The sequence below is a fragment of the Phyllostomus hastatus genome, unplaced genomic scaffold (assembly GCF_019186645.2).
Source record: "Phyllostomus hastatus isolate PE091 unplaced genomic scaffold, TTU_PhHast_1.1 phas_contig_1048, whole genome shotgun sequence".
Lineage (NCBI taxonomy): Eukaryota > Metazoa > Chordata > Mammalia > Chiroptera > Phyllostomidae > Phyllostomus > Phyllostomus hastatus.
The window spans coordinates 879262-1021231 of NW_025333513.1; the positions used below are offsets into that span (position 1 = coordinate 879262).

Genomic DNA, 141970 nt, shown 5'->3' on the forward strand with positions numbered 1-141970 from the left:
TCGAGGAAACTACAGACTTGAATTTGAATCTACTTCCCAGCTATCGCCCTTGGGCAGCACATTTTAAATGTCTGGGCCTCAGTGTCTTCACCTGCAAAATGGGCGTAATAGCACCTACCTGGAGGGGTTGCTGTGGGGGTTAAGATGACACAAGTCCAACACAGGGCAGTGGGTGGCGGTCAGCAAGGCGCTGGTCCAGGCTGCTGGTGCACAGAGCACTTTCACCAACACCCACTCACCCCTCCCAGTGGCCCCGAGAGTTCTCTGGAGGCGGGCAGATGAGAGTTCTCTGCACGTTTCATGTACTTGGCCCAAGTCATGGATGGAGCTGGAAGGTGACAGAACCAAGACATATTTGGGTCAAATTCTGAGCTAGTGCCACGACTCCGTGCTAGATGGATCAAGGTGTTGAGAGGGTATACGTCACCAGGGTCCCCCTGTGGATTAAGATGCACCCTGTTTGGTTGTCCCTCCCACTGGAGTTCTCCAGAGTTGCCCCAGACAGACAGCAGACCTGCCTCAAGCCCACCACCGACATCCACCCCGAGCAGCCTCTCAGCGCCTTGGTCCACCTGAGTCTCAGCCGAGCGAATGGCAAGTCCTCTCCTTGCTCTCTCTTGTACATTTCTAGGTTGCAGAAACGCTCTTTAAAAAAAAAGAGAAGCCCTGGCTGGTGTAGCTCAGTGGATTGAGCACGGGCTGCGAACCAAAGTGTTGCAGGTTCGATTCCCAGTCAGGGTACATGCCTGGGTTGCAGGCCACGACCCCCAGCAACCGCACATTGATGTTTCTCTGTCTCTCTCTTTCTCCCTCCCTTCCCTCTCTAAAAATAAATAAATAAACTCTTTAAAAAAGAGAGAGAGAGAGATTCTATTTATTTATATTTAGACAGAGGGGAAAGGAGGGAGAAAGAGAGGGGAAGAAACATCAATGTGTGGTTGCCTCTTGCATGCCTCCTACTGGGGACTTGGCCCACTGGGAATCGAACCAGCAACACTTTGCTTTGTAGGCCAGCACTCGATTCACTGAACCACACCAGCTAGGACCAGAAACACTCTTTTTTCCCCCTGTTCCAGACTTGGTCAGGTAGAATCACTGTCCACACTCAGCACACCTTAGCCTTGTCAGGCCCACCCTTCCCTGGAAACACCTATAATATGTCCCCTTGGGCCCAGAATCCAGCTGTACCCAGCATTCAAAAGGAAGATTTCCCAAGGTCAAAGTTGTCCATGGTATGAACAGACCCTTTCTCATTGCCACCAGAAGTAAGATATTCTCTCTGGCTGCAGGAGTGTTCTATCTTCATCTATCTGTCCATCTTTTGGGCTGTCTCAACTAGGATCAGGCTTGGCTTTGAATAAAAGATCCCACTAAACAAAATCAAAAGGTCTGTCACTGTCAAAAGTCCTGACAAGGCAGTCCAAAGCTCGTATGAAGGTTTTATGCAGTCGTCAGAGACCTAGCCTCCTTCAAACTCACTGCTCCACCAGCTTGTCCTCATGGTCCAACATAGCAGCCAGAATTCCAGCCATCACAGCTGCATTCCAGGTAGCAAGATGAAGGAAGAGTAAAGAAAAAGGGTAAAATGGTACATACCAGTTTACCTTTAAGAAAGATTCCTAGAAATTGGCACATGACACTTTTACTTGATCACATCTAGCTGCAAGAAAGACTGGGATAGTATTAATTGCAGGTAGCCAAGTTCCCAGCTAAAAATTAGGGGCTTGTGACAGAAGAAAGGGGATGATGGGCATTGGAGGTAACGATCTCTGACACATGATCTATGCAATAAATATTTATTGGGTATTGCAATCCTTACCCATGTTATAGTATTTATAATATGATTAATATCGCAGCACCTCATGAGCACAAAAAGCACCTGGCATACAGAAGGTGCATGCTGAGAGGTGGCCATCACTTTTACTGACTGCATCAGAGCGCTGATATAAGCACAAGCTTCTGTGAGAGTGGGGCGGCGGACTGCATCCCACCTCCACCCCCTGCCCCTGCCAAGGGTGCAGAGCATAGAAAAACATCCTGGAGGAAGTTCTGCCTTTTCATTGACCCTGGAGAGCTAGGGTGGCTGACTGTAGCCCTTTTAGGCCTTTGTATTACCTCCTCCATCCCATCCTACCCAGCCTTCTGGGGAACAACTCTGATACCTCATCCTCACTAAGGTGCTAGTGATAATAACAGCCAAGCACAGGCTTCTCCAGGGTGAAAAGTGCGACCACGTGTCAGAGAATCATGGCATCAGTTAAGCGGCAGGGTGGGGGTGGAGGTGGCTAGTTCTGAAGGCCTTGGAATCTTGCTGAAGCCCTAGAGTATTCACGCTCTTGGCAGTCACACGATTTCTTCTGAAATTAGAAAATAACAATGAACAGTATCTAAAATGCTCTCGTGTGACAGAATGGAGGTAGTCAGTGGCTTCCAAGGTGCTCCAGAGAAAGGGGAGCCCACACCTGCTCTCCGAAGACATTCCTTAACCCACTTGGCGAGATGAGGAGGCAGCTGAGAGCTTGACTGCGTGGTCCTCCTTGGACTCACAGAGGCAGAGGGCCTGGGACCCCCACGTGTGTGTGTACATAATCTCCCCTCCCATCCTGCATCCTTCTGGGACTGTGGGAGAGCAAGTTGTTGCTGGTTGACCCCAAGCTGGGCCTGGAAAAACGAGCTACCAGTCAGTCCTTCCTGAGCACCCTGGGTGCCGGGCATGTGACCATGGGGCACAAGGACCAGAGTTCCCACACAGGGTAGGTGGGCCCATGAGCCTCAGATCTCTTTACTCAGGGTTCTCTGAAATTCCCTCCAACCCTGGACTGGGGAGCCAAATAGCACTTCCTCCAGGAAGCCCAACCTGATTTCTCTTGCCTCAGGGCTCCCACAGCCTTCCACTGGGGCTCTGAATTTCCACTGCTGCTTGCTTGTCTGTCCCCTACCCTTGACTGATTCCTTTTAGTGCCCAACCCAGTTCCTTCTTGATACATACCTTGTGCCTCACACATAACATAAGCTCAGTAGCCATGCACCAAATAACGAAAGGAAGTGAGAGAGTGAAGGAATGAATGAGTGACTGAGTTCCCTGGCTGCCAGGGTATAGGTTCCCCAGTGAGGAGTGAAAGGCCCTCAAGGGTTAACCAAGAGCCCGCCTGTGGTCTGAGGTAAGCAGGGAGCGTATTTGTTCAGGTAAATAAGGAAGGATTACTTATAATGGGAAATCAGGCCCAGCCAACTCTTCATCCCTGCCTGACTTCCTCCCAGCACATTCCTGTACTCCACCTGCGTCCACACTGCCCCGAAGACCCAGACCCAGTGCCCAGAGCCCACTGTGGCCCCACTGTAAGCCCCTCTGGCTGGGTCTTGCCACGGTGACAGCAGGTGGCCCTGGGCTGGGGTCTGGGGGCTCCCTACAGGGTTGGCAGCCCTGCAACCTCAGAGACCACCCGAGTGTCGCCTCTGTCCCCAGCCTTGCTGGTCCATGGTCCCACTGGCCCCCCAGATGCCTGGCTGAGACCCAGCAGTGGCCCAAGCTGTCCCTGCCACCTCCTGGCCCCCAAGGTTGCCTCTGCAGCAGGCAACAACTTGGGCACTAGGCAGCTAACAGGTAAGCCCAGTGGGGAGGTACTGAGTACCCTGCCAGCTGTGGGGAGGTAGGTGACTGGGAGGACTTGGAGGTACACTTTGCAAGCTCAGAACAGATCTTCCAGGCACCAGTGACCTTGCAATCTTGGTCCTGCACCCTCAGAAGCCCCCGTGTCTCCGCATGCTGCCCAGTCTCCCTCTCTGTGCCGACCCCAGAGCCTGGGTGAGTCCCTTGGCCCGGGCACCCTGTGTCTGTGATGTTCCCATCTGGGCTTGCCATGGAGCCCACCTGCCCACCTAAGGGTGACGGCTCTGTACAGGCAGAGACGTGGCCCTGAGATCTGGCCTTTCAACTCGGGTAGCAAAACACAGCAGCCTTTCTGCTGCCGCTGGCCGAGGCTGCTTGGCCAAGAGCAGGGTCTCTCCGGGGCCAGGCCACAAGTGGGCAGGGGCTTGCTGAGGCTGGAGGGAGGCTTGGGGACAGGGTCCAGGCTGGAGCTGTGGGGATAGGTCTAGAGCCCAGGGGCCCATCAGGGCGGTGGTGGGCCCAGGAACCAGGTGGCTGGGGAGCTGGGGAGCAAACAGCTGGCTGCGTGGGTTCCCAAGGGAGCAGAGGGCCTGTGGGCCCCAGTCCGGGCACATCAGGAAGAAGCAAGAGTCCTTGAAGGGGCTCATTTCTAAGATTTGCTGGCTGCCCTCTGGGGAGAGGGGAGTAGATGATGGGGATGGCAGGGTGGAAAGCTGAGGGGTCTGGATGGCGGGGGCTCCGCTGAGGCCTGACAAGGTGCATGCATGTGCATGCATATATGTGTGACTGCGCATGCATGCATGTGTGTATGTATATTTGTGTGTCTGTGTGCACATGTGTGTGTCCGTGTGTCCACCTGTGCCTGTTAGGGAGTGGGCGGGCCCACCAAACTAGCCCTGGATTCCCTCAGCTCACACTGCCAGCTGGGCCCACCCAGCAGTCCACACCCAGGCCATAAGCCTCAAGGGCCTGTCCCCTCTATGGAGGTCATGGTCTTTCTCTTCCTCCTTGTCCAGGGCTGGCACTTGACCTCATTTCCTGCCCCCACCTCCCCAATAAACAGCTTCACAGCACCCCAATAAAGCAGCATCTCCCCAGCACCAGCTGCTCAGCTGAGTAACAAAGCAAACAGGCGCTGAGCTGCCCAGCTCTGAGGCAGCAGGTGGGGATGGGCAGGAGATGCCCCACCAGACAGGTGGGCCCAGATGATGGCCAAGCCCAGCAGGGACAGTCTCCCTGTCCCCTGACCACCTGGGGGCGGGACCAGAGCCAGGGACTCCCAATGTGGAGTCTCGCCACACTGAATACATAAAAATTTGGGGAGAGGGTACATCCTCAGGGCTCCCAGGAAGGTTGGGGTGTGGAGGAGGTGGTGTCTCACTGGATAGGGGACCACCCTCCCTTTTGAGAGCTTGAAAGTAATTGGACAAGTGATTCCTTTGCTCCAGGCAGATGGGGACCCACAGCTGACATGCTTATTGTGTTCCCAATTAGAACACACTTCAGCAGTCATGATGCTGCTGGTTTTCACAAGGACCCTCTGAAGTAGATAGAGCTGTTCTGTCAACCAAGCCTGAGGGAATAGGCGGCATGCAGTAGGTGCTCAATCAATGCTCAGAAATTGTGACCCAGGCAGCAAGTAGAAGAATCTAGGAGAACCCACTTTTTACCACTGAGGTCATTGCAGATATAAAATAAATAGCTGTGAAACAATTAGAGCGCAGTTCCTTGCTAAATGACTTGGTGCAGCTTGAGTGTGACCTGGGAGGCCAGTTCAGGCTGACCCGGGACACAGACCCTCTGGGTGGAGGGCAAGGAGTCAAGGCCCATGGTGTGTGACTCTGAACAAGCCACTTTTCCTCCCTGAACTTGCCTTTCGGTGAGAAAGTTAGGCAGATGGCTTCGTCTGTTAAAGGAGGCTTCATGGAGGCAGCAACCTGGAGCTGGGTTTTGAAATCTGTGTAGGAGTTGGTGGAGGCTGGCTGGATCTGCCGGCTTTGCAAGACTTGTGTGCCTCCCCCAGCTTGTCTCCCAGGCTGAGGTCAGGGGAGGCTGGAGGCTCTGGCTCTGGCTCTGGTTCCTCCCTGAAGCCCACAGCTGCCCGGGACTGGGCCAGAGAGCAAGATGACCTCAGGGCAAGGCTCAGGCTTTCCTCACTGCCATCCCCAACTCCCCCTCCAACTCCACCCTTACGCCCTGCCCCTCCACCCACGTTACCATCTGGTTTTCCCTTTGTTTTCCTTGTTCTGCACTCCATTCCCTTTCCTTTCCTCCTTCTCCAGCCCCACCTCTCACCTGCTCCCGGGTGCCATCTTCGTGCCACTCAGACCATCAAATTCTCAAGGAATCTTCACACTCCTTTTCTCTCAGTCTTTACAACCATTTAAGCTATGGTCTTGATGCGCATTTAACAGACCGGACAACTGAGTCTCAAAGGAAGCTGAGCCGCTTGCCCGAGTCCCAGAACTAAGGAGTCAGGGCTCAAACCTGGTCTGGGGCCTCCTCCCACCCCATCCCATCCCATGCCCCACCCTGCACCCCCGGCCAAGCAAGTGGTCTGTCAGGTGGAACAACTCTTCCCAAAGCAAACTTTGCACAAGCTGAGTTGCCCTGGGCTCTTCCTGACATTTAATGCCTGGCTCCTTCCCCTGCCTGGTTTGCATGTTCCCCGCCTGGGAGGTGCCCCTGCCAGATTCTCCTCTCCCCTCTCAGTGGTGGAGTGGGGCCTCGGGGCGAGGGGAGAATGAGTGTCCTTTTCCCTCCAACCGCTCCTCCCATCTGGAGCCTAGTGTGACCCTGCTGGTGGCAGAAGGACCAGAGACCACCCAGGACCACAGAAGGGGCACCCCAGAACGGAGGAGCCCTTCCTTCTCCCTCCAGCCCCCAGACAGAGGATAGAGGTCTGAGGGTAGCTGCCCAGGGTCCCAACAAACCCTTGATAATCCACTCCCACCTATGTAAACCTTTTCTGGAAGCAATTTCTGTTCTTAGTCTCTCAAGACAGTTCTTCTGGACTTTTTATCATTTTCTCAATGTTGGTGCACCTTCGCTTTGTGCTAAAACCCCCTTTCTAAACCCCAAGCTGCGCTCCCAGGCCCTCGGACTGGGGCTCAGGGTGCGTTCCCGCAGCCCAGCCAGAGTGGCACACACTCACCTGCAGTTCGCAGAGCGCCCTCCCTGTCCAGCGCCCCGCTGGCCTGGGGGAGGCTGCGGAGACCTTGAGAACAGAGGCGAGGGAAGTCTCCTGGGAGGCTGACATGTCTGCTCACATCACCGTTCACCTTGTCCTGCCAAACCCCAGAGGCACACTGTCTTTACGAGTCCCCATTTCACGGCCTGGGGCCCAGAGGATCCATTAAGGGCCCACACACAGAAGCAGGTGAAGCCCCGAGTTCTCACGCAGCAGGGCCTGGCTGCCGGCACGGCAGGAGCTTGGGGAAGCAGATGCCCATGAAACTTCAAAGCCCTGTCGGGCAACAGGTGTCAGAAGCACAGATGAGGTGCTGGAGGAGGAGGGAAGAGAAGGGGCCGCAGAAGGGTGTTTGTGGAGACTGCACTGGAGAGAGCAGGGCCGCCCCGCCAGCCACCGTGCGGCGATCAAAGGTGGGATAGGCAGATGGCCGGGGGCCACAGTCCAGGTGAGGCAAAGGAACTTGACCAAGCGCTGAAACACGAAATACATTCACACAGTGTATGCTCAGCCAGAGCTGAATGAAAAAGTGATCTGCAGTTTCTGGAAACTGGAAGTCGGGCAGGCTTTGTACTTGCCGTGACAGGGCCCTGGGGTTCTGGCCGGACCTGCGCCTCACTGGGCCCCGGCCAGGGCTCATCTGGGCTGGGGACGGGGCCTGATGGGCCACATTGGAGGGGAGGCACAGCTGGCGGGGTGGCCGTCCTTGCTCAGAAGGGTAAGCCAAGCCTTCCACAGGCTCTGGATGCCAACTCCAGAGGCCGGGTGCAGGGAGGAGACACAGCCACCCAAACAGGGTGCAGCTCAGCCGTGAGTTCCAGTCCCTGCTCAGTCCTCACGGCCAGGCAGCCCACAGCAGCCCCGGCCCCTTGTCCGTCCGGTGGGAACAATGCTGGGGGGAGCTGGCAGAACCCGATGAAGGTTTATTTAGCTGGCCCTCACCTTGACCCAGGGGGGCTGGAAGTGATGCCAATGGGGCAGCAGGAGTGAACGGGATGCAGAGCTGGTCGCAGTGCCTGAGGGCTCCTGGCTACCCCCGGGAAGTGTGGAAATGGCGGTCAAGACCAGATATCCTTGATGTTTCCCTGACCCTTTTGTTTCCTGTGCCCCATCCTCCTGCTACGTAGCCCTGCCCCCCAACTCCCTACCTACCCTGTGGGTCCTCCATGGCCTCACCCCATCCCCCAAGTCACCCACACACCCCAGCTTTGGACCCCCGGCTGGCTCCTCAAGTTGACCCTTCCAGAGAACAGGGCTCCTGAGTAAGTTGGGCCAGTGGCCTGGCTGATTCTGGAATCTGAGGAGGTGGGGATAGCCACCGGGCCAAGAAGAAACCTACCTCCTTGAATCTCAAGCTGAGCCCAAGGCAGGCAAACCCTCTCAGGACCCCACCTCCCGTCTCTTGCCCACGGGGCCCCCAGTGGCTCAGGTGTTTCGGGACAGCCACAGCTGGTACTGGAGAGAGGCCAGAGCTGCCGGGGGTGGGTCAGGGGGCCTCAGGGGCCCCTTCCTGGGTGAGAGGGTGGTAAGCACACTGGAGAAAGGCTAGCACTCTGGGTCAGGAAGGGTGGTCAGTAAGGAGGAGGCTGGGCAGTTTTCTTGAGTCAAGCTAGTTTGAGGAGCAGTTTCAAAGGGCGAGGGAGCTGGGGTTCCGTGGAAGGGCCAGCGCTGTCCCAGGAGAAGTGAAGGGGCAGGGAAGGGCAGCAGGTGGGCAGGGAGTGCCTGCAGGACAGGCAGTCTGGGCCCAGGCAGGGAGGTTCCATTGGTCACCGGCACTGGCCCCAGGCTTCCATGACCCGGCCAGGCTCGGCTTCTCTCCAGGGTGCTGACCAGCAGGCTGGGGGCCGGGCCCCTGTGGCCCCTGCTCACTCCGCATGGCTCCCAGCCAGGCCCCTGGACTCTGACCATTAGAGGGGGCGTTTTGGGTGCAGAGAGGGAGGGGCCCCCGTGGGAAGGCCTGAGAGGTCTGCTCCAGCTGACGTGAGGTGGGTGCAGGGCTGAGTGGTGGCTCCGTGACCCTCTGCCACACCCAAGTCCCTCAGGGCTCTTCTCGCTGGGGTCTGCAGCCAGGGGCCTGGGCTCTGGGCAGACTGAGGTTGGGTCTCAGGGTTGAAGTGGGGCCTTGGGCACATTAACCCCACCTACAGTCCCCTGGGGTAAAGATCTGGGAGCCTGGGCTGAGCAGAATGTGGGAGATCGGCTCCAACCCCATGCCGGCCCAGGGCTCTGAGGCTGTAGTTTTGGGAGCTATCGGGGATCTTTTTCGGACACCAGGTGGGAGTGGGAGTGAGCACCCTGGAGGCAGGGGAGTTGCAGGGACACATTGCTGTCCCCAGGGGTGAGAGAGGCCCAGGCAGTGGCAGGGAACAGCTGCTATAAATCTGTGACTCTGGGTCCCTCTGCCTTCCCTCCTTGCTCTGTCTTCCTGGGGAGTAGGAGGTGCTGAGAGAAGAGGCCAGAAGGGGCTAATCCCCCTGGCCACTGCCCCAGGGTCTGGCCTTGTCTCTGAGCCTTGACTTCTACCAGCTGTTACCAAAGTTCCTTTGTCTGGAGCCAGAGCCAAAGCCTCTGGGACAGAAGGAGCCAGGACACCCTGAGCCTTAATCCAGACGTGTGGCTTAATCCAGAAAAGATCAGCTCAAGGTTGGGGAGCTGGAGGCATCACTCAGGAGACCGGCAGCCCCTCGGGCCCAGCCAGCAGAAGCTGTCGGAAGGGTGGGGTCTGCCGATCGAGGGACCTGGGCCTGACAAACACCAGGCGTGTCCCAGGACCCTGGGCCTGTGGAGCAGTGGCCTGAGAGTCAGCAGGCCTTAGTCTGGGCCCAGCCCTGCTGTGCGCCTATGGGCAAGGCCCTGCCTCTCTGAGCACCACTTTTCTCAGTGTGCAGGCATCCTCATGGGTGAACAGTGAATGTAATTAGGGCTGAATTGCATGGCACAGATGGGGAGAGCTGGGAAATCAGACGAGGGAGATGTTGCAGAGGGCTTGCTGGGGGAGGAGGGCTTTGGGCTGAACTGTGAGGAGAAGGAAGTGGCATCTCAGGCAGGGGGACAGCAACACAAGAGAAAATAGCCACATCTTGCCTACAGCACAGGGGACAGGGAGAAATGTTGTTCTCGTTAGAAGGTGGCTATGTCCTCGGACCCTTGGTCCTGATCCAGACCCTGCCACTAACCAGCAAATGAATCCCTCCCCATCTGGGCTTTGCTGTTCCCTTCTGTAACACAGTCATGTAATACATGGGTCTTTTTAGCTTTGATTATCTGGGCTGGGTCAGAGATGGGCTCGGAGGTGCCAGCCAGCCGTTGGGATCTGGTGGGACAGGCAGTGGGAAGCCATGAGGGGTTTTGAGCACAAGGGTGCCTGATGAGAGGGTGACGGAGAGACATGAGCTCGACAGGGGGTGGAATGAGGACTCAGGAGGTGGGCAGGGGCTTTGGAGGATCAAGTGGCTGGGTGAGGAGGTGGGCAGGAGCCTGGGAAGATGGAACTGGCTGGAGCAGAGGCCTCAGAGGGAAGGTGGTGCAATTAGCAGAACCCACACACGGCCAGCTGGGGGCCTCGGGCAAGCTGCAGACCCCTCGGAGCCTCACTGCCCACGTCCATAAAATGGGGCTCTCGCGTCTGCATCACCCAGGCTACGAGCAGCAAAAGAGGGAACGTGCTGGAGCGCTGGGGGTGTCGGAGGCGCTCACTGCGGTTCTCTCTTCCCAGTGAGTCTGGCCCCAGAGCCTGGAGGACAAGACAGAACTGTGGGCTGGGCACGCCAGCTCCTGGCCCCCTGACCAGTAAACCAAGGTGCCCCCAGACCTGGGTGCTGGGGTCAGACAGTCCCCACCACCCCTCACCTGCGAATGACCAGGTCTTCTTCAGGCTGCACAGTTAGTCACGAAGAGACACACCTGTGCCTTGTGTGTCTCTCGCTTTCAAAGTTTCTTACTAGTTTCTCCAGGAAGGTGTTGGAGCTGGGACAAAGCCTTGATTGAAAGCAGGTTCCTGGGCATTTAAGAGCGAGGTGATGGGGAGCTGGAGTGAAGGGTATGCAGGAGAAGGCGGGAACTCTCTGCTGGTGAAGGAACCCTGGGCCAGGAGCCGAAAGACCTGGATCCAAGGCCTTCCCTGCACCTCACCTTCCCCATCTGAGAAATGGGGCCAAGAAGAAGGCCCATGCTGCCTCTCCCTGGGAGGGGAAGGCTGAGAGAGCCACGCAGCTCACTTGACCAACGTGTCAGGGACGTGTCATCACGTCTCCGCCTAGCAAACACCGCCGCCTGCCCTGCCCATTCATCCTCACTGACCCCTCAGGCCGCTGGGCCCCGAAACACAGCAGCTCCCTTCCATCCCACCTGTGGCCGGGCCGAGCAAACATGAGGGCCCCGAGGGAGGCAAGTGCTCCTGCTTCTTGGGACAGCTTCCGTCTCCCTGGCATGAGGCCCAGGGTGTTGGCAGTAACTGTCCTAACGTGGCAGACGTGAGAGTTCTGGGGGTGTGGATGGGGTGGGTGGCAGTCAGGGGGTGATGTGGGAAGGGTGGGAGCAGAGAGGGGCTCTCCAGGGGTGGGGTCACTGAGGGGCAGGGTGCGGATGTAGGCGGGGTGGGGACCTGGGGGCAGAGCGGGCAGTTGGCGCTGCCTGGGTAAATAACGTGGGCCCACGGCACACATCAGTGTTTGCACAGAAGGGCTTGAAATGGTTCCAGGCCTGCCCTCTGTCCCCCGCCCCCCCACCCCCTTGTCCCTGCCCACCCCGTCCCACCCCACCCTGACCTTTCCTTCCTTGTCACCTAGAGGAGCCCTTGAAAGAGAGAGTCGAAGTCAAAGGGAACACCCTTCTCTCCTGCCGGCGCTCACTCCGCCCGTGGGGAACTGCAAGGCTGCCCCAAGCGGCTGGGAAGGCGGGCAGGGCAGCGCGCAAGACAGGCTGGAGGGGGCTCTGTCCCCGCGTGCGCGCGGTGCAGCAGGCTCTGCTCTCCAGAGAAAAGGGGCATCCTTTCCTGAGCTGAACAAAGTTGTGGGACAGGCTAGCTGCAGCCCAGGAGAAGCCAGAGGCATTTTCCAAGTTGGGTTCCTCTGCTGTCACACAGGCAGGGCAGGGCAGCGCCTCGGGGAGCCTGGAGCTGGCCCCGGCAGCTGCTCACTGTCCCAGGGGGCACGATGAACTCCACCACTAGGGATCCACGGTCCTGTGACTACGGCCTTTAGCGCCCTCAGTCTGAGTCTCCACCGCGAGCACAGGTCAGGACCACCCCCAGTGCCTGCGGACCACCGGCACTGCTGGGCCTCCCCCCAGCCTCTCCCCCTACCCCACTTGGTTCAGGGCTCTGAGGCGGGCCTGAGAAGTCACATTCCTAACCAGTTTCTAGCCGAGCCGATGCCGCCGGTCCAGCACCACACCCCGAGAACCTCTGCTTTCAGCACAGATACCCCTGAGGAAGGACGCACTAGCTTGCCCTGGACGTGTTTCCGTGCTCCTCGCCTCCCTTCCAAATGGCTCCCTGTGTTACTGGGGACATGTATTTGTTGGTGATCTTCCTCCTCTGCTCTGACTCCTCTTGAGTCTCGGGCCCGCACAGCATGGAAATATCCCAGAAATCCCGCTGCTTGGTGTGTGCCCCTCTCTCTGGTGCCCTGCTCACCCAAAGAACATACTCCAGTAGGGGCGGGTGCAGAGAAAAGGCCCCAGGCGCAGCACAGCCTGGATGACCAATGGGGAGGGAAGCCTCTAGCTGTCATCCCTGGGGGCCCTGGGGCCTCAGAGAGGAGTGGGTGTTGGGGTCACTGAGGGCCTCAGTTGTTCTGGCTCCTGGGCCTTCTCACCAATCCCTGCTGCCCTGGGAGAAGGGGCCTGTGGGTCAGCACGTGAGCACCACCTCCAGGGCCTGGGAGTGGAGAGGGCCCCAGGGGAGCACCTCTCAGGGGAAGTCGAGGTAGGATGGGTAGCAGCCCTGAGTGGGAGGGAGCCAAGCCAACCCACCTGTGCTTTGTTGCTTACTGACCACTTCATCGGCCTCATGCTGGGAATTCATTCACGTGCGCCCCCAAATGGCCCTGTGGGAGCGGGTGGGGGCCCCTGCCCGACTGGTAAGGTGCTTTACCCCCACCACGCCCCTCACTTGCTTCTCTTTCTTTCACCTGGTTGATCAAGGTCATGGTGACTCTATCCCTTCCCCACTTCCTTCAGGGGCAGAATAAATGAAAACTTTGCTACAGGAGGAAAGATTTAGGATAACTCTCAGAAGGAACTTCCTCCGCAGGACAGTGGACTGGGGTCTGAGTATGGGCTTGCTAAGGAACAGAGGACCAGACACGAAAGGCTCCTTTTCTAGGCCCCAGTTTGCTCATCTGCAGAATGGGACTGATCGTGTCTTCCACTGTGAGGACCGATGGAGGATGAGAACTTTGGGAAGCTGTGTTAAGCACACGACACATGCAGAGATTTGCTGCTGCCAGCCAGCCCGGCTTCTCTGGGGATGAGATGTCCCTTTACAATCCGACCCCACCTCCCACCCCACGTCTTCCCCAGCCCTGTCCCAGCTGCCCAGTGACCCGAATCCCCAGCTCTCTCCCAGGCCTGGCCACTGCCCATTGGGCCCCTCATCCCTGTAACCAGCTTAGTGGCCCCCATGGGGATGGGGAAGCAGCCAGACCTGACTCCTTCCTCTCTTGTTTCTGTAGACGCGGCCGCCGGCCTGAGCAGCAGCAGCATGGGCAGCGCCAGCCCCAGCCTGAGCAGCCTGCCCCCCAGCCGCCTCCTGCTATCGCCCAGCGCTGTGTTTCGGACAGGCCCAGAGAAGGTGGCGGCTGCCGTGGTCAGGCCCGAGAGACAGGACTGGAGCCCTAGCCCACCCACCACACCCGAACAGGGTCTGTCTGCCTTCTACCTCTCCTACTTGGACATGCTGTACCCCGAGGACAGCCACTGGGCCGCCAAGGGCCCCGGAGTCAGCACACAGGACAAGCCGCCTGAGGAGCCCGAGCAGTGCCCGGTCATTGACAGCCAAGCCCCAGGGGGCAGCCTGGACTTGGTTCCAGGCGGGCTGGCCCTGGAGGAGCACTCGCTGGAGCAGGTGCAGTCCATGGTGGTGGGTGAGGTGCTCAAGGACATTGAGACGGCCTGCAAGTTGCTCAACATCACCGCAGGTGAGTCCCTCCGCACATGCACCTCCCAAGGCGGGGACAGGCCGGGCTGAGGCCGCTGGGGGAGTGGGGACACGGCCTGCTGCGCTCTGGCCAGCCCTGCCCAGCCTCAGGCAGCCCCAGGAACACTGGTGCTTCTCCACACATGGGCACATAGCTGGGAGCCGAGGCTGGGAAGCTCTGACCCTCCGTCCGCCCCACCTGCACCCTCCGAGTCCCTGCTGGATGAAGTGAATTTGAGCTTGACACCTTGGGGCCACCACCTCCTCTCAGACTCCTCTGCCCTCCCCCCAGCTGTACCTCCCTCCTTGCTGCATATTTTATTTATTTATCTTGTTCATTTTCTGTCTTCCCCGCTGGAATATACACATGCAGAGGACACCATTTTCATTCGTTTTGTTCATGGTTACATTCCTAGCTCCTGGGATGGCACCTTGTACTCAATAAACAGTAACTTCATGTGCCAGGCCCTGTTCTGGCACTGGGAAGCTGGGTGGTGAACACAATGCAGAAGCTTCCTTATTTATGAAGGCGACATTAGCGTAAGGGAAACAGATCATACGTAAAGTGAAGGGACGTCAGGAGGCTGGGCATGAGGGTGTGTGCCAGGGCCTGTGGTTATGGAGCTGATGCTGTGGGCTGAGGGCCCCTGGGTCTCCGGCCCCGCCGCTCCACCGTCTCTGCAGCTCTGGGCAGGCCTGACCCGTCTCCTCGGTCCCTGAGCCCTGACAAGTGAGCATCTCACTCTGCTGCTTTCACACAGGTCTTCGGGCCTCCCTCAGGCCCAGCCCCTCCTAGCAGACACCTTGGCCACGCCCCCGACCCCCGCTGGTGCTGCCTTAAGGTAGCTCCTGCCAGTGCCCCAGCTCTCCAGTTGCCCGATGCCCAGGCCAGCCCCCCTGATCCCAGGGAGGTCTCCCACGGTACCTTTACTCCCACACCGGGTTGGGGAGGGAGGGGCCTGTCCTCTGGACAATGGGGACAGAAACAAATAGATTTGACCCTAGAGAGGAAAATGGGTTTATTAAGTGGGGCAGCCTAATCTTCAGGTCACACTGCTGGGGAACCAGCTTAGACCAGTGTTCATTTGGAACCCCATTGTGACTGTGTCCCCATCCTTGTCTCCACCCATGAGCTGTGCCAGGCTCACCCCAGAGCAGCGCCCCAGGGGGACATCTAGGACGTAGCCAGTGACTCCCCTCCCCCACCCGAGGCCCTCGGTCGCCCCTGACCACCCTGAGACCTGCCATTCATTTATCTGTTCATTCAGCGCATGTGCAGTGAGCAGCTACTATTCACCAGCTCCTAGTTAGGAGCTGGACAAGAGATGGAACTCTCATTGCTTCAGTTTCCCCATCTGTAAAATACAGTAGGGGGAATAGAGGTTTGGGTTATAGGGTTAATTCTTGGTTGGATTTTTCTGTGTTTTTTTGAGGGGCTTTGGGAAGGCAAGAGGCAGCTGGAGGAGAAGTTCATGAGTTTCTGGTCTAATGTCACTGTTCCCTCCAGGGCTATAGCTCCCCAGCGTGTCCTTTGGAGGCGCTGGAAGTGTCAACCCAAGGTCTGGATGAGGTGCGGGGGACGGAGGACCCAGGCTCTCCTGCCCTGAGCCAAGTTTGTTTACAGGGCCCTGCTCCTCCCTCTCACCCCAGTCTCTTCTTGGGGAACCCCTCCACAGGGCCCGGCCCCACTGGGGAGTTCAGGGTCTTGGGCCACCAGTCCCCAGCCCCACAGCATGCCGTGGGAGCGCAGCGGCCACATTCTGGACAAGGCCCCACGCAGCCCCGGGGCTGAGGGAGTGTCTCTCACCCAGACCCCATGGACTGGAGTCCTGGCAACGTGCAGAAGTGGCTCCTGTGGACGGAGCACCAGTACCGGCTGCCCCCCGTGGGCAAGGCCTTCCAGGAGCTGGGGGGCAAGGAGCTGTGCGCCATGTCAGAGGAGCAGTTTCGCCAGCGCTCACCTCTGGGCGGGGACGTGCTGCACGCCCACCTGGACATCTGGAAATCAGGTGGGACACGGCATGGGTGGGAGCAGGGACACGGAGGGGAGCTCAGGCCAAGGTGTCTGCTGGGAAGTTACTCTCCGCCGTCCTCTGCTATGGACCCAGACCCTAGTGCAGCTGCCTCCCAGGAGCCTGGGTGACCGCTAGCCCTGGCCAAGCCCAGAGGACGCAGGATAGAGCACGTGGGAAGTCCGGAGGTAGAAGTTAGACTGTGAGGACATGGGAGGTCACAGCTGATGGGACCGTAGATGCTACAAAGTCCTTCTTTGTCCCTCTAAAATGTCATTTGTTTGTTTGTTTTTTTCAGCTGTTTTTCATTGGCGAAGTAATGGGGTAATAGATGTGTACATTTTTTTTTAACTTAGTGAAAATAATATATCATAAAAAGTAATTCTTCCTCTCACTCCAGACCCCCAGCTTTCCAATCCCCCTCCCTGGGGGCAACCACTGTTACCTGTTTCTTGGGAAGGTTTGTGCATATACAAGCAACTACATATGTGTGGTTTTTTGACCCTGTTTTGAAAAACATGGGGACTGTCAGAGTGTACCGTGTTCTGTACTTGGCGGCGACCCTGGATCCCGTTCCCCGCCGAGGTGCAGTCAGCCACCCCGTTCTTTTGAAAGGCTGCATGTGGACCCCACCTCCACCCACTGGCGCCCTGCACTGAGCAGTGTGCTTTGGAGGAAGTGCTTGCTCAGTGAGTCAAGGCCCCTGACCTTAGGGGTCCCGGAGAGCAAGGGGCAGGACCTACTCTTATGACCCAGTCAGAGACCAGTGCCCTGTCCCCCAGGCTCCTTGTCAGTGGCTCCAGGCCAGTGGTCAGTACCAGGCTGAGTTCCGGGGGGGCGACGGGGCTGGAAACCGGTTGCCTTCACCCTCACCCCACCGCCACCCCCACCACTGCTGGGTCTGGACAGGGGAGACAGGGAGGGGGCTGGGCGGAGAGCAGGAGGGTTGGAAGTGCTGGGCGAACTTGGCAGCTGGAGGGCAGTGGGTGTTTATTATGCGGGACACAGAACAAGGAGCTGTGCAGACTTCCTAGGACCCTTGTAGGTTCCGTGAGGAAGTGTCCCGGCCTGTTTCCCTGTTTCGTAGGCGAGCAAGGCTCCACGTCAGCTCCTCCCCCTGAGCAACAGGGGGCGAAGTCCGGGCATGTTAAGGCCCCTACCAGTTCTGAAATCCCAAATTTCCTTCAAGGAAGCAGCTATAGACTGGCAGAGGGAGGGACCCATTGGGAAACCCAGGCCATAGGGAGCCTCTATGGCCCCACAGTCCCACCAAAATGTCCTCCATCCCCTTGGGGTCTCTTCTGGGTCCCCAACCTCCTTTCTTTGTCCTGCAGCGGCCTGGATGAAAGAGAGGACTTCCCCTGGGACAATTCACTTCTGCGGTGAGCAGGGCAGGGCACTGAGGGGCCGGGCTCTGAGCGCTGAGCGCTGAGGTTGAGGGGTGGTTGCCAGGGAAGCAGGGGTGGCTGCAGTTCCCCACTCACCACCACCCTCCCTGGCTGCCCAGCCTCCACCAGCGAGGAGAGCTGGACGGACAGCGAAGTGGACTCATCCTGCTCTGGGCAGCCCATCCACCTGTGGCAGTTCCTCAAGGAGCTGCTGCTCAAGCCCCACAGCTACGGCCGCTTCATCCGGTGGCTCAACAAGGAAAAGGGTGAGCTGAGCGCCTGGCGGGCTCACTGTGGGGCTTGGGGCAGGACCAGTAATGAGGTGGCGCCGAGGGCAGTGGAGGCTGCCTGGGTTCCTACGGGCACTAGGCCCAGGGAGGGGTTGGGGCTGGGCAGAGGGGTGGAGCTGGCCCTCACCTTTGCCCTGAATGACAGACATGCTGCTGTCACTGGACCCACTCAGGGTGTGTGCTGTTTGTGCCCATGTCTGTCCGTCCGTCCGTCTGCTGGCCAGGCTCTGTCTTGTTCAGGATCCCCAGGGCCACACAGTGCCGGGGACATAGTAGGCGCTTGACATTCTGCTGAGAATGGGACACAGTCTTTGACCTCAAAACATCATAGCTTCACCCTGGCTGGTGTGGCTCAGTGGGCTGAGTGCCGGCCTGTGAACAGAAAGGTCGCCAGTTCGATTCCTGGTCAGGGCAGGTGCCTGGGCTGCCGGCCAGGTCCCCTGGTGGGGGGTGTTTCTCTTGCACATAATGATGTTTCTCTCTCTCTCTCTCTGTCTCCCTCCCATCTCCTCTCTCTAAAAAGTAAATAAATAAAATAAAAAGTAAATAAAGTCTTTAAAAAAGAAAAAAAAACATAGCTTCACAGGGAGACTGATGTCACCCAGTGAGAAGTGTAGTGCGAGCCACATGCATGGCATTAGGTTTTCAAGCACCACAGGAAAAACATTTACAACAGGTGAAATCAATTTTATTAATAATTTTATTTAACTATCATAACTTCTTATAATTTCAACGTATAACAAATATAAAATTTCTAGTGAGATATTTTACTAAGTAATACTTACTAAGTATTTCTAGTGAGATATTTTACTGATGTGCATTTTACCCTTACGACATACCTCATTTTGGACTTGCCACATTTCAAGTGCTTGAGAGCTCCCTGCGGCCAGTGGCTGCCTCACTGGACAGTGCAGGGCTACATGGTGTGTGTGTGCGTGTGCGTGTGGGTGTTTGTGTGTGTGTGTTCGCAAAGGCTCAGAGCCAAGAAATCCAGGTTCTGAGCCCCATCTCATCAGTAGTAGCTGGGGGTGCCTGGACCTCAGCCTTCAGATCCATTCACCTGACCGGCCTCACCAAGCACCTCCTTTTATGCCACTCGTGCTCGGGGGACGTTTACAAAGAATTATAGTGCCCTGGAGCCTCGGGGAGGATTCGGCTGTACCCAGTCCTCAAGGGACCCTCAGTCTTGTATGGGAACTAGCAGTAAAATGGGCCAGTATGCAGAGCATGTCAGGGCTTCGAAAGCACCATGGGGGCAGCTGTGCCCAGGTCAAGGAGTACTTCATGGAGGAGGTGATTCTGAGGCTGAGCATGGAGGATGAGAGGGGCTAGAAGGGGTGGAAGAAAAGTTCCTGCACAAGGCGTGATGACTCTCTGTGTACATGTAAGACTGAGAGTGAAGTAGCGGCCCCTCCGGTCCTCTGGTGCTCTGGGGTGAGGGCCCCCGGTGGAGCTCTAGGGATGGGAGGACGGGAGAGCGAGGTGGCCTGGGAACGCTGCCTGAAGAGGCTGTGCTGACCCGGGCCTTGCCAGGAGGGGTTAATACTGGGGGTGTTAACAATGCAGCGGTTCTTCCCAAGGGTCACTTCCTTCAGACTCTGCTCGAAGCACTTCCTGTAACCACTCACCCCCACTTATCTACAGGAAAAAGGGGCCTCAGACAGCTTCTAAAGGTAGAAAACAGCAGGGCCAAGATACAAACGGAGGTTGGCCCAGCCCCAAACCCACTCTTTCCACCACCTCCCCTGAATTAAGTCTGCCGGCAAGGGCTGTGTGCACAGAAGCGCCTGAGAATGGCAAAGAAGTCTTTCAGGCTTGGGAACTGCAGGGCGGTGGGGCGGGGTGAGGACAACCGTGCCAGGTGAGCTGAGGGCACTGTTGGAGCCAGCTTGGCTTCTGTGTGAGGTGCGCACACCCCACAGCGGGAGCTGTGGCAAGGGCTAGGCCCTCAGGGCCCCGAATAACCCACTGAGGTACTCAGGCTCAGCCTGCACCCAGGAGGTTCAAGCCTCTGTACTATTATTTACCACTCTCTGGGCCCTGTGGCACGCTCTTTGCATGCATTTCTTTGGCCCTCACACTGACCTTGGGAGTAGGCATTATGGCCCCCATGGCCTGGCCCTGCCCCCAGGACACTGGCTGGGTTGGCTTTCAAAGAAACTGACTTAGTCTCGGTCTTTCTTCCTCTGGCTGTTCCCTACCTGCATGCTGGTTGCCTCTGGGCCCTCCTGCTCCCCCAGGCATCTTCAAAATTGAGGACTCCGCCCAGGTGGCCCGGCTGTGGGGCATCCGAAAGAACCGCCCCGCCATGAACTACGACAAGCTGAGCCGCTCCATCCGCCAGTATTACAAGAAGGGCATCATCCGGAAGCCGGACATCTCCCAGCGCCTTGTCTACCAATTCGTGCACCCCATCTGAGGGCTTCGGGTCAGGCCCAGGGCTTGAACTCATCCTTCCCCGACCTCCCTCCTGCCTGCCCCTGTCCGGGCCAGACCCTGAGCTAGGGGAGAGGCAGTGTGCTGGCATTTGGAGTCCAAGGTCAGGGAGGGGATGGCCCAGTGCCCCCAGGAGTGTAGTGAGCTCTCTGGGGCCCGAGGGACCCTGGGTGGGGATGCTTCCTCCTCAGGCCTGACTGTTCACGCCCCGCCCACTGCGGGATGAAGGGAGACAGGGCTGTGTTCAGTGTTCACAGCTCCCCAGGGAAGGCACTCCCTCCACACCAGCCTCTGATCTCAGCATTTCTAGAGCGGACCTAACAGAATGGCAGTGACTTGTCCAGGGTCACTCACAGTCCAGCGCTCTCCTCCACCCACTCTGCACCGCACCTGGCATGGTGCCAGGAGATGTCTGCATCCCTGAGCTGGGGAGCCAGGGGTGTCTCTGGGAACGGGTAATAAAGATACTAGAAAACTGATATGGCCCCAGTGTTTGTGCAGTGAGTGAGTGGCGCAGCACAGAGGCATCAGTGCTCAAAGGGGTTCTGGTCACAGGGGCATAGGGGTGATCAAGGGAGGCTTCCTGGGGGAGATGGCATTGAACTGATCCTAAAAGGAAAGGAACGATTGATCGGTAGCAGTTGTGGGAAAGTGGCAGTGAGTCCTCAAGTCCAAAAAGGGGCTGGAATGGCCCTTGTCTCCCCCAACTCTGGCGTGGGCTGAAAGGGGGGAGGGGCTGGGCCTGACAAGAGTCTATACTTACGAGTGCAGAGCAGGCAGGGTCCTTGGCCATCCTCTTGTTCTGCCTGGAGTGGGCCAGGGTCTGGCCCTCCTGCAAGGGGGCCAAGAGCCCTTGTCTCTGGCCAACAATGGGGGCTCCGTGCTGGGGCAGCAGGGGTGTGGTTGAGGGTGGGTGCTTCAGTGCCCCTTGCAGGACACTGGTTCTGCTTGTTCGAGGTGCCTCTCTCCTAAAGGGGGAGGTCACGGACCTCCCTCAGTAGTGCCCTCTTTGAAACTGTGAGCCCTGTAAGTGGGGTGTGAGGGTGTGATGGGGAGGGGGTGTGGTCAGAGTGTGTGTGTGTGTGTGTGTGTGTGTGTGTGTGTGTTGGGGGAGATGGGACCCACTGCCCACTCTCCCGGGCAGACCAGCCCGCTCAGCTTCTTCATGCTTCCTTCGCATCTGTTCACCACCGGGCTCAGGAGCCCTGAGGGTTGACTGTGTGCTTCCACTCCAAAATTAGGGGCAATCCCCCCATTTTTCAGATGATGAAACTGAGTCTCAGGGCAGTCGACTTGCTCACACACAGCTAATCAGCAGCAGAACCAAGAACTAAACCCACCAGGACAGGGTTCTCTCTGCTTCCTGACTGGTCAGCGCCCTCAGCCTCTGTAACTCTTACCTTCTGAGGACGGGCTTCCAGGAAATGAGACGAGGAGCAGCCAGCGCTGCCCAGACCACTGAGGGTTAAATGCTGCTCAGTGCTGCTGCCTTCTGCCCTCCTCAATTTTATTGTCTTCGGAAGAAAGTTTAGTCTTGGCAGTGAGCAAACAGCACCTTGGCACCTGTCAGCTGGAACTGGGCCCGGAGGAGGAGGGGGCCCTGACCTAGTCTGCCCACCCCCTGGGAGGGAACAGGTGGGGACCCTGGCCCGAACCCAGCTTGGCTCTGCTGAACTGGTTTGTTTCCCTGCTGGCCGTCCTGCCCCCATCCTGCCCCCAACTTGGTCGCTGGAGCCACCTGCTTCCACATCCCCAGGTGGGCCGGGGTCTGGGTCTGGAGAGGCCTCGGATCTCAGGTGGGGGCTGGGGGGAGGGGGATGAATGCCTGGAAGTGGGGAACTCCAGGAAGGGGAGCTGTGGGGAATGGGGTGGGGCAGCTTCCTGCTCCGAGGATCTGCCCCGATGCACACGTCCCCTCTGGGGCACACACCCATCCAGGGACACCTGCGTGAGGGCAGCAAACTCGGGAGTCCCCCCCCCCACAGCCTGATGAACCCCGCCTGGCCTAGGTGTTCCTGGACCCTCCTCGTGGACCCACATCCGGGGCCCCCCATCATGGCATGGAGCAGCGTGTGCAAATGCGTCAAGGCAACATTTTGGGCTCATTTGAAGAGTCCTCCATTTGGCTAAAATCAGGCTCTTGTCACTGCAGATGGATTTGAAGGAGACAGGCTATGTGGCGGAGAGTCGAGTCAACCTCCACTTGACCCTTTCTCCCTGCCCTGCCTGGGAATACGGACAACCAGGAACCACTGGCCTTAGCAATCACTTCTAAAATTTTGCTTTAAAAACTGAAGCCTGTTCAGGGGTCAAATTCACCCTTGTACTGTGAGTGTGGGACCCCAAATGCCCCAGCTTTTCTGGTCAGTGCTCACTGCCAGGCACCCAGGACCTTGACAGCTACTCAAGAACCTCAGAGAGCACCCAGAGTGACCCTCTGTGTAGGGACGGGCGGGCTCTGGAAGGGAAAGGCCAGCCCTTAGTACCCCAGCCCACACTGGTGGCCATCCAGGACAGCCCCCGGGTGTCCTGGGCACTCCTTCCCCGCCCGACATCCTGCCCACAGGTAATTCTCTGGGGCCTCAGAAGACACACAACTCAAGATGACAACGCCCAGCCGGGTTGACAGTTCTGGGTTTTATCCACAGTCATACAGTCACAACCTATATATATATATATTTGTATTTATATACCTTTAAATTACACAATCATGTACAAAACAGGTGCATTGCTGAGACCACAGCACTTCTCGGAGTTTCACAAGTGTCGGACGAATGGAGTCAGGAAGCCGAGGGCGGCTGAGGGCGGCGGCAGGGCGGCCCTGGCTCCAGGCAGAGCCAGGGCACAGAACGGTGGTTAACTTAGGAAGAAACACATCACTCGTTGAGCCCTACAGAGCGGCCCGTGCAGCATTGAGGGTGTGGGCAGGGGGCTACAGGAGGCAGTGGGCTCAGTGAGGGCACGGGCCCTGCGCTTGATGCTGAACGCCCTGATGTCAGTGCTGACAGGCGGGCCTGGGCCCCGGGAGCTCAGGGGGTCTTCCAGGTGAGACCCTCCACTCCAGGGCCCGAGGAGCCCAGGGACCCACTGCTCAGAAGGAATTGGGTTTCAAGTCCCTGCCGCAGAGTGGGCAGCTAGAGCGCTGAGGGGGACAGCCAGTCACTGCCTCTCCCCAAGTGCTAGGAACCTGCTGGCACAGACAGAGGGAGCCTGGGCTCCACGGTGCAGATGGGCAGCTGTCTGACTCCCAGCAGTAGGTGGAAAAGGGCCCTCAACTCCAGCTCCTGCTTGGAGGAGAGGCAGAAGGGGCTTTTGTTCTGGCATGGGAAGGGCTGAAGTTTTCCAAAATCTTGCTCCAGGCCCTGAGGGGATAGCTCAGGCTGCAATGGAGGCCCACAGAGCAGTGATAAGGAGTGTGCTGTGGAGAAGAGTCTGCCTGTCCCTAGAGGTGCCATTGTCCCCACCCCCCAACTTTCCTGGCCTTGAGCAAGGCCTGTCCCAGCTCCGGTCCCTGCCCGAGTATGCCAGGATTCTCTGTGCCACATGAACAGGGTCAGGGCTTTGAGGCTGGGGCCTGTGACCTAACAGGAGACTGTGGGAAGAAAAAGCAAGGAGCAAGAGGCTGATGGGTGATGGAGGGTCTGGGGTAGACACTGTCTTCACCTAGAGGCCCAGGGCCAGGTGTTAGGGAGGGAGCAGGGTGTCTGCAGCCCTGAAGCCCAGAAGCGGCACCACCGTCAGGCTCACCTGGTGCCTCGGGAAGTCTCAGGACCTCAGCGCAGAGGTTCCGGGAGATTCCTTTTCCAGTTAGTCCCTCACTTCTCGGGACCCAGCCACCCTGCCCCCACTGCCATGGGAGAGGCTGGTCCTTAGAGTAATCAAGTGCTACTTTCTTTCACCAGCCACAGGAAACACTGCTGCTCTGGGCAGGCCCTTGTCTCCTCCCACCCCAAAGTCCTTTAACTGAGACCCAGGCCTGCAGAGACGGGGGTGGGAGGGTTCGGGGGGAGGTGCTGCCAGCAGAGGGAATGCTGCTCCAGGGCCAGGGCTGTGGTGATGGAGGGGAGAAGGCAGACAGATGTGGTGACTGCCCTGCTCCTAAGGGCCAGGGCTCCTCCCTCTGGCCATTCCCAAGCCTCTCCTATTGGCTGCAGGCTTTCCCTGATGCTCCCAGGCTAGAAGCTCCCAAGGGTGTCTCCCCAGGCAGGCCAGATGAATGGGAGACCCCAAAGCTTGATCTCCTGAGGGCAGGCTGAAGCTGGTGCTCCTCTGGCTTCAGATGGATGTGGAGGGAAGGAGGGTGGGTGAGTGGGGAGGGAAGAAGGGTTGAGTGAGTGAGCAAGATGCCCTCCCCCTCAGGGAATAGGAGGAGGGTGCTACTGTTGCTGGCTTTGCCCTGTGCTTTGGGGCCCCTCCCCCTGCCTGAGGACTTGTGTGTGGGGTGACTCTGTAAGTACAGAAGGGTATGTCTCTGAGAAAGAGCCCAGGCCTGAAGTGCAGTCAGCTGGAAAGAAGGGCCCTAGCAGGGTCCTGGTCCCTCAGCCGAGCCCAGCATTGGGAGGTCTGAGGGCCAGCTCCCCCTTCACACACCCTCCTACAGCACAGTGACTCTGTCAGCGACTCCGACTCCGGCTCGACCCTGTTCACGTCTGAGGGAGTCAAGGGGCACCTAGCAACCTCTACGGGAGAAGAGGGTGACGATTCCTCTTCCAGAGGGTGAGGCCAGGGAAGAAGGGGGCTCCCCGGGGCACAGTGGAAGACTTAACACTGGGAGGCCCCTTGTCTGGGGTTGGAGGGGAGGCCTCTGCGAGTAAGTGGTGGTGGACCGGGAGAAGGCCAGGCAGGAGATCAGAAATCATGGTGGGGGAGGGGCACGGGGCAGGTGCTGGCAGCCAGGGGTGGAGAGGAAAGGGGTGGGATGGGGGCACTGAGGCAGAATAAGAGGGTCCGGGAGATGTCTCCCAGGGCTCAGGAGACTTTTCGGTGGGATCTAAAGAGCGGATGTTGTGATGTCTTCGCTGGGCTAAGTCCTAAGACCCTCACCACAAGTGCCGCCAGTCTGGCCTCTGGGGGCCCTGCAAGTGCTCCGTCTCTTTGTAGTTATTTTGTTCTGTTTTGACTTTTAAAAAAATAAAAGCTTGATCGGAAAATATGTCTGGAACTCTATGGCCAGGGAAGGTGACAAGAGTGGGAAGGGAGGGCAAGGAGTGAGGGGTGGTGTGGAGGGGAGCAGGGCAGCTAGATGGCCTCCACATAATTGGCGGGATAGAGGCCAAACTGCCCGCTGTCCAGCCGCCCGCGGCACCAACCCTGCTCGTCCTCCTCGCCCAGCTTGGTGAGCTCATCTCCTGGGAAGGGGACACAGAGGAGATCCATGACAGAGGCCCAGAGAGGTCTGTCCCTCTACTCCCATACTGCTACGTAAGCCCTCCAATACTGTTATGCTAGGCTAACCCCTAAACCTGCCCCCTTTATTGCCCCAATGCCAGCCCCGAAGGATCAGCCCCAGTCACATACCCAAGTGTTGCCCCCTGTCACCCACCTAATGGGGGTCTCACCTTGCCTCCGGCTTCATTTCCCAGGTCAGGCCTCCCTGTTCCGGCACTCCAGGCCCTTAGGACCGCCCCCAATCCTATTCTCAGGTCCTGACTCCACCCCTGGCTCCCAGTTACCCACTCTCAGGCCCTGCACTTGCCCTCCAATTCAAGTCTTGGCCCTGGGCTCAGGTCAAACTTGTTTTGGCCACGCCCAGCACCTGGTCCCTCCCACAACCGCACTCCCTGCCAACCCCAGCATCCCCTGTCCTCAGGCCCCGCCCCACCAGCTCCCCCTACCGTACCAGCCTTGAAGCTGAGCTCATCCTGCTCCTGGCCGTCGTAGTCGTAGAGTGCTCGCACACGTACTCCCTTGGCGTCGTCCTCAAAGGGGTTAGAGCCGCCGTTGGCCTCATTGCCCCCAAAGGGGTTCCCGCTCTCATCGTCTGACCACTCAGTGGCATACGGCTGGCCCCTGTCATAGCTGCTAACGCTGAGGGGCAGAGAGGACCCAGCGTCAATGGCCTCTCACCTCATCCCTAGGGCTGCCCCTCTCCCCAGTCAGAGCCCTGGCCCCGTATTTCACCAAGGCTGGAGCAGGGGTGGGCCTCCTAAGAGGGATCCTGAGTCAGTGACTCTCACAGACAGCTCTTTAAACAGATGTGAGGCAAGACAATTAGCATAATTACTCAGCCTTAGAGGAGGGGACACTGACAGGGACCCTGAGAGCACCTGACCCTTCACCTGAGAGGGCCAGTACAATCTAGTGGTTAAGAGTGATAATTCTGGAGCCAGACTCTTGGGCATCATATCCTGGCTCTGAGGCTTACTAACTAGCTGTGTGACCCTCTGCAATCACTTAACCTCTCTGGGTATCAGTTTCTCCATCTGTAAAATGGGAATTTTCACACTTCTCAGAATGCTTAAGCCTTCAATGAGTTAATATATGGAAGATACCTAGAACAGAGCCTGGCACAGGTGGGAGCTCTCAAAGGACTAGCTAGCACTGTCTTTGAAAGGATCATGAGGTTGCTGTGGTTCAGACCATTTCTTGTCCTTGAGGTAAAACTCAAGAGCCCTCTGGCCTCCAGGAAGCTCCACAGGAGGCACTCACCTGCCGCGGTCCCCCGCCTGCGACGTGGACTCCACCACCCCGGTGGCATTGGTCAGCGCTACCCCCTCTGCCTTCTTGGGCTGCTTCTCCTTCTTGGTGGTTGTGTGAGGGAGGTCTGGGTTCCACTCCTGGCAGGCACCAGGGGAGCAGTCAGGCTGGAGGCTGCTCCCTGAGGCCTCTTCCAGACTTTTCGTGCTTTGCTTCCCCCACCCCACACATCCTTACCTCAAATTGGGGCCAGTTCATGGGCATGCCAGGACCACTGGTGCTGCGGAACCATCTGAGGTCGTCCTGGGCATCGGCCCCCCGGATGGCCTGCTCTAGCTCCCGGTACACGTGGACATAGCTGTGCACAGCGGAGATAGGGAAGTGGGGGGCAAGATGCCTCACAGCTCCTTCTTATCCTTGGCGAGGGCAGGAGCCCTTTCAGGGACTGGGTGCTGGCATGGCCCCCAGCTAGGAACCAGGCAAGCTTCCCAAGGAACAGTCTCCATGTGGGCATGCCCAGCGGGCACCCTTTGCTGTCAACACCTTAGCTACTCGCCCACCCATCCAAGCACATTTCTCGAGTACCTAGTGTGCACTGGCTGGCACCCAGTCAGTTGCTGTGTTTGGAGCCTCTTCGCTCTTGGGCCCTGCAGCTCAGCCCTCTCCCTCCTATCACTATAATGCGGGGCCTGGGATGCCTTGCACACCAGTTCTACCCTCTGCTGCCTGTGCCTGTGCCCGCCATGCTGCCATGCCCAGCTACCTGCTGTTCTCAGCTAGGTTGAGGTGACGTTTGATGTCCAGAAGCACCTCCTTGAGGAAGACCAGTCGCTTTTCCTCAAATTGCTGGCACTGTTCAAACACCTGCTCCATGCCCTCCATGTACTGGGGAGTGGTCTTGCCCACCTCTTCCAGCACTTTCTCATACTTCTCCTGCGTCTGTAGGCACCAGGGTGAAGGGAGGGTGAGACCCAGGCTGACAGCCACCAGCTGCCGCCCACTCCCAGGGGCCCTGAGCACCCAGCCTGGCCGGCACCTTCTGCACATCTTGCTTGCACTTGTCCACTTTGTCCTGCAGCTTCTTCTGCTGTTCGGGTGTGACCGACTGCTCCGTCTTGCTATTCATCTCTCGTGTCACAGCCAGCTTCTCCTCTTTGCAGGCCAGATGGTAGGCCTTCTTGGCCGCCTCTAGCTGTGGGGAGGGGAACAGGGGGCAGGCCTCCTACTTGTGAACAGGAGCCAGTGTGGTCACTCGTCAAGTCCTCCCACCTGCCCACTCTGCCAGGAGCTGTGAGCACACAGTCTTAAGAGGCAGAAGGGATGCAGGCCCTGGCTCCAGGTATTTGGGAGCAGTGTCCACCCACCTGTGGATGCTTCCCTGCCCGGCACTGCCTGCCACCCCTAGGGCATGCTCCTGGTGAGCACTGCAGTGCCTGCCCAACTGTGGATATGTTTTCCTGGAAGGCAGTCCCGCCCCTCAGGGGCACAATCCCAGAGGGCAGTGCACCACCACCCCGCCTGCAGATACCCACCCTCTGATGAGACTGGCCCTCTGAGCTCTCCCGCCCACCCTTGCCCTGTCTGTGGCAGCCACCCCGGGCACCTCCTTCATCTTCTTGGCCCAGGGTTTCTGGGCCTTGCGGAAACCATCTTCAGCCTCCTTGGTCTCCTTGAAGCCGCCCATGATCTGCTTGTGATAGGCATCCTTCTGCCAGTTCTTGACTTTCTCCAGGTCCTCGTTCAGCAGGTTGTTCTTCACCTCCTGATGCAGTTCGCTCACCTTGTCTGCCTCCGTCATCATGGCGCCCCAGGCCCGTTCCAGGCTGCCATACTGTGGGCCTGAGGACATGGTCGTGGGGTCACGAGGCCTTCATGACCCCCTGCCCAGAGGCCCTCCCGCCACACCCCTCTTTTCTCTGAGGCTTTCCTCATACTTCGCAGGGCAGCAGAAATGCTCTCCTCTGCTCTCCCTATAGTTTTCTTCACCCGCCAGGGCCCACGTACAGCCACCTTCTCCAGGATGCCTTCTCTGACTGCTCCACCACACACCTCAGCCTGCAGCCCTCATTGAATTCCTCTTCTACATCTGTCTCTGTGTCTACTCCCTATCTTCCTCATCAGCTTGTGAGCCTATGGTGGTGGGGCAGGGCAGCCCCAACCCTGTGAGCTCTCACAAGCCCAGCCCAGCGCCAGGCACAGTGGGCACTCCAGAATGTTGGCTGAATGCAAAACTGAAGAACCAACTGGTGACAGATACCAGGAAGCCCCTGGGACTAGACATTTGTTTCTCTGTACACAGGCATCGACTCTGTGCCAAGCACGTGCAGGGCAGTGGGGGCCCAGTCTGTGCATTCATGGGGTTCAGAGTCTATTGGAAGAGAAAAACAGTAACCAGTACATGTAAACGTCAACCTGAAACTGCTCTAGATTAAAAGAATCTAGAGACATGACAACTAAATGCAGTGTTCTGGATCGGACCCTGGACCAGCACACAACTGCCGTGATAGAATTTGCATCGGGCCATGTTAAATGTCCTGAATTTGATAGCTGAACTATGGTTACATCAGTAGATATTCTATTCTTAGGAGATACATGAAGAATTTAGGCTAAAGGTATATGTCTCCAACTTAAATGTTTCCAAAAACATGCATATAAATAGGAATAAAACAAATGTGGTAAAATGTTAATTGGTGAATCTGGGCGAATGGTATGTAATTCTCTGTACTACTCTTGAAACTTTTCTCTGACTTAAAATTATTTCAAAATAAAATGTGTTTTGTTTTGTTTTGTTTTTTAAATTCAAACTAAAATTATACAAAGTGGAGTTGAAATACAGGGAGGCCTGGCTTGATGGTGGGGCGGGGGGGCAGGGAGTGCAGGTATAGGGACAGTGCCTGCAGAGGCCCTGTGGCTGGGGCCGCAGGTACATCCAGCTGGCTGGTGCTCCCAGGACCCAGGGAGTGGGTTTAGGGCCTGGGGTCCGCACACGGGATGGGCATGGGTTTCACCTTTCTCAATGAGCTGGCGCCAGCGCTTGGCCCAGTCGGTGAGCTGCTGCGCGTAGGCTTTCTCGATCTTGGCGCGCTCCTGCACGCAGTTCATCAGGTCGTTGCACAGGCGGTGCCCGTCATCGATGCGCTTCACTGTCCGCTTGTAGTTCCCCACCTGGCGGCCAAGCAGCGAGCACGACTCCCACGGGTTCCCGACCTCCCACCTCGGTCCGCCCTGGCCATCGCGTCCTGCAGGGGGCGCCCGCCTCCGCCTTCCTAGTGCGGCTCGGTACCTTCTGACTTTCTGAGGATTTGGCACCCTGCGCCACACCCCTGTCTAAACACTCTGTGATACCACTTTAAACATAATTTTGTCGCTGCCACAAAATACAGAAGGTTTTTTATAATTTGGACTTGGGCCAGATGAATTATTCATTTTGTTCTTGTAAGCTAAATCTATTATATTTATATAGAGTCACAAGTGTTGAGTTGAGCTGCAACTTCTTGACATAATATTATGCTTTGTAGACATCTCATTAAACACTTATTAATTTAGGTTTGGCAGTTTTCACTTTGGGTTTCATAAACCAATACAAAAAAAAATTCTGGGTTTCAAATATTTGGGGAGGCTCTGAAATACTGCCCTGTCTCCACCTCCACGGTGCTCTAGGCTGCCGGAACTCACTCCATTTCCCTGTTACCAGTGCTCCGCCCTCTGTCCGCTTCACAGGGCAGGGGCAGGGAGCAGCAGAGAGAGGCTATGTGAACTGTAAAGCGCTTCGCCTGCCTGTGCGAAGTGCCAGGACTCTGTGCCACGGCCCGGAGAGCAGAGGGCCGGGGGGCCGTTCTACATCATGGAATACATGGGATGTCTCCAGGGGCAGCTGTGAGGCTGAGCGGCTCTGGGCTCAGGGTAGAGTAGCAGCCTGTTGGACACCTAGGGTTTTAGAGGGACCCGAGGGGCTGGGGAGCAAGGCCTGAGGTCACGGGGTGGGTGGGGGCCTGGGCCTCCCTACAGCCAGGCTGTCTTTCCCCAGGAACTGGGAGCAGCAAAGCCTCACCTCCCAGAAGCTGTCAGTGGTCTCCTCAGAAGCGAGCGAGGCCTCGTCGTAAGAGCCGGACATGGTGTGGTCGTAGGGGGATGGACAGGTGTGGAGCGGTGGTCAGCAGGCTGGGCTGCTCATGTGCTGGAGGGCAGGAGAGAGATTCCTGGAGATGAGGGACAGGTCCGACACGCCCCACTCCAGGCCTAGGCCCTGGCTTGCTGTGCTGTGGGGGGACGAGGGCTCCACAAGCATAAGCCTTGCATTGGGACTGGGACTCCCTGCCCAGGGACTGGCTCACCCCAAGAGTCACCCTGCGGCACCCCTTCTGCCCACCTCCCATCTCTGCTCCACAAGCCCTTCACTCCATCTCCTTTCCACTTCATCTCTCTTCCCACTGCCCCTCGGATCCATCCTCCAGCTCCAATGTCAGCATCTCTTCTCAGAAGCCTGTCCCAACTGCCAGAACCATGGTGCCCACCACTGTTCTGTGCTCCTGGACTGAGGGCTAAATTAGAGCCACACAATTGCATGTTTGCTTTACATAAATCTGCGGTTTGCTTCACAGACACACAGGTCTTCAAAGCCAGCAATCAGGCTTATCTTTGTGCATGTCCTGCACCACCCACCCCCAGGGCCCAACACCCTGTAGGACCCACTAAAACTCAAAAAACCCCAGCTTGCTTCTCAATCCATCCCCCTCAGCACTGCCCACCCTGACCCAGACAGGTCCTTGCACTGGGCCCAAAACACCCACGGAAGCTCCCTGCTGCCGCCCCAGCCAATGCACAGCCCTCCCCAAAGCACCCACCTACAGCCTGGACCCAAGCACCCTGGGAAATTGGCCACGGGCCCCCTCCTACCTCCCAACCAGGCTGAGCCCCTCCTCAGTTCCCTGAGCTGTTGGTCCCTGCAAATGCCCTCTGGCTGCCCTGTGCCCGGCCTCAAACCAAAGGCCTCCATTAGCTGCTTCCAGGTCCCTAAGAGTTCCAGACATGCAGCTTCTGGCCCACATGTCAGACCACTGTGACCTGTGTGAGCATCAGGCCGCTGTACGTGGCTTGGTACTGTCAGCGGCATCATGACTGTCTGATCTAGGCCATGTGCTGCCCCGTTCCAGTCCCCCACCCAGGCCTTGTTGCCACCCCGGGCAAGAATGGTTTAGGCATCAGGAGACTGGACCCCGAGGGCCCGGAGCCTGGTCTTCAAAGGGGCAGGGAGGCCAACCCAGGCCTGACCCCACTACAAGCTGACAGCCTGCGGCTGGGGTCACCTCCCTGACTCTGCACCCTAACCTTGGGGACTGAGAAGACTGACAATGAGGACGCTTGGCCTCTGCAAGAATCAGCCCAACCCAGGGGTCCAAGGGACCCTAAGGCCTTACCAGCAGCTGGCCATCCGGCTCAGGGCAGGAGCCCCAACACCTGAGGGTTGGGGGTCAGGGATGCCCCTGCCCCCTCTGACCTCAGTCTTCCTATCTGCCCAGGACCAGTGCTCTCTTCCCAGTAACAACCCAGTGTTGCCTCCTGCACCTCTCAGGCACCAGACATACTTTGCTTCTTTCCCCTTAGCAAAGACTCAACTCTCCCACGAACTCACACAGAATGGAGGGCTGGGGTAGGGGAGAGGGCAGCTGGAGTTCATCAAGGGACAAAGAAATGAGTCTGAATATTTTTCTCCTTAATTTGGCACTTTTCACTTATAAAGCAGTACTTGCCTCATAAAGAAAATATTGAATGTGTGCCCTGACTGGTGTGGCTCAGTGAGTCGGGCGTTGTCCCACAAAGCGAAGGTTCACCAGTTTGATTCCGGTTACAGGCCAGGCCCTTGGTTGGGGCGCACACAAGAGGCAACCAACTGATGCTTCTCTCACACTGATGTTTCTCTCCCTCTTTCTCCCTCCCTTCCCCTCTCTCTAAAAACAAGTAAAATCTTTTTTAAAAAGAAAGAAAATTTGAACTTATATATGGTGAAGTGAAAGGCAGGGATACTTAACAAAGGACTTTCAGCCAGGTCAGGTAAGTGTTCCTGGGGCTACAGCCATCTAGGACCCTGGGAGCCACACAGAACTTGGGGATCCCACAGTGTGAGCTCCCTGCTGGAGTGAAGGCCAAACCCAGCTCTGGTAGTGGGGAAGTGACTTCACACAAGCTTGGTGGGGGCAACGTGGTGTCCTTTCTCTCGGTCACAGACGCACACATCCCTCACCCAGCAGCACCCTCGGGTCCTAGGAATTCACCCTCCAGACACTCAGGCACACTGCTGCTGCCCAGTCCGATTTACTGCAGCACTGCCCCTGGGAGCCGGAGGTGGGAAACAGCCAGACATGCACCTGGGGGCGGGGTGAGTGAGTGGCGGTGCAGGCCTACAGCAGAAGGCTCTCGTCCTCAACGCGCCCGCCCCCCAAGCCATGGCACTGAAGCCAAAGGAGCAAGGTGCAGAACAGCATGGCGGCGGATGCTTCTGTCTGTGTGTGGGGTGGAAATACATGAGCAGAAATATTTTTGGAAAGCTGGTAGCAGTGGCTGTGTTGGGGGAACTGGGTGGCTGGGGGATGGGGTGGGAGAATTTTCTGGAGCTCTTTCATGCCTTTTAAATTTTGCCTTGTGTGCATAAATTGCATATATATATTAAAAAAAACAACAACCTCCAGCCTGTGTTGCAGGAGAGCAGAGGGAGCTGGGAGCCAGGACGAAGGGTGCACTCAAAGCATGGAGGTGGGGACAGTGCACCTGAGACCTTCACGTCAGGTGAGAAGTGCACAGTGGCAGAGACCGGGGTCGAGGGCCTGCTGTGGTCCCTCCCTCAGCATAGGCAGGTGATGGCTCTCTGGGGCTCCCAGCTGAGGTAGCATGTGTAGTAGAAACAGCTGTAGCCTTAGGGTCTCTGCTCTGCCACCAAACTGTTGTGTGACCTTAAGCAATTCACGTGGCCTCGCTGGGCCTTGCCAGGAAACAAGGATGACCCAGCCCCACTTAAGGATTAGACGAGATGGGGCAGTCGGGCACTGCAGCCCCAAGCTGGGCCTGCACCAAGGTGGCCCATGAAGACCGGCAGGAGGGGTTGGGGAGGGGGCGTAGGAGGGAGCGTGTGAGCCCACAGCACCGTTTGGCTGGACACACCATCCTGCCTTCCCCCTGCCTCACACCCCACCTGGGGGCAGGTGGGAAGCTTACCTCTTACCAAACGGCACATCCTGCCAAGCGGTGAGCAGTAGCTGCCGTCACTGAACAGCTGTATCTCCGAGTCAGGAAGCCAGAGTGGCCAGCATCTGCCACTCACCCTGGGTGAGCCCTATACACCGGTAACTTTCTTCCACCCACCAAATGGACACAATGCCCAATCCGACTTTGCGTGGCTCTGAAAACCCTTTATTATTAGCAATAACAGCTGATATGCGTGGGGCACATATTTGGTGCCGAGGACGGTTCCCGTGTCTTAAACGATCTAACCCTCACAACACCCCTGTGAGGCAGGAGGCAGGTGTGATTCTCACCCCCGCCCCCCCCGCCCCGCTGCAGACAAGAGCCCAGGGGTCTGAGACATGACAGGGAAACAGCTCAGCAGCTCTCCCTATCGGTCTGCCACCACTTCCGCTGTGGTGGGGTGGTGGTCTCATCTTGTGGAACAAGGGAAGGAGCTGGGCCTTCCTCGGCACGCAGACGTCAGAGCCCTCGGCACCCAGCACAGGGGCGGGGGCTCTGGCTCTAGCTCTGCCACCTGCCAGTGAGAGATCGGGCAAGTCCCTTCGGGGGTCTCAGCTTTCTAACTCGTACGATGGAAATCGATACTGGAGTCTATTTTGAAGATCAAGTGATGAAAGGGTAGTAAGCTCTGGTTGAAAAACACAGAACACTGTGCAGATGCGAAGTTTTCATGCTGGCCTGGACCCTTCATCCAGGGAGAAGTCATGGGGTACAAAGTGTCCCTCTCAGGGCCCAGGCCTACGGCCAGCTGCCTCTGAAAGACCTGGGGGGCAGGGGCCTTGGTCATGTTCCGTGTACCAAGAAGGGACCGCGGCACTAGAGCAGGAGCCCGCAGAGGGCAGGCATGGACGGGCTTTGTGGGCTCCCGCACCATTAGTCCTGGACAACCACGGGCCTCAGGGAAACCGCAGCTCTTCTTTCTCCTCCCACCACACAGCCAGCCCGTCAGCAGGTCCTGAGCAGCCGCTTCACCTCCTTGCAGCTGCTTATCCATGGGTCTTCCTGCCTCTGACTTTGTCTCTCAGCACCCCCTCCCCAGCGCCCACATGGCAGCCAGAGGAAAACTGGCAAAACTGTCAGATCCCCTTTTCTCCAGAGATGCCACATTCCCCCTGAGTAAAAGGGGAATTGCTTGCTAGGAGGCCCTGCATAACCTGCAACCCCACCTCTCCCCCTTCTGCCCTTATCTCCCACTCTCACTCTCCTCCAGCTCTGCTGACTCCCTCGCTGTTCTAACCCCAGGGCCTTTGCACCTACTTGGAATAGTCCCACCCACCCAGACTCCCAGGTGCACTCAAATGTCTTGACCTCCCCAAACTTAAAAACTTGCAATTCTGTTGCTTCCATCCCCAGCACCACCCCCTCCTCCGTTTCCTCATTCCTTATTCTCCACAGCACCTGTCACATCTGACAGGCTGTCAACGTTAGAGTACTCACATGTTTAGTGTCTTCCTTTCCCACTAGAATGTCAACTCTATAAGGTCAGTAGTTTAGCCTGTCTGGTTCTCTGCTATATTTCTAGGATCCAGAGCAGTACCTGGCACAGGGTAGTAAATGCACCATCACTTTCATTCAATGAATGAATAAATGCCAAGGGCCTTCAGGAACATTCATTCATTACATAGCAGAAGCACTGAATTCTGTACCTCAGAGCCAAACCCAGCCACCTGCACACAGTAGGCATTTAATAAACATTGGTGATGACGGTGATACAACCAAGAGCCAGAACCCCACAAGACTGGAGGGGTCTCAAATCCCACTTGTCCTGTTTCCAGGCCCCCTGTTTCTCCTGCCTTTCCCTTCCCTGCCATTCTCTTGGTCAGCTGCCAGCGTCTATTTCCAGGGTGCCTTTCTCTCTGATCTGTCCTAGTCAGGTCCCTGTCCTGGCTTGGCTTCTGGGGGTGCCCAAGTGAGACACCACAGATAGGGAGGGGAAGTGGGACCTGTGGGGAGGCAGGCCCATCCTCTCCGCTCCAGGTGCGTCTGTCTCCTCAAGACCAGTCACCGCACGCTCAGGCGCAGCCAGCTCAGTGTGCAGCCGCTTCCTGGACAGCCCAGATTCCCCCAGGAAGGCGCCCTCTGCCCTCAGAGCACTGGGAGTGGGACTTACGCAGCTCACCATGCTCCCCCTCCTGGCCAGGTGGAGCTGTCCTGGCCAAGCTAGAGCAGAAAAAGGCAAGAAGCTGGACCCAGGCCAAGCAGGACATCCTGCCCGACTCAATGCCCTGGAGCAACTGCCAGCCAGAGGAGCCGAGGATCTCACCCCTGTGAGGGCTGAGCCACAGGCCACCCAGACAGCATGGATGTGGAGACCAGCCAAGGGGCATACTTGTGGTGTCAAACTGCAGCTGTAAGGATACAGTGCAGCTCTGCGCCACAGCAGCGAGCAAGACAGAAAAGTCCCTGACCTCGTGAAGCTGACATTCCACAGAGGCTAGACAGACAAGGAACCAAAGGAATGAGTAAATGATCAAGTGTGTTAGAAGGTGATAAGGGCTGTGAAGAATAAGGCAGGGAATGGGACAAGGAGGAACAGTGGGGGTTGGGAGGGAGACTATTTAACACAGGAAAGGGCATTTCAGTAAAGACCAGGCGGAGGTGAGGGAGGGAGCCATGCAGCTATCTGGGGGAAGAGCATGTAGGCAGAGGGAACAGCCAGTGCAAAGGCCCTGAGGCGGAAACATGGCTGCCATGGTTGAGGAATAAGGGGCCCTATGTCTGGTGCAGAGTAAGTGAGGAGAGAGGGATGAGTAAGTGAAAGGTGAGGTTGAGAGACTGGGTGAGGATGCCAATCACATAAGATCTCCTAGGCCAGAGTAACAGCCTTGACCCTCCCCACACCCCCAGTGAGACGGGAGCCACTGCAGGGGCGAGAAGAGGTGGGGTATAATGAGGCTTAGGTTTTAAAGGATCCCTGCCGTTAGGAGGAAGAGCAGACTGCAGCAGGCCAGGAGGTCAGGGAACCTGCTAGCGGGTGACTACAGTCCTCCGGGTGAGGGAAGTTGGGTGCTTGACCAAGGTGGTAATGCTGTGAGCAGCAAGAGGTGGTTGGCCTGTGGCAACACTGTGACATCAGAGCCAATAGGATTTGCTGATGGTTTGGGTGTGGGAGGAGAGGTCAGGGATGCTGTGGGTGTGGGCCTGGGCAGCTAGCAGGCTGGGAGGACAGTGAGAGAAACACTCTGGGGGAGATGGAAGCTCAGTTTCAGAGCCCTGAGCTGCCCATGAAGAGCTAAGTAGACATGTCCCCTTACTCTCTCCAGAGCTCCTGCATTGGGGGCCACGTAAGGAGCGGCCAGCCTGGGGTTGTTCCCAGCCCAGGGCCCCAGATCCTGGCTGAGTGCCAGAGCTCCGAGTGCCCCTGGGCCTCCCTTCATCTCCCTCTGACTCGAGGAAGGCTGCTGGGAGGAGGCCAGGCCCCCAACCTGGGTTGCAGGCAGGTGCTGTAGGCGGTGGGCCCGCTGGGTATGATGTGCGGGGCTAGGAAATATACCCCAGGAAGCTAATCTGGTGGGTTCACTACCCTGGAGTCTGGGGGCACCAGAGTGTAGAAGAGACACAGAACAAGCAAAGACAGACCCTCGGGACCTGTGGGAAAGAAAAAAATTAAAGAGGGGGGATGTGGCCTAGAGAAGGCAGGTCAGAAATGAGGGAGGTCAGGGCCAGGCCTGGAGGGTCTGGGGAAAGGACAGCTCCTTCCAGCTCTTGCCAAAAGAGCCAGTCCCCCAGGCCTCACCAGCCCCCTGTCCTGGCTGGGACGGAGGCCAGCCCCGCTGCATGGGTAAGGCAGGGCAGAGGCTGGCCCACACAGGCCCTGGTGGGGAGGAGGGTAACAGGGTTCAGAGAAGCAGGGGGCAGACAATGACGGTGTACCTGGGTTATGTGGCTGCCGGCTCCTAAGCAACACCCACCCTGGTCCTGCCACCTGAGACCTGCCCTCTCACTCCCCAGGTTCCTAACCGTAAAGAGGGAGACCCGGTGCCCAATACTCAGCAGGTGCAATGAACGCTTGCAGAAATGAACAGGACCACTTCAGCTTCTTGGTGTGTATTCCTCCACCCTAACAAAGGCCCAGGAACCCCCCTCAGCCCCTGCACCGCATCCTCTGACCCCCAAGAGCCCAGGAAAGAAGAAGCTCCACAATGTGGTACCAGGGCTCAGCAAAGGACCCAGCCAAGTTCCCAGTGGGTGCTGGGCAGAGGAGACAGGCAGGAAAAGCAGCCAGAGCCTTGGCCTCCCAGCACCCCAAGCATGCCCAAGGTTGCACACACCAACCCGCACCCCCCCAGACTAGGATCACCTCCTCGCACAGGCCAAGGGACTTCAGCTCTGTCCCAGGGCAAAGCTGGACCAGGTGCACCTGCCCACTGCACCACTGCAGGCCCCTCCTGCCCCTCTGTGCCCAGAGCCCAGGCCCCAGCCCCACCCCTTTGTGAGAAGCAGCGGAGGCTCCTCTGCAGTGCCCCAGCTCCCTGGGCAGCAGCAGACACTGTCCCCAAGAGCAATGCAGCAGAGGGACAGAAGCTGGGGGAGGGAGGGCCACAGGCATCCCCAGCCAAGACCTGCTCTCCTGTCCCCAACATGGAGACCCTGGGCCTGCTGGGGGCGGGACAGGTCTCCTCTGGGAGATCTAGGGATCTAGTTCTGCAGGGAGAACAAGGAGGGGAAGGACCTGAGTTTGAGTGGAAAGGAGAAATAAGCCCCCTCCCTGACCAGGGGCCTCTAAGCCCCATGCCTGAGACCACTGGGGCCAGCAGGGAGGCTGCTGGTGGGCTGGTGGGTGTGGGATGGGGAGGAGGACCAGCTGGTTCCAAATGGCCAAGGTCTAGCAGTGCCTCAGTGGGGGTGGGGGACAACCTCACTTCTCCCTGCCCGCCCAACCCCCCCAGCCTCAGCCTGGGGAGGTGAGTTTCTCTAAGCTCCAGCCCCCCTCAGCCCACTTCCCCCAGGGAGAGGGGCATGACTCTAGTCAGGACCTGTGGCGGTGGTGAAGGGCAGAAGTGCAGAACAAGAAAAGGCAACGGGGGTTCTGAGGAGCACCTCCGGGATGCTGGCTGCTCCCCATCAATCCGCTGGCCCTGGCCTCGCTGGCCCCTCTGCTTGCTACCAGGGGCTGCTGGTAGGAAGGTGGGGGAGCCCCGGGGCTCCACTCTCCATGCAGCCTCTTCCAGCAGTCCCCACGGATGCCTACCTGGGCCCGTGTTGGTACCAAGCCAGGGGCAGGTAGGAGTGCACTGCCCCCGCTGGGCCAGGCGAGGGCTGAGGGGCTGGCTGTCCTCCTCCTTCTCCGTGGTGGCGGGCAGGGAGGGGCCTGGCGCCTTGGCTGGGGGCTCTGTCCTCTTGGGTCCCCTCCACGGAGCTTGCTCAGGAAGGCAGCGCCAGAACTGCAGAAGCCAGCTCCCCGCCCCCGGCGGCTGCCTCTGCTCCCTCCCTCCTCCCGATGGACCCGCCTCCTTCTCCAGCCACCCACCTCTTTCAGCTTATTTCTATGGCAACCAGGCAATGCTCGCACAGACAGCCTCCCTCCCACGTACACCAGGGGACGCCCGCCCTCTATAAGGCGCCTGCATCAACACCGGGGCGTGCACACTTCACCTTCACAGATGCTGGTGGACACGCAGGCTCACGTGACTGCCCTGGACTGGGTGGGGGGAGAGGGGATACCCTGCTCCCGCCTCTTTCTTCTTTTTCCTCTCAAGACCCCGCCTCCCCCTCCAGACATCCTATCAGACACTGTAAACTGCGCCTCCCTCAGGCCCTTAAAATCTGACTGCAAAGCAGTTCTGTAAACATTTCTATTTGCTTACTCATTCATTTGCCTTCAGTCACCTCTCAGCATTCTCTTTTGAGTCTTTTCTGGGTCAGGCTGAGTGTGAGATGCTCATCCACAATCTCATTCTGTCAGGTTCCAAGCCCATTTTACAGGTTGGAGACTGAGGCCCACGGAGCTGAGACAACTTGTCTGAGCACCCATGACTCCTGAGTTCCCCGGGCTCACGGCTGGCAGTGAGGCCTGTGATTCCAACTTGGGCGCTTCCCCACAGGCTGCAGCTGCCACACACGCCCAGAGAAAATATCTAGGCTCGCACTACACACGTCTACACGCACCAACATGCATCCATGCACATGTGCACCCCAACAACACATATGCAAACACCCATTACACATATTTGTGCCCATGCATATTGCACAAGCCTGTGTATGGGTGTCGAACTGCATGTGCACAGTAACACATATATACATGCACTTACCTGTAACACTAACATCAATGCACACACATCCACATGGATCCAGAACATGCAACACACAGAGCCTCCCTACACCAAATCACAGCTGCACACTCAAGCCCCCAACCCTCACCTCATTAGAAGGGACCAGTGACAGTGACACAGTAAAGTGTCCCAACCAGGGGCCTGAGGAACGAGCCATTTTCCTGGAGAGGATCTGGCTCTGCTCTGAGCCCCGCCAGGGATCAGACTCCGATCTGCCGGTCTCCTCTCAGCTCTGTGCTGAAGGGGGCTGGGGTGGGCGTGCAGGCGGGGCCCACTCTCCTCCCTCATTCTGAAAATCCTCTGCCGGGTCCAGACTAGATCCTACCTCAAGCCCTTTGGCCTAGGGAGCTCACGGTATCCCCACCCATCTTCCTGGTTGCTGTCCAGTTCTGGGACTGGGAGCTCTGACAGAATAGAGTAAAATGGGCCCAACCTCCTCAGAGGGAAGTCCATGACTCAAGCAGCCCTGGTACCCTACAGTGGGGAGGCCACATGGGGGCTGAGCCCCGGGAAGCACACCCTGCCTCACGGATGTACTGTTGCCAGCCCACACCCTTCACAGGACCTCAGGCAGGGGTCACAGCAGCCCCTGTGCCCCAGGGTAACTCTCAGGGACCCTGAAAAGCCCAGAGAGGGCAGATACAATCAGAAAGAACCAGAATCCCATGGAAAATGAAGCCGGGAGCTGTCGCTGGCTGATGACCGCCTCTTCCATGTTTCATCCCATTTAAGGTCCCTCTCAATCACCAGACGGATGCCAATAAACCAGACCTGCTATAAACTGTATGAAACACCCTAGTGTCAGAGAAGTCAATGTGAGGGGGGAATCGTGTGGAGAGATGAAACAGGGCCTTGCATTTCATCCAACAGATATTTCCTAGACGCCCACAACACACCAGGGACTGTTCTTAGTGCTGGACACAACCTCGGGCCACAGTCCCTGCCTCAGAGGTGAAAAGCTGGTGGATGCCAAACTCCTGTTCTGCAGCGTCAGTGGTTGTCACGGCAGCCCTGCAGAGGAGATCACAGGACTGATAAGGAAACGGACTCTGAGATCCTGAGAGGTTTGCCCAAGGGGACAAAGCCAATAAATGTCTGGGCTGGGATTTGAACCCTCTCTCTGCCAAGTTTTTGTCAATGTTCCTCATTGGTTCCATTAAGAAAGATCCCAGTTCTCGGAGTTTCAGAGTCGAGTGTGCTCCTTACCCCTGCTCACAGGCAGGACAGGTTGTACGTGCTTGAAATGCCAGCCAGACCATGGGCACGAGTGAGGACCTCGGAATGACAAGTGACTTCCAGCCTGTACTTCCTTTAGCTAGAGGCTGCAGCTGGGGTCCCTGGGCCTGGAGGTCCTCAACAGAGGGTTAGGTTAAGGCCCAGGCCAGGAGGGTGGGCATGCCTGGCGCCTGAGAGCAGAGGCTCCTTGGAAAGCGAGGAGACCTCCGCTAGGAGGCAAGGAAAGATTGAGTTCCAGGCACTGTAAGCAGAGCCCCCTGCCAGCCCCCAGCCCAGATCATTTTTCTCCTAAAGAGCTAGCTCCATCCAGGGTTGCCAAAGATAGCTGCCCCCACCCCACCCCCTCCACCAGCCTGACCTGGCCCCCTCTGCTGTTGGGAGGGGCCTCCAAGTCACCTGTCTGCAGCCCTCTACACCCTCACTTGCAGGCCTCAGACAGGTCCAGGGACCCCTCCCCTCCAAACACACCCCATTCCCAACCTGGGCCCTCGTCCTGGACCTTCACCATGCTCCAGTCCACAGGTAGGGTCAGACTACAAATGTGGCCTCACACAGGCCACAGAGCATCTGCCCTCATGCCCCCAGGAAGAGCTGACACCTTCTGTCACTGCCTTCTCACCCCACCCAAAAAGCATTTACTGCCCCCACACCCCAGCCAGGCAGCTATCCCACAGACTCCCAGGGCAAATGCAATCAGGATTCATCAGCTGCTGCTTTGCATCTCATTTGCATAATGCCCCCATGACTGCCAAAATGCCAGAACCCTTCCTGGACCCCTGCCCATGACAGGCAGGGCTGGCCAGCAATGAAGAAATAAAATGGACAAGGCTCCCCTGAGGGTCTATCAGGGGCTAAATACCTGAGGACAAAGCCAGAGAGAGGAAACCTGAAGTGACTTCAAGTTTGAAACCCTGAAAAGTGCTCAAAGGGAGGGCCAGTAGATACTTACTGAGCACCTATGTCCCAGCATGGTGCACAGCATGCACTTCAGCCCTTGTTTCCACAATGAACCACTTCACAGGTGTGGGAACAGGCTCAGAGTAGTCGGGACCCCGCTACTCAAAACCTGGTCCCGCTCGGGAGCTGAGAAGACAGGTGGCATCTCAAGTCCCACCCAAAGCTCCTGAGTGTGCATCTGCATTGTCACCAGATCCTAGGGGTGTGCAGAGTACTAGTTTAAGGGACATGCCCTGCAATATACAGCTGGCAAGTGGCGCTGGTGTCAGAACTGAGTCTGACTAAATTTCAAGCTGTGCCTTTAATACATTTAACAAATATTTCCTGAACACCTACTATGCACAGTACTGCTCCAGGCAGTGGGTCACAGCAGATAACCATGAGGTAACCTCACGAGCGCTTCACGCCAAAAGAGGAAGACACACAACAAATGCGCAATGGGAATCCACACAGTGATCGGCGCGAAACTAAAGTGGGGCAAAAAGATGAGGAGGTGAGTGGGGTGGTCTCAGAACCCTCTTCAGAGATGACAGCTGCACAAAGACCTCAGTAACAGAGGAAAAGATATGGGATGATTTGGGGGGAAGAGTGTTTCTGGCAGAAGGAACAGCGAGGGCCAGTGTCCTGAGGTGAGAGTAAGCGAGGTACACTGAAGGTACCCGAAACTGAATGGGCGGTCAGGTGGACGAAGGCATGGGCAGGTGGGGGTGGACGAAGGGATGGCAGGGAGAGGCAGCTTGTCTTGTAGGAGTGAAGAAGAGGCACACAGGGGCCAGAGCCCCTAGGCCCCTGCAGGCCACAGCGAGGACTTCAGATTTTATTATCAGTATAAGGGGAGCCACTGGTATTTTTGAGCAAGGGTGAGAATCCAATTTATGTTGTCAAAAGATCACCACAGCTTTTATGTGGCAATGACTAGAAAGGGGAAAAGGCTGAAGCAAGAAGAACATTTCAGAGACTTTTGCAATATTTATCCCCAGCAGGAATGCGTGCATGTGGCCGCTAAAACACACGCCCAGGGACATTTGGAGCAGCTTTGTTCTTAACAGCACCGACCGGAAGCGACCCAAACACTCATCCGTACCAGGACCGGCAAACAGCCTGCATGGTCAGCGCATGTAGCAGGGCGGTTAGCTTTTTCATTGTGCAGCTTCTGCCGTGCGATCTGCTCACGCAGTTGAATACCGCACAGCAGCGGCTCTCACCCAGTGCACCACAAGGGTTTTACAGCGTGCAACACCCAAATGTTAGGATGGGCACTGACCTCTTTTCCCTCATGACGTCAAATTGAAAAATGACAACAGCCAACACAACAATAGCCATCTGATGTGAATGAATCAAAGTTGTACCTATTTTTGTCATATTAGCAAAAAGTATAATACGTAATTTGTTTATGTGTGCCATGAGATAAGAAAAGTTCAAGACCACTGTTGTACAGCAATGAAAAACAACCACATGAGAAAACCTCAAGACATCTTGCTGAGCAAGAGAAGCCAAACTTAAAAGAGCACACAGGGCGGATTCTATTTAAATGAAGTTCAAAAACAGGTAAATCTGGATTTCTGGTTGTTGGGCAAAGTGGAGTAGATGCTCCACTTTGAACTCCCTACCCCCGCGGTGGAGTTCAGCTAAAACCCCTGGACATTAATATATAAAAGAAGCCTCTGCAGACCCTGAAAAGGGAGAGGACTAGGTGCCTCGGGTCCCCAGCAACAACACAGCAATGAGTTCTCTGGGTTTTCTTTCAGCTGAATATATCCCAGATTTGTTGCTGGAGAAATCAGTAACCCAGAAACACCAATGAGTGTGGCAAAAACAGCTCCTAGAAAAGCCTGCTCTCTCTTGCCAAAGGATTGAGAAGGTGCAGTCTAGCAAGACAAACACCTTTAAAACAACACATGCCCCACTCCAGCAACACACCATGGGAAACACTGCAGCCCCAGCCCCACTCCCATGAGCAGGGGCCCTGTGAGGAGCCTGGTCTGGCTGTAATGAGTGCACCCCCACCCCCCACGGTGGTAACAGAGAAGAACAAGTGGAGAGCCGGGCTTTCTTCCCCACTGAGGGGTGATGAGGCATCTCCCCCTCCACGCTCGGCAGGGAAGCATCAGCGGAGGTCTGGTGGGCAGCTGGAACCCCCTGCCCAGCCCGGCAGTGAGGAGGCGCCCCTGTCTCCCACCAGGGGTTCACCTACAGTCAGGTGGGGAACTGGGACTGCCACCCCACCTGGCACCAATAAGGGGCAGTGTTGGGGGAGGGCTGCTAAGACAGAAGGTTTAAATAAGACCTGTGTCTGCCACACCGAGAACCAGGAAAATCTCAATGAGAATGAGGAAAGGCAACCAAGAGATGCCAACATCAAGATGATACAAATAACTGGAATCATCTAACAAGGGTGTTAAAGCGGCAACCTTAAAAAGATTTCAACAAGCAATTGCAAACACACTTGACACATGAAAAAACAGAAAGCTTTAGCAACTTTAGCAAATAGCAGATATAAAGAAAGCTGAGATTTTACTACTGAAAACTCTTAGATGAGCTCAGCAACAGAATAAAACAGGACGGGAAAGATCATTGAACTTAAAGACGGGGAAATAGAAATTAGCCAATCTGAACGCAGAGAAAATGGATTGAGAAAAAAAATGAACACAGCTTCAGGGACCCGTGGGCCTATCACGAAAGCTCCAACATTCTGTTAAAGTCCCAGATGGAACGGAGACAGTGTGGAGCTGAAAAAGTACTCAAAGAAATAGTCGTACTGACTAAAAAAAATCCCACCCAAATTGACAAAAGACATATACCTACAGATTTAAGAAACTTAGTATACTCCAAACCAGTAAACTGAAAGAAGTCCACTCAAGACACATCAGAATCAAACTCCTGAAAATTAAAGACAAAGAAAATATCTCAAAAGTAGAGAGAGAGATGACATCTCACCCAAAAGGGAAAAATAATTCAAATGAGAGTGAATTTCTCATTAGAAACCATGGAAGCCAGGGGGGCAGGGTATGTTTCAGTTGCTGAAAGGAAAGGACTGTCAGCTCAGAAACCATGTGCAGTGAAAATATCCTTCAGGACACAAGGAGAAATGAAGACTTCTCAGAGGAAGGAGGACTGAGAGGACTTGTTGTTAGCAGGTCTGCCCTAAAAGAATGGCTAAGAAAGTTCTTGAAATAGAAAGGAAAGGAAAGAAAGAAGGAATCTTGGAGCACCAGGGGAGAAAGGGACCAGTGAAAAAAGTAAAAATATGAGTAAATAGGGTAGACTTTCCTTATCCTCCTGAGTTTTCTAAATTCTGTTTTTGGGTCAAAGAATAAAACTATAACACTGACAAATGTAGTTCTCAAAGTAAATAAAGGAAATGCTCATTAAAATTAGATTACAAGTGGGGGGGAGAGTAAAAGGACCTAAAGAGAGACGTTTTCTACACTTTGCCATAACCGGTAAATACTGACACAATAGACTGTGACAGGTTGTATATAAAAAAGTAATACCTCAGGAACCACTAAAAAAATCTGTACAAAGAGATGCGGTCAAAAACACTATGCATAAATCAAGAATGGGCACCTCTAATCTGTAGAGAGAGAAGTCAGAACAGCAGCTGTGACTTCTGGCCAACATGGAGTGTAGGTAGACACACTGTGCCTCCTTGCACAACCAAAAGAAGGATAGCAACAAATTTAAAAACAAAAAACAACCAGAACTGACAGAAAATTGAACTGTATGGAAGTCTGACAACCAAGGAGTTAAAAAAGAAACATCCATCCAGACAGGTAGGAGGGGTGGAGATGGGTAGGTGGGTGGAGATGCACACTGAAAAGCAGTGACTGGAGGATCAGGCGAGGCAGCAGCTGGCAGACTGGGTGGTCCCACATTCATGCACAGATAAACCAGGAGGAACAACTGGGGAGAGGGACAGACTGTGCAGCCCTGGGTCCCAGTGTGGGGAAATAAAGCCGCAAACCTCTGATTGAAAACACCTGTGGGGGTTGAGGTGGCAGTGGGAGAGACGCCCAGCCTCACAGCAGAGTTTGTTGGAGAGACCCACAGGGTCCTAGAACATACACAAGCTCACCCACCTGGGAATCAGTACCAGAAGGCCCCAATTTGATTATGGGAAGTGGGGGAAGTGACTGAAAGCCGGCAGAGAGCAGAGCAAGCACCATCAGACCCCTCTCCCACATACAGAGCCACAACACAGAGATGTGGGTTGCCCTGCTCTGGTGAACACCTAAAGCTCTGTCCCTTACTATGTAACAGGTGCACCAAGACAAAAAAAAATGGCCCAAATGAAAGAACAGATCAAAGCTCCAGAAAAGATACTAGTTGTTTAGTCTAGCAATGAAGAGAGAGCCAACCTATCAGATGTACAGTTCAAAACACTGGTAATCAGGATGCTCACAGAATTGATTGAATATGGTCACAAATTAGATGAAAAAATGAAGGCTACGCTAAATGAAATAAAGGAAAATGTACAGGGAACCAATAGTGATGGGAAGGAAATTGGAACTCAAATCAATGGTGTGGACCAGAAGGAAGAAAGAAACATTCAACCAGAACAGAATGAAGAAACAAGAATTCAAAAAAAATGAGGACAGGCTTACGAACCTCCAGGACATCTTTAAACATTCCAACATCCAAATCATAGGGGTGCCAGAAGGAGAAGAGGAAGAGCAAGAAATTGAAAACTTATTTGAAAAAATAATGAAGGAGAACTTTCCCAATCTGGCAAAGGAAATAGACTTTCAGGAAGACCAGGAAGCTCAGAGAGTCCCAAAGAAGCTGGACCCAAGGAGGAACACACCAAGACACATCATCATTACATTACCCAAATTAAGATAAGGAGAGAATCTTCAAAGCAGCAAGAGAAAAGGAGACAGTTACCTACAAAGGAGTGCCCATAAGGCTATCAGCTGATTTCTCAGAAGAAACCTTACAGGCAAGAAGGGGCTGGAAAGAAATATTCCAAGTCATGAAAGGCAAGGTCCTATACCTAAGATGACTCTATCCAGCAAAGTTTTCATTTAGAATAGAAGGGCAGATAAAGTGCTCCCCAGATAAGGTTGAGTTAAAGGAGTTCATCATCACTAAGCCCTTATTCTATGAAATGTTAAAGGGACTTATCTAAGAAAAAGATAAAAAATATGAACAGTAAAATGACAACAAACACACAGTTATTAACAACAAAAACAAAATGAACTAAGTAAACAAGTGGAACAGGAACAGAACCACAGAAATGGAGATCACATGGAGGGTTATCAGTGGGGGAGTGGGAGGAGGAGGGAGGGGAAAAGGTACAGGGAATAAGAAGCATAAATGGTAGGTACAAAAGAGACAGGGGAGGGTAAGAATAGTATAAATAAAAAGGAGCCTATTCCAACAGTCCAGGTGAACGATGATGGTGCAATGGTGAGGTCTGATTCAGGGCACCCTCTGAGGCGGAGTCACGGGCCTGGCTGTCATTGGGACAGACTGTGCCCCATGCCACCACCCCCATAAACACCACCAGTCACTCTCTTACCTCTGGTATCTCAGGGAAATTAAGTTGAACAAAGATTCTCACAGCCATAGTCTGGCACAGCAGCTCGCACCAGGTTTAGCGCTGGGCATACAGCTGGTGCTCAGCACATGCTTCTGTGTGTCCAACAGTGTTGACAATATTCATAAGCCCTCATTTCCATTCAGTGGTTCAGATTCACAGGGCACCCTCGGCCCCATTCAACTCTGGAGTCTATACTCACCTCTGTTTTACACACATGGGAATGGAGAGTGAGAGTAATTTGCCCAAAGTCACACAGCTCGTGGTGACTTGAATTAGACCTTCTCCCCTTCTGAGGATTCTCAGGCTTTAGCAAGCATCAGAACCATCTGGAAGTTTATATAAAATGGAAATCCTGGCCACAGCCACAGAGATTCTGATTCAGCAGGAGTTTCAGCTACCTATTGCAGCAAAACAGAGCTCCCCAGAATTCAGTGACTTAAAACAATGACTTATTATATTTTTGTGATTCTGTGGGATGGCTGGGTCCAGCTGGGTGGTTCTTCTCTCTCTTCCATGTGGCCTCAGCTGGGGCTGAAATATCCAAGAAGCTTCTTCATTCAAACACCTGACCGGCAGCTGAGATGGCTGGAGTAGCTGGCAGCTGGGCCTGTCCCCCCTGATCTTCCCCCCTTCCTCCCCCTCCCTACCACGTGGTTTCTCCAGCAGGCTACCTGGACTTACTTATATGGTAGCTCAGGACTCCAAGTGCAAAATTCCAAAAGGATGAGTTCCAACTTGTAAGCACTCATCGATCAAGCCTCTCCCTCTGTCACGCCGGTCAAAGCAAGTTGCACGGCCAAGCCCCGAGTCAATGCAGGTGTGTGTGTGGAGGGCTACACCAGGGTTAACTAGTAGGAGGTGGGGTTCGTGGGCAGGGTAGGAAGCACCAATGTACCAGACCACCTCAGTAGGTCTTATAATGGGGCCCCAAATTTGCATTGTTAATCACCTTATTTCTAGGTAGTCCCCCACTGTGGTTGATATAGGCGTTCCAGTGGCCACGCTTCAAGAACCGGTCCCAGCCTGTACCACCTACTCTATAACACCCCCATCAGAGAGGCTTTTAAATCTCCCCACCCGTTCTTGGCACTGATCAGAGGGAGTGCCGCACACAGCTGTCCTGGGCGCTGACAGCCATGCACCGGGACACAAGAATGCTATTCAAGTACAGGGAATGTAGTCACTAACATAGTAAGTGTGGAGGGTGTCAGGTGGGTGCCAGGCTTAGCAGGACAACCACTTTGTAGGTACATGAATGTCTAATCACTGCATACACCTGAGATTAATATATCAAATGTAACTGAGAAATTAAAGCTCTTTCCAGCCAGCACCAAGCCATGGGCATCTCTAGGGACGACTGGTAGAAGTGCGGCCGATGAGGGGAAAGAGAAAGACCTACCACGAGAAGCAAGAACATGAGCTGGGACACCCCGCTGCCAACAGTGGGATCGGCCGGCCCCATGCACGAAGTCCGCCTCGGGTGGTACCAGAAAGTACCACCGCCTTGAGGCTGGTCACGGACAGCTTGTCCTGGGGCTCTGGATGTTGTACGCACAAAACAACTATTGATGTCTACAATGCACCAATAATGAGCTGGTCCGCACCAAGACCGTGGTGAGAACTACGTCAGGCTTGCTGACAGCGCACCAGACCGGTGGCCACATGAGTCCCTTTAGGCACTGCCCCTGGGCTGTAAGGCAGGGCCTCACTGGCTCCTGAGGGCAAAGGGACTTTTAACAAAAAATGATCAAAGAAAAGTCAGAAGATATACGCTGAAAGTAAAAAGAATGCCACAACCAGCAGCCTTCTAGAGGAGCAGTCCCAGCAAGGCAGGCCTCTGGCGTGCTTTGCTTCACGGCCCCGGGCGGCTGAGCAGGTGGCCAGCTGCTAGAGGACCAGGAGCTGCGGTTCTGGCTGAGGCAGATCAAGGCCTGGAAAGGCAAATACATCCTCCTCCCGCCTATCTTAGCTCAAGTAAAAAAAAAAATGTATTATTCTTAAAAGAAAAAGAAATAAAGGAAAAGAACTCTACTCAGACTCTGGCTTCTTCAGTAAGCCTGGGTTCGACTCCTGACTCAGACCCATTCCAGCCAGGCGGCCTTGACAGGTCGCTCCCCTGGAGTGAGGACCTAGTGCCACATTAGCATGTCTAACCTCTGCCCCGCTCAGGGACCTTGATGTATCTCTTCACCCAAGAGCCTGGTTTGAAAGATTTTTCTCTCCCAAACAAAGTACACGTGCTAAGTAATTTTTTAAATGGAAAAACATATACTGTTTTGCTGAATTATCAGGTGGAGTTTCTGATTGACATGGGGTAACCAACCCCATTTTCTCTGTTGAACTGAGAAAATTCCCACCCAAAGCAAAAGGCTCTGAGGTATTTATTGGATGGACTGAGTTGCTTCCACTCAGGAAATGCTCGATTGGGGGAGCTCTCTGTAGTATTGGAAACAGCCAAGGCGTCTGCAGTTACGGAGGCTTTCCACTGAGAGCACCCGGACAGGGCGCCCTCTATCTAAGGCCCGCCCAGCTCTGAGCAGGCTGCGTCCTGCGCGCTGCGTGCCTCTCGGGTGCACACCAGCCGGCGCCCTGCCAAGAGCCACGGGAAGCTCAGGGTGTCCTAGGTGGTACTGTCCATCAACTGTTTACATTTAAGTTAAATACAATGAAATGAAATAGAAAATCCAATTCCTTCAAAAAAAGGAAATCAATTCCTCAGTTGCAGTAGCCACATTTCAAGTGCTCAGCAGCTGTGTGCGGCCAGTGGCCACCGTACCAGAAGGCGCACGCAGTTCAGCACAAGGACGGCGCTGGAAGGTACGGTCAAAAACACAAATGTAGTTTTGGCCAACGCTGCACGCCCGCTGGGACCCACAGGAGCACATCAAGTGCTAGCTGTTCCATTTCTCACATGGAATGATGGAGCTGCATTTCTTGGGAAAAAATAATTGGCTCCAAAACAGTGTAAAAATCATACTAAAGGATGCAACCCACCTTTAAAATCACACACTAAATTTAAAGAGAAGGTGATTAAGCTCCTGATAAAACTGCACTTCCAATAATGATAATCACTGGAGTAAGCCACCAAATATGACCCCTGCCATAACAGCACCCCCCGGCCCCCCGCCCACCGCCCGCCCTGCAGGGCCCACAGCCCTCCCAGAGAAGACGATCAGGGGCTATGTGTCTGCTCATCCTGACAAACAGACCCTCTTTGACATTGCAGGCCCCATGCTTTGTGTTCTGTAGTATCTCTGTGTCATTTCTAAAGCAAGGACTGCTCTGCAAGGGGACAGTGTGGGAACGATGGTGGGGATGCCTGATTTATTGTGAGAGGAATCTTTAGCAGAAAATGCTGTTGATTGTTTAACCAACAGCCATTCCTTTGCCCTTGCTGACCCGGGAGCCGTGACTGCAGTACCTCAGAGGGAATGCTGATTGGCCTAATCCCACCTTTGGCACGACTGACATTTTGGGCTGGATCATTCTTTGCTGGGGGCTGGTCTATACAATGTAGGATACTTGGCAGCATCTCTGTCCTCCACTCACTAGATGGCAATAGCACCCATCCCTGAGTGATAATTAGCAAAAATGTCGGCACATTTGCCAAATGTCCCCTGGGGGGCAAAATCAAGCCAGGTTGAGAACCATTGGCTTATGTGGCTCTCAAACTTGAACATAAGAGTCATCTGAAGGACTTTCTAAAACACAGGCTGCACCCCCAAAGTTTCTGATTCAGTAGGCCTGTGGTAGGGCTCTTGCATCTCTATCGAGTACCCAGGTAATACTGATGCTCCTGGTTGGGACCCCACTTTGGGAACCACTGGTTTCAGTCATTTGTGACACTCCTGTTGCCCTGGACAGTCAGAACAGAGGGAAAGGGCGTCCAAGAAATGTTTCCTTATGGATGATAAGAGACTTGGGGGAAAATTAGTCCCTTATGTTCTTAGACATTGTGGAGTCTGTGTTGATGTCTGGAGCTGTGGCAGCCATTTTGTGACTTCAGTGGGAGGTATCTTGAGGGCCAAATCCACCTACTGAGGATGGAAAGAAGCTGGTTCCTAGAAGTGGAGTCACAGAACTAACCAATGCTGAAGCTGTTCTGAGGAGATCCTGGTGAGTGACATAAGAAGTCCTTTGTTTAAGCAAGTAGTTCCCAAAGTTTGCAGCCCATTAGAATACCTAGGAGGTTTTAAAAACTTGCCCCGCACCAGGTAAGTCCGAATCTCTGAGTGTAGGACTGAAGATTCAGTATTTTTTCAAAGGTCCCCCAGGCTTTTTCAATGTGCAGCCAAGTTTGAGAAACCTTGCTACTGAGTGTGTGGTTGGTAGACCACCAACATGAGCATTACCTGGGAGCTTGCTAGAAATAGAGTTCCAGGCCCTGCCCACACACTGAGAATCTGTATTTCAAAGTCTGCATTTTGGTCACGTCTCATAAAGCTGACCAAGCCCACAGCTACGACACAGGAATTTCACCTCATAAAGTTCTCTTAAGAAAAATCTTACATGTGTGCTCAGGAAAACAAAGAAATGTCCTTTGCAATTTTGTTATATCAGAAAAAGGAGAAAACAAGCCCTGGCCGGTGTGGCTCAGTTGGTTGCAGTGTCATCCTATATGCCAAAAGGTTGCAGGTTTGATTCCTGGTCAAAGCACGTATGGGAGGCAACCCATCAATGTTTCTCTCTCATATCGAGGCTTCTCTCTCTCTCCACTTTACTCTCTCTCTAAAATCAATAGACATATTTATTTTTTATAATTTTAATTTTATTTATTTATATTTAGAGAGGGGAAAGGAGGCAGAAATAAAGGAAGAGAAACATCAATGTGTGGTTGCCTCTCACATGCCCCCAACTGGGGACCTGGCCCGCAACCCAGGCATGTGCCCTGACCAGGTATTGAACCAGCAACCCTTTGATTCACAGGCTAGCACTCAATCCACTGAGCCACACCAGCCAGGGCTCAATAAACATATTAAAAATTTTTTTTTTAATTAAAAAGAAATAGCCCTGGATGGTGTGGATCCGTGGGTGGAATACCTGTGAACTAAAAGGCTGCCGTTTTGAACTTGGTGGGAACTGAAACCAAGCAGTGTGGCTCTAGAACTGACCTAACCATCATAGTAGCCTGCCTCCTAGAGAAAAAAATCACCCCGACCCTTGCCCTTCCCATGTTCACACCCCGGTCTATCACAAACCTGTAATACTTAAATGTAACTATCATTTTCATGCTCATCCTCCAGCTCATCTTAGGGTGCTTTTCAACCCAGATGCACATGAGAATCTCTTGCAACACTTTTAAATTGTGGTAAAATATACAAAAATTTACCATTCTAACTATTTTTTAAAAAAAGATTTTATTTACTTATTTTTTAGAGCAAGGAATGGAGGGAGAAAGAGAGAGAGAAACATCAATGTGTGGTTGCCTCCCATGTATACCCTACGGGGGACCTGGCCCATAACCCAGGCATGGGCCCTAGAGAGGGAATCAAACAGGCAGCCCCTTGATTCGCAGGCCGGTGCTCAATCCACGGAGCCAAACCAGCCAGGGCCCATTCTAACCATTTTTAAATGTACAGTTCAGTACATTAAGTAATAGTCATTGTTATCCAACCATCACCACCATCCATCTCTAGAACATTTTCATCATCCCAAACTGAAATTCTGTACCCACAAAACAATAACTGCCCATACCTCGTCCCCCAGCCCCTGGCTACCACCGCTCTACCTTCTGTGTCTATGAATTTGCATACTCTAGGCACCTCACATTAAGTGGAACCATACATTGTTTTTCTTTCTGTGCCTAGCTTCTTTCACTTAGCATAATGTTTTCAAGGTTCATCCATGTAGCATGTATCAGTACTCCATTCCTTTTTATAGCTGAATAATATTCCATTCTATAGACACCACATTTTGTTTATCCACTCATCCACCAATGGGCATTTGGGGTGGTTTCACCTTTTGGCTATTGCAAACAGTGCTGCTATGAACATTGGTGTTCCAGTATCAGTTTGAACCTCTGCTTTCAATTCTTTTTTAAAAATATATTTTATTGATTATGCTATTACAGTTGCCCCATTTCCCCCCTTTATTCCCCTCTGCCCTGCACACCCCCTCCCACCTGCATTCCCTCCACTTTAGCTCATGTCCATGGGTGGCACATATATGTTCTTTGGCTTCAACATTTCCTATACTATTCTTACCCTCCCCCTGTCTATTTTCTACCTATCACTTATGCCTATTCCTTGTACCTTTTTCCTCTCCCCATCCCCCACTGATAACCCTACATGTGATCTCCATTTCTGTGGTTCTGTTCCTGTTCTACTTGTTTGCCTAGTTCCTTTTTGTTTTTGTTTTTGTTGTTTTAGGTGTGGATGTTAATAACTGTGTGTTTGTTGTCATTTTACTGTTCATATTTTTTATCTTTTTCTTAGATAAGTCCCTTTAACATTTCATAGAATAAGGGCTTAGTGATGATGAACTCCTTTAACTCAACCTTATCTGGGGAGCACTTTATCTGCCCTTCCATTCTAAATGAAAGCTTTGCTGGGTAGTCATCTTGGATGTAGGTCTTTGCCTTTCATGACTTGGAATATTTCTTTCCAGTCCCTTCTTGCTTGTAAGGTTTCTTTTGAGAAATCAGCTAATAGCCTTATGGGCACTCCTTTGTAGGTAACTGTCTCCTTTTCTCTTGCTGCTTTGAAGATTCTCTCCTTATCTTTAACCTTGGGTAATGTAATGATGATGTGTCTTGGTGTGTCCCTCCTTGGGTCCAACTTCTTTGGGACTCTCTGAGCTTCCTGGTCTTCCTGGAAGTCTATTTCCTTTGCCAGATTGGGGAAATTCTCCCTCATTATGTTTTCAAATAAGTTTCCAATTTCTTCCTCTTCCTTTTCCCTTTCAGGCACCCTTATGATTTGGATGTTGGAATGTTTAAAGATGTCCTGGAGGTTCGTAAGCCTGTCCTCATTTTTTTGAATTCTTGTTTCTTCATTCTGTTCTGGTTGAATGTTTCTTTCTTCCTTCTGGTCCACACCATTGATTTGAGTCCCGGTTACCTGCTCATCACTATTGGTTCCTTGTACATTTTCCTTTATTTCACTTAGCATAGCCTTCAAATTTTCATCTAATTTGTGACCATATTCAACCAATTCTGTGAGCATCCTGATTACCAGTGGTTTGAACTGTGTATCTGATTCTGTTACATAGTAAGGGGAGGAGCCTGAGGTGTTCACCAGGATGGGGCAACCCACTTCTCTGTGTTGTGGCGCTGTATGTGGGGGAGGGGTCCGAGAGGTAAATGACTGCCATTTTACATTCCCATCAGCAATACAGAAGAGTTCCAATTTCTCCACATCTTCACCAATGCTTCCTATTTTCTGTTCTGTTTTGTTTTTTTAAATAATGGCCATCCTAATGAGTGTGAGGTGATATCTCATTGTAGGTTTGATTTGCATTTCCCTAATGATTAAGGATGTTGAACAGCTTTTCATGTGCCTATTAGCCATCTGTGTATCTTGTTTGGAGAAATGTCTAGTCAAGTCCTTTGCTCATTTTTTAAACCATCTTGCTTGTTTTTTGTTGTTTAGAGTTCTGTATAGAGTCTGACTATTAATCCTTTATCAGATATATGATTTGCATATATTTTCCCCATTCTCTTCAGTCTCTTAATAGTGTCCTTTAATGCACAAAAGTTGTAAATTTTGTCAAAAAATATTTTTTTCCTTTTGCTGCCTGTTTTTGGTGTCATGTCCAAGAAATCATGACCAAATCCAATGACATGAAGATTCCCCCTATGTTTTCTTTTAAGAGTTTTGTATTAACTTACATTTGTATTGTTAAGTTTTGTATTTCTTACACTTAGGTCTTTGATCCACTTTGAGGTACATGTAAGGTAAGGGTCCAACTTCATCTCAGTGGTGGGGTCCAGGTACCAGTAACTCAAAGCTCTGCAGATGGTTCCCAAGGGCCCCTCAGGCTGAGAACCAGTGTCCTACCACACTGCAGTCTCCTTAGTCCTGGGCCACCTCGCACTGGTGTGCGTGTTTCCACTTTCTAACACAGCCATGGCCCATGGTGGCAGCCAGGGTGGGGTTATGCTGGGCCTGGGGTGACTGTGCAAGACTCTAGCCCTGGAACTTCTCAAATACAGGGGTTCTCCAGCACATTCCATGCCCACCCAGTGCTGTGCCAGGTGCACCCGAGGTGACAAACAAGAACCAGCCAGGGGTTCAGCCCCAGGGGAGCAAGGGTGGACTCAGGGGAGGCCACAGAGTCAGATGGCAATGGAGTGCTGGATGTGGGGACAGGCTGTCCGTGCCAAGCAATCGGAGAGGCCTGGCTGCTGAGGAGGGGGGTCTAGAGGCAGGCTGGGGTGCAGCCTTGGAGGGCCAGACAGGAGAGGGAGGAGGGGCTCCAGCAGAGGTGTAAAGCAAATGGGGAAGGCCGGCTGGAGAAGCATCCCAGGGGAATAGGAGGGGTCATAGTAACAGCAGCGGGCATCCGTCGGAAGCCTGCACGGGCATGCTTCCACTGCTATGTTTCCTCATCCCTAAATGGGGGCCACAGCAGTACTCACCGCACAGGGCCACCAGGAGACTTACATGAGTTAGGATGGGAGAAGGCCCAGGAACCGTGCCTGACACGGAGGAAGTACTCAGTAATGCCAGCTATATATTCCACCCTTACCATCTTTAATCTTAACAGCAACCCTAAGAGATGTATACCATCATCTCTCTTTTAAAAAGAGGAAACTGGGGATCAGAGAGGTAAAGTCAGTAGCCCACTATCACACAGCAAGAATGAACTAGGATTCAAACTTTATTCTGTCAGACTCCAAAGCCCAGACACAATCTTCCATGAAACTTTGGGACCAAAGGCTGAAATTCTGGAATCTAGGCCTGGAAGGGGCTTCTCAAGGCCATTGTGTCTGGCCCAGCTCCTTCGTTTTGTAAAGAAAGACAACCTGGAAAAGAGGTGACAGCCTGAGCCCCATGGCAGGCCAGGCTGAGGGGAATCTGGGGCTGAGGCTTCCAGATAGACTGCTGGGCAGGACTGGTCTCCAGCAGGCTTTTCTGTGAGCCACTGGGGGCCAGGGCACCATCCTGAGGAGGAGGCAGAGCAGACTGTGCTGAGAGCTCACCCACCTGCCTCCCTGCTCAGGCTGGCAGACCCCCTGACAGGCCCCAACCCCAGCCTCCTCCTACCCACCCGTGCAGGAGAGCGGAATGTAAACAGAGATTCATCTGCCTGGGCAATCTTCATAATTCCATAGCAATTATTCCCCATGAGCCATTGTGACCAAGGCTTCAGCACAGGTGCCAAGCTCCCAACATGCTTTAGTCCACCCCACCCTCCAAGGCTGCCCTTTGTCCCACAGCATAACCTCCAGCATCTGCACAACCTGCTGCCTCTCTACTCTCCAGCTACTACTGCAGGGGTGGCTTTAGGGAGCTGGCTTCATCCCCTTTGCAGAGATGAGGAAACAGAGGCTTGTCCTCATTGAGGATGAGTGGTCTACAAACAGGTGAGTTCCGGCAGGAGCTAGCCCTTCCTTAGCACCTCATCTGGGCCCATTCCTTTCCACTGTGCAGTTTCCAGGGCGAGACAGGGTAACGGCATAACTGTTTCTCCTTTAGAAACAGAGGGGAGACAGATTCACATACAGCACCCATGGTGTGATTTTGGAAAGTAATTCCCAAACTTGGATGTGCAACAAAAGCTCCTTTATAAAAAAATACATATTCCTGGACTTTAACCTGGAGATTCTGATTCTACTGATCTGGCATAAAACACAACTATTCCTGTTGTTTTTTTTCTCTTAAGTTTCCTCATATAATTTCAGTCATCAACCCAGCTTTAGGAAATGTTAGGGAGTACAGGAAAGAATTCCTGAGTATTTTCTGTTTTTTTCCCCTCACTGTTAACTTTTCCAACAACGGAAAGCTCCTTCTTTTTTCACATCTAAATAACCACTGTAAGAGTTAAGAGGTGTGATATGAGTCATTCACACTTTAGTATAAATAAGTTTACTCAGCCAGCTGCCTAATGCCAAGCTGAGATTTTGCCTGCTGTGGTAGGAGAGGAGGGTGAGAATTAGGAGTAGTGATAGAGGAGGAAAGAGAAGAGATTAGGAAGAAGGGGGAAAGAGAGGTGCTTGTAAGAGAAGCAGTAAGAGTAAAGGACTTTGAACTGAACCATATGACTTCAGTGGTATGTCTCATAATGGAAAAACTGAAGAGACTTGAACCTGTAGTAACTAGCACTCACGCAAGACAGTAACTAACCAGTGTTTGCCTGAGCTCCATGGGGGGTACCAAGCACAGTGTAAAGACCTGCCTATACAGCCCACAGTTGGGGAGTGGTCTCTTGGCTACTCAAAGGGCGGTTTGTGGATCAGCAGCACTGGTATCCCCTGGCAGTTTGTGGGAAATGCAGAACCATGGGCACACCAGACCTGCTGACTCAGAATCTTTTAGCAAAGTCCCCAGAAGATTCTTGAGTACATCAAGGTTGGAGATGCTCTTGTCTAACTAGTACTTAGCCCCAGAGAACCATGGGGATTTCTTGCTTCTAAGAGGACATTGATGGGCAAGAGGCAGGGCTACACCATGGAATATGTTGGTGGGGGGTGTTCTAGGGAACTGGAGAGAGGGGCTGAATCCCCTCCAAGGAGCCACCATGAGCAGCTCTCTAAAGGAAGGGAGGGGGCACAGGCCATTAAACTAAGAAGCAAACTCAGGGTCCCCTAGACTTAGAATGTGCCGCCAGGTTCACAGCTCACTTTGCCACTAACTTGCTGTGTGACTTTGCATGAGCAATTAGCCTCAGTTTCCTCTTGTGTCAAATAGAGCTGCCTTTAGAGCTGTTGTGAAGGCCAAAGGAGCCAGGGTGAAGAAACATTTTGGAAACCTTGAAACACTGGACACGGCAAATCACCGTGGCTGCTCCCTGGTGTCCTCATGAGACCCCACAGAAGCCTGGCCTCACAGGCAGCAAAATGTACCTGTTTCCTCCCCACAGCCCTTCCAAGCTGGAATCTCAGGTGGAAAGAAGTTGGAAAAACCAAGTCACATAAGGGTTTTTCATAATATTTTAATATACTGGCCAGAATTTGGTTTTGAAGACGACCCTTGGAAATGAATATAAGGTAAGTTAGGTGGAGGTGGCCCCAGGGCCCCCAAATCTCATAGCCACCCACCTGCCAGGAAGCTGTTCTTCCCTACCCTGATTGCACAGGGTGGGGAAGAATCATTGATGCCCAAACCACCAGAATGGCTAAAATAAAAGAACTGAAAATAGCAAGTGTTGACACAGTACAGAGCATTCAAACACTGCTGGTGGGAATGTAAAATGGTACAGTCACTTTGGGAAACTTTGGCAATAGCTACATATACACCTTAGACCCACATTTCCACTCTTGAGTATATACCCAATAGTAATGAGTACACGTGGCCACCAAAGCCGAGGACATGAATGTTCATAGCAGGGTATTCATATTAACCCCAAACAACCCATATGTCCATCAGTAGTTGTAAGACTAAATTCTGTGCTGTGCTCTGTGCAGCGTCGCCCAGAAGCCCTGCTTTAGGACAAAAGGTACTCCCTCCCCCAGCTGTGGGGAGTATTTACTGCTGAAAGTTCTCAGAGTCCCTGTTCCAAGAATCACTCTCTACCTTATAGCCCCCTTCCGGGGGCAGCTCGCATCCCATAACTGGTTCACACAGGCCTGGATCCCTTGCCTTAATTCAGGACACCTCTGAAAGACCAGATGAGCCTGTGTTCAACCCCCACCCAATCCTCACCTCTTGCAAGGGCTGTTCCATATAGCATAACCTAACAACTCCCTCACAAACCTTCATTTCAGAGTCCGTTTCCCTGGGAGTCCAGCCTAGTCAGTTGGTGTCAGCAGTGGCTCTAGGAGGCTCCCGTCCTGAACACTGGGATGGGAGCTAGTCCCCCAGCAGTGGCCGGCAGTGAGGACCCTGGCTGCACAGGGGGACTGAGCCTGCAAGCAGCAGCAGTAGCAGAAGGGAGGAAACTAACCCTCCTGGGAGGGCAGTGGTAGACGAGCACTTTAGGGGCCATATTTCCAAAGTCTGAGAGGTTGGAGGAGGAGTAATTAATTAGAAAGCCCAGGAGCTGTTGCTGCAGCTCTCACACATTGGAGAAAGACTATGAAGAACTGAGAGTGATTAATCACTAATTTAAGGCCAAGTGTGAAAGCCAAGGGCCTCCTTAGCTGCATATAAATTTTCTCCTGCAGCTGGACGGGAGGGGAAAGCTGAGAAGCAGGCCCAGGGCTTAATTGTAAGTGGAGCAGAACGTCAGAGAAGGCTGGATTCTCAGTCCATAGTGCATCTGCAGCACCAAGGTCAGGCCCTGTGTGGGAAAGAGTAGGACATGGAAGTGACCCCTCAGAGTGTAGCACGCCCTCCTGCTTGAGGACAGGGCTGAAAATCCTCCCTCAGATGTGCCCCCTCCTCTCTCGGCCACCAACCAATAACCAGGGTAAGTCACACCTCAGGGAGCTGCAGGAGCCATGGGGCCTGGGGTGCTGCAGGGCCACCTGCAGGGCTGGGTCAAGGGGCCATGGGGGGAGAGGGCAGATAAGGGAGTTACTCCCCAATTCGAGAATTAACACCCCAGCAAGGACCCTGGTTTAACACGCTGCTGAAAGTGGTGGCCGAAGCACAAGAAGCAGAAGCCGCAAGCCTGCAGGTCAGGCTGTGCCAGAGGCACAGAGAGGGAGAGAATCAGCACCATGTTTCCATCGACGGGAAGGATTCCGCGGGGAGGAAAGCAGATCTGTGTGCGGGCGGTGGGGGACGCTGTCAGATGCGCTGTATGGTTGGAGGGCCCAGGGCAGGGCCAGCGCCCTGCGGGAGGCGGGCCAAGCCCACGGCATGCTGGGGTTGGTAGGCCACACTGAGCCTGACGACTCTCCAGGTGTCTGTCTTTCCTTTGCCAAAGTCACAGGAAGGCACCAGTGTGAGGCGCACAGCAGACAGACAAGCTCAGGGGTGAGTGTCCTCTGAAGGCCTGAGGGAGGGTGCTGCTGTCACAAAACTGGGTGCCCTGACAGCAATGAGGATGACAGATAGGGTCCCAATATAAGAAGCCAGGTGGCAATGCTTAGTTAGCAAAAGCAAGGTGGGTGCAATTATCACAATTATTGGCAGGGTCAGAGCCACAGCTGGAAGGGCCTGACCCACACAAGTATGGAGACAGGACCCGCATTCTGCCCTGGCGTGGTAGCTCAGGTAGCTAGAGCGTTGTCCCACTACACCAAGGTTGTGGGTTCGATCTCCAGTCAGAGTACATATAGGGGGCAACCAGTGAATGCATAAATAAGTAGAACAACAAATCAATGTTTCTCTCTCTCCCACCTCCCATTCCTCTCTCAAATTATTCGTATCCCCAGGGGCAGCCAGAGAGGCAGCCAACAGGACACTGCCACTCCATATAATCAAAAGAAGCCATGGCCTGGTGGCCAAGGCCTGAGGGCTGCACCCCACGGAAAAGTCATGATCCCCCGCCCAGTCTCCAGACCTGAACCAGGTTTCAGATCCAACCGACTGGAGGAGGGCCAAGGAGTTGTGGCCCTGTAACTCCAGGACAAGTGCATGTAGCAACAATTCCACTGACACTCCCCAGGGGACTTACATAGCCATTTACTTGGGTGACCAGCCCTGGAAAGAGAGAGATACCCAGGCATTACAAGAACTATTAGACGCAGGGTCCACATGTGTGTTGGTACCAAGACGCCATTGGTCATCAGGACCCCATGTGGGTGGGAGTGCAGGGGGACAGTTGACAGGTGGATTCCTAGCCCAAGTTTGGCCGCATCCTGTGTCTGGGCCCTGGGGTCCACCCCACAGGTGAAGGACAGGAGGTGCAGCCTCATCCCGATCTCCAATCTCCCACAGGATCACCCAGAGGAGTGTCCTCGTTCAAGTCCCAGTTCTGTCCCTTCCTGACAAGCTACCCTTGGGCCCATTTTCTTCCCTGCAAAGTGGCAATGATGGCGCCTGCTTCACACCACAGCTGTGAGACCACTACGGGGGCCAGGGTTCCACACCTTCTCCCTCCTCACTCTCAGCTGACAACTATGACGCTTGTTCTGAGAAAATGGGAGTGGACCACAGAGACTGCCACGCATGCACCCACCCTCTGCACCAGCCTGGGCTCGGCCTGCCTCCTGCCGGGCGCTGGCCCTGCCCAGGGCCCTCCAACCACATGGTGCATCTGACAGCGTCCCCCACCGCCCCCACACAGACCCGTTTTCCTCCACATGGAATCCTTCCTGTCAATAGAAACGTGGTGCTGTTTCTCTCACTGAAGAAAAAGACAACCCTTCCCGGACTGCACTCTGCCCTCAGCTCCCGCCCCCGTGGGCCCAGGGAGGACATTCCTGGGAAGGCTGTCCAGACACCCCGTTTCCCCTCCTTCCCGAAGCCCCTCTAGTCTGGCTCTGGCTCTCACTGGCCACCCCCGTCCCTCGCAGTACCAAAGCCCCTGGTCCCCCTTTACCCTCCCCCTAAGGCTGCTCTGCTGTCACCACACAGGCCCTGACACACACGACCCCGAGGGACACGAGGTGGTGGCCTCTCTGACACCACCTCCTGCCTCTGTCGCTGCTTGGCCCCCAAGCTTAGCCTGGGGCCTCGCCTCTTCCCCACCTGCTCCCAGAGGATTCTCATCCAGGCCCAACTCTGCCACTGAACACCAGCCTCGTAAGTCCAGCCACCTCCTCGTGTCCCATCTGGATAGCGAACTGGCTGACATGTCCAAACAGACCTCTTGGCTGCTCCAGAGCCTGCACCGACCCTGGTCTCCTCCGCTCAGAGAAAAACACCAGCGTTCCACCGAATGCTCAAACCAAAGACCTAGGTTCCCTCCCTCCCGCCCCCCACATGCCACCCTGCATCATCCCTGTGCTGCAGCCATGGGGGTCTGTCTCATCGTCTCTCTCCTGGAGGGCCGTGCTCTTCTAAAAAGGACCCCTGCTTCCACCTTTGCCCCCTATTATCTGTTTGTCAGACTGTCATCTTTTTAAAACATAAATATAACTTTGAAATGCCACAGCCTGGCTAAAACCCTGAAGTGACTCACCGTCTCGCTGAGAACGAGGTCCTGGAGCTCGCTGGGCCTGTAGGCAGAACACGGAGGCTCCAACCTGTGTGCTGCCCTCACCCCAAACACCCCCCCTCCCCCCCCCCCCCCAGCCACTCGGTCCTTCCTGTGGCCAACACACACACCGGGCTCCGCCCTGCCACAGGGCCGTGGCATCTGCTGCTCCCAGAGCTGGATGCTCTTCCCCTGATGTCCACAGGGCTCACTTCCCCTCCTTGTTTAGGTCTCTGATCAATATCCCTGACCCCCCACCCCCTCTAAACCAGCAGCCCACCCCTAGCCCCTTAACCCTGTTTTATTTTTCCTTTGCAACACTTTTCACTCCCTGATTTTTAATTAATAGACTATTTTTTAGAACAGTTTTAGGTTTGCAGCAAAATTGAGCGGAAAATACGGAGGATTCCCACATCTCCCCTCCCTACCACGCCCCAGCCTCCCCACCATCAACATCCCACCGCGGAGCCGTGCGTCAGTGTAACCCGTGAACTAGCACGGGCACGTCGTCATCACCCAAAGTCCATGGATTACATCGGGGTTTCCCCTTGGTGTCACTCATGCTGTGGATGTCAACAACTGCATATGCTGTGTACCTACTGCTACAGTATCACACAGGGGAATCTCGTTGTCCCCAAATTCCTTGTGTTCCACCTATGGGTTTCCCCCACTTCCTCCCACCCTCCCTAAACCCTGCATGCAGGGAGGTTTTTATTGTCTCTTCAATCTTGACTTGTTCAGAATGTTCTGTGGCTGGAACTGTACAGTATGTCCCCATGTCAGACTGACTTCTTTCACTTAGTCAATGTCTTTAGGGCTCCTCCTTGTCTTTCAAGGCTTGATAGCTCCTTTCTCTTTAAGTGCTGATTAATATTCATTGTCTGCATGTACCAGTTTATCCATTCACCTATTACAGGACATCTTGGTTGCTTCTTAGTTTTGGAAATTAAATTCTTTGACATTCACAATACACAATTGCAGGTTAAAAGCACTCGTGAGTCCTGCATAAAGAGAATTCTTGACTTCTGGTCACGATGGCAGCATAGGTAAACATGGCTCTCCTCTTTGCACAACCACATCAACATTGCAACTAAACTACAGAACCACCATCATTCAGAACCATCAGAAATCAAGCTAAATGGAAGTACTGCAACAGTGGAATTAGAGAAGAAACCACATCAAGACTGGTAGGAGGGGCAGAGATGTGGAGCAGTCTGGTCTCACACCTACATGTGGCAGATAATATCAGGAGGGATATTTCAGGGGTGAGGGGTCTTAGCCCAACACAAGGCTCCCAGCCCAGGATTTCAGTGTCAGGTAGATACTTCTCCGAAACTTCTGGTTAAAAACCAGCAGGGATTGAGGCTGTGGAACATGGAAACAGCTGGACTCCCAGGCAGTTCCTCTTAAGGGGCCTATGCACAGACTGATTCAGACTCACTACCTCTGAGCTCTAGCATGGAGGGTAGAGGACTGAAAGGCATCAGAGATATATGGGAGGAACTGCATTGTCCAGCATCAGGGTGAGAGCTGGGGGGCAGCTTTCTCCCAGACAGAAGTGCTGGCAGAGGCCACTGTTCCTTTTCCAAGCCCTCCTCCCACAGAGCCACAGAGCTGGCAGGAAGGTGCCATATCGGAGACTCCATCAACCTGGCTCACACTGTTTGCCCCACCCTGGTGATTCCCTGAGGCCTGCCCCACCCAACTTTTGGGCCCACCCAAGCTGTTTCCAGTGGCTTTTCCATATAAGTGGCTTGTCTTGGCCCATGCTTCAGATTTTCTTAAATTCTCTCCAACAAGCAGTATCTGGCTTCAGCGAACCCTGTATCTCTTCCTAAGTTGCCCCAGGAGTGGCACTAGCAGCAGCTGGCCTTGGTTCACAGCTTGGGTTCATCCAGGTACCTCCAAGCCCAGCACAAGTAGCAGCCATCTGTAGATGACTTTGTAACTTATGCTGTGTGACCCCAGAAAGAATACAGGTGGTTGCTGACCTTGGATGTGCCAACAGCAATCAAGGCTCATCTACTACAGGAGGGTGTACACAGCTCACATGGTGAGCACACCTTGAGTACCCAACTCTGGTAATAGGGGAGGCTGAACCACTGGACTCTACAGGACACCTACTACATTAGGCCACTCTGCCAAGCCTGGGAGATGTAACAGCTCCACCTAATACACAGAAACAAACACAGGGAGGCTGCCAAAGTGAGGAGACAAAGAAACATGGTCCAAATGAAAGAACAGAACAAAACTCCAGAAAAAGAACTAAACAAAATGGAGACAAGCAAGTTACTAGATACAGAGTTCAAAACACTGGTTATAAGGTTGCTCAATGAACTTAGTAAGAACCTCAGCAGTACAAAAAAGATCCAGTCTTTTTTATACTAGAAATTAAGGATACACTAATTGAAATAAAGAACATTTTACAGGGATCAACAGTAAAGTGGATGAAGCCAACAATCAAATCAGTGACTTGGAATACAAGGAAGCAAAAAACAACCACTCAGAGCAGCAAGAAGAAAAAGTAATTAAAAAAAAATGAGACTTGTTTAAGGAGCCTCTGGGACAACTTCAGGCATACCAATACTCCCATTATGGGGGTGCCAGGAGAAGAGAGAGAGCAAGAAATTGGAAACATATTTGAAAAAACAATGAAAGAAAACTTCCCTAACTTGGTAAAGGAAATAGACATGCAAGTCCAGGAAGAGCAGAGAGTCCCAAACAAGATGGATGCAAAGAGGCCCACACCAAGACACATTATAATTAAAATGCCAAAGGTTAAAGACAAAGACAGAATCTTAAAAGCAATAAGAGAAAAGCAGGTAGTTACATACAAGATAGTTCCCATAAGACCATCAAACGATTTCTCAAAAGAAACTTTGCGGGCAAGAAGGGACTGGCAAGATCTATTCAAAGTTATGAAAAGCAAGGACCTACAACTAAGATGACTCTACACAGCAAAGCTCTCATTTAGGATGGAAGGGCAGATAAAGTGTTTCCCAGACAAGGTAAAGCTAAAGGAGTTCATCATCACCAAACCAGTATTATATGAAATGTCAAAGGGTCTTCTTTAAGAAGATCAAAAATATGAACAATAAAATGACAATAAATACATATTTATCAATAATTGAACCTTAAAAAAATAAGCAAGTAGGACAGAAATAGAATCATAGATACAAAGAACATTTTGATGGTTGCCAAGTGGGTGGGGGGTCAGGAGGATGGGTGAGAAGGGTGATAGGATTAAGAAGTACACACTGGTAGTTACCGAATAGCCATCGGGATGTAAAGTACAGCATAGGGAATAGTGTGGCCAAAGCACGTATATGCATGACCCATGGACATGGACAATGGTGTGGGGATTGCCTGAGGGAGTGGGGGGAGGGCTGGAGGGAGGAAGGCTAAGGGGGAAATTGGGACAACTGTAATAACATAAACTATAAAATATAATTAAAAAAAATTCTTTACCTTGGGTGAATCCAGTTTTTCCCAAATTTGACCATTCACAATGCATCCAAGTACAACCTCCCACCTCCTAGGGCCACAGGAGCCCATCTGAGAAGGATAAGCCCCCTAGGCTAGGGCGACCAAGGATGGCCTCTTCTTGAAGGAAGAGGGCTGAGAGCAAGAAAGCAGAGTGAGGACACTGAGGTAAAGGGAATGGCTGAGTTTGGGGTTTGGAGGATGTGGGTTAGGCTGGAGTGAGGACCCTAAGAGGAGCAATAGCAGCTAAACTGGGGACCTGACTCTGGTGCCCCACAGCTGCACAGCAGCTGGGTACCCCTGCAGAAGCCACCTCCATCCTCTGCTTCTCAGTGCCACTGTAAGATGACACCTTACTGCCCAGAGGCTCTGAGGCTATGGGTTGGTTCTTAGGTTAGTTTCTATAATTCAAAAAGCCCAATGCCTCTAACACTCAGAGTGAGTCTCTAAAGAAAACTCCTTACTAAATGGATCCGCAGAGAAAAGACAGCCCACAGAAATGGGAAAAATATTTGGAAATCATACATATGAGAAGGGTCTGGTATCTAGAATAACTCAACAATAAAAAGATAAATTGCCCTATTAAAAATGAACAAAAGATAGGAAAAGACATTTCTCCAAAAACAAGATACAAAAGGCCAATAAGCACATGACGAGATGCTCAGCATCATTAGTCATTAGAGAAATGCAAGTCGGACCCACAACGAGATGTCCCTTCACACCCACAAGAATAGCCACGATCAGAACTCTGGACCACAGCAAGTGTGGCGAGGGCGAGGAGGAGCTGGAACATCCACAGAGGCTGGAGGGGATGGAAACTGGTGTAGCCTGAGGGACAGTCTGGCAGCTCCTCAGAAGGTTAACGTAGAGTTACAGTGTGACCTAGCAAGTCTACTCCTAGGTATCTAGGAGAAATGAAAACACAAAAACATTTACATCCACACAAAAACTTGTATGTACAAATGCCAATAGAAGCATTGTTCATAATAACCCAAAGCGGCAACAACTCAAATATTCCTCAGTGGATGAATGGATGAACAAAACGTGTGTAACCACGCAACGGAATAGCATTCAGTCATAATAATGAGTGGAGAACTATTACGTGCTACACTGCGGATGAACCTTAAAAACCCGATGCTACCTGAACAAAGCCAGTCACGAAAGACTTCTATGATTCCATTTGTGTGAAATGCCCAGAGTAGACTAATTAATAGAAACAGAAAGTAGATCACTGGCTGCCAGGAGCTTGAGGGAGGGGAGCTGAGGTGCCACCGCCAGTGGGCCCAGGTGTTTCTCTTCGGAGTGGTGGGAGTGTTCTGCAGCCAGACAGGTGATGGCCACACAACTTTGTAAGTGTGCTAAAAGTCATCACATTTTAAAAGAGTCAAATAACGTTTATGACAAGATCCACAGCTCCTTAGAGAAATGGCTGATGGCGGCTCTGAGGAGCCTGGAACAGCATTCCAGAAAGCAAGCACACTCTAAAAGACCAGTGTGGTCGATGAGCAGCTGCCCGAGTCACGCTGAAGAGGCTCCAGGGACCTAAGACAGGAAAGTCTGAGCATTGCTGAGTACCACGTGCAAGGCCTGAAACTCATCAAACGTATACAAATTCGTAACGACAATGAAAATCAAATTAAAAACCAACGACATCTGCAGTAACCAAACATCTGCAAGAACCTAGAGTACAGGTCCGTACACACTGCTCGTGATGCAGGCGCCGGTATCTCCGCCTTGGAAACGGTCTAGCATTATCTGGTAAGTCTGATGGTGCACACACCTCACCACCAGGAACCTCGGAACTGCACGCCTGTGTTCACCCACAGATGCGCAGACAAGTGTTCTGAGCAGGGTTTTTCACAACAGCCACAAGTCGGAAACAGCCCTGGTGTCTGTGAACAGTAGACTGATAAGTGAATCACAGCCCATTCCCATGCTGCAACACGGGGCAATGCTGAAACAGGAAAGGACCATCACGAACAAGAACAAGCTAGATATATAGCAAAAAGAAAATGTTCACTGAAGAAAAGCCAGACATAAAATAATAATTCCATCAATTCAAATTAAAAAAGAGACAGAACTATTTGGTTTTGGATGCATATATATATGATAAAACCCCAAACGAAGCAGCTAGTAGCCTAACTACTTAGAACGGAGGGGTCCCTCTGGAGCCCCGCTTTGGTGGAGTGACCCAGGGGGTCTTTTAAAGCTGTGGCAATTCTCTATTTTTTATCTAGATGGTGACAACTTGGGTGTTGGTTTTTTATTATTTTATTAAAATGCATAAACTACTGCCCAGGCCAGTGTGGCTTAACTGATTGGTGTCAGTCCCACAAACCGAAAGGCCATGGGTTCCATCCCAGTCAGGGCACATACTTAGGTATGCAGGTTCGGTCCCCAGCCAGGGCATGCACAGAAGACAACTGACTGACGCTCCTCTCTCACATTGATGTTTGCCTCCCTCTCTTCCTCCCTCCTTTCTCCTCTCAGAAAAAAAGATAAAATGCATAACCTATTTTATATACCTTTATATTTTGAAAATGGAAAAAACACTCACTGATCACCTTTGGGGGTTACTAGAGCACAAACTCTAAAAATTGATAAAGGGAAGGAATGGAGCCTTTGTCCTAGTGTACGTAGCATATTTTGGAATAACAAAATAGGCATAAAATGTTTCTTTGTAAAAATATAACTAAGTAAATAGGCCCTGGGTGGTGTTCCTCAGTGGATTGAATGCCAGCCTGCAAACCAAAGGGTCACTGGTTCGATTCCCAGTCACAGCACATGCCTGGGTTGTAGACCAGGTCCCCAGTAGGGGGTGCACAAGAGGCAACAACACATTGATGTTTCTCTCCCGCTCTTCCTCCCTTTCCCAATCTAAAAATAAATAAGTAAAATCTTTAAAAAATGTATAACTAAGCAAACAAAGTGATCAAGTTAGAAGAACTTGATCATCATCTAGTAAGGAGAAAAATGTGACAGCAATCAGATGTCAACCTGCAGTAAAGGCGGATGACCACAGCCCTCAGAACTCCCCACCTCCCCTGCTTTCTCCCCACGCTCCGCCACTATGCGGGCACGTGATTTCCTGCAGACCACAGCACTCCAGCCCTTGTGGCCAGGCTGTGAGCAAAGTAAATGCTTCTCTAGCCAGGCCAACAGGGAGATGGGCTTATTTGCATGTGCTTTGCATGCTGTTTTGTGTCCAAACTTTGAACAAATATTTCAGGAGTTCTGCCAAGGGGGCCACACGCCCCTCCTCAGTGCAGCCCCTGGAATGAGTCTCCAGGCCTGAGGTTGAGGACAGAGCCCAGGCCTCCAGGGCCCAGCTCAGCTGAACAAAGGTTCAGAGCATTCCAGGGTGGGGTAGGAAAGGAGTCCTGGTAGGAGCAGGGGTCTCAGGGAGCTGAAGCTGACACAGGCTGGGGCACCACCCCCATCCTCCTGCCTCACAGATCCCCATCACCAAGGCAGTCTGGGGGCCTCTCCGCCTGCACATCCCTTGGGTTCTCCCTGTGGGGCTTGCCTTGGCCATCTGGGGAGAGGTAAGGTGGGAAGGAAGCCTGCTGTGATTTGCCACCCTGCCCCTGGCCCTGCCTAGGGCACCGGAGCCAAGCCAGCTTTGCAGCTTACCAGGCCAGCTGGTGCGAGGGGGGAGGGGCCACCAATGCCCAGGCTTAGCTGGGGGTGGCAGAAGGGCCCACCCAACCAGTCAAGACCAGTGACAAAGGGACTAGGGAGGGGAGCAGAGGTGGGCATCCCGGGCTCTGTGAAGTGGAGGAACCCTACATCTGAGGTGCCCCATCTGGGGCAGGGCCAAGTGGGGCAGGTGAGATGGCAGCCGGTCACCCAACACTCAGGGAGCAGCCGGTGGTGGCAGCCTGGTGTCCGATGGAGCTGCTGATAGAGGTGACACCAGATATCCTGCTGTGGGTGGGGCCAGGGGAGCGGAGGCAGGATGGGGAGAGCCAAGTTCAGAACAAGGTTGAATCCCAGCTCCATCACACACTCCATGAGGGGCCCTGGCTGGAAGCCTTAAACGCTCTGCAGCCTCAGTTTACCTATCTGAAAATGGGGTGTCATGACGGTGAACTGAGCTACTCAACACACGGAACCCAGTACAACGCACACAGTAAGTGCTTGACAAGCTTCACAGGTTGTCCTTATGGAGCTTTGCACAGCAGGGGTGAGCAGGGTGGTGGACAGCTAAATGCCAGACAGATCCACAGATTGGAAGCTCCAGGGGGCAAGGACGAAGCCATTCATTTACCACTGAATGGCCAGTGCCCAGCACTCAATACCTGTTCATTGATTGAATGCATGGGAGTAAAACTACAAATCGTAGCCACTAAGACAATTTATCGACCAGTCAGTGGATCCCCAGTAAGAATCTGAGCTCAAATCCCAGGTCTGCCTCTTCCTGGCCGAGCAACTCCGGCCAAGTCATTTCACCCCAAGAACCTCTGCTTCTTCATCTAGCAAACGGAAATAACAGTGATCAGTGACTACCTTTCTCACAGGTTTATTGCAGGGCGTAAAACAGAAAATGGATACAGAAATGTAGGAGGTGCTGTCGGTGTCCCTTTATCAGAGGGGGCACCCCTCCCCCAGCCGCCGTGGGTGCTGGCTGCTAGTGGCTCACAGCTGCCCCCTTGTCTTGAGAGGTGATGCTGGCTTCTGTGTGAGCTGCTCACCTACAGATGCCTGGGAGGTTATGCCCTCCCCCAGAGGCAGCCAACAACAGCCCGATGAGAGGGTACAAAGGCCTGGCCCCGGGCCTCGAGGAAGGACAAGCCTGTGGTGCTTGCTGCTCCCACGAAACAGCTCCCTGCAGGGTGAGGCCAGGGCTAGGCTCGTGCTGAAAGCAGCCCCTCCTGGGCCCTTTCTCACCGCGCAGGTGCCCTGGCTCACTTCTCCTGAGTACTCGCTGGCAATAAATCACCTGCCCTGGAATCCCTGTGTTGGGCTCTGGCTCTAGGGAACCCAACCTAAGACAGGAAGTATTTTGTAAACTACAAAGAAAATGCACAAGTATGGTGTTATTTTATTTCCCAGGAAATGCTCCCAAAAGAAGAGGAGCCAATAGGCAGTGCCATGAGAGGAGGAGGAAGTCCACTCTGTGTGTGGGGTTGCACCGCTCTCATGGGACTCATGGGACTCATGAGCAGGCAGAGGGGACTGAGAGAAACCAACAAGACTAACATCAGGGATGCATGAGTGCTCTAAAGGGAAATAAAGCAGGGTCGGGGGTAGAGGATGCTGGGGCTACTGCTGGTGAGACGCTCTGGGAAGGCCTCTCTGAGAAGGTAATGTGGGCAGAAATGTGAACATCATGATCCAGTCCGCCTCCGAGGCCAGGCACAGGGAGCAGCAGTGCAAAGGCCCTGGGGCCAGGCACAGGGAGCAGCAGCATAAAGGCCCTGAGGCAGAAGGATACTGGATACATCGAAGAAATGACCAGAGCGGGGGGAGAATGGAGTGGTATGATATGAGGTCAGAGGTACGGGGCAGCCAGACCACTCAGGGCCTTGCAGGCTGTTAGGGGGCTTCCTACAGGACTTCAGGCTTTATTCTGAATAAGAGAAGTCATTGAAGTTCTGGGCAGAGGGATGTAATCTGATTTAGGTTTTAAAAGGATCCTTTTGGCTGCTGGGGCAAAGAGGAGGGCAGGAAGACCAGGCAGAGGCTGCTGCAGAGATCCAGGAGAGCGACGGTAGAGGACCCAAGCGGCCAGAACCTGGGAGAATCAGGAGGCCTTGCTGACGACCGCTCGAGGGGTCAGGAGGCAGGTGAACCCAACTACCCATTTACAGAGGGGCCCAAAGAACATGTTAAACTACTCCACAAGAGTGCAACCAAGCCCTGGCTGGCATAGCTCAGTGTATTGAGCGCGGGCTGCGAACCAAAGTGTCGCAGGTTCGATTCCCAGTCAGGGTACATGCCTGGGTTGCAGGCCATGACCTCCAGCAACCGTACATTGATGTTTCTCTCTCTCTCTCCCTCCCTTCCCTCTCTGAAAATAAATACATAAAATATTTTTTTTTAAAAAAAGAGTGCAATCAGCAAAATCCAGACCTGGAAGATTCTACAGTACAAATATCCTGGCTTCTCCAATAAATTCCCAAGGAAAAAGAAAAACACAGAGGGGAAACGTGGATAGAAAGAAACTAAGCCATATCAACTAATCACAATGTAGGGAGCTTATTTGAATATTGATTTGAACAAACTTATAGAAAAAGGCACACCTGACAACTGGGAATGTGAATTTGGGATGGGTGTCTGATGATATGAAGCAAAGGTCACATCTTAGGCGCAGGGATGGCGTTGTGATTGTGGTAAGAAACGTCTTTACCTTGTTGTGTCTGTGGTGAGAGGATGACTGGGGTTCGGTTTGAATTACTATGGGAGGGGCAGGGGAGGAATGAAACGAGACTCGCCATGAGTTGGTAACAGTTGAAGTTGACTGATGGGTTCATTCTACTATTCTCTCTACTTTTATAAAGGTTTACACTTTCCCACAATAAAAAGTTTAAAAATAAAGGAAAAAAGAAGAAGCCGAGTCCAAGGCAAGGCCATGAACGGCCCTCGGGCCCTCTTGAGTCAGTGGCAGGGCCTCCCGACTCCCAGCCCATGCTCCTGCCCAGCCTCAGCTGTCTCTTCTCTGGCAGCTGGCGAAGGCTGGACCCAGGCAGGCCAGGGACAGCGTGTGTGGCCCTGGGGAAAGCCCAGGTGGGGCAGAGTGGGGCTGAAGGATGCCGGGCTTCTGCCAGGCCCTGCAAGGAGCAGGGAGAGCCCTGGGCCACCCGCGCCAGCAAGCCCAATGAGTCTGGTCATCTAAAACATCCAGCTCCTGCCCCACCGGCCTCATTCCCACTCCCTCGGGTCGCTGTCCTGACTTCCTCCCCAGCTCCTACTCCCACCTCCCATGTTCCAGCTTCTGCATCTTTGTCCCTGCCCTTACTCTGCCTGGAAGGCACCCTCTACCTCTAAATGTACCATCCTTTCTTCCAGGTCTACCTCCTGCAGAAGACCGTCCACATCGACCAGCCGGATCTCTGGGAGCACGCCTGCCTGCACCCTGAGACAGAGACTACCTCCGCTCCTGACCAGCGGTGCTGGCACTGAAGGTGACAGCACAGCCTCTGGGTCCAGCCCGCACGGCTGTGAATCCTGCCTCAGCCGCTTCCTTGCAGTGCAAGTCACTTAACCTGAGTTTCAACATCTACAAAAGAGGGTAGCCTCCTAAGTCTCCAAGAAGCTGAAGGAGGTGACAGGTATGGACGCATGGGATAGTTTCTGGCATGTGCCAGTGGATCTCAGGCCCCAAGGCCCCCAGCCCTGCTTCCAGGGCCTGCCTCCCTCCCTCATGTCCCCCACAAGACACCCCGATGTCACACACACCATGGTGCTTGGTTACCACTTTCCCAGGTACTGCCCTCCTGATACCCAGATGTAGCGCCCCTTCCCCATCCCTGTGGGATTCATCCATCCCGGGACTGGGAAGAGGAAGAGAGGAGAAACGAGAAACCAGCCGCAACTAAATACTCTTCAAACCCAAGTGGCAGCATCTGACGCAGATGCCACCAAATTAAGGAGAATGCTCATTTTGGTTTTTTTAGATTTCTAACAAAAATCTCAGGTATTATCAAGTATAATTTTAATTATGCTTTTATGAGGAATGATGCTGGTTGTTGTATAAAATGCAAACAGCACGGGATGCTGAAATACAGAGGAAACACCCCCCTGACCTGCACTCGGCTTCCCAGTGCGGCCCCGAGGTCAGCTCTGACGACCACCGGGCTGCAGCCTTCCAGACACTCTGTGCAACGCGGACAGGGTGGGACATGTGTGTTGGTAGTGGTGTCATACCACACCAGGTTCTACAAAACCACTTGCTTTAACTAGATGGACTGTTCTGTCTTTCCACGCTGGTATTAAACTCTGTCCCGTCCTTTTCTCTCAGTGTCCCCAGCACCTAAAACAGTGCCTGGTACGCAGAAGATTCACATCGAGATTCCCTGACTGAGTGAAAGAATGTGCCACCGCCTAAAGTCACATGGCCTGGAGAGGTCCTGATTCTGTCACACGCCTCCCGGCGGACATTTAGCTTGGCCGCAGGACCATCCCCACCTAGGTCCCTTTGTGCCCTACTCAGAGGGCGCCTATAGGAGACATCCCTAGTGAGGAATTGCCAGGTCAAAACTTTAATGGCTATTGCCAGAAAAGTGGGGCAGACCTGTGCTCCCAGGCTGAGGTGAGGGTTCCAGTCTCCTCATTTCTCAGATGGACCGACCGTATTTAATGACTGCACCCATGGTCATCAAATCTCCTTTCGTACCCCCTGAATAAAGAAGAGGATGTATCATTTTATTATTTCTGAGCAGCACTAGGGAACCAAAAGCCACAAACGGGGAGCTACTCTCTAGACAGTAAACAGAAACAGTTACAGATGCAAAATTTGAAACATTTCATTAATTTCTAAAAATGGACATGTTTTTTTAACTGCCAAATTCTGACAAGCACCCACTGACTCCTCCCCCAATACAAAGGAAGAGAGAATTAGGGCCCCCATGCACTCCCTTCCTCTCTCTCTACCCCTCCCCATCCCAATCTAGGGGCCAGATTTAGCAAATAAAAATACAGGACACCTAGTTAAGTTTGGCTTTCAGATCAGCAAAAAGTGAAATTTTTAGTACAAGTATGTCCCCTTTTGGGTGGTGAACACTATCTATTGCCCCAGCTGCTGGGGGTGCTGTGAGCACCTGACCCTCAGGGGGCAGGCCTTTGGGGGCGGGGGCTGCTGCTGCCCCAGCCAGCAGCCGGGCACTCACCAGGTGCTGGTGCCAGATGGGCGCTGGGGTCTTAGGGCCTCACCATCCCAAGCATATTCTGCTGTAAAGGGCCCCTGCAGTTCCAGAGCACCCTGGGGGTCCCTGAGGGTCCCTGAGGGTTCCTGTTGGGCCAGCGTCTGAGGTCTACTTGTCCCTCTGGCCATCCTGCTTCCTTCCCCTGCTGCCCACAAGCGAGGCTCGGGGACCTCCCTCCCCCTCCACACACATTAATGCCCCCATCTGCTTCCTGGGACCCTGGCCTGAGCCACTGGTCCCCGGTCCCCACCTTCCCCCCAAGTCCATTGGGCTGGACACCAGCCACAAAGTGCCCACAGCAGGTGGGCACAGGGTCTGGCGCTGGCTAATGCATTTCCTTTATTTGGCTTTCCAGCACATTCTAAAATTTCCACAACAAACATGTATCACTTTGGTAATAAGATAAAATAATAAATGCTTTTTTTCTTTCAGAAAAATTTAAAACCAAAGCAAACACCCCTTGTCCACCTGGCACCCCCTCCCCTCCCCCATTGCTTCCACCTGCTTCCCCAGGGAGAGCTCCCCCAAATCAGTGAATTCCCCCACCCCGAATGTTCTTCCCTGTCCTGCTAAGCCCATTGACACTTTCACTTCTCCACTGAAGGCTTCTACCACCAGCTTGTTCCTGCTGGGGGGTTATATGCAAATTTTTTTATTGTTTCCTCATCTATTAGGAGAAGAAAAATGCTGTATGAGCCCTAAGACTGGTGAGGAGAGGAAGGAACGATGCGACCATCATGCACTGGCTCACTGCGCAGGCGCGACTGGGACTACTTAGTGCCGGGCACTGCAGATGCCATGAACAGGACACAGGACACAGACTCTGCCCCTGTGGACTTCACAGCCTGGGGAGGAGGACGATAACCAAAAGCCCCAGAAGAAACTGTGTGAGGGGAGGTGAGCTAGGTATGAGGAGGGGAGCTCCCAGCCCAAGCCCAAGCCTCTGGGAGGAAGAGCAGCGACTCGGGAGGCTGAGTGTGTGGGGAGGAGGAGAGTGCTTTAGCAGGCGCAACAGCCAGCGCAAAGACCTGCAGGTGAGAGAAGAACGACTTGCTTGAGGAACTGAAAAGTTAGAGCAGCTGGAGGGCAGAAGGAGGGTGAGAAGGGAGAGGAAGCCCAGGCACAGCCATATTAGGGAGACTGCACTTTGTCCTCAGGGCACTGGGGAGCCATTGAGGATGCAGAGCAGGAGAGTGGCAGACTCAGATGTGCATCTTATAAAGACTGCTCTCCTGCTCAGTGAGACTCATCAATGCGATGTTATTATTCATCCACAACTATCAGTCGCACTTCATCATGCACACACTACCTACACACAGGGACTTTAGCCCTGGAGTACCTGAAGCCTGTGTCTCCACAGACAGAGCTCGTCCCCAGCAGCTAGGTGCACAGCCCTCTGGATCTTGCAATGGGGAGTACAGGTTAAGAGCATGGACTCCGGAGCCTAGGTTCAAATCTTTGCTCCTCCACTTTCAAAGTGTGACCCTGAACAGATGGATAACATCTCTGTGCCTCAGTCTCATTTGTAACATGGCAATAATAATAGTCCCTGTTATCACTGCACCACTGTGAGGATTGAACAAGTTAAAAATACTTGGGACAGGCCCTGGTGCATGGCAAGTGCTGTATGCTGTGAGTCTGTACTGTGACCCCTGCACCCTCCCCTCCAAGTCCCCAGGGCCAACCACTTGCAGGCACTAACTGAAACATCCTCCATTTGCCTCCTTCTACCCCTGAAGCAACCTTTTCCTACTCTCTCTATTGCTAGTGGCCAGGACAGGGCCAGAGAGGAGGAGCCTCTGGGCTCTAGGAGAACCAGACACTCTGACCTGGCTCTGTGGCCTCACCCGGCTCCCTCCAGCCAGGAACTGAGTGTACCCCTGCTTTGCTGCTGCCCTTCTCTGGGCCTCAGTCTCCCCCTCTGTAGGACAAGAACAATGCACAGATGTCTTATCAGCATGGCTGTCAAAGGAGCAGCAAGGGCTGGGACAGAGGTCCGCAAATGTCCACATCTGTCACAGACACGAGGGCTCACCCCTCCACACAGTGGAGTCAGGAGATTTGCTCGGGGCTCACTATGAGGACCCCAGAGGCTGAGAACGGCCTGGTTTGAGGCTTCCAAGACTCCCTAATGCTGACTAGGACTTTCCCAAGGGCTGGGACAGAGAGGTAGAGACCCCCGGTCTAAGCAGAGCACCCCAGGAAGAATGTGCCAACCCAGGGGCCTGAGGAAAGCCAAACCTTCACCCAGGGCCTTCCACTAAGCCCGGACTAGGCCAGTGCACTCAAACCAGGGTCCCAGAAAGACCTTCTGGAGACCACAGTGTTTATCTCCAAATGCCATAGCTGCCCACAAGTTTGAGATCCAGGAAGGGCCAAAGTGGGATTGTCTGTTTTTGGTGGCTCTTTGGTCCTGGGAGACAGGAGGAAAACACAAGAGCAAGGCTCATCGCCCTCCCTCAGGTTGCCAGCTATTTCCCAGAGTTCAAGTTCATTCATTCACTTATTTCACAAACATTTACTTGGTGTCAAACCTTGGTCAGGTTCAGGGTTGATGACATAGAAGAATGAAACAGGTTCCTACCCAGAAGGCCTAGAGAGCAATAGACAAGACATAAGGAGCCAAACCACAAGGCAGACCAGGTCAGAGACAGGAGGGCGGGAGGTGAGGATCTCACCTGTCTATGAAGGCAGCTGCCTAGAGGGGGTAGCTTTTTAATGGTGATTCAGACATGTGATGAGAAGGCCAGGCAGGTGAGGGATAGAACCCCCCAAATCATTGGCCGTTCAGTTTGCACCCTGCTGTGCCACAGCCAGGGCGGTGCGAGCTATTTAAGGTTATGCCCAGAGAAAAGCGCCACATGTGTCACTGCACGTGGGGTGCAGAGCGGGTGATGGGGGTGGGGGCAGCTGGGGCTTTAAACTGGTTCTGGCCAAGCACTGGGGTTTGTTTGCCACTTTATCTCTCACACTCTGATGACATTTTAATGTTTTCATGGCCTCCTGTATGGCAAAAATTAGGGAGGGGGAGGGGGAGTTCCAACAGGCAGCAAGTGGCCTGGGGAGGAGGGGCAGTGACAGACTGACCATGGCTTCTGCTGTATCTGCCAGCCATTTAACGTCACCTCCCTCCCTGTCCACTCCCATCACAGCTGCGGGGAAAGGAGCAGAGGGACTAAAGAAAATATCTTTAATTGTAAACTACACAGGGCACAGGGCGCATCAGCTGCTGTGCTTCTCTCCAGCCCACTCTGATCCATAAATGGCCTCTGCGCCAAGCTGGCATCAGCCCACCCACCCCGCGGGTACCCCAGGGGCCTGGGCCCCAGCTTCCCAAAGGTCATGTTTCCTGCGTTTTCCCGTGGGTAAGGGCCTCCGCCGCCAGCTTCTTCTCCCGAGGGGCCCGCGGCTGGGGCACCCTGTCACTGCCGGGGGCGGGGAGGGGGGCCCGGGATGATGTACGCGAACCCGAGCGCTTGCAAAGCACCCCTTGGGGACCCCGCGCTCACCTCTCCCCAGGTAACTGCCCAATCCTCCCCCGCGCCCTCCTGGGAAGACGCCAGTCTCTGCGCCCGCTGCCAACACGCACTACCTAACTGGACCCCTTCCCTTCCCACTTTCTATCCAAGGACCAGACCCCCTACCTGGGGGCAGGAGTGCCCAGCACCAACGGCGGCGCCACGGCGCCTAGCGAGGCGTCGGGGCCCGACCTCAAGCCCGGACGGCTTCCCGGGGGAAGAGGAGGATGCGTTGCCGCCGCCGCCGCCGCCGCGTCTCCGGGATCTGCGGGGAGGAGGAAGGTCAGAGCCGAGGAGCGGGTGGGGGTTGAGGGAGGAGGCGTGCACAGATGCGCTCGGATTAGAGAGGCATTTTTAGCGAGCCAATGGCAGGCGGCGCAGGGCCGTGCGGTGCCTGCGCAGGTGGAAGAGCCGCGGCTGCTGAGGAGGCAGCCACCGGCTTAGCTGCCCGGGGTAGAACACCCTCGCTCCCCACCGCTCCCGGGCGGGCGCCCTCCCCCCGGAGGTGCCCCCAGCCGGGGCAGAGGGGCTCTGTGGCGGCGGGTGCAGGGCGCAGCTCCCTTGAGCGCTCCTTTGCGACCCTCCTGTAGGTGCGTAGTGCACACAGGGATGTCGCTCCCTTCCCCTCTCTGCCCTTTCCCCACCTCCTTGTACTTTCCTCCGGCCCTGTCTGTCTGTCGGCTTCTGGCCTCTCCTGATCCCTCGTGTTTGGGTACGTGCGGGTGCGTGTAGGAGTATGCGTGTGTATGTTCTGGAGCAACGGCCCCTTCTCCCCCACTATCCCCCAAAAAACACCCCTCCCCCCACCAGCTCCTCCCAGAAGGGCCCCTGTCGACCCTGTGGGGCAGTCACTAACCCTCCTGTCCTAGTTCCAGCTGGACCTGCTGTCACCAAGGCAGACTCCCGGCCATCTCCTTGAGGCTCTCTGTGACCACCAGCGGCCTTCACTCCTGCCTTGAACCCTAAATGCTTCCGGGAGCCTGGTACTGCAGAGACATACAAGTGCTGGTCATTCACTCGACATCTCTGTGTTGAGCCGGGCCGGCAGGGTGACTGGGTTGGTTGGAGCGTCCTCCATACACCACAAGGTTGCGGTTGGACCCCGGTCAGAATACCCACATACCTAGGCTGTGGGTTCTTTCCCCTGGTCGTAGCAACCATCCATGTTTCTCTCTCCCTTCCTCTCTCCCTAAAAATCTAAAAATCAATAAACATATCCTCAGGTGAAGAGGTTTTTTTTTAATCTATTTATTGAGGGCCTACTTTGTGCCAGGCGCTGGGCTACAGCAGAGTGAAAACAAACCAAATCTCTGCTCTCAGGTAGTTCACCTTTGTGACAGAAGGCAGACAAATAGAATCAATAGTATTTAGAGTATGTTTTAAAGGGGAATGAACGAAATAGGAAAATAAAGCCAGGGAAAGAGAGTGTGTTCGGGGATAAATTAGGTCCCAGCTATTGTGGGGAGTGGTGGTGGCTGAATTTGACCAGAAGCCCCTCAGGTAGGAGCTTCTAGTTCACCACACCTCACCACCCCTATTGTTTGAAATCTGGCTGGTCACACATTTATATTTCTTGCCTTCCTCTCCATCTCTCCCCACCAGAAGCACTGGGACTTATGACCTCAATGACCCAGGGGGATGCCCAGGTGCAGTATCTATTTATTCAACAAGGATTCTCTGGGCATTCACTGCATGTTAGGTATTAGATCCTAGAAAAGTTCAACATCTGGTTAAGGAGGCCAGATGGTAGTACCTACCCAAAGGACAAACAGGACAGCCAAGCGAGTGGACAACGTTCCAGAGAAGCTGAGAGGGTTCTGGGTTAGGGCCATCCAGGAAGCCTTCCCGAAGGAGGCAGCATTCCAACAGGATTGAATGACAGCTGGGATTCATCTATTTCATGTTGAGCCGCATGAAGCAGGAGACAGGGAAAAATTACTGGAAGAGGCCAGCAAAGCCAGCGGCCACTTGGCAGGTGGCTGGGGCTGGGGTTCTGGAGCATTTGTGGACACTCTACATTTATGGGGTTTGCTAGTGTCTGGAGCAGATGAAGTCCCATGCCCATCCCCACCCCAAGAAGTTTCTGGCCCCAGTTGCCCTCACCTCAATCTGAAATTCCCCATTGCCCCTGGAGAAGGCATGACGAGCCCGGGGAGAGGGAGGGAACGATGCATGGACTTCACTTAGTTGCTTGTTTGCTGGGTAAAAATGGGCATTGTTACTTAACTCCTCTGAGATTCAGCCTCCTTGCCTTAACAGCTATATGTCAAGTTTCTTAATTGATCTGTGTGCCTCAGTTCCCTCGTTTGGAGAATGGACATGGCAACAGGTTGTGTGACCAATTGACAAGCCGGTCTAGGTGAACTGCTTGACACATACGTGCTCAGTTAATTTTGTTGTGTTTACTTTATGACATTTACATTTGCCTCACAGGGTTGTTGGAATTAGACAAAGGATGTAAGGCACCTAGCAAAGTGCCTGAAGCCTAGTAAGTATACAATAAATAGTATCTATTATTAGCATTAACTACATGCACCTCTTTAAACAGAACTTTCTTAAAGTGAAGAGACCAGCTCCCCAAGAGGCTCTTAAAGTGAAGTCTAGCACGCACAGACTAGAGCCCCTGCCCCTTCCATCAGCCTGGCTCAGCGTGTCCTCGGGGCTGCGGTGCAAACGGAAAGGGGCCCAGGACGGTAAGTGTCCAGAGGCAGTGAAATCTAGAGTACAGGATGCTGACGGAGAGGGCACTAGGGGTCCACTGGCAGCCGGGCATTTGGCAGAGATGGCAAGAGTGAGACGGGCATAGACATCTGCAGTGGATGGGGCCATAGTGTGGAGGGCTCAGACAGCCCAGGGACTAGGGGTTAGAATGAACTGCGCCCACTTGGGACCGTTGTGGGAGGGTGATGAATGAGAGGCAGACATGAAGAGGCAGATGATGGAGGGAGGGGTCGGGTAGGGAAGTGAGGGAGCAGCAGGCTGGGCTTAGTCCATCTGGAGTTGAGGTTGCCTATGTTGAATTAAGACCCTAGAGCCCCAAGCTCTGAAAAAAATCACAGTGGGAAACACACATACCCACACTTCCCCATCCAAAATAAACGTTACTTTGGAAATGAAGAACTTTCATGCTTCCTAAGACTGAACTAGCCTCCTTCTAGATTCTCTGACTGCAAAACTTCTGTTCATTGGAGTGGAACTGCCCCCACCCTCTCCCTGTCTAGTGTTTTATGCCCCTGTTCGGGGGAATAAGACTTTCTCTCATTTGCACAGCGCTTGCCACTTTTCAAAGTGCTTTTCACACCTTTTATCTCCCCAACAGCTCCCTTTTCTCAGCCCTACTAAGCTCTGACCAACCTGGGACTCCACGGGACCTTGCTCCTCATGGAGGGCCCGCCCCCATCAGTCAGGAGCCCCGCCCCCCCACTCTCTGTGCCTGCAGAGCGAGGAGGTGGGCACGACCCGCCCCACAGTGTGGACAGGACAGAAACGATGTACAGTCAGGAGGGCCGACCAGCACTGAGCAAGTGTGTGGAATCCATCAATCAATGACACATAGTGGATTGGTTATTAGTGTCGTGTGTTTAGCCTGGGAGAGTTGAAAGGAGGTGGGGACGCTTCGGATTTCCTTCTGTTCCACCCGTGGTGGAAAGCTTCAAGGAAGAGCTGAGGTTTTGAGGGGTTTTGCTATTCTCACCACACTTCTGGTTGGAAGGATGGCAGGAAGTGTGTCCCAATTTCGGCAGAGCAGCGCTCCCGTGCCCAGAAAGGAGGAAAAGGGACTGCTGAAGGTCACGTGGTGCATCAGTGACAGGGCTGGGCTAAAAACAGATCTGCCTTCTGGTCAGGCGCCACTGTCACCAGATTCCTCTACCTCCCGTGCATAAAGGAGGGCCGGACAGAGACAGGCAGGGATTGGCCCAGCTGCCCGTGGTGCTTTTGTTTCCGAGCTGCCTCCCAGCAGCATGCAGAGAGGTGAGCAGTTCACCCCCAAGGGAGAAAGGGTACTTTTAAAACAGCCTCACTGCCTCTGTGCCTCTCCTAACCTTCCAGCTGTGAACCAGCTGCTTCACACCTGCAAGTTGTTTCCACCACATGCCTGGCAGATAGAGGTCGCTGTCACTTTGGCCTGTATCCCAGGGCCTAGACCAGGGTGTCAGCCGTCTGGGAATTGTGGCTTTCTCTGTGCATGATTCACTCCAGAGGGGTATCCATGCCCTGAGGACACATCATCTTGACAAGGCCCTCAACTTGGGAGGTGCCCAGAGTTAGGGTTCGCCACAGGATGCACACAGCCAATGGCACACTCAGAGCACTTTTCTTGGAGCAGGCCCTCTCCAAGCACTTTGAGATTACTAGCCCCACTTTGGGAGAGGGAAACAAAGCCCCAGGAGGTTAGGTATTTGCAGAAAGTCACACAGCTGGTAAGTAGTGGAGCTGGGATTCAAGCCCAACAGTCTGGTTCCAAAACCGTGATTTTAATCACTCCATGAAGAAGCAAATGTTTCTGGAAGGTCTTACTGTGCACAGGAGGATTTTATATAAGCTCACGCTGTACTCTTATCCCCATTTTACAGGTGAGGAAACTGAGGCTCACTGTGTCCTTTGGTGAGGCCTGTAGTGTATAAAAACGAAGGCAATTTGAGAAGGTTGTGTCAGCTCCAGAACAGGTCTCAGCAGCCTAGACACCATCACCACCTAGTGGCCTAATACCTGAAATGCAGGCAGAATACCCAAGCAGATGCTGGATGTTCAAGTTCAATACTCAACAAAGACTCTGTGTTGTGGTTTTGATTTTTAATTTCTATGCTCTGAACAACAGAGAGATGTGGTTCACTAATAATAACCTTATATACTGAAGACGTGGTCATGGGCAGAGCTCACCAGTTGTAATGTCCTCAAAATTAATACCTGGGGAAGGGAGAGTCTGCATGGTCTGCTGGCCTCTCAGTTTTCCATTGCCTTTCACATGCATTGTCTCATTGAACTCTTGCTGCAACCAGTATCACTTTCATGCCTACTTTTTAAAAACATCCTCACTTGAGGATACATTCATTGATTCTAGAGGTAGAAGAAGGGAGAGAGAAATATCAATGTGAGAGAGAAACATTAATCAGTTGCCTTCTGTATGCACCCCAACCGTGGAATGCACCCACAACCTAGGTATGTGCCCAGACCAAGAAACAAACCAGCAAACTTCAGGTGCATGGGACCAGACTCCAACCAACTGAGCCACACCGGCCAGGGCCATGCTTACTATTTTAAATAAGGAAATCAGTCTTGTTGAAGAAGCATTGATTGAGTTGGCATTGGAACTGGAGAGGCCCCACTGGGTCAAGGTTCCATCTTCCAGGCCCAGAGATGTGGGTTGACTTGCCTTAGCGTCCTGTGAGTCAGTGGCAGGCCTGTGTCTTAGTCCCCAGTCTTCTCAATTATAGAGCTGTTCCTCTCCCATCCTGGGATGTATCTCAGCCTCTGCTTCCTCCAAAACCTATCCCACCTGAAGGAAAAAACGAGATTTGTGTGAAGGCACTGCAGTGAGGCTCACTGCTGCAAAACATCCCCCCGCCTGTGTGGTCTCATTTTTGCTGTTTTTAGTCTGAGAGCCTAGGCTCTTCCTTCCAGCTGGTTCTCCATCACGCAGCCAAGAGCAAGGCCAAGGAAGAGACAACAACAGCACATTAGATTCGCCTGCTCAGCACCCTCACCTGTCCCCTTTCATTCTGGCTCGAGGCCCAAGCCCAGGTGAGATGGGAATCACTATGTGTGTAGGGCCCAGGGACTACAGTCTGATTAGTTCTGTCACCAACTTGCTGTGTGGCGCCAGGGTGGGACACTTTGCCTCTCAGACCTCAGTTTTCTTACCAACACAGTGGGGATGGACCACAGCACAGTGCATTGGAACCTAAGGCTACAAACTGCCTCCTTGGTAGGTTTGTTGGATACATCGTGGGGCAGCTGCAATATTATACAGCTGACAAAATGGATGAGGCAGCTCTTAATAGTTTAATATGAAACAATCAGCAAATATCTATTTTAAGGGGGAAAAGCAAGGTGCAAAACTATGAGTACAGTCACTATCGTGTGTGTGTGAAGAAATGGTAGAAGAATAAATATCTAAGTTTGCTGGCAAACGCAGGGGGTATTTCTGGCAGGACAGGAGACTGGAGGCAGTGGTTCCCTCTGGTGAAGAGAAGCAGGAGGCTGGATGCCCAGCAGGGACCCTGTGTTCTGCAGGCTCTCGTGTTCCTTTTTGATGTTTGAGCCATGTAAATGTATAACCTATTCAAAACTACATTACAAATTTTAAAGATAAAAATAAACCACAGTTCACATGGATTTGTTCTATCCTCAACACTGTTCCAAGTACCCCACAGCCAATACCTCCCTTAGTTCTCACAATGACACTATGGGGCAGCCATTATTATTTTTTTAGATATATTTTATTGATTATGCTATTACAGTTGTCCCCTTTGCCCCCCTTTATTCCCCCCACCCTGCACATCCCCTCCAACCCACATTACCCCCTTTAGTTCATGCCCATGGGTCCTACATGTAAGTTCTTTGGCTTCTACATTTCCCATACTGTTCTTAACCTCCCCCTGTCTATTTTGTACCTACCATTTATGTTTCTTATTCCTTTTACCTTTTCCCCCTTTCCCTCCCTCCCACTCCCTGCTGATAACCCTCCATGTGATCTCTGTTTCTGTGATTCTGTTCCTGTTCTATTTGTTTGCTTAGTTTTGTGTGTGTGTGTGTGTGTGTGTGTGTGTGTGTGTTTTAGGTTTGGTTGTTGATAGTTGTGAGTTTGTTGTCATTTTACTGTTCATATTTTTTAACTCTGTTTTTTTAAGATTTTATTTATTTATTTTTAGAGAGGGAAGGGAGGAAGAGAGAGAGAGAAACATTAATGTGTGGGGCCGTGGCCTGCAACCCAGGCATGTGCCCTGACTGGGAATCAAACCAGTGACCTTTTGGTTCACAGGCCAGTGCTCAATTCACTGAGCCAGGGCTACTGTTCATATTTTTTATCTTCTTTTTCTTAGATAAGTCCCTTTACCATTTCATAGAATAAGGGCTTGGTGATGATGAACTCCTTTAACTTGACCTTATCTGGGAAGCACTTTATCTGCCCTTGCATTCTAAACGAAAGCTTTGCTGGGTAGAGTCATCTTGGATGTAGCTCCTTGCCTTTCATGACTTGGAATACTTCTTTCCAGCCCCTTCTTGCCTGGAAGTTTTCTCTTAAGAAATCAGCTGATACTCCTGAACTCCTTTGTAGGCAACTGTCTTCTTATCTCTTGCTGCTTCTAGGATTCTGTCCTTCATTTTAATCTTGGCTAATGTAATTATGATGTGCCTTGGTGTGTGCTTTCTTGAGTCCAACTTCTTTGGGACTCTCTGAGCTTCCTGGACTTCCTGGAAGTCTATTTCCCTTGCCAGATTAGGGAAGTTCTCCTTCATTATTTTTTCAAATAAGTTTCCAATTTCTTGCTCTTCTACTTCTCCTTCTGCCATTCCTATGATTTGGATGTTGGGACGTTTAAAGATGTCTTGGAGGTTTGTAAGCCTCTCCTCATTTTTTTGAATTCTTGTTTCTGCATTCTGTTCTGGTTGACTGTTTATTTCTTCCTTCTGATCCAAACTGTTGATTTGAGTCCCAATTGCCTGCCCATCACTGTTGGTTCCCTGTACATTTTCCTTTATTTCATTTTTTCATAGCCTTCACTTTTTCCTCTATTTTGCAACTGTGCTCAATCATTTCTATGAGCATCCTGATTACCAATATTTTGAACTCTGCATCTGGTAGGCTGGCTAACTCCTTGTCGCTTAGTTGTATTTTTTCTGGAGTGTTGATCTGTCCTTCATTTGGGCTATATTTCTTTGTCTCAGTGCACCTGTTTTGTTGTAAGGGGTGGAACCTTAGGTGTTCATCAGGGCGGGGCAACCCACACTGCATTGCGGAATGGTCTGGACGAGTATTTCTTCTTTAACTCCCTGTTTGTCAGATTTCCATACAGTTCAATTTTCTGTCAGTTCTGTTTGTTTTTTGTTTTTAAATTTGTTGCTGTCCTTCTTTTGGTTGTGCGAGAACCAAAAGGTAGGCACAGTGTGTCTATCTATGCCTCCATCTTGGCCGGAAGTAAGGAAGGCATTATTATTATCTCCTCATTTCACAGATGAGGACACCAAGGCACAGAAAGGTGAAATAGCTCCCCAGGCCCCACAGGAAGGAAGATGTAGTCCTTGGATACAGACCCAGGCCCCAGGCACTCTGGCCCCACGCCACTATACTGCCTCATGCACGTCCAGTGGGAGTCCTTCACAGTTTTTGTGATGAATGTGGGCATGAAAACTCTTTGAAGAGTCTACAGTGATCTGCAAAAGTGGAAATTCTTTGCTTATCTTGGCAGAACCTCACCTCAATGCATTTTTAGGCTGTGACAGAATATATTTTCCAAAGATGGCCCCAACTATAGGTCCCACCCCCATGCTCATTTGCAGTGTGACCTTGGCCTCCTCATGAAGAGGCAGGTCTACTTCTCTATGTCCCTTTAATCTGTGCCCAGTCACCACCTTGACCAACACAATGCGGCAAAAGTGATGCTGTGCTCGTTCCTAGTGTAGTCCTTGGGCAGCCTGTCAGCTTCTGCTTCCTGTCACATGCTGTGGTCGACAGCCCCAGCTGACAGCCAGGCCCAACCAGCAGGGGTGAGAGCGAGCCTCCTACGCTTCAAGCCCCAGCCACAATCTGGTTGCAAACATACAAGAGAGATTTTTTTAAAATTATTGATTGATTTTAGAGTGAGAGAGACACACACACATTTTTCACGAGGTAAAATCACCTCGTGATTTTACTCATACATTGATTTGTTGCTCCACTTATTTGATTCTTACATGTGCCCCATCCAGGGATCGAACCCACAACCTTGGTGTATCGGGACGACCCTCCAACCAACTGAGCTACCTAGCCAGAGCCACGCACAAGAGATCTTGAGTGAGAAAACCACCCCGCTGAGTTGAGTCAATCCACAGAATCAGGAGAGGTGCAAATAATACATTGTTGTTTGAAGCCACTAAGCCTTGCCATGGATTGTTATGCAGCATTAGACAACCAGGATGGAGGACTTAAAGTGAGGTTGTCCACCAGGGGGCCCTGTTGTTCAGTAAGTGTCCAATTGGACAGAATGCAGGGAGAGAAGGCAGAGCCCCTGGCCAGGCTCCTGGATGTCAGCCTCCAGCAACAACAGCCATCTTGAGGTGTGCAGTCAAGTATGGTCTGAGATAGACCTCCTTGTCTCTCTTGTTCTCACCTTTGAACTGTTTGCGGTCATGCTGACCATGTGCCCTGTTGCCCCTAAAGGCATAAGTCGCCATTTTGTAGCATCAGTAAATCAAAAGGTCTCCCTGGCAAAATGTGAGCACCTTGGAACTTGGCTCACCCTTAGTGTGGAGTGGGCTGGCTTGGCCCCCACCATTTGGGCCTTGGACCCTTTTGGGTCCTGCATCATCTCTCTCTCTGTCTAATGCAGCTCCTCGTGATTTTACTTATGGACTAAGAGATAAACGCAGGCCATCAGCCTTCTCTCCAGGCCATGCTCTGTTCCTTCACTCATTCTACTTACAGGGGGTCTATGGCATCCCAGACCCTGCTACAGGTACTAGGAATACAGCCGTGAACAAGACACAAAGATCCCTACTCACAGGAACTCACAGCCTGGTGGGAAGACACATGGTAGGAAGATGATAAATAAGTAAATATGAAGTAATGTCAGGTGGTAATAGGATTATAAAGAATAAAAGGGGATTTAAGAGTTAGAGTAACAGGATATTCTTCATAAGGGTGGTCAGTGAGTATTCCTGAGAAACCATCAAAACAACATAAAAATGACTCAAAGAAAGAATCAACACATATGTACAAAATTTATATCCACAAAATTGATCGGGGAAATTACACTTGGTAGCATTATGCCCCCCCACCCAAAGAACTCACCTTTGTAGGAGCTCTAAACAGTGAAATTGATATGTTCTCCCCTCAAATCAATAAGTCATATGAGATTTTAAAAAATTATTAGAAAACAATTGATCCTAATCATGCTAATCTCAGCAAGGTAAAAAATTGCTTTGAGAATTATCTTTACTTAATATCATTCACTTCAAAAAATACTTTGTTAATGAAAATTGACAATGGAAATAAAGCTGACTAAAATTTTATGTTAAACATGGGGTCAATCACCCTGGCTGGTGTGGTTCAGTGGATTGAGCACCAGCCTCCAAACAGGAAGGTCATGGGTTCAATTCCTGGTCCAGACACATCCCTGGGTTGTGGGTCAAGTCCCCAGTAGGGGGTGAGTGAGAGGCAGCCAGTCAATGTTTCTCTTCCTCTCTTTCTCCCTCCCTTCCCCTCTCTCTAAAAATAAGTTAATAGAATCTTTTTTTAAAAGCAGGGGGTGTCAACAGGCAAATCAATAAAGGCTGAAAGCAGACTAGTGGTTGCCAGGGGCCAGGGAAGGGGAGAATGAGGAGTGACTTCCACAGGTTATGGGGTTCCTTCTGGGGGAAATGGAAGTATTCTGGAATTAGACAGTAGTGGTGGTTACGTAACGTTCGGAATTAGTGCTATGGAATTGTATGCTTTCAAATGGTGTATTTTATGTCATGTGAACTATATATTAATTTTAAAAATTGAAAAAACAGTGTCAAAGTTTTTCCTATTCTTTTGATAGTGTCCTTTGGTGCACAAAAGTCTTACATTTTGATGAAGTGCAATTTATCTATTTTTTCTTTTGTTGTCTATGCTTTTAGTGCCATATCCAAGAAATCATTGCCAAATACAATGTCATGAAAATTTTCTGTTTCCTTCTAAGAGTGTTCTAGTTTTAGCTCTTATGTTTAGGTCTTTGACCCACTTTGAGTTAATTTTTATAAATGGTGTTAGGTGGGTGTCCAACTTTATTCTTTTGCATGTGAATATCCAGTTTCCTGACACAGTTTGTTGAAGAGACTGTTCTTCCCTGTTGGGTAGTCTTGACACCCTTGTCAAAAATGACTTGCCCGTACACACAAGGGTTAGTGCTGTCCCATTGGTCTCCATGCCTGCCTTTGGGCCTGAACCATGCCATCAGGATTGCAGTTGCTTTGCAGTATGTGTTGAAATCAGGACCTTCAACTTTGTTCTTTTTCAAGATTGTTTCATCTATTTGGGGTCACTTGAGATTCCATATGAATTTTATGATGAGTTTTTCTATTTCTGTATAAAAGACTGTAGGGCTTTTAATAAGGATTGCCCTGAACCTGTTTGTTATGAGGCCCCCTTTCTTTCCTCTCTGAGGCCACCTGGCCTGGCCAGGGGAAGCTGGCACAGCCTTGGGTCCAGACAGTCCTGGCTCAGCCAACTGCCAGCTGTGTGAGAGTGAACAGAGGCCCAGGCTGACCCCTTGGGCTCAGCTTTCCCATCTGCAAAATGGAGCAAACAGTGTTCGCTTTTGTGCCGTCAGAAGGACTGTCAGTAATGTGAGGACTTAGTGGGCACGCCACCAACGGGGGAGGGGGAGGGGTTACTCTGCTGTCATGCAGGCTTATTCACCTCCTGAAGGGGATGATTTCCCTCCTGGAAGTTGGGAGGGAAATTTTTACTGAAAAAGAGAGTCCCTCACCCTCCCCTGGCTCTAGGGTCCTACCCAGACAGCTGAATCTGCAGTAGGCTCAAGGGGAGGGCGGCTGGGCAGGCCATGGAGGCACTGAGCCCCATCTGTTCCCCTAACGCTACTCTGTCCCCTTCACCCCACCTGCATCTGATTGAGCCAAGGCGGGAGCTGAAGACTCAGGCCCTCCTTGGAGCATGCTGTGCCCACCCACAGGCGGTGAGCTCCAATAACGAGGAAAAAGCAGCAGCAGTAGCTGTGGAAATGCTCAATGACAGTGGAATCCCTGTTCCACGCCCCCAAAGTTATAACCTTCATTCAAATTACAGCACATCCCAATACCCTGAGCCCCCACCCACAGCCCCACCACGGAGACGACTGGCTCCTGGCCCCAGAGACGCTAACCATGGGCTTGAAGATTGAGCCCCAAACCCACCAGACCCCAAGGGGCCGAGTGTGCCCCTGTACGCTCCCCATTCCTCCATCCTGGAGGTGGCTTCCCATCCCCACCCTCCATCCTGCACTGAGCTCCCCACAAAGGAGCAGGAGGACCTCAGTCTCTGTGCTTCATTTGGCCAACTCTGGCCAGCCATTCTCCCCTCTGAATGCAGCCCCTCACTCCATAGTCCTTGTCGTCATGTTTATCTTACGGATGAGGACACTGAGACTGGGAAAGTAAAATGCCAGGCTGTTCCCACCTTGCTAGCTATGCAGCTTGGGGTGAGTTAGTCAAACCCTTCCATCTCAGTTTCTTCATCTATAAAACGGGATCATAACCATAACAGAGCTAGGTACACAGTAAACAGGCAAAGTACTTTATCTCTTCTTGTTCTTAGTGTTATACCAAACTGCTATTAGGTTGCATTTGTTCATGCAGAGTTTTTATGGGACCTGGGACCCTCACAAAAGTCCATACTCCATATGCTCTGTGCTGTCCCATCCCCAGAAACCAGGGAGCCAAGCACGCAAAGGCTTGGGGTTAATAACAGAGGCAGACAGCTCCCGGTCAATACATCCATAGCACCCCCAACTCCACACCTGGTTTCTGTACCTTGGCTAAAGCAAGACCTGACTCTATCTGCCCAGGAAATGGATAACACGGAGTTGACCTGGAGGCATCCTGGGGCAAGGCACGTGTCTTCAGGGAAGGGTCGCATTCCTCCCCAGTCTGTCAGTGTGGTGACCTGGTCTCCTGACCAGGAGAGCAAGCAGGTGAGTGAGCACCGCACCTGGTCCTTCTCCTGCTCTGGCGCCACAGTGAGGAGTGAGTGAGCTTAGACGTCACCTCCCCTCCCTAGGCCTCAGTCCCCCTTGGGCAAAAGGAGGCACTTGATTTTGATGATCAGAATATATACATGGATCAAATGCTTTTAAACTGAACTAATTGAATCCTTACAACACCCTGTGAGTAGGTGCTATTATCATGCCCATTATACAGATGAGGAAATGAAGGCATGGAAAGGACAAGCTGTTTTTCTAGCGTTGCTTTGGTTGCCAGGCAGTTTGGTCTCAGAGCGTGTTTTCTTAGTCATGGCATCTAAGACGAGAAATGGTGTTGGGCTTCAGAATTACCTGAGGACTTGCTTAAAAGGCAGCTTCCCAAACCTCTTCTCTGGGGGTCAGGAATCTGGAGGTCTGACAGAGCTCAGGAATCTGCCAATTTTTTTTAATGTTTGTATTTCCAAATGGAAATGAGTTCCTTTTTAAAAAATTGTGATAAAAAATCACCCTCACAAAACATTAAATTCACCATCTATTTTTTTAAAAAATTATTTTAGGGACAGAGAGAGAAAGAACCATCCATTTATTGCTCCAATTATTTGCGCACTCATTGTTTGCTCCTCGTGCATGCCCTGACCCAAACCTTGGCGTGTCAGGATGGTGTTCTAACCAGCTGAGCTGCCTGGCCAGGGCTTAGATTCACTGTCTTAGATATTTTTAAGTGTACAGTAGCATTGGGCATGTTTACATTGCTGTTCAACAGAGCCCTGGGACCTTTCCCATCTTGTAAAATTGAAACTGTGTACCCATTAAACACCAATTTCCCCTCCTGCAGCCCTTGACACCTGTTTTCTGCTTCTGTAATTTTGACTACTTCAGATACTTCACATAAGTGGAATCCTATAGTATTTATCTTTTTGTGACTGGCTTCTTTCACTTCATATACATCCTCAGGTTTCACCCTGGTTGTAGTATATGACAGAATTTCCTTCTTTCTTAAGGTTACCTAATATCCCATTGTGTAGCTATGCCACTGTGCATTTATTCAGTGATGGACACTCGGGTTGCTTCTGACTCTTGCTAATGTGAATTTAGTCACACACAATATAATGATGCATGATGGTAGTCCCGGGAGATCACAATGGAGCTGAAAGATTCCCATTGCCCAGGGACGTCATAGCCGTCATAACATCGTAGCACTGTGCAGTGGTGACGCTGGGGTTAGAACCTGTGCTGCCAGCTGTATGAAAGTGCAGCACGTACGGTTGTGTGCTGTGCACGATACTTGATGGTGATAATAAAAGACCACGTTACTGGTTTATGTATTTACCATTTTATACTTTTTGTCATTATTTTAGAAAACCTTGTTGTAAAAGAATATGCTATATTACACTGGCAGGAACCTCTTTTTTAATTTATATTTTATTTATTTTTAAAAATCCTCACTTGAAGACATATTTCCATTAATTATTGTGGGGGGATGGGGGAGAGAGAAAGAGACATCAATTAGTTGCCTCCTGTTTGCTCCTCGACAGGGGATCAAGCCCGGAACCTTTCGGTGCACAGAATGACACTCCAACCCACTGGGCCACACACCCTGTCTTGATTGCATAATTTGTACTTGATTTAATCTCATGTGGCTGTGTGCAGTAACACGCTGTAGAGGCCCGCAGCCTAGGAGCGGCAGCACTGTGCAGCCTAGGTGTGTGGCAGGCGGCGCCATCCAGGCCGTATCAGTGCGCTCTATGGTGTTTATGCAGTGACGAAGTCACCTGAAGATGAATGTCTGAGAATGCATCCCCCTTGTTAGACGGCGCATGGCTATAATGCTACAGTGAGCATAGTGTGCAAAACTCTCTTGAAAATTCTGCTTTCAATTATCTTGGGTTCATACCCAGAAGTGGAATTACTGGATCATGTGGTAGGTTCATTTAAAAATTTGTGAGGGACTCCCATGCTGTCTTGCATGGGGGCCACACCAGTTTCCACTCCTGCCATTGGTGCATTGGGGTTCCAGTTTCTCTGCATCCTTGCCTGCGCTTGTCATTTTTCTGGCGTTTTTCTTGTTTGTTTGCTTGCTTTTGATTTTGTGTAACAGTAGCCGTCCTGATGGGTATGAGGTAGTATCTCATGGTTTGGATTTGGAGCCATGACATTTTTTAAAAATATTTATTTATTTATTTTTAGAGAGAGGGGAGGGAAGGGGGAAAGGGAGGCAGAGAAACATCAATGTGTGGTTGCCTCTTGAGTGCCCCCTACTGGGGACCTGGCCTGCAACTCAGGCATGTATCCTGACTGGGAATCAAACCGGCGACCCTTTGGTTCACAGGCTGGCACTCAATCTACTGAGCCACACCAGGGCTGGAACCTAACATTTTTAAAAGCTCGCTGGGTGATTCCCAGATGGGACCTTTGAGGCTACACTTTGAGAACCAGAATAAGAGGTTTCCTGATTCAGAACCACCCCATTACACAGAGCAAGGGAGGGACAAGCCCAGGGAGCACTCAGTGCCGCTCCTCTGGGCACCATGGCCCTCCGTGAGCCTGACAGCAAAGGTATGTGGGGGGTTCAGGCAGGTGGAGCTCCATTTCTGCTTCTTTCTGACCAAAGGTTCAGCATGTGGTATTTGACTGGAGACAGAAAGTCAAATCTTCACCTTGAAGAGAGAAAACCAGGCACAAAAGACAGTTGGAAAGGCTGTGGCTGATTCTCCAATTTAAAAAAATCCGCTTCATCAGCTAAGGAAGTAGAACTGCCATATGGCCCTCGTCCTTGCCGGTGCTCCCAGGCAGTCCCAGAAAAAAAGCTGAGGCATCAGAAAGGAACATGCCCTGCTTTTTAGCCCATTAGAACACCAGGGCTCCAGGCCAGGTCTGGTACCCACACTCAGCCAGGAGGCCCAGCCTCACCACGTAGAAACAGCAAGCTAGGAACAAAATAATGACTTCCGGAGGGGCCCTCGCACGTCAAATGATCAGTTTTCCCCTTCGGCTGTCCTCGTCCTGTAGGCTGCAAGGAGCTATTGTACCCGGCAGTTCCGTTAGACTCCAGGCCAGAGGCAGGGAGGGAGCACAGCCTGGATACTCTGAAACAGGCCTGCAGAGCTGCCCCGCAGCCCAGGAGTGTTACTTATGGTGCCGGCCACGGAGGCTGATTTGTGCCTTCCATCCTGCTCCATCTGGCCCTCCCTGGCAGGGCTCCCGGCTTGACTTACCCACCAGCAGGGCCATATGTCCTGCCAGCCCTCGGAGGAGCTGTGAGTGCTGGGGCAGGGAGGAAAGATGAGAGCTAATTCCTTTCTGTAGTGCTGGTCTTGCAGGAGGAGGTCCCCACCCATCCCTGTGCTCCCAGGGCCCTAGGTGCGAACTCCAACCAGAGTGTGGTACTGTGGAGACCAGGAGCCTTCCCTCCCTCCCTCGATGGGACCACCCTTCAGTGACTATGACAGCAGCAGGCTTCAGGAGGGATGACCCAAAGCATAGGCTCCTGGTCAGACAAGCCTGAATTGCCCCATTCATCCCCATCCCAAATAGAGCGCCTCCCATCAGGAGGTGGAATCTGTCCCCCTCCACTCTGATAAGGGCAAGTATCCTGACAGGCTTTGACCAACAGAATGCAGTGGGGGTGACCTTAGGAGACCTAGCACTTTCTTCTTTTGTAGGAAGCTATAACCAAATTTTAAAGAAGCTGACTCCCAGAGCCACCATGTGGGGAGAGAGAGGCCACATGAGGAATGCCCAGTGAGGCCGTCTGGACCTTCCAGCCTAGCGCAGCCACCAGCTGACTGAGTGACCTAGCAGTCACCGAGAACCACAGACAAGGCCAGACAAGGTTTACAGTGCAACTGGAGACCAGCTATCTCTCCAAGGCCTAAAACACAAGTGGGTGTGGACAAACTGCAGACAGCTGCAAGACTGGTGCCTGTGGGGGAAGAAGCAGAAGGGAGCAATAGGGACAGCATCTGGTAACCTGCTATTCATGGGAAATCATGGCCATTGGGGCACAGGAGCGCCACACTCAAAGGAGAGCTGCTGAAGCATTCGTGATATTTTAAAAAACCACCCAGAGGGCTAGCAGGTGTGGACATGCCGTTTCTTATTCACACTACAGGGGGGCGCACCGATGGTGGTGGGTCAGTGTGAGTGAGACAGACAGCGCTTCCTCCAGCCTGAGGCTCCGTTATAAGGGGTCCCAGACAAGGAGGCACCGTCCTGTGCATGACTCCAAACTACTTTACCTCAGTGTGTAAGAGGTCAAGAAGCTGTCACAGGATAAGAAGCCACTCCCAGAGGAAGTAAGGGAGTTACAATCCATTCCCAAAACAGTACGCATTCCTTCTGACTAGTGGCTGTGGGACCAGCCCTCAGTCACTGGAGGGGGAAGGGCCACGTTCATGGACCCCAGCCCCCACATGGCTCCTCCGCCTCACATTCTTCATGCTAGTTCTTCCCGGTAGGGGGCCTGTGTGGTGAGCAGTTGGCACAGTGTAGCCATATACCATAGATTCAGGAAAGGCCACACCCCAAGACTAAAAGTGCAAGACACAGGCCAAAGAGAACCGAGAGGAGGGAATGCCACCGATTGTCTGTAGCCATCAGAACTATAATATCCTGCCCTGGCTGGCGCAGTTCAGTGGATTGAGCTCAGGCTTTGAACCAAAGCATCACAGGTTCAGTTCCCAGTCAGGGCACATGCCTGGGTTGCAGGCCATGGCCCCCAGCAACCACACATTGATGTCTCTCTCTTTCTCCCTCCCTTCCCACTCTAAAAATAAATAAATAAAATTAAAAAAAAAAAAGAACTATAATATCCCTGTGCTGGGTTGCTGGCATCCACCCCATGAACCACACAGTTTCATCTGCAGTCCCTTTCTGTGGTCCGTGCACATGGGTGTGGGCTGTCTCATCTCTACCTGTAACGCTGACAGGATCCCAAACTGTGTACGTGATCTATGGCTTGGTGCAGTTAGTCTGCTCTCTTACGACGGAAAACACCTTCTCACGTGTCTGTTTGAAGAGAGGGTCAGAAGCCTTCCAGCCTTGCAGCCAGTCCCAGTGTGTCTGGTTCTCAGGGCGAATCCCCCGTGGCAGGTTGGCAGAGGCCCTGGTCGGGAACTCTGCAGAGCCCACGGTCTGAGTGGTTGTTCTCAGTGGCCAGCATTCCTGCCCATACAGGGAAGGTGTTGCTTCTGCAGAATCCAATCAGACAGCCCCAAAGAATTTGACAGAGAAACCAGGTAAATGAGGTCATAGTACACATTCTATGAAAACAGAAAGAACACAAAGTTTTGTGAGCACAGCAAATCATAAACCAGTTTCTGAGTCTATAAGAGTGCCAGATTAGGAGACTTTCAAATGCAGATCTTTGGCTGGAAAGAAATAAAGCAGTGACCTCTGATGCATCCTCTGTATCTGCAGTTCAACTGTCTCTGGCAATATCAGCAGGTGCTCAGGTAAATTCTGAATGATGGACACTGTATCAGCAGTTCTCAATACTTGCAAATCAAAGGATGAAGGAAAAATGAAACACTAGTGTAAAAGAAAACTGGAGAAATTCAGGATCCAGTTTAGTTCCTGAATTTTACAGACAATTCATGGAATTAAAGTCTACTTTCCATAATTGGGTATAATAGATTTTATTGAAACATAATTTTCCCCCTAAAATCACCCTCATTTTTATCAAAGAACAAAATCAAGACCAATTCACTTACTGTATTAAGTCTACATTCAACTTGGCCTGATTATTTGCATAAACACAACAGGAATAGCAATGGTCATATAGGTTCTTAAATCTATTGTACTTTGCTGACGCATTACCAGGAATTCCTAGACTGAGCTTTAACTGGCCCTTCAGGGCTGGGAAGCCAAGCCACACAGTTGCCATGAGGCTTTTCCCACAGTACTTGAATATTTGGGTGAGTTTCTCAAGTTCTTGAGGTCCCCAAAATGTCTTGAGGTTCCCTCCTTGCCGTCTTTCAGGAAAGCAGCCTGCGTTCTTTACCCTGAAAGACTGCCAGGAACCCTGTGACCAAGCGAGGAAGCAGGCCGTTTCGAGAAGGGGCCTTTACCGGCTTCAAAGTCCATCTTAATCCCTTGTGGCTTTCTGGTGACACCCAGAGTCCAGGCAAGACACTTGGGTCATGACATTCCAGACAAAGACTTGGTTAGTAGAATCACAATTGGAAACTGGCTATATGCATCTTGTTATGAAGAAATCAGACTCCTATTGGATTTATGTGAACATACGTATTGCCATGGAAAGAAAAATACTCACTTTGGGAGTTTCCAAATTCCAGAGGGATCAGGTAGGGGGAAAAATATAAATGTCTCAATATTGCTTATAAATGTATACTTTACCAAACTGCTTTAAGAGACAGGAAGTTTTCTTATGTCTAAAAAACAGATGATTGCCCTGGCTGGCATAGCTCAGTGGATTGAGCGCCGGCTGCGAACCAAAGCATCGCAGGTTCCATTCCCAGTCTGGGCACATGTCTGGGTTGCAGACCATGACCTCCAGCAACCACACATTGATGTTTCTCTCTCCCTCTCTTTCTCCCTCCCTTCCCTCTCTATAAATAAATAAATAAATAAAATCTTTTTTAAAAATAAAAAATAAAACAACAAAAAACCAGATGATTAACAATTAGCAATATTTTTCAACAAAGGGTTATAAAAGCCACAATTAGCTTCAGTTTATTATGTCCCATAATGCGTTCCTGTCTAGCCTGATCCTCTGTGAGCACCTCTGTAAGACCAGTCGTTTCACAGAGCCCCAGCAAGCTTCGCTCAGTTCATAGGTACAATCTGAAAATCCATTCTCGGAAACATGCAATCCAGAGCAAGTCAGAGTCCACTCCACGAACCCCTCCCAAAACGTAATATCTTTTTGCAAATGCATTAGAACAAAACAATAATTGTTTATAAGTGACAAGGCTTAAAATGACAGGGTTCCAGAGTTGAGGATAATGCAATTGACAAAGGAATCTACTTTCCTGCAACATTTTAAGATAACAACTAAGGTTACAAATGAAATGATATCAGAATTTATATAATCTCTAGAACATCAAAAATATGTATACTAATAGAACATATTTATTTATTTGACAATGCTTTTCATGTACTTCAAGCATATTAAACAGGCCTAACTAGTTCCAAAACTTCTCTTTTATAAAAGAGAGAGAACAAGTACTTGAGGTGTTCCAGGGGCTCAGTGGAATAACTCAAAGTCATTTCTCTGTTACAAAGTCTCTTAAATTTAAATTTTGGGAAGGCTGTCAAACAAACTTAACCAAGAGTATAATAAACTTTTTGTAAAACAACACATTTTTTATAGTAGTAACTTCAAAAGACATTAATTAAACTTAAAATTGGTTTTTACATCAAATAATTTGTCCAGACCACAGGATCCTGTTTAATTTACGTAAGTAGTTAATACCTTTAGGCCAATAAAATAGCGCCCCCTAGTTGTGCCCTCCGGAGGCAGAAAACGCACCACATGTAACACAGACAAACATGTATCACATGAAGACCAGACACATGAAGACTGAACACACAAAAACTACTTGAATCATTAATTTTTGTAGCGAAAGCACAAGATTTTTCTCACTCACTTTTGACAACTTTTAAAAAGACTGGAAGGGGGATGGAAGGTCCTAAATATCGAGCAGGAAGACTTGTTGACTCAACGAAAGCTTCGAGGACCAGGAATGAACCGCGGGAGTAAAGAAGGCCTTGGCTTCAATCCCCGGAGTCAGCAGCAGGGAAGCGTGTGGGCGGGGCTGCCCTGGCCCCTGAAAAGTCAGACACCTGGTGAGGGAAGGTAAGTGTCCCAGAGAGAGGATGGGAGTTGCAGTAATGAAAACAACTGCAGGTCCCACCAGAGTCAAAGCATGTCGCCAGAGAGAAATTAGGCGGAGGAAGGGTCCTAGAGCCTGAGTGAGTTTTCTTCACAATTACAAAACTTTCACAACCTTCACAGACCTTTCTGCAACTTTCACAAACTTTTTTATTCATTCAGATATAACCACCTTTAGAATAATTCACTTTCAATCCTTGTTCTTCAAAATTACATCTCCATGCCTTATGCTTCTACTATTAAAACCACACAATTTCTTTCCAACCTAAATGTAAGTAATTAGAATCCTTTTTTAAAATATATTTTATTGATTATGCTATTACAGTTGTCCCATTTCCCCCTCTTCATTCCCCTCCACCCTGCACACCCTCTCCCACCCACATTTCCCCTCCTTTAGTTCATGTCCATGTGTCATTAGTTCTTTAGCTTCTACATTGCCCATTCTATTCTTGCCCTCTCCCTGTCTATTTTCTACCTACCATCTATGCTACTTATTCTCTGCACCTTCTCCCCCTCTCTCCTCCTCCCACTCCCCTGTTGATAACCCTCCATGTGATCTCCCTTTCTGTGGTTCTGTTCCTGTTCTAGTTGTTTGCTTGTTTTGTTTTTGTTTTTGTTTTAGGTGTGGTTGTTAATAATTGTGAGTTTGCTATCATTTTACTATACATGTTTTTTATCTTCTTTTTCTCATCTTCTTTCTTAGATAAGTCCCTTTAACATTTCATATAATAAGGGCTTGGTGATGATGAACTCCTTTAACTTGACCTTATCTGGGAAGCACTTTATCTGCCCTTCCATTCTTAATGAAAGCTTTGCTGGATAGACCAATCTTGGATGTAGGTCCTTGTCTTTCATGACTTGGAATACTTCTTTCCAGCCCCTTCTTGCCTGTAAGGTCTCTTTTGAGAAATCAGCTGACAGTCTGATGGGAACTCCTTTGTAGGTGACTGTCTCCTTATCTCTTGCTGCTTCTAGGATTCTCTCCTTCATTTTAATCTTGGCTAATGTAATTATGATGTGCCTTGGTGTGTTCCTTCTTGGGTCCAACTTCTTTGGGACTCTCTGAGCTTCCTGGACTTCCTGGAAGTCTATTTCCTTTGCCAGACTGGGGAAGTTCTCCTTTATTATTTGTTCAAATAAATTTTCCCCTTGTTGTTCTTCCTCTTCTCCTTCTGGTACCCCTATAATTTGGATGTTGGAATGTTTAAAGATGTCCTGGAGGTTCCCAAGCCTCTCCTCATTTTTTTGAATTCTTATTTCTTCATTCTTTTCTGTTCTATTATTTCTTTCTTCTTTCTGGTCCACTTCATTGATTTGAGCCCCAGTTTCCTTCCCATCACTATTGGTTCCCTGTGCATTTTCCTTCATTTCACTTACTGTAGCCTTCATTTTTTTCATCTAATTTGTGATCAAAATTAACCAATTCTGTGAGCATCCTGATCACCAGTGTTTTGGACTGTGCATCTGATAGGCTGGCTATCTCTTCGTCGCTTAGTTGTATTTGCTGTGGAGCTTTGGTATGTTTTTCTGTTTGCGCCATTTTCCCCCTGTCTTGACATGCCTGTCACTAGTGAGGGGCGGAGCCTTAGGTGCTCACCAGGGCAGGACAACCCACTTGCTGGGTTGTGAAACTGTATGTGGGGGCGGGGTCAGAGAGGGAAGGCGCTTGCTCCACTCTCTGCTGGATTTCAGTCCCTTCCGCCACTTCCCCCAAGCAAACTGGGCCTTTCTCGTGCTGATTCCCAGGTGGGTGGGCCTGTGTACATTCTAGGACCCTGTGGGTCTCTCCAATGAACTCTCCTGTGAGTCTGGGAATCTCCTCCGGCACCTAAACCCCCACAGGTGTTCTCAACTGGTGTTTTGAGGCTTTATTTCCTTGCTGGGACCCTGGGTTGTGTAGTGTCTCGCTCCCTAGTTTTGCCTGGTTTATCTGTGTGTGAATGTGGGACCGCCCGGTCTGCCAGCTGCCTTGTGCATAGTGCCTAGCTTCACAATCGCCAAGTGGCTGGGTCTGCCTGTTGCCACCCTGAGCCTGGGGTCTGCCAGCCAGTGTCTGCGCACCCAGGGTCTGCCCGCTGCCGTCTTGTGAGCCTGGGGTGTCTTGTGTGCCTGGGGTGCCTTGTGCACCTGGTGCCACCGCTTTTTCTGTCTCAACACCTCTCAACCTTGCTGCCCAACTCCACCCTTCCTACTGGTCTGGATGAATGTGTCTATTTTAACTTCTTGGTTGCTGAACTTCCATACAGTTCAATTTTCTATCAGTTCTGGTTGTTATTTGGTTCCTAAATTGTTGTTCTTGTTTTGGTTGTGCAAGGAGGCACAGTGTGTCTACCTTTGCTTCCATCTTGGCCAGAAGTCCTCATAATTAGGATTCTTTAGATCGATAAATTCATGAATACATTTCATAAATCTTACCCTATTTACTAGACCTTCAGCAAAACAATTCTAATTAGTCTACAGTGCAACCTAAGCCACTTTTTTTCAAAACAGAAACAAAGACAAAATCTAAAGCAAAGACAAAATTTCAAGAAGAGATTAGGACTAGACTTAGGATCTCATCTCCTTATTTTTCTCTGTAACTTAAGCTCACCTTCTAACTGCTGTACTTTTCCTTCAGCTACATCTCTCCCCCGCCCCCAGGTCCTCTGCAAGGCCTGTGGGAATGTTGGCAATGTCCCCCAGTATGGGTGCACCACCCTGAGACTCCCTCTGCTATTCCCAGGGTCACCCCCTGGAACCCCCCTCCCCCGCCCCCGGCGTGTTATCACATGCAGTCCATCCAACAGGGGTATTTTCTGCTCATGACGCCAGTTGTGGCACAGGAGCTCCAAACTCAAACGGGAGCTGCTGAAGGGTTTGTGATGTTCCAGAAAGACCACCCGGAGGGCTAGCAGGTGTGGACATGTCGCTTATTACTCACACTGCAGGGGAGCACACTGACGGCAGGGGTCAGTGCGAGAGAGACTGCTCCTCCTCCAGTTTGAGGTTCCTTATGAGGGGTCCCAGACAAAGGAGGCACTGTCCTGTAAGTGACTCTAAACCACATTATCTCAGGGTGTAGAAGGATCAAAAGCAGTCATAGGACAAGAAGCTGCTCCCAAAAGAAGATAAGGAGGGAGTGACAACCCATTCCAAAAATGATACACATTTCTTCTGGACAGTGGCCACCTGGCCAGCCCTGGGTCATGGGAGGGGGAAGGTGAAAGGAGCAGGCCAGTTTCCCAACCCACCAGACTGCTCATGACCCAGTCAGGCCAGTTTTCCAACCTGCTGGGCTGCTCATGACTCAGCTATCCCGACCCAACTGATAGCCCTCAGCATAATCAAAGCTCTCTCCCACCACACACGATAGACATCTGGAGCCAGTCACGATGGCCAGTGGTCAGATTGATCCTCCTGTACCTGGGAACAGTGCAGCCCTTTACCTAACCCATTATGTCAACACATATCCTGAAACCCTGAGGCACTCGCCCAGAAGAACAAGAGACTAGCCCCTGCCCTACTCCCTCACAAACCCCATGCTTTTTCTAAAAAAAAAAACAAACCTATTCCTGCCTCCCCCAGGGCTTCAGTCAGTCCAGACTCAGCTCGATTCTAAGAACAGCATCAAATAAAGGCACTTGGATCAGATCATCTGGTTCTCCCACCTCTATTTCCCGTGTATTTCTAGCAGAAGGGCCACGTCCATGGACCCCACAGTGGCCAACACTGCAGTGTGGCTACATGCAAGGGGCTGGGAGGGGCTGGAGTAGTCTGGATCCTATCAGCTCTGGGAAGAGACCTACCAAGGCTCCCCCCGCTGTGGGGGCAGGACCTCACAATGGGGAGAAATTGCTGGTCACAGAATAAAATTGAGCTGCAGAACAGGGACAACAGAAGTAAAGAAAAGAGAAGGGCTAATAAAAAGTGGAAGGGGCAGTTGTGAATTTATTGCTCCTCATCTCCAATACCCTCTTTCTTATATCAGATGAGTCACAAGAAATTATACATGTATTTCCATCTTCAGTCCACCGAAAAAGGCTAGAAATAGCAATCAACCCAACACCAACAAACATCCCTAGAGTCCAGACTGTGGTCTTGGAATATCATTTCCTACAAAAAGAAGTCAGGACTTGGACTTCCGGCCAAGATGGAGGCGTAGGTAGATACACTTTGCCTCCTCACACAACCAAAAGAAGGGCAACAACAAATTTAAAAACAAAAAACAACCCGAACTGCCAGAAAATCAAACTGTGTGGAAGTCTGACAATGAAGGAGTTAAAGAAGAAACATTCATCCAGACTGGTAGAAGGGGCAGTGACAGGAAGCCAGGGCAGAGAGGATGCATGGCAAGGCAGTGGCTGGAGGACTGGGAAGTCCTATATTTTTGTACAGATAAACCTCAAGGAACAACTGGAGAGCAAGGCACATGGCACAACCCAGGGTTCCAGTGTGGGTAAATAAAGACTCAAAACCTCTGGCTGTAGCCCTGGCTGGCGTAGCTCAGTGGATTGAGTGCAGGCTGCAAACCAAAGTGTCACAGGTTTGATTCCCAGTCAGGGTACATGCCTGGGTTGCAGGCCATGACCCCCAGCAACCGCACATTGATGTTTCTCCATCTCTCTCTCTCCCTCCATTCCCTCTCTAAAAATAAATAAAATTAAAAAAATTAAAATAATAAAACTTATCAAAAAATAAAATAAAAAGTAAAAATTCTGGTCTCCAAAAGACACTGTTAAGAAAATAAAAACATAGCCCTGGCTGGTATAGCTCAGTGGATTGAGCAGAGGCCTGTGAACCAAAGGGTTATTGGTTCAATTCCCAGTCAGGGCACATGCCTGGGTTGCAGCCAGGTCCCTGGTGAGGGGTGCATGAAAGGCAACCACACATTCATCTCTCTCCCTCTTTTTCTGTCACCCTTCCCCTCTCTCTAAAAATATATAAATAAAATCTTAAAAAAACAAATAATAAATAAAACTCATAGTGCTATATTGTAAAAAATAAAGAAAATGAAAAGACAAACCACACAGGAAAAAATATTTATAATGCATATATCTGAAAAAAGGACTGGTATCTAAATTATACAGGGTGGGACAAAAGTAGGTTTATAGTTGTGAATATGCAAAACAAAATTTATTCTTGTATTATTATTTTAACTATTGTATTATTTCCCAGATAAACAACTGTAAACCTAATTTTGTCCCACCCTGTATAAAAAATTCCTACAACTCAATACTAAGAAGAAAAATTGATTCCATTTTTAAAATGGAAAGGATTGATTGTATAGTTAAAAATGTTAAAGATGGTAAATATTATGATATGTATATTTAAAATCTTTTAACTAGTGAAAAGATGTGGAAAGACAGACCTTTCAGAAAAAAAGATATCAGCACATCAGATCATACATCTTAAATATATACAATATTTATTTGTCAGTCACATCTGAATAAAGCAGGGTGGGGAAGATGATAATCCTAAAATTTATATGGAACCACAAAATACCCTGAATAGTCCTGACCTGGTAGCTCAATTGATTAGAGAGTTCAGTCCCTGGTCAGGGCACATACAAGAAGTAACTGATGGATGCATAAACAAGGAGAACAACAAATACAGTAGACGTTCCTTCTCTCTCTCTCTCTCTCTCAAATCAGTTAAAAAAAATACCCTGAATAGCCAAAGCAATCTTGAGAAAAAAAGAACAAAGTTGGAAGTATTATGATACTTGATATAATACCACAAGGCCGTAGTAATCAAAACAGCATGCTACTATCCTACTGGCACAAAAAAAGACACATAGATCAATGGAACAGAATAGAGCCCAGAAATAAACCCAAGTCTATCTGGTCAATTAGTTTATGACAATGGAGGCAAGAATATATAATGGGCTAAAATCTCTGCAACAAATGATGTTATGAAAGCTCGACAGATACATAAAAAAAATGAAGCTAGACCACCTTCTTATGCCATGTACAAGAATAAGCTCGAAATATTAAAGACTTAAATTAAGACCAGAAATCACAAAACTCCTAGAAGAAAACATAGGCAATAAAGTCTTTGACATCTCTCTTAGTAGTATTTTTTTATTGGATGTGTCTCCCCAGGCAAAGGAAAGAAAGAAAACATAAACAAATGAGAATACAGCAAACTAAAAAGTTTTTGCACAGCAAAGGAAGCCACCAATAAAACAAAAAGACAACTTACTGAATGGGAGAAGATATTCGTTAATGATACATCTCATTCTCATGAGAGGTTAATATCTAAAATATATAAAGAACTCATACAACTTAATACGAAAACAGAAAACAATTGGATTAATGGGCAAGGACCTGAAGAGCTTAGTTCTCCAAAGAGGACATACAGATGCCAATAAACATATGAAATGATGCTCACTCATGATGCTAATCATGAGAGAGATGCAAATTAAAGCCACAATGAGCTATCACCTCATACCTGTCAGAAAGGCTATCATCAAGAAATCAACAAACAACATGTGTTGGTGAGGATGTGGAGAAAGGGGAACTTTCATGCACTGTTGGTGGAAATGCAGGTTGGTGCAGTCACTATGGAAAAGCATGAAGGTTTCTTTAAAAATTAAAAATACAACTATCAGCCCTGGCTGGTGTGGCTCAGGGAATTGAGTGCTGGCCTTTAAACCAGGGAGTCGCCGGTTCGATTCCTGGTCAGGGCAATGCTGCCTGGGTTGTGGGCTGGGTCCCTAGTGGGAGGCACGTGGGGGGAAGCCACACATTGGTGTTTCTCTCCCTTTATTTCTCCCTTCCTTCCCCTCTTTCTAAAAATAAATAAATAAAATCTTTAAAAAAGTAGAACTGCCATGTGACCTGGCAATCTCATTTCTGGGTATTTATCCAAAGAAATCCAAAACACTAATTTGAAAAGATATATGCACCCCTGTGTTCACTGAGGCATTATTTACAATAGTCAAGATATGGAAGCAGCCTAAGCATTCATCAATACATGAGGGGATAATAAAGAAGTAGCACACACACACACACACACACACACACACACACACACTAGAAAATTACTCAGCCACAGAAAAGAATAAAACCTTACTGTTTGTGACAACATGGATGGACCTAAAGGGTACTGTTCTAAGTGAATTAAGTCAGACAGAGAAAAACAAGTACCACGTCATTTCACTTATATGTGGAAACTAAAAAACAAAATAAATGAACAAACAAAACATAAACAAAGTCTTAGGCCCAGAGAACAAACTGAGTCCAGATTGGAGAGGGCTTTTGAGGGCTGGGTAAAAAAGGTAAAGGGATTGAGAAGCACAAATTGGCAGTATGTGAAGTACAGCATAGGGAGTAGTCAATAATATTATGATTCCTATGTACAGTACCAGTGGGTACTGGAAATATTGAGTGCAATCACTTTGTAAGCTATATAAATGTCTAACCACTATACAGCATACCTGAAACAAATATAATATAATATAATATATGAATATAACTGTAATTGAAAATTTTAAAAAATAATTATTTTTAAAAAGAAAAGAAAAAAGATATATGAATGGCTAACAAGCACATGGAAAGATATTTAATACTATTAGTCATTAGGGAAATGCAATTAAAACTGGTACCAAGAGACCTGATTGGATCACTGGGGAGAAGAAGGGAGGGGCCATAGGAGGAGGCTGCCCAAGGCAATGATAAACAGCCTAGGACAGGATTGGCTGAGAAGCTGAAAGTCTCCAGATCTCATGGAATTATGGGCTAGAAGATTTGAAATTAAAAAAAGGGCTCTTGGGTTCTCAGGCTGGCTTGCTGGCTCCCTGGCTCTCTCTGGCTCTCTCTGGCTCTCTCTTCCTTGGGGATGTCTGGGTGATTGTGGTGCAGCTGCCTGCATTTCCAAATGGATGGTGTTTGGGATGGGAAGAAACTCCAGGCACAGCCTAGGACCGTGCTGGCCTGGCAGAGGGTGGCCCAGTTATTCTCCTTCAGGTGATCTAGAAGGGACGGGCTCCAAGACAGAAGCCTGCCATTCTTCCAAAGTTGTGTAGCTTTTGTATCCTATGTTGTTTTAGTTTTTAAACTAACCTTATAGAAAGAAGATAAAAACTAACAGAGGGAATGATAGGAGATCTCAGGTGTTCAAGAGTTTAGCCTTAATTGATAGGTTCAAGTGACTAATGCATGTGGAAAGCTATGGATCCAAAATTGTGAATAAAATCTTTTGAATAAAGACTCCTTTCCTTTACCACCAAACCTCTGCCTCTGGAATTTTTGCCGAGGGGGTAGTGGCAGGCAGCAGGCCCCCACTTGCTGTTCCATAACAACAGTATAATTAGATACCACTTCATACCTATTAGAATGGGTAAAAAACCCTGATTTTAAAAAACTGACAATTCTCCTCACACCATTAGAATAGCTATTATCAGCAAGACAGGTAGTAACAAGTGTTGGAGAAGTCATGGAGAAAATGAACCCTCATTCACGGCTGCTTGGAATGAAAGCTGGTATAATCATTATGGAAAACAGTACGGTGGTTCTTCAAAAAACTATACATAGAATTACCATATGACCCAGAAACCCCTCTCCTGAGTGTCTACGCAAAAGACTCAAAACCATTTATTTGCAAACATGTAGGCACCCCTGTGTTCATTGCATCATGACTCATGGTGGCCAAGAGCTGGAGACAACCAAAGTGTCCTTCGGCACAGGACTGGGTAAAGAAGATGTGGTACATATGTGCTACAGATACTACTCTGCCACAAAAAAAGATGAAATACTGCCAATTAGATCATGGATGGATCTTGAGAATATTATGCTAAGCGAAATAAATCAGTCAGAAAAGGCTGAGGACCATACATTACTCATATGTGGGACATACGTAAAACTGGAACTCACAGACACAGAGAACAGTGTGGTGGTTCCAGAGGGAAGGGTGACGAGAGGCAGTAAAGGGTAGACGGGGTCAAGTATATGGTGGTGGAGGATGATTTGGCTTCAGGCAGTGGGCAATATACAGATGACATATCATACAAATATATACTTGCAACCTATAAGACCCTATTAACCAATGATGCCCCAATATATTTAATAAATATTTTTAAAAACTGTGACAGTTCTAAATGCTAGCAGGGATGCAGAGCAACTGGAACTCTCATGTGTTGCTAATGAGAGTATAAAATGGTGCAGCCACTCTGGAAAACCGTTGGACAGTTTTGTAGCAGTTTTGACACACATCTCTTATATGAGTTAGCAATTCTATTCCTGGGTATTTTCCTGTGAAAATGAAACCATTTGTCTATACAAAAGCCTGTATGTGCATAGCAGTTTTGTTTGTGATTTCCCAAAACTGATAAAAACCTAAATGTCCATTAAAAAAGACTACATAAACAAGTGTAATATATTCATTCAATGGAATACTACATGGCAACAAAAAAGAAGGAAATACCAATACAGGCTATGGCATGGATGAATTTCGAAACCATTATGCTGAGCGAAAGAAGCTATTCACAAAAGCAGATCAGTGGTTGCCTGGGGCCAGGAGTCGGGGAGGGGTAGGGTGTAAAGGCACGTGCACAAGGAAATTTTGGGAAATGATGGAAATGTTCTTATATCAGGATTGGTGGTTACGTGACTGTCAAAATTTTATCTAATTGGACACTTAAAATTGGTGAATTTTCTTGGGTGTAAATTATACCTCAATAAGATTGATTTTTAAAAGATTTTAAATATTTATTTTTAAAGAGAGGAGAAAGGAGGGAGAAAGAGAGGGAGAAAAACATGATATATGAGAGAAACAGTGACCATTTGCCTCTTTCACACCGCCTACTGGGGACCTGGCCTGCAACCCAGGCATGTGCCCTGACTGGGAACCGAACCGGCTGCCTTTCAGTCCACAGGCCGGCTCTCAATCCACTGAGCCACGCCAACCAAGGTGATTTTTTTTTTTAAATAAATGAGCAGGACTGAACCACTGTGTAGAGATACACATGTGAGTGGTAACACTCCCTGGAAGGAAGTGAGAGCTATGAGTAAGAATGGTGGGCGCTGTTGGAGGGAGCCAGGGCTGCACTTGGGATGGGGGCAGGCAGGAACCCGGGCGTGCATAGCAAAGTTCTGGTTCTTGACATGGGTGGCAGTTACAAAGGCACTTGCCTTATAAAAATTCACCAAGCTATACCTTTATTTTCTGTATCTGATTTTATTTGATAATGACATAAAAAATAAATTTAAAAAATTAAAGTAATACTAATGAATAACACTTTTTGTGCACTTGCCATGTACAAGGCACTACTCCAAACACATCACTTGAATAAAATTTTATTTATTGATTTCAAAGAGAGAGAGAAACATCAATTTGTTGTTCCACTTATAGTCATGCACTCATTGGTTGATTCTTGTATGTGCCCTAATTGGGGATTGAGCCTACAACCTTGGCCTTTCCACATGATGCACTAACCAACTAAGCTACCTTGTCAGGGCTTGCAGAAACTTTTTGAATCCTCCCCACAGCTCCACGAATTTGGCACTATTGTGCCAAAAGAGGTGAAAAGAGGAGGAACTGGAGGCACAGAAGGGCTCAGAGACTGACCCACGGCCCGTAACAACAAAGTGGCAGAACTGCGCTGTGCAGCTGGCTGGGCAGCTCCTGAGTCTGTGTGCTCTCAACCGCAAAGCCGGCCGTGGAGGGGAAACTCTCCCAAGTAGAGTGGCTCCCTTACTGGTCCTGGAGGACTATGCTGAGGAAAAAGGCTCAGTAGGAAGATGATGTGAGGTAAGAGTTTCAGAACCAAAATGCACCATAAGCCTCATTCATTTCCTTAAGAAATCTTTACTGAGCCACCCCTGCATTCACTGTTCCATGCTGCTGGGGCCCCAGTTGTGAGCACCCCTGGCAGAAATCCTTGCCCTCATGGACCTGACATCCAAACTTTCATTTTCTATGTATATGCCTCAGTTTTCCCAAAATGCTGAGCACTTGAAGATGTAGTTAGGCAGCTAAAGAGAAAACAAGGGAGTATGAGAAGTGCTCAGAGCTTTATCAGTACTGGATACATCTGACCTCGACAGCAACATGGCTCATCTCTGTGGCATCCTCAAGAGCAGGGATGCAGGGCGACAGATCCAACAGGCTGTAAGCATGTGGCAGTCCTGGAACTCTGCCTGCTGTTTCTGTCCCAATGATGCGGACTCCAGCCAGCGGGATCCGTGTGTTGTGGCTGCAATGAACAAATTCACACGGACTGCAGAAGCCCTGTGGAGAAAATGGACAGCATAGCCACTCTCTGAGTGAGAGAGAGAGCACCAACCCCAGCCTGGACAAGCTTTTATTGCTTTTCTGCTCACCTTACACCAAGGATGGCCCTCATTTACTATGCACAGGTTCGCTTTATGTGAGTACCTTTTACAGATAACAAAGGAGAGGATGTTGCTAAATACTACAAAGAAAAGGATGCTGCAAATGCAAGGGGGAAAGTGGCTGAACTGGTTACACTCCATACTTGAGAGGTTTAGTACAGATTTTAGGAAGTTACTTTAAAGATATGCAATAAACATTTGCTGCCTCAATTCAGGGTGAGGGAGTTTTAGCAAAAAGCAAGTCTCAAAGTGGCTTAGGTACAATGCAGGCCTGATTCCCCACGGGAAAACAAATCTGTGGGCCCACTTTCTATGTGCCAAGTTGTTCCTGCTGGTTTTCTGAATCAGGGGCTGGGCTACCTTCCCCACTGCCATGCAGACCGGTTCCCTATACCCCAACACTGGTCATTATCAAATAATTCAGGAAGATACTCATGGCAGCTTCAGGTAGGTGAGTTCGGAGGAACTTCCCAAACCAATGACAGGCAGAGGTGGCAGTTACTGAGAGAGGGGTTGTCCAGGTTGAGGTTTGCCCATGTGGAGGGGATGGTCAGCCTCCATTTAGAGGGGAAATCACACCCTCAGCCCCATGGTCAGTTGCAAGTGACGTGTGTGTGTGTGTGTGTGTGTGTCTGGGAATGTATCAGCAGTCATCTACCTACTCATCACAGACTCTTGCATGCTGTGGGAGCTAAAAATGAGAAGTCACAGCACAGATGGCTCTTTTGAAGAGGTTTCTTTAAGAGTGGGGGGAGATAACATGCTACAGGATTAAGAAGCTATTCTAGATGTGGTGAAGGAAGATGTGGGGCCGGTGAGGCCCCTGTGGCTGTTGAGGAATGTCTGGTTTACTGTTGATACAGCCAGGGCATCACCCTACCTGGGCCGTGAAAGGGTTCCCTCCACCCTGTTCCTGGGCACAGAGAGAGGGAGACCACTGTGCTGGCCAGAGGAGGCGCTGCTCTGCAGCTCTCCCTCCATTCCTGCTGTGACACAGATTTTATTAAAGGTTCTGGAACCTCAAACAGAAAGGAACTACAGCCAGAAAATCTTCACAAGCCGTAGTTCACTCATTCCCACCCTGGGGGGGACTCCAGGTGCCCCTGGGGACCAAGACCCTGACTTCCATCTTCAGCAGTGGTCCTCAGGAGTTTATAGATTCTTCAGAGTCAGTGGTGTTAAAAACACAAAATTCAGGCAGCTAAATTTGGGGATCTAATTGTCTTAATAAGTGATTCATGAATGGAGCAGCATCCCATCTACTAAACAGAAGGGCACTCTGAGGGGCTGTACAAAGTGGAAGGTTTGTATAGACAGAAAGAGGGAGAGACTAAAATTTGGAATGGATTATTTTAGGCAAGGACACCTTAGGGGAGGGGGAGAGAAAATTCCAAACTGACTGGATTAAAATTCCACTCCTGGGAGAGGCTGAAACTGCAAATAGGTTAGGTATTAACTCCAGGTTTGGTATTAATGGGCTTTTAACACAAGTGGAGCCATTTTGGGCCCATGGTTCTCTGTTTAACAGCAGTTCCAATGATGCCTGCTCAACACCCATGTCCACCAGGAGACAAGTGTAAAAATGGGTAATAGCTTTATTTATAATGGCCAAACCCTAGAAACAACTTAGATGTCTGTCAATGGACAAATGGATAAATAGATTTTGGTATATCTATACAGTGGAATGCCACTCAGCCACAAAAGTAACATAGATGTCTCTGCCATGGAGTCTCACAGACCTAACGATGGAGACAGGTGGGTGGCCAGACACAAATGACACTGGTGACATCGGTCAGAACGGTGTGTGCCTGGGATGGGGGTGGGTGGGGGCATTGACTCTGAGCAGGGAAGCTTCTGGGGTATTCTCCCTCTCTCCCTTCCTCTCTCTCTAAAAGGAATGAATAAAAAAAAGGGATCTGTGCCACGAGGGTCCCCAGGAGGCCAACAAGCCCTCCCTGCCCTTTCCCTCTCGCCCCCACTCGGGACCAGAAACAACTCCACCCGCGCTGGCCCACCCGGTTGCTCTGCTCTGGCTCCCAGCCCAGCCCGCAGTTTCCAGGGATGGGGGGATGGGGCTCACCTTGCGCTTGCGGGCCTCTGCAGTTCCGCACCACACAAAGCACTGGTAGATGGCCCGCAAGTTCTGCTTCCAGTTACCCACTTTGAAGCTACTCAGGTAACTTTTGATTTCTTCCTTGATTTCATTGTGAACACATTCGTTGTTTAATAATGTGTTATTGACTTCTGGCCAAGATGGAGGCATAGGTGGACACACTGTACCTCCTTGTACAACCAAGATAGGGACAACAACAATTTAGAAACAGAATAACATCCAGAACTGACATAAAATTGATCTGAATGGAAGCCAGACAACCAAGAAGTTGAAATAGACCCGTTCCTTCAGACTGGTAGGAGGGGCACAGTCTGGCAGCCAGGCCCGGGTCGCAGTGCGGAGAGCGGAGAAAGGTAGAACTGGGTGCATAAGGCCTCTGGGGCACACAAGACCGCAGCGGGCAGACACTGAGTGTGCAAGTGGCAGCTGGCAGACCCCGGCTGAGGGGTGGCAACCGGCAGACCCAGTGAGGCGGTGATTGTGAAGCAAAGCAGTGTGCGCAACCCAGGAGCCCAGTGCTGGGAAATAGAGCCTTGGGGCACTGATTGAGGACACCTGTGGGAGCTGAGGTGCACGGAGAGACACCGAGTCTCACAGGAGAGGTCCTTGGAAAGTCCCACAGCGTGCACAAGCCCACCCACATGGGAATTGGCACCAGAGGGGCCCAGTTTGCTCGGGGGAAGCAGCAGAAGGGACTGAGGTCCCACAGAGAACAGAGTGCCATTGTTTCCTCTTGACCCCACCCCCACATACAATGTCACAACCCAGCAACTGGGGTGGCCCGCCCTGCTGAACACCTAAGGTTCCGCCCCTCACCGTAACAGGCACGACCAGACCAAAAAAACAAAAAAAAACAAAACAAAAAAACAAAAACAAACAAACAAAAAAACAGAGAGAGAGATGGCTCAAACAGAAGAACAAATCAAAGCCCCAGAACCATCCTTTTAAATGACCAAGAGATAGCCAACCTATCAGATGCACAGTTCAAAACATTGGTGATCAGGAAGCTCACAGAATTGGTTGATTTTGGTCGCAAATTAGATGAAAAAATTAAGGCTACAATAAGTGAAATGAAGAAATATACACAGGGAACCAATAGTGATGGAAAGAAAGCTGGGTCTCACACCAATGGAGTGGGCCAGAAGGAAAAAAAGAAACAACCACACAGAAAAGAATGAAGAAATAAGAATTTAAAAAAATAAGGAGAGGCTTAGGAACATCCAGGACATCTTTAAACGTGCCAACATCCGAATTATAGGGGTACCAGAAGGAGAAGAGGAAGAACAACAAGTGGAAAACTTATTTGAACAAATAATAAAGGAAAACTCCCCCATTCTGGCAAAGGAAATGGACTTCCAGGAAGTCCAGGAAGCTCAGAGAGCCCCAAAGAAGTTGGACCCAAGAAGGAACACACCAAGGCACATCATAATTACATTAGCCAAGGTAAAAATGAAGGAGAGAATCCTAGAAGCAGCAAGAGATAAGGAGACAGTCACCTACAAAGGAGTCCCCATCAGACTGTCAGCTGATTTCTCAAAAAAGACCTTACAGGCAAGAAGGGGCTGGAAAGAAGTATTCCAAGTCATGAAAGGCAAAGATCTACATCCCAGATTGCTCTATCCAGCAAAGCTTTCATTAAGAATGGAAGGGCAGATAAAGTGCTTCTCAGATAAGGTCAAGTTAAAGGAGTTCATCATCACTAAGCCCTTATTGTATGAAATGTTAAAGGGACTTATCTAAGAAAAAGAAGATAAAAAAATGAGTATAGTAAAATGACAGCAAACTCACAATTATTAACAACCACACCTAAAACAAAACCAAAAGAAACTAAGCAAACAACTAGAACAGGAACAGAACCACAGAAATGGAGATCACATGGAAGGTTAGCAACAGGAGAGTGGGAGGAACAGAGAGAGGGAAAAGGTACAGAGAATAAGTAGCATAGATGGTAGGTAGAAAATAGGGGGAGGGCAAGAATAGTATGGGCAATGTAGAAGCTCAAGAACTTATGACACATGGACATGAACTAAAGGAGGGGAATGTGGGTGGGAGAGGGTGTACAGGGTGGAGGGGAGTCAAGGGGGAAATGGGACAACTGTAATAGCATAATCAATAAAATATATTTTAAAAAGAATCTGTACATATTTTACTCCATGTATATCACATGTAGTATTACATGTATATCAAGGAAAATTAAAAAGTAAAATGCCCCACCTGCAGAGTCCGACTTAATGGATCTGGGGTGTGGCCTGGATGAGTGGATTTTTAAAAGCTTTCCAAAGGATTCTAATGGGCAGCAGACCCCAGGGGGCCGAAGCCCCTCCTCTCTCTGCTCTGAATTCTGGGTTTTGGCTCCCTGCCCCTGACCTTGGCCCCAGCTGGAAGACCCATTGCAGAGTGTCAGCTAAAGGCAGTGGGGAAGCCACCGGCTCAGCAGAGTCCAGATCCTTCATACCTTACCTCTGTGTCCTTGGGTAAGACACATGTATTTCTCTCAACCTCAGTTTTTGATTTTTTGGGTCTTGTGTGTGTGTGTGTCTTTAACACATGGCAGGTAATATACCTATATTTCATGCATAATATAGGGTGGAAGTGGTAAAAATGGGGTTGGTCTTTATAAGGGTAATCTCTTTAAAACATGCATCTGATTCTGTCACTACTGCATGAAACCTTTTTGTGGTTTTTCATTGCACTTTGAATGAAAGTCCTAACTCCTTCCTGAGGCCAGTGTGTCTGTCAAAGTCGCCTTGTTAACCTTGTCTCTGCCATACTGGCTACCATTCAGTTCAAGCCCCCTCCACAGTAAGGCCTCTCACAGGCATTGTTTCCCTGCTTCTCAACCTAAGTTTCATTCCTCCACAGGTTGCAGTTGAAAAGTCACCACCTTACTCCCCAGTACTCTCTATCACCACACCTGATAGTTTTCTTCATCGTTCCCAGCACATTACAGAGGTATTTCTAGCTTGGTGTCTGAGCCATGAGTGTTTCAGCCCCCACCCTTGCCCCACCACCTGGTGCTCAGAGCCTGACAGCTGCTCAGAGCTCAGTGAACTCAAGGACGAACTGTCCTCTGAGAAGTCTTTTGTAGTGTCAGAGGCATTTTTATTCGTGTGTCCTGCTTCCTTACTCATCAACCTCCAATCTCCTCTGCTATCCATAAGGTTTCTGTTTACTCATGAAACATTTATTAAGTATATTTAACATGTGTGAGACATTGTAGTAACTGCTGGAGAGGACCCCGAGAGAAGAGAAAGGCATGGGTTCTTCCCTATAAGACAGTTCCAGCCGGGTATGGAGGTACCCACAGGAATACCATCCTAGGTGAGCTGGGAAGTGCTGTGAGATCCCTCCTCATCCTCTTGTCACTCCTCCACTCCCTCTGTAGGTGGTCTCAGATCTTCACAGGGTCTTAGATGATTCCCTTACCTGATCTCACCCAACCTTCTCCCACAAGACAAATTCTGAGTTTTGTTTTTTTTTAATCCTCACCCAAGGATATGTTTTTTATTGATTTTAGAGAGAGGAAGGGAGCGAGAGTGAAACGTCAATCAATTGCCTCCCGAATGTGTCCACAACCTAAGTATGTGCCCTAACTGGGGATCAAACTGCAGCTTAGGTATATGCCCTGACTGGGAATTGAACTCACAACTCTTTGGTGTATAGGATGATACTCCAACCAACTGAGCCACCTGGGCAGGACCTGAGTTCTTTATCTAAAATTATTCTGGCTGTTTTCACCAGTGTGTCTCACAGGCACAAATGCAACAAAATCTAAAACTGAATTCATCTCTCATGAACCATTTAGTGGTATTTCCAATTAATAGAAGCATAGCTTATTGAGGAAATGATGTTGAGATACTGGAGGGCCCTTTAGAGGGAAAATTTTTACATCAGAAAATATTCTAGGAGAATCAAAGATTTAAACATAAAAAATTAAGACATAAAGACTTAGAGTATTTCTGTAAGTGAACTGGGGAGTCATTGGAGGATTTCAAGCCTGGGAGTGACCTGGTCTGATGCAGCGGTATTACTCCAGCTGCTGAAAGAGAAGATGCAGTGGAGTGCGCTCCAGGGTTGCTGTTAGGGAGTGAGCAGTCACACCTGTCTTTTCCTGCTGGCTGCTTTTAAGATCTTCTCTTTGTCTTTGATGTTCTGCAACTTCATTATGACATGTTTAGACATGGATCTGTTCTTATTTTCATTGCTCTTATGAAATCCCAACTTGGATTTTGTAAGCGCAATGAATATGAAGTGTGTTATCTTCCAATAATTCTGGAAAATATTCCGACAGTGTCACTTTCCTACATTCTCTATTATTTCCTTAAGAGACTTCGCTTAGACATATATTAGACATTCTCACTCTGTTCTTCATACCTCTTACCCTGTCTTTCAAACATTCCTTCTCTTTTTATCTCTGGACTGAATTATAAATATTTGTTAAAAAACTTTCATCTTCCATTTCACTAATTTTTCTCTTTAAGTGTGTCAAATCTACTATTTATTATTCTTAATATTTCAATCCTTTTGGTCCTGGGAAGGTGGCTCAGTTGTTTGGAGCATCATCCTGTTCTACCCAAAGGTTTTGGGTCAGATTCCTGGTCAGGTCGTGTACGGCAAGCAACTGATTGATGTTTCTCTCTCACATCAATGTTTCTCTATCTCTCTCTCTCCCCGCTTCTTTCTCTCTCTCTAAAATCAATCAATTAAAAAATATCCATGGATAAGGAATAAAAGAAAATGAATAAAATAAAATAAAATTTCAATCATTGTCATTTTTACTTCTAGAAGTTTTATTGCATTTTTCCAAATCTGTTTGACAGGTCCTTAGATTATGATGTTCCTTTGTCCATATGTCCAAGCTTCTTTTTTTTAAAAAATTTCTGTAAACATGTTATAAATGCTTATTTTTAAAACTGTGGTAAAATATACATAACATAAAAAGTGTTTTATAACATAAAATTTGTCTTAACCATTTTTAAGTGTGCTGTTCAGCAATGTCAGGGAACCCACAGTGCTGTGCAGCCAATCCCCAGAGCTCTTCCCATCTTGCCCTACTGTTGAATACTTATTTTTAAACAATGAAACACTAAAATACTTGAAAAAATATTAAGTGAATATTTATATGGTCATGAGGTGTGGAGTAACTTTTTAAGCATTGTACCAAAGTCTGAAACCATAGAGATTTGGGTATAAAGAAATGTAAAACTTCTGCAAAAGAGCATAAAAATCAAGGCAAATGAAAAACTGGGGGCAGTTCTTAAAAAATATGTGACAAAAGGTTAGTAGCTTTAACACATAAAGTGAATTCAAATCAATAGGAAAAAACTCAATAAGAAAACATATAATGGAAATGAACAATTTATGGAAGAAACAAATGCCTAAAAAGAAAAGAAAAAATGTTTAATCACAGAAGTAATCAAGAAAAGCAAATTAAAACAGCAGTGAGATTTGTACATACTTTATTACTCAACAACTAAATTCCAGGAATTTATTCTAAGTAAATTACTGGGCAAGGGTGCAGAGGTCTGTGGCATTGCTACTTATAATACTGAAGAGTTTAATATATGTCCAATCACAGAGTGAAAAAATATATATGAGGTTTGTCCAGAAAGTATCCATCCATGCACTATGAAAAATAGAGATATTTATTGAAGATACAAGATGCAAGAAACATTGTATGTAGGACAATGACGCCTCAGTCCCTTTCAAAGTAGGCCCCTTGGAACTGCATACAGTTTTCCCAATTGCCATCAGCTGCCCCATCGTATTTTCCTGAATCACCCTGTCATATTTTTCTGAATTTCATCAACCGTCTGAAATCTCTTCCCTTTCAAAGGTGATTTTAGTTTTTGGAAAAACCAGAATTCACAGGAAGTCAAATCTGGGCTGTAGGGAGGCTGAGTCACCTGGGTGATTTGATGTTTTGCCAAAAAACTCTGCACTAGGCATGATACTAGAACAGGCAGATTGTCCTGATGAAGCTTCCAATCACCAGTTGCCCATAGCTATGGTCTTCTGAATCATCTGAATAGTTTCTGTGGAGGAATATTCAAGCTTAAAGCAAAATTTTATGCAGATTTGTTGCTCTTCTTGCTAAGTCATTTTGAATGTCACAGCCACACAGTATACATATGCACACTCAAGGGTGTCTACTGGCCCCACTGACTAGTACAGCAAAGTCATCATTACTCACGCAAGTGCATTCCAGTCCACTCTCCTTGGCTGCTAGGTTACATAGATGTCTCGAAAACGGTTCCCATGATGTTAACAACGTTTGAACTTTTTCTGGACAGACCTCATATATACATATACAGGGTCTGGCAGAAATAAGGGCTGCTGGAGTGCGGCTGGTAGGGTAACAATATGGGTCTAATAATTTATAGTTTTAATTTGAACATTTCACCTAAAATGTCATATGGTGTGCTTGAGCATGATATTGTTATGTTACAGAATTACATGCTTATGATTTTGTAATAAAAGATTTTGTAATGAAAAGAGGCGTTGTTTGTGCCAGACCAAATATATGTGGGTGTGTGTATACATTTATACATTTGCTTGAGTGTGTATGAGTTTTGAAGAATATATACCAAAATGTTAGTAACAATTCTCTTTGATTGATTGGATTGTTTTAGTCTTTTATTATAGTTATTGTTATTACTTTGTATGTTCCCTCTTTTTCCGCTCAAATTGCATGTATTACTTGCGCAGTATTAAGTTAAATTATCAATGGGAATAAAGAAGTAGCCTATTTCCAAACGGCCTGCCCATAAACGTGACTATGTACTGACAAAGCAAGTAGGTTCAGAAACTCCCTGCAGCAGTTTCCACAAGCCACTGTCCATAACATGGTCAGGGTTTGCGGCTGTCCGGAACAGCCAGTCTCTCAGGCACCTCCGAGGCCACCCCAGGCAGTGCGCAGGTCCTGACGGGGGGCGGGGCACGCCAGCCCGGAAGAGGCGTCGCGCCGCGCTGCGCATGCCTTTTCCTTTTCAGCTCCGGGCCCGTCCACAGCAGTTGTTGCGGTGAGTTCCTCTAGAGAATGGATTCTATCGGCTTCCATCCTGGCTCGCTCGCCGCCGTGGTCGCTGCGCTTCTCCAGGGTCGGGGCGGAGGTCCCTCTCCTGCAGCCCGCAGGCCCATTTCTGAGTAGAAAGAAGTGCCAGAGGCGCAGTTCGTGGGGTATCAGGGCTCTGGGCAAAGATTGGCGTCTCGATGGCGGAGGGCCTAGTACGGGAGGATGAAGCTCTTGCTTGGTGAGGTTTGTGGGCGAGGCTAGGGGGCTGCACCCCGCTTGCACGCTTTTGCTTGGGGGAGGAAAGCCGCCTCACCCTGGTTGCCTCCTCGCTTGGCCCTGGGACTGTAGAAAATGAGGCTGCGAAGACTTTAGTCCCTTGGTGTGGGTTCAGCGGCCTGTCACGAATAAGACGGCTCTGGCCTCTCCCTGCGTAGCTAAAAAATATAGCCGCGCCGTCCCTCTTGTAGAGTCTGAGTCCCCCATCATACCTTTGTGGTTTTAAGGGTGAAAGTTTGGAATGAATATGTATGCCGTTTTAATGTCCTGGCAACTTCTCACCTGAAATGTTTTTGGGGCTGGAGGTGGGAGCTGGTAAAGGGTAGGTTTCAGTCTAAGGAATTGGAATTCCAGCTTCCTACATGTTTAACGTGTATTTTTGTGTTTGAAACTTCCACTTATTAGACAGTGATTTTGTGTGGTCGTTTTGGGGTCATGAACTCGGTTTCTGATCCCTGGCCCTTGGTGATCACTTTCTTCCCACAGATGTTGATGCCCAAGAAGAACCGTATTGCCATTTATGAACTCCTTTTTAAGGAGGGAGTGATGGTGGCAAAGAAGGATGTGCACATGCCTAAACACCCCGAGCTGGCAGACAAGAACGTGCCTAATCTTCACGTCATGAAGGCCATGCAGGTAGCTGGGGGGCTGCTGGAGTGGGGTGCAGATGGAGGGGTTTTCCATTGCTGCTGAAGGCAAATTCCAAGGGGAGGTCAGGACAGCCAGAGCTTCTTGCTGCCTGGAAGGGAAGACTTGTATTCTATGCAATTTAGCTTCCCTTTGCACTGGGTTTCTAGTTCCAAGCCTCTAGTTACATCTCAACAGTACTTTTCTGTCTTACAGTCTCTCAAATCACGAGGCTACGTGAAGGAACAGTTTGCCTGGAGACATTTCTACTGGTACCTTACCAACGAGGGCATCCAGTATCTCCGTGATTACCTCCACCTGCCCCCTGAGATTGTGCCTGCCACTTTGCGCCGTAGCCGGCCTGAGACTGGCAGACCAAGGCCCAAAGGTATGGTGCCCAAATAAATACCTCTAACAGCCTGTTTTGCAGCTGCTCTTTTCTGGGAGGAGGGTTATGTGTGAAATGGTGAGTTTTTTATTTGTGGGGCAGAAATGGTCTTATAATGCACCATTGGTGTCGGCTGTAGAGTGACTCTGGCATACAGGACCTTGGGTCAAGTCCTGGAACCTCTGTCCTCTAGCATGGGACTTGCCATGGAACTGGAGTCAGGCACTCAGGTTATCTGGGGAGATGGCATTAAACAGATTATTAGTCTGTGGCCAGACACGTGTGGTAGGGCATTGAGTAACTTTTTCAGGGGGATCACAATGTGAAAGGATATGCTTAGGGGAGAAGGCAAATTATCTGCTTGCTCACCGTTGCATTTTTGTCCAGTTTATGATTTCCTTAGGTTCTGAAAAAACTTGTCATAAGAACCTTTGTAGGAAGAGCAGTTTGTGGTCTTGGGTGATGATACGGGATGCAGAGATTCCTATACACGGCTGATCATCAGACTGTCCAGGTTCCCGTGGAGGGGAGATTTCATGGAGCTCAGGAGTCTATTTTTATGAATGCTCCCTAGGGGATTCTGGTGGTAGTTAAATAGCTATGTAACTCTAGAGCAAAAGTTCTAGAGAACAGCATCTAGAATCACTTGGGGAGGGGGCTGCCATTATCTCTGTGTGCCCCACAGACTCTTGGTTTAGTAGGCCTATGTGGGATCTGGCCTTTGTTTGTTTTAGCCATTCCATGTTCAGTTTTATCTTCTACATTAAAAAAGAATGGTTTGTATTTTAATCATATGGACTCTAGATCTAAAGGTCCAAGGTAACTGGGTAGAGAAAATACTAGATTACACTTACACTGTTTCGGAGAATGCTTTTAAGGTAACCCTTAAAATCCGTTTTAATGTATCCACAACCTGAAGGAGGTATGTGGAGAAGCCCAGGGAAGGAATGGATTCTGGTGGCCTCTATATTTATATACTTAATACTGGAGGTGGGGCTTTCATCTGTGATGCCTCCTTTGCACAAGAAGTTTTCCACTTCAGAGACCGATCAATTTCAAAGTTTTGGCTATTGAAATGTTTGTAGAAATAGCTGAATACCCAAATTTGCCAAGTAATTGGAAAATGTGCATTTATACTGAGAAATACAGTAGAACAAAGCAATCCTTTTGCAGATGTGTGGCATTTTAATTAAGAATGAGTTTTCCTGGGCCTCTGAAGAGCCAAAATGTCAATGATAAGTTTCTAGCTGGCAGTTCTGGGTATAGGAGTTCCTGTTCCCATTAACTTGTAATGACTAAGTTGTCCAATGAAAGTAGGAGAGTGATTCCAGTTTTCTTGGCCTGAAGGGAACAGAGTTCCCATACTGCCCTGTGTTCACTGTGTGTTTACTTTGTGTAGGTCTGGAGGGTGAGCGACCTGCAAGACTCACACGAGGGGAAGCTGACAGAGACACTTACAGACGGAGTGCTGTGCCCCGTGAGTAATGCGTTGTCTGTGTGGGGCTTTGGGGTAGAATCTCTGGATTTTCAGTCAGCCCCGGCTGGGGCTCAGCCTTCAAAGATGCCGGTAACTGGAAAGTTCCTTGGTTTCGTTTTCCAGTCTCCAGCCGGAGTCTTTTGTGCTTTCTTGCCTTAGGAAGGGATTTGATGAGTGGGGATTGGGAGGATCACCCTGTGAGCTAGGGACAGACTTTAGTTGAAGACCTTTAACCTAGAGCAAAATTGAAAAATTTCAAGAAAACAGCATGGTTTTATTTTGTGGTTGTGTTCCTGCACTGTAAGCTCCTTGAGGGTAGGGTCTGCTCAAATTACCTTTGTTGTTTTCTTACTGCAAAAATAGTATAGAATCTTGTTTCTAAATAGCAAATACTCGCATTGACTGGGAACAACAGGTGTTTGTTCATTGAGCAAATGTATATTTAATGCGTGTGGTGTGCTAGACACTGTCCCAGGAGCTGGGGAGACTGTAATGTACATACCAGACAAAAGGCCCTTCTCATTGAACTTGCATTTTAGTGATAGGAGACAGATATGGAAAAGTAAGTGTGTATTGGGTTGGCCAAAAACTCCATTTAGTTTTTTCCATAAAATAAAGGACACATCTTTCATTTTCACCAACAATTTTATTGATTTGGATATTTTGAGTAAGTCGGCTATCTCCTGCTTTTGGGTTCTAGTGGGTAGAGGCCAGGGGTGCTGCTAAACATCTTCCAGGTCATAAGAGAACCAACCCCATAGCAAAAAATTATTTGGCCAGAATGTCAATAGTACCAAGAAATTTCACAAACCACTTTTGACATGTTCGATCAGTCACAGTACCTTCTCCATATACTGCACGAATCTTTTTGCATTTCAGTTGCATTTTTCCCTTTCTTTAAGTAATAGAGCATAATATACCAGAAGTGTTGCATATTTTTTTCCATCTTCAGGGTTTTTTGGGGGGGTTTTTGTTTGTTTTGTTTTTTTTAAGATTTTATTTATTTATTTTTAGAGAGAGGAGGGAGGGAGAGAGGGAGAGAAACATCACTGTGCAGTTGCTGGGGGCCATGGCCTGCAACCCATGCATGTGCCCTGACTGGGAATCGAACCTGCGATGCTTTGGTTCGCAGCCCGCGCTCAATCCACTGAGCTACGCCAGCCAGGGCCGATCTTCAGTTTTAAGATGGCTACACCAAAATTCATTGATTTTGATTTTTTTTTAATGCACGCTGATAGGACAGCTGTCACAAAATCTAACAAAAAATTGTTTTTAATGAAATCAAAGACAACTAAGCACTACTAAAGCCATTGCATGTAAAAAACTAAATGAAATTTTTGGTTAACACAATAGTGTGTCCAATGGTATGAGTGCTGCATGGAAAAATTAAGGGGGGTGTAATTTTTAATAGGGATTTCAGGAAAACCTTGCAAAAGTGAGATTTAAGCAAGTAGCTAAAAGGAGGTAAAGGGGAGCCAGCCAGTGGCTATCTTGGGAAAGAGCATTTCAGGTAAAGGTCCTCTGGGGGAAGCACCTGGCTTGTGTAAACATCAGAAGACAGTCGGAAAATTGAATATGGCTATAGGACCACACTCTGTGGACCACAGGACGATGTGGGCTTTTACTCTGGGGTGGGATGAAGAGCCATTGGTATTTGCAGAGGAGTGAGAGGGTTCAGTTTGGTTTCAAAGAGTCACTCTTTGTTGCAGAAACAGAAAATTGTGACATAAAAGCAAGGCATGAAAAGGAATTTTTACTGACTTACCACTCTTGCCTCCCTGTTGATGTGGTTTCTGATTCTTTGTATGTGAAATAGAAAGGAGCACTTGACCTGAAGACTTAAGGGTCATAGAAATGAATTTCTCCGGCAAACATGCTCTCTACTTAGAGAAAATTAGTGGCTGCTCTTATTAAAAGTCACACCATGTGGGGGATCAGTCGGGGAATGGTTCTACCAGGATTGTGACAGTTGGGACCAAGCCTCAGGGGTACGCAAGTTTAGGGACAGTGAGCGTTTCAGGCAAGATATCAGCAAGAACAAAGGTACAGAGATGGGGAAGGCATTGTCTTACTGGTCAGAGGGCAGGGAAGTGAGCCCCTTGTGGTGAGTGTGGTCTGAAAAGGGCCAGAGGGGGACCCCTATTTGAATAAGATTCACCGAACTCATTTTCATCTACCGCCCCACCCCTTCAGTATGAACTATGACATTTCCTAGTGGCCACACTGAAATGCACATAGTTCACGTGAATGTTAATTTTGTTATTGTATGCTTCCATTTGTGTGAAATGTCTACCAAGCAAATTTATAGACAGAAGGGTAGATTAATGTGCCTGCCAGAAGTTAGGGGAAGAGTGGCTACTAATGTATGACAGGATTTTGTGGGGGGTGAATGTTTTTTTTTTAACCCATATAAACATTATTGGGATATTTTGCATTCTCTTTCTTTTTAAATTTTTCATTCTCTTAAGTCTTGCCCTGGCTGATGTCGCTCAGTGGGTTGAGCACTAGCCTGTGAACAGACCAGACAGTCACTGGTTCTATTCCCAGTCAGGGCACATGCCTGGCATGCAGGCCAGGTCCCCAGTTGGGGGCGTGCAAGAGGCAACTGATAGGATATCTCTTCTTTTTTTCCCTCCTCCCCTCCCCTCTCTGAAAAGAAATAAGATCTTTTTAATAATAAGTTTAAAAAATAAATTTTGTATTCTCTTAAGTCTTAAAATCTGATATTTATTGTACACACACACGTTTGGACTACTGGCTGCTGGACAGGGCAGAGCAAGATCTTTCGTCTTGCTTCTTTCCCATGGTCATGGTAAAGTTGCTTTTTGCTTCTGTGGGCCATTGTGTCCTTTACCTTTTAGTTCTTCCTTCATTTCGCTCCCTTTGTAAGCTAGGTGCTGATCCAAAGCATGTAAGTGATCCAGCAGTAGAAAATTAGGGTCCTCTGGGGCCTTATGGGAAGGGCCCACAATCCAGACTTTGTACTCAGGGCAGCCTTCCTAGAGGAGGCAATAGTTTGGGCTGTGAGTTTTGAAGGATGACTTAAGGGAGGCTGCCCTAGGAGAGGGCAGAGATGGCTCAGAAGGTGTAATTTACTTGTACTCCATGGGGTCTGTTTGCTGACATGGCTTTCTCCACGAGATTGGGTTGGGTTACTTATCTGCAGGAGATCAAACCTTGTGATGAATCTAAATTGGTATTTCTTTTCCCCCGCTCCCCCACTGGAAAATTATTCAGCATTTATTTATTTGTTTATTTATTTTATTTTAATCATTGTTCAAGTACAGTTTTCTCCCTTTTACTCCCATTCCAGCCCACCTAAATTGGTATTTCTTATTCCAGCTGGTGCTGACAAGAAAGCTGAGGCTGGGGCTGGGTCAGCAACTGAATTCCAGTTTGTAAGTATTCGTTCCCCTGTTTGCTCTCCATGAATGGTCACTGCTCTGGCCTGAGCCCTGTGGGGGGTCTGTAAGTTGTAGGGATGTAGTATAGTGTGGTGGATCCCATCCTTCATTTTCCCTGTCCCCCAAAACCACAAATTCCAAATAAATTTTTTACATTAAGACAGTGTGGAAACTTTTTGTCAATATGTAAATTACTGAAATAAGTCACAAATCATTACTATTATATATGTAGCATAGTGGTCTTTTCTGTCTCTTTAATAATGATCATAATCCCTTTAATTAGTTTCATGAACAAAACTTAAGGCTGAGAGTCACTGGAGATTGAGAGTGCTCTTGAACCAAGATGGACTGGAATCAAATCTATCTTCCTTCAGAGGGTGTGATCTCTGCCCCAGTTTCTTCAGCTGTAAAGTAGAGATGATTGTAGCTATCTCAAGAAAATTGTGAGACTAGTTGATCCAGGTCAAGTGTTTGCGTGGGGGCTGGGCTGTCACTGCTAGGACAATGGCTGTCCTTCACAGCGGTGCTTCACAGCACAGTGAAAAGGGGCTGTGTACGTATGGCAGACACAAGATCTTATCCTGTGCTGGTATGTACATGTGTGTGTATATGTGAGCACACTCTTGAGTGGGTATCCATATTCTCATTTTACAAATGAGCAGACAGGCCTGAGAGGTGAATGTGGCCCCATAGCCAGTAAGGTAAGGCTAGGATTTATGACCTGCGCTCTGCGAGGCAGCCTCACCAGTGAAGAGAAGGCCTGCTGTGCCCTGGCTTACTGCTAACACTTATGTCATGTGCTTTCTCTTGCAGAGAGGCGGATTTGGTCGTGGACGTGGTCAACCACCTCAGTAAAGTTGGAGGGGTTATTTTGTGTTGAATAAACTTGTGGTCAGAAAATAATGTTGTGTGCCCCTGTTTTGTTTGCAGTGTGGAGCTTGAATGGGAGTGATCTAAGGGACAGAATGTAAATGGGGCAAGACTGGGTTGGTTTTGGGAGTTGTCTTACCCAGGGTGACATCACTTGTTTCTGTAGAGCTGCGGTACTTGGCTTTGCCTTGGGCTTACTTTGTTCCAGCAGATGCCTCCCTACAGAGTCCTGTCCCGTGTGTTACCATTTCTGGGAAGCGGTTGGAAAGCTGAACATCTTACCAGACAGCCGTGCCAGCGCAGCTCTGTGTGGTGAGAAGTTGCTATTTTGTTGGTCTTGGAACAGATTTTGTGCCTATTTGGGGATATCAAAATACGAGTTAATGGACAAAAAAAGAGCAGGGTGTTGAGATATCCCTTGGGGCCAAGTCCAGTTTCGGTACAAGTACCAGAGGAAGGTTTGATGGGACCCTTTCTATGATCCTGCATTGCAAACACCACATACCTGGCAGTGTCAGGAAAGGTGGGCATAACCTGCAGGCAGGTTCGCTGGATTTGCTGGATGAAAAGCCTTCTTTGGCTTGACTTGTAGATTAAACCATGACTAGATGGTTGCAGTATAATTACGAGTTTTCTAAGTAGAGGTCAAAGCTTTTGAGGCAGCCGTCCTGGGCCAGCCAGCAAAACTGGTAGCTAATAGAAGGGGATCTCTTTAAGGGGTCCTGGGAATTGGGGATTATATTTGTGGGTACTGTGAACCAAGAATTACCTGAAGCTGGATGATATTAGACAAGGGGGAGATCAACCTACTTACTACACAGGTGATTTTGTCATGCCACTTCAGACTTAATAGGCAGTTTTGATTGTGACCACTAGGTGGCAGCCAATGGCAACTCTGACTGTGCACTTAAACTTGGTGCTGGGAGGTATGCTTTGGAATCTGAACCACCAGTAAGTGGAAGCTTGCTTTGGCAGAAAGAGGTTATGTTTGGGGAAGCTGTTTCAGTGCTTCCTTGCCAAAGATTGCTTTTTATCCAATTTTACTGCTGGCTCAAGTGATGTCAAGTGGTTTGCCTGTGTTCACACGCCTTGTAATTGTTTAACCTGGATTCCACTGTGAAATGTTATTAGCTCCTGGCCTTTCTGTTTTACATCAAGGCCAGCGAGCAAGTGGATGGGTTTTCTCTATAGCCTTGGTGATTTTCTGGCACTAAAACATCCATTTTTCAATTAGGGATTTTTGCCAACCCCTTTCCTTGTGATTTCAGTTAATTCCAGATTGTGTTCTTAAAGACCACCCATAGGTGCTGGGAAAACCTGAAGAATCTACAGTACAAGGTAGAGATAGAGCCTGTAGATGAAAACATGCAGGTGGTGGTGGCTCTTGCTGCCTGCCAACCTCTGCTTGCACCTGGGTAGATTGAATGACCCCTGCCAATCAATAATTCATTAGCTGTTCAAAGATCAGTGCCAGTAAGTGCCCTGGAAAACAAGCTTTGAAATTTGCCTTGAAGAACCTCACAGTCTAGGAAAACAAAACCAAAGCTATACCTTGAGTCCATGCCAAATACTGTGTAAGGATTGTAGTGTCTGGTCTGAATTCTACAGAAGTTAGTGTAGGGCTACGGAAGATGAGTGAAGGCTGAAGTGACTGGGGGTGGAGGGTGTTGGGGAGAAAGACCATTCAGGGCATTTTAAAAAGGTTTCACTGGAAAATAGAAATGTCATATGGTGTCTGGTTGTGAAACTGATGCCAGAGATGAAGGGGTTTTTTTGTTTGTTTGTTTTTAGTAAAGCTGGGAGAAACAAATATGCACTATTAAAAGTGCCTGAGAAAATCATTTGGGGTGGGTGGGTTATGAGGGGTACAGATAGGCCTGCCTGGGCACCTGCATTGGTCCATCATTGAACAAATGCTTTGGGTGAGTCTTGGCACATCTGCCAGTGTTGGTCTCCAGGCCCATAGTTTACCAGTTAACCCCCACCCTCAATACTACCAACAAAAAAGGCATCAAAAGATTCTTAAAGGAAGTTTGGAAACCGGCAGCTGAAGATAGATTTTTTTGTAAATTAACAAACTTCCCAATATGGATACAAGTCTCCTTTCCCTGAAAAATACAGTCCCTTCATTGGTGGTGCCACTAGCAGCTCTAAGTCTGTGACTCTTAAAGCCCTACTTTTGAATTTTTAAAATTGATTTTAGAGTAGGAGAGACAAGCATCAGTTTGTTGTTCCATTTATTTAGGCATTCATGGGATGATTCTTGCATGTTCCTTGACTGGGATCAAACCCACAGCCTTGGCATATCAGGACAACGTTCTAACTGAGTTACCCAGTCAGGGCAGCCCTTCTGTTTTGATTAATTTAGTAGACCTTTAAAACAGCTGCCAGCCCTGACTGGTGTGGCTCAGTTGGAGTGTAGTCCCGTAAACTGAAAGGTCACAGGTTCAATTCCTGGTCGGGGCACATGCCTGGGTTGTGCATTCAGTTCCCAGTCAGGGACCATACAAAAGGCTACTATTCAATACTTCTGCCTTGCATTAATGTTTCCTATCCCTCCCTCTCTCTAACGTCGATAAGCATGTCCTTGGGTGAGGATTTAAATAAAGAACAGCTACGTATATGCTTGTGTTAGATGCTGGGAAACATTTTTAAGAAGGATACAACTTCTAGCCCTAAAGACATGAGGACCCACTAGCACACTCCCTATTGGAGTGCCTGGCGTGGGCCTTCACGAGGGCAGTGTGAGCCCATTGGGCTGGGAATTCCCCATTCCTACCTTTGGCTCCAGAAGCCAGGCCTGTTATCCAGAGCCCACATTGTTTCCCAGAGTTTTGGGAATGCTGCCAAGTAGTGGCCCACAGCAATATGGGGGCTTGGGCTACTACTTCTCTTTTAAACCTGAACCCTTGGAATGGATTTGTCAATTCTTTAACTTCTTAGACCTGGGAGAAGGAGGTGGGAGAAAGGAGCCTTGTTGATAGCACTAGTTAGAACAATTGTTTCAAAGCCCACAGATGAGGGATACCCTGGTTTAATCACTTATGTTCTGGGACAAGATTTGAGTAAGTTTCTAATGAGTTAAAGCACTCGTGGCTCTCAGAGGCAGGATCAGTGATCTAGGTAAGAGATGGCCTTTTTGGTTTGGCTTTCAGAACAAAGACTTGATCTTAGAGATGCTATGAAGGGAAGCTGGTGGCCTATAGGCCAGTAGGTGACTGGGCTGGGGTGGGGGCAGAGGTATAACAGATCCTCCTGCTTAGTCCTCCCTCTTTGACCTTGCTTCAGACTGCCTTTAACTCTCCCAGAGCCAATGCAGTCCCTAAGAGGTAGCTTTGCCTTGCTTTCCACTCCATGAGGCAGCCCAGGTTATTTTTCAGAAAGACAAATGTAAACTGCTTAATGTCCTTCAGGAGCTCTGTATTCCTTCTGGACTCTTCTAGACTCTAGACAAATGCAAAACTCCTTTCATGGCTAACAGATCCATGACACTTCCCATCTGCCTATCAAGACAAGGCTCCAAATCCAGAATCCAGCTAGCCTGGCTCATGCTCTTTCTCAGCTTCAGACTTCTATACATGCAGTGTTCCTTTTATAGGGAAACTCTTGCACCTCCCACCCACAGGAGGGCTCTTACTCATTTATTATTCAGGTTAGTATCACTTGGGCAAGAAGCCTTTGCTGACAACCACCCCTGCTTCAAAGTCAGGTTAGATGCCTCCCTGTTAAGTGCCTGCAACAACTGACTTCAGCAGGCTGTATTGGAACTAACGGTCACCTGCCCATTTCCCTTCTGACACAGCCTCCCTCTGGGGGCCTGTTCAGTGCCTCACGCACTGTAGCTCCATTGTAATTGTTAGCTACATGAACGGTGTTCTGTAAGGAGTTGTTTCTGAGATGCTGTCCCCTCCTATGGAAGGAACACTTGTGCAAAAAAAAAAAATTCTGCAGGCCTAGATTGGGAATGCAAATGTGACTGAGATGCATACTTGCTGTGGAGATTCTGCCAGAACTAGGGGAGGCAGACCTAGAAACATGCTAAGTGGTAAGTGGCCTCATGGCTGTAGCCAAAGTTTTATTGGTAACCTGTGGGGAAGAGGTGAGCAAACAACATCCAGGAAAGGCCTCCCCTAGTGTACAGGTCACTGACCAACCAAGCATAATCTTAACGGTTTGAACGAAAACAGTAAGAAGCAGTAACAGTGGCTGGCCCAAGAGTTTGTATTTTTTTTATTTTATTTTTTCAGCTTCATAAAAGTAAAATTGACAAAATAAAATGCTTATATTTGTAGAGTGTACAATCTGATCAGTTTTGATATGTATACATTCACGTAGGATAATGAACATACCCATCACTCCAAAAGTTTCCTTCTTAGTTTGTAATCCCTCACCCACCCCCACCCCCATCAACAGGCAAAAACCAGTGGTACGCTTTCTGTCAATATAAATTAGTTTGCATTTTCTATAGTTTTATAAAAATCAACTTACACAATATGCACTGAATAGTCTGGCTTCCTTCACTTGTATCAATATTGTGGCGTGTATCAATAGTTCCTTTCGTCTTTTTTTTTTTTTTAAGGTTTTATTTATTTTTAGAGAGGGAATGGAGGGAGAAAGAGATACAGAGAAACGTTAATGTGTAGTTGCTGGGGGCCGTGGCCTGCAACCCAGGCATGTGCCCTGACTGGGAATCGAACCTGCGATGCTTTGGTTCGAAGCCCGCACCCAATCCACTGAGCTACGCCAGCCAGGGCAGTAGTTCCTTTTTATTATTGAGTAGTATTCCATTGTATGGATATTCCACAGGATTTTTATCCGTGTGTTGGTGGGCCTTTGGGTTGTTTCCAGTTTTTGGTTGTGACTAATGCTACTATAAATACTCCTGTACAAGTTTTAGTGTGGGCATGTATTTCTCCTGGTTATATATACCTAGGAGTGGAGTTGCTGGGTCATAGGTAACTCCGTGGTTAATATTTTGAGGAATTGCCAAACTGTTTCCTAAAGTAGCTGTACCATTTTGCATTCCTACCAGCAGTGTATGAATCTCATTTTCTTCTCATTTTTACCAATGGTTTCTTTGGTCTTTATCTTAGCCACTCTAACAAGTATGAAGAGTTTGGATTTTATCCTTGGATGATATTGAGCCAATTAACAAAATAAAGGTGAGGACTGGCATGGCTAAGCGTGCTGGCTGCTTGGCAAGTACTTGAACCCCCACTGCAGGAAACAGTAACCTGAATTCAAGTCTGCACAGTGACCACACTGAGTACTGAGTGGCCATGGGTAAGCCACTCAGTAAGTGACCACAATACACATTCAGCCTGCTAACGGGGACGGGGGTGGCAGGACCCATCACTTGATTGCTCGGTTTTAGAAGGGGAAATGAGGACAGAATGAGGGCATTAAGGGGGAGAAATGAAAGGAATTGTTTAAAAAGTTACAGCCAATAGAAAGCCTGGGGCCCATTTCTATTTAACAGTGCTTTTTTGGAAGCCCCTGATAAATGCATGGCACACATCCAAAAGAACAGCCACTTGAAAAATAAGCCCTGCATGTTTCACTGCTATATCAAAGGGGCCATTGTAAGGAAAAAGACATCCTTAAAAATAAGTATTAAGTAGGAGAGGTTACCCAAGCTGAAGGAGTAAAGAGACCTCAAAACAGCAAATTTATAAAAGCTACAAATCAAAAGACATTAAAAAATTCTAAAAAGTACCAGCAAGAATGCCAAATAAATAGGTCTAGCTAAGTGCACGGAGAACAGAAGGTCAGTTTGAGACTCCAGGGACATCAGTTCATTAACGTGCAAAAAGGACGTCTAGCAGACGAACAGCCCTCTCACCGTCATCTTCCTCCATCACGCAGGGGTTCTCCTTTCCATTAAATTTTTTTTAAAACTTATGGAAGGTTTCTAACATGTAAAATAAGTGAAAATATAATAAATCGCCATATACCCACCACCAAGCTTTAAGGGCCATTAACATTCTCCTATGCTTGTTACATCGACACCTACACCCACTCCCCTCTTGCTCCTAACTGAACTATTTTTAAATTCAGGATTATTGCCCTTGCCGGTCTGGCTCGGTTGGAGTGTCATGCTGTAAACAGAAAGGTGGCATGTTCAGTTCCTGGTCAGGGCACATGCGTAGGTCGAGGGTTTGGTCCTAGTTGGGGCATGTATGAGAGACAACTAATTGGTATTTCTCACGTGGATGTTTCTTTCTATCCCTCCCCTCCCTCCCCTTCTCTCTGAAATTAGTATGTCCTTGGTTGGGTGAGGATTCAAAAAAAAGACAATCAGGTTTATTGATGTACAATTTACATGCAGTAAAATTCATCCTTTTTAGGAATACCATTCTGAGTTTTGATAAACAGATATAGTTGTGTAACCTCCACTACAACGAAGCTGTAGAACATTTTCATCACCCTAACAAGTTCCCATGCTCCCCTTTGTGGTCAATAGTACCCTGGTAATCTCTGTTCTTGGGATCTATAAATTTGCCTATTCCAGAATATCAGGTAAATGGAACTATACAGTCTGATCTCTTTTGTGTCTGGTTGCCTTTGTTCAGAATGGTATTTTGAGGTTCTTCTATAACGTTGCATGTATAACGTTCCTTTTTGCTGCATAGTAGTCCATTGTGTAACTGTACTACAGCTTTTTCATTTTCATTTTTTTATACAGGCATTTTGGATAAAATTGACTTTAAAATATATAAATCTTAACTCCACTCTTTTTTCTTTTTTTCAGAAAAAAATTTTAAAGGTTTTAGTTATTTACTTTTAGAGAGAGGGGAAGGGAGGGAGAGAGGGAGAGAAACATGGATGTGTTCATCGGTTGCCTATTACATGCCCCCAACTGGGAATTGAACTGGTGACCTTTTGGTTTTGTAGGCCAACACCCAACCCACTGAGCCACACTGGTCAGTGCTCAACTGTCCCTTTTTGAGGAATGGATGTAAATCACAGCCCTGAGAAAGAGAAAAGCAGCCCCTGATATCCAGGAACTGGCCTGCCCCTTAGAGCTAGGCCTTGGCATGCTTGCAGTTGGCCTGGTGCTCCCAGGAGTCCTGCCATTCTCCTGTTAGACATAAACAGTGCCAGCAAACATCAACATTGGAACAAAGTCATTTTACTGGCAAAGTAGGCAAAAGTCAAGCTACTTTATAATCTTACCTAAGTACAGACAAAACAAGGTCACTGTGCAAACCACTAAAATACACAACATCCCCTTCTCCCAGCTGAGTGACTGCTGCATCCCTAGCAGTTAAAGCTGTAGGCATGTCCATTCCTCCCTCCTTCTAAGAAAGATTTTTTAAGACACTCAGTTACCTGCTTCCTGATATCATCCAATCCAGAGCAAAGCCCTAATTCCTTAACACCTCCCCAAAATCACCTAACACAAACCCAAGTCCTAAAAATAGCGCATTCTTAACACCTTTTTACTGAGATTCTACTTCTCCATAGTGTGTGTTCTCCCTCACTGCAAGGAGCAAAAAACTCAACCTTACTGAACTACAGGTGTATTTTTGGTTTTGGGCTGAAGGGCATTGACCCTCCCCACCCCCCATCAAGATACAGCACAATTTACTTTCCTGTAAAATTCTTTCATGTCCCTTCCCAGTTAATCTCAGACACACTATCACCTGCATTCCATGGCCTCTCTCCATCCCAAAGCTGGTGGGGTAGCATCTTCAAATTTCTCTCATCTCTGCTTTTGTCATCACATCTTTCTGTCTGACTCTCCTGTCCCCCTCTTTCCCTTATGATTACATTGGCCCACTGAGATTTTAGATAATATTCCCCATGTCGAAGTCCTTTACTTAATCACACCTGCAAAGTCCCTCTTCCCATGTATGATGATGTAGTCACAGGTTCTGGGGATTGTCATGTGGACACATTGGAGGGCCATTATTCTGCCTATCACACTGACCAAATATCCCCAGGAGTGGGATTACTTGCTTATTAGGTAGGTACATGTTTAACTTTATTAGACATTGCCAAACAATTCTCCAGACTGTATTATTTTATATTCTTGACAGCAATGTATGAGAGTTTGTTCATTACTCAATATCCTCACCATTTGGTCTTGTCATACTTAAGTTTATACATTCTAATAGGGATGCAGTGGTATCCCTGCAGTATTTAGTTTGCATTTAGTAATTCACTGCAGTATTTAGTTTGCATTTCACTTATTACCAAGGATGTTGAGCACATTTTCTTATACTTAATGGCCATGTGTATATTTTTCTTTGTGAAGTGTCTGTTCACTTACTTTGCTCAAGTCTTTACAAGTCCTTTATCAGTAATATGTTTTATGAATATTTTTTCAGTCTCTAGATGATCTATTTCCTTTTCTTTTAAAAAAATTTTATGTATCTATTTTTAGAGAGGGAAAGGGAGGGAGAGAGAGGGAGAAAACATCAATGTGTGGCTGCATCTCAAGTGTCCCCTACTATGTGCTACCTGGCCCACAACCCTGGCATGCGCCCCAACTAGGGGTCAAACCAGCAACCCTTTGGTTCACAGTCCAGTGCTCAGTCCACTGAGCCAGACTAGCCAGGGCTGATTATTCACTTTCTTAAAGGTATCTTGATGGGCAGAGTTTTACAATTTTGATGAAGTCTACTTCATTATATTTTTCTTATATTACTGCTGTCTAGATCCTGCTAAGAAATCTCCCTCGTCCAAAAAATATTCTTATAAGATTTCTTCCAAATGTTTTATGGTTTTAACTTTTACATTTAGGTTTATGATTATCTCAAATTAATTTTTATATATAGTGTTAGGTAGGGGTCAAGGTTAATTATTTTTCCTATGAATAAGACTATCCAGTTGTTCCATTACTATTTGTTGAAATATTTCCCTTTCCCTATTGACTTGCTTTGGCACTGTTGTCAAAAATCAGCAGATTGTGACAAACATGGGTTGATTCCTGGACTTCATGTCTATCCTAAGATCAAAATCACAGTCTTGACTACTGTAGCTTTAGAGTGTTAAAGTCATGTAAGTGCTCTAGCTTTTTTCTTTTTCAAAATTGTTTTGACTATTGTTTTTCAAGATTTTTTTCAGTCTTTTATATTTCTATGTAAATTTTAAGATTGGGTTGTCAATTTCTAAGGGGAAAAAAACCCATGATTTTGATTGAGATAGCTTTGAGTATAGATTAGTTTGGGGAGAACTGACTTCTTAACACTGCCCAGTCTTTCAACCCATTAACCTGACATAGCTCTCCATTTATTTTAGATTTTCTTCAATATCTCTCAACAGTGCTTTATAACTTTTAGTGCAAAGTCTTTTGTTAACTTTATTACTAAACATTCTTATGTTATTTTAAATGGAATTAATTTTAATGTTTTCTCGCTGTTCTTTGCTGGGTATTAAAAATGATTTTTAGACCTTTCCATTAAACTGTAATGAACAGACAATAAAATGCACAGATCTTATACAGTAAATTTTTATAATTATATACTTCTGTAACTACTGCCCCAAAGGAGAAAAACATTTTTTCCTTCCCGTAGTATTTTCTCCTGCCCTTTTCCAGCCAATTCCTTCCTCAACCCTCCTACAACCAGTATCAGATTTCTACCACCACAGATCAATTTGATCTGTATTTAGACATTGTATAAATGGATTTATATAATATTTGATTTTTTAAAAGATTTTTATTTATTTTAGACAGAGAGGAAGGGAGAAAGAGAGGGAGAGAAACATCAATGTGTGGTTGTCTCATGTGCCCCCTACTGGGGACGTGACCTAGCCTGCAACCTAGGCATGTGCCCTGACTGGAAATCGAACCAGCGGCTCCTTTGTTTGCAGGCTGGTACTCAATCCACTGAGCCACACCAGCAAGGGCTAATACTTGATTTTTTAAAATAAGATTTTATTTATTTACTTTTAGAAAGAGGGGAAGGGAGGGAGGAAGAGAAGGAGAGAGGCATAATCAGTTGCCTTTCATGCACCCCCAACTGGGGACCTGGCCTGCAACCCAAGCAGGCGTACTGACCGGGAATCCAACCTGGCAACCTTTCAGTTTTCAGGATGGTGCCTAGCCCACTGAGCCACACCAGTCAGGGCTTCTATTTATTTTTTATGACTAACTTGTTCCACTTTTATATGTATTGTTGCATGTACCAGTACTTTGTTTTATTTTATTGTTGAATAGTACTCCATTTTATTCCATTTATTCCCTAAATAAAACACAGCTTACCCATTTTCCTATTGACATTTGGGCTTCTTCAAGTTTGGGAGTATTATGAATAAGGGTGCCATAAATATTCTTGTGCAAGTGTTTTTGTGGCACTGGTTGTTATGGCTCAGTGGATTGGGTGCCAGTCTGCAAATCAATAAATAGGTTGCTGGTTCAATTTTCAGTCAGGACATATTGGACTGATGGCCAGGTCCCCATTTGGAGGCGAGCAAGAGGCAACCAATCAATGTTTCTCTTGCACATTGGTGTTTCATTTCCCTCTCTCCCTTCCTGTCTGTAAGTAAGTAAGTAAATAAATAAATAAATAAAATCTTAAAAATATTTATTCTTTTAGAGAGTGGAAGAGAGAGAGGAAGAGAAACATCAATGAGAGAGAAACATTGATTGGTTGCCTCTCACATGTGCCCCACTGGGGACTGAACCCGCAACCTAGGTATGTGTCCTGACTGGGAATTGAACCTGCAATCTTTTGTTGTATATGGGACAATGCTCCAACCAACTGAGCTACCTGGCCAGGGCCCATAATACTTTCTTATAGACGCTAAGTCTTCATCTTACATTTTGGTCTATGATCCTCTCAGATTAATTTTTGTATATGGAGTGATACAAAGGTCATGGTTCATTTTAAACTAACATCTATTATAAAAATATAGCCTCTTACTGTAAAATTCAATAAAGACTTTTACAGAGAACACTCATATGCTCACCACCTAGATTCTAACATTAACATTTTACTATACTACTTATCATTTATCCATTTACCTTCCATCCATCTCTTCATCCATATATCCATCCACCAATATATCTTATCTTTAAAATACATGTTCAAATAAATTGCAGACAATAGTTCTTTACCCCCATGAATATCATCAATTTATAGATCAGTAGTATTATTTACACACATGAAATACACAGATCTTTTTTATTTTATCTTTATTGTATTTTTCCATTTCCATTTAGTCCTCTTATACCCCCCTCCTCCCAGCAATCTTGAAATACACAAATCTTAAGTGTAATTTTACTGTGTTGTGATAATATGACCTGTGTAACCCAAGCCTCTATTAAAATACAGAATATTGCAATCATTTCAGAAATTTCCCTCATTCTTGCCAGCTAGTCACCATCTTCTATATTCATGAAGCAACCATTTTCTGCTCCCCTACCATCCCCTAAATGGACTAGTTCTGCATGTTCCAGGACTTCATATGAAGGAGTTATACAGCATGACTCTTTTGTTTAAGGCTTTTTCACTCAAACATAATGTTTTTCAGATTCATTCATGTTGATACATGTGTATCAGTAGTGTGTTCTTTCGGGCTAATTCTATTGTGAGCTATACCAGTTTGTCCATCCTTGGATTGAGGGTCACCTGGGATGCTGTCAAATGTTAGCTATGTTAGCTTTATGAACATTCTCGTACAAGCTTTTTGTGGACATATATTTTCAATTCTCTTGGGTAAATACCTAGTAATGGAAGTATTAGGTCATAGGGTGGGTATATTTTTAACTCTTTTGATAAACTGTCAAGCAGTTTTCAAAAGTAGTTGCATCATTTTATATTTCTGCCAACAATGTATGAGTTACAGTTGCTCTACATTCTCCCAATATCTGATGTTGCAGGTCTTTTAACATTTTATTTTGAAATTTAGCCATCCTAGTGTATTTCATGTGGTTTTAATTTTCATTTCCCTGATGACTAACAATGTTGAACACCTTTAATTTTTATTTTTATTTCATTTTCTGGAGAGAGGGGAAGGGAGGGAGAGAGGGAGAAAAACATTGATTGGTTGTTTTTTGTATGCACCCTGACTGGGGACTGAACCTGTAGCCTAGGCATGTGCTCTGACCAGGAATCAAACCAGCGACCTTTCAATTTGTGGGAAGATGCCCAACCAGCTGAGCTACACCAGCCAGGTGTATTGAACACTTTTTAAGGTGCTTATTGGTCATTTTGGTCATTCTTACATCTTTTTCTGTGAAGTGTCTGTTAAATAGATTGACCATGTAAAAAATTTTTTGAATGAGGATTTGTTTTTATTTTTTAAATATTTTATTTATTTTCAGAGAAACGGTAAAGGAGGGAGAAAGAATGGGAGAGAAACACCGATGTGTGAGAAAAACATCAATCAGTTGCCTCTTGCACACCCCCAACTGGGGACCTGGCCTGCAACCCAGGCATGTGCCCTGACAGGGAATCCAACCAGTGACCTTTTGGCTTGCAGGCTGGTGCTCAGTCTACAAAACCACCGAGCCAGCTAGGGCTGCCCAATTTTTTAAAAATAATTTTTTTAATGTGTCCACTATACTTTCACAAACCTGGAAAAAAACTGAACACTCAAAAAATTAACCTTTTAATATTGAGATATTTGTAGAGTTGCATGTAATTGTAAGAAATAATACAGAGAGAGACTGTGTACCTTTTATTCTGTTTCTCAGTGGTAACACCTTGCAAAACTATATCTTGAAGATAAAATCTTACAAAACAATGTCACAACCAGGATATTGATACTGACACAGTCAAGAAACAGAATATTTTCATCACTGCAAATATCCTTCCTGTTGCCTTTTCATAGTCACACCTACTTCTGTCCCACCCCCTTAGCCTCCCAAACTCTGGCAACCACTAGTCTGTACTCTATTTCTAGTTTTATTTCACACATGATAATAAATGGAATCATACAGTATGCAATCTTTTGGGATTAGCTTTTTTCACATAGCATAATTCTCAGAATATCCATTTAGACTGTTCATGTTTCAGTAGTTTGTCCCTTCCTATTGCTGACTAATATTCCATGGAATAGATGCACCACAATTTGCTGAACCATTCATTCACTGAAGGATGTTTGGACTGGTGCCAGTTTTTGGCTATCACCAATAGAGCTGCTATAAACATTTAGGTACAGGCTTTTGAGTAAACAAATCTTTATTTCTCTGGAATAAATGTCCAGGAGTACAATTGCTGGGTTGTACAGTTGTTTAGTTTTTTTAAGAAACTGACAATCTTTTCCAGAGTGACTGTACCATATTACATTTCCATATGCATCGTATGAGTGCTCCAATTTCTCTGTATCTTTGCCAACATTTAATGTTAGTCCCTATTGTTCATTTTAGTCATTCTTATAGATATGTAGAGATCACATTGTGGTTTTAACTTGAATTTCCTTAATGGCTTCTGCTGTTGAACATCTTTTTATATGCTTACTTGCCATCTGTATATCCTCTTTGGTGAAAGGTCCATTCATGTCTTTGTCTATTTTCTAATTGGACTTTGTTTTGTTTTGTTTTTTGACTGTTGTGTTTTGAGAATTCTTTATTCTAGATACTAGTTCTCTGTCATATATGTGATTTGCAAATATCTTCTTCCAGCCTGTAGCTTGTCTTTTCATCTCCTAATAGGGTCTTTCACAGAGAAAAGTACTGAAATTTTGATGAAATTGAAGTCAATTTTTTCTTTATTTTTGTTCAATCTAAGTCTGTCTAGTGCTAAATATGAAGACTTTCCCATGCTTTTTTCTCAACATTTTATAGTTTTATGTCTTACATTTAAATCCATGATCTACTTTGAGTTGGTTTTTGTATGACACTTAGTTCAAGGTTACTTTTTTTGCTTACGGATGTCCAACTTTTCAAGCATCATTTGTTGAAAAGACTATCTTTTTGCCCAGTTTAAAATTAGGTAATTTATCTTTTTATTATTGAGTTGTAAGTTCTTTATATATCCTGGATACTAGTCCTTTGTCAGATATATGTTTTATTAATATTTTCTTCCCATTATGGCCTGTCCATTATTTTTTTAGTGGCATCTTTTGATTAGCAGTTTTTAGTTTTGATAAAGTCAAATGTATTGATTTCCTTTTATGGTTATTGCTTTTGTAACATAGCTACCTTTTAACTCAGAAAGGTATACTACATTTTCCAAAAAAGTCTTTAGGGTCTTAGTTTTATGTTAATATCTATGATCCATCTTGAGTTCATCTTTGCATATGGCATGAGGAAGGAGTCATGATTCATTGTTCCCATATGGATATCCATTTATTCTAGCACCTTCTGTTAAAAAGTCTTTTTCCACTGGATTGCTTTGGTGCCTTTGTTGAAAGTCACATAATCATGTAAGTGTGGGTCTATTTCTGGGTTCTTTATTCTCTTCCATTGATCTACTAGTCTATCTGTACATCATTATTCCACTGTCCTGGTTACTATCATGTTATATGAATTTTTAACTTATTGATTTTAGAGAGAGGTAGAGGGGGAGAGAAATACTAATGTGTTGTTTCACTTATTTATGCATTCATTGGTTGACTCTTGTGTGTGCCCTGCCCAGGGATTGAAACCACAACCTTGGTATATAAGGACAATGCCCTAACCAACTGAGCTATCTGGTCAGGGTCATTACTCTGACTTCACAGGAAGTACTGAAATTAGGTAACATAAATCCTCCAATTCTGTTCTTTTTCAAGATTTTTTAAGCTATTTTATAACCTTTCATTTCCATATATACTACAATCACTATGCCTATTTCTTCTAAATAATCTGATATTTTTAATAGGAATTCTGTTGAATCTATGTATCAATTTAGGGAAAATTGATTATTTTTAATACTGAGTTTCCTAATCTATG

The 141970-nt window shown here is 49.4% G+C and overlaps 3 protein-coding genes across 6 annotated transcripts; 2 read left to right on the forward strand and 1 right to left on the reverse strand.

The window, feature by feature from the left end:
* Positions 1-3242: 3242 nt before the first annotated feature.
* On the forward strand, positions 3243-20543 carry SPDEF (SAM pointed domain containing ETS transcription factor). Of its 3 annotated transcripts, XM_045834401.1 has the most exons (6): positions 3243-3604; positions 13475-13939; positions 15750-15947; positions 17285-17332; positions 17458-17604; positions 19869-20543. In XM_045834401.1, the coding sequence occupies exons 2-6, from the start codon at positions 13504-13506 to the stop codon at positions 20045-20047; spliced, it is 1008 nt and encodes a 335-aa protein (XP_045690357.1). In that variant the 5' UTR covers positions 3243-3604; positions 13475-13503; the 3' UTR covers positions 20048-20543. The 3 variants fall into 3 exon arrangements, with proteins under 3 accessions (XP_045690357.1, XP_045690366.1, XP_045690374.1); XM_045834410.1 differs by lacking the exon at positions 17458-17604; XM_045834418.1 differs by lacking the exon at positions 15750-15947.
* A 2187-nt stretch (positions 20544-22730) lies between these two features.
* On the reverse strand, positions 22731-79192 carry PACSIN1 (protein kinase C and casein kinase substrate in neurons 1). 2 transcript variants are annotated; one of them, XM_045835620.1, is made up of 10 exons: positions 79070-79192; positions 30752-30877; positions 29709-29865; positions 28304-28539; positions 27737-27892; positions 27464-27639; positions 26938-27058; positions 26713-26840; positions 25904-26091; positions 22731-25412 (listed from the first exon to the last, which is right to left on the reverse strand). In XM_045835620.1, exons 2-10 carry the CDS (start codon positions 30812-30814, stop codon positions 25303-25305), a joined length of 1335 nt encoding a protein of 444 aa, XP_045691576.1. In that variant the 5' UTR covers positions 30815-30877; positions 79070-79192; the 3' UTR covers positions 22731-25302. The 2 variants fall into 2 exon arrangements, with proteins under 2 accessions (XP_045691576.1, XP_045691577.1); XM_045835621.1 differs by lacking the exon at positions 79070-79192 and adding an exon at positions 39131-39296.
* A 40780-nt stretch (positions 79193-119972) lies between these two features.
* On the forward strand, positions 119973-127176 carry LOC123816057 (40S ribosomal protein S10). Its single transcript, XM_045834784.1, has 6 exons — positions 119973-120108; positions 120864-121013; positions 121221-121392; positions 122792-122869; positions 126212-126267; positions 127087-127176. Exons 2-6 carry the CDS (start codon positions 120864-120866, stop codon positions 127126-127128), a joined length of 498 nt encoding a protein of 165 aa, XP_045690740.1. The 5' UTR covers positions 119973-120108; the 3' UTR covers positions 127129-127176.
* Positions 127177-141970: the final 14794 nt, after the last annotated feature.

What these genes read in the sequence shown, in the direction of transcription:
- LOC123816057 (XM_045834784.1), top strand. Translation starts at nt 120,864, where the DNA reads ATGTTGATGCCCAAGAAGAACCGTATTGCCATTTATGAACTCCTTTTT. An exon ending in TGGCAGACCAAGGCCCAAAG is followed by an intron (nt 121,393 to 122,791) that starts GTATGGTGCCCA and finishes TACTTTGTGTAG; the next exon opens with GTCTGGAGGGTGAGCGACCT. An exon ending in CAGACGGAGTGCTGTGCCCC is followed by an intron (nt 122,870 to 126,211) that starts GTGAGTAATGCG and finishes TTCTTATTCCAG; the next exon opens with CTGGTGCTGACAAGAAAGCT.
- PACSIN1 (XM_045835620.1), bottom strand. Translation starts at nt 30,814, where the DNA reads ATGTCCGGCTCTTACGACGAGGCCTCGCTCGCTTCTGAGGAGACCACT. An exon ending in CCACTGACAGCTTCTGGGAG is followed by an intron (nt 29,866 to 30,751) that starts GTGAGGCTTTGC and finishes CTTGGCCGCCAG; the next exon opens with GTGGGGAACTACAAGCGGAC. An exon ending in GGGCCAAGAAGATGAAGGAG is followed by an intron (nt 27,893 to 28,303) that starts GTGCCCGGGGTG and finishes CCCTCCCCACAG; the next exon opens with CTAGAGGCGGCCAAGAAGGC.
- SPDEF (XM_045834401.1), top strand. Translation starts at nt 13,504, where the DNA reads ATGGGCAGCGCCAGCCCCAGCCTGAGCAGCCTGCCCCCCAGCCGCCTC. An exon ending in GTTGCTCAACATCACCGCAG is followed by an intron (nt 13,940 to 15,749) that starts GTGAGTCCCTCC and finishes TCTCTCACCCAG; the next exon opens with ACCCCATGGACTGGAGTCCT. An exon ending in CCTGGACATCTGGAAATCAG is followed by an intron (nt 15,948 to 17,284) that starts GTGGGACACGGC and finishes TTTGTCCTGCAG; the next exon opens with CGGCCTGGATGAAAGAGAGG.